Source organism: Pristis pectinata, chromosome 24, assembly GCF_009764475.1.
Source record: "Pristis pectinata isolate sPriPec2 chromosome 24, sPriPec2.1.pri, whole genome shotgun sequence".
Taxonomy (NCBI): Eukaryota; Metazoa; Chordata; class Chondrichthyes; order Rhinopristiformes; family Pristidae; genus Pristis; species Pristis pectinata.
Window position 1 is genome coordinate 12,867,351 of NC_067428.1, and position 144,179 is coordinate 13,011,529.

The 144,179-nt window shown below is 39.0% G+C and overlaps 5 protein-coding genes across 6 annotated transcripts in view; 2 read left to right on the forward strand and 3 right to left on the reverse strand.

Moving 5' to 3' along the window:
• The window catches only part of r3hdm4 (R3H domain containing 4), a 14,531-nt gene extending 182 nt beyond the window's left edge, over window positions 1-14,349 (forward strand). Inside the window, exons 2-8 of the mRNA XM_052037850.1 lie at window positions 3,532-3,686; window positions 7,964-8,079; window positions 9,735-9,858; window positions 11,527-11,612; window positions 12,058-12,143; window positions 13,062-13,117; window positions 13,215-14,349. Coding sequence (XP_051893810.1) covers window positions 3,532-3,686; window positions 7,964-8,079; window positions 9,735-9,858; window positions 11,527-11,612; window positions 12,058-12,143; window positions 13,062-13,117; window positions 13,215-13,318 — 727 coding nt within the window. The 3' untranslated portion in view covers window positions 13,319-14,349. The remainder of the gene's footprint in view (window positions 1-3,531; window positions 3,687-7,963; window positions 8,080-9,734; window positions 9,859-11,526; window positions 11,613-12,057; window positions 12,144-13,061; window positions 13,118-13,214) is intronic.
• Window positions 14,350-15,679: 1,330 nt separating this feature from the next.
• On the reverse strand, window positions 15,680-23,245 carry LOC127582535 (iron-sulfur cluster assembly 1 homolog, mitochondrial-like). The gene is made up of 4 exons (XM_052037875.1): window positions 23,112-23,245; window positions 19,510-19,563; window positions 17,419-17,524; window positions 15,680-17,036 (listed from the first exon to the last, which is right to left on the reverse strand). The coding sequence occupies exons 1-4, from the start codon at window positions 23,187-23,189 to the stop codon at window positions 16,888-16,890; spliced, it is 387 nt and encodes a 128-aa protein (XP_051893835.1). The 5' UTR covers window positions 23,190-23,245; the 3' UTR covers window positions 15,680-16,887.
• A 6,960-nt stretch (window positions 23,246-30,205) lies between these two features.
• On the forward strand, window positions 30,206-53,951 carry med16 (mediator complex subunit 16). Of its 2 annotated transcripts, XM_052037919.1 has the most exons (14): window positions 30,206-30,444; window positions 34,466-34,573; window positions 35,120-35,289; window positions 36,637-37,068; window positions 38,434-38,539; window positions 40,204-40,356; window positions 41,043-41,254; window positions 41,969-42,175; window positions 43,952-44,162; window positions 44,596-44,729; window positions 47,536-47,728; window positions 50,972-51,188; window positions 52,138-52,221; window positions 53,680-53,951. In XM_052037919.1, the coding sequence occupies exons 1-14, from the start codon at window positions 30,309-30,311 to the stop codon at window positions 53,804-53,806; spliced, it is 2,490 nt and encodes an 829-aa protein (XP_051893879.1). In that variant the 5' UTR covers window positions 30,206-30,308; the 3' UTR covers window positions 53,807-53,951. The 2 variants fall into 2 exon arrangements, with proteins under 2 accessions (XP_051893879.1, XP_051893881.1); XM_052037921.1 differs by lacking the exons at window positions 52,138-52,221; window positions 53,680-53,951 and having other exon boundaries at window positions 30,255-30,444; window positions 50,976-51,090.
• A 1,089-nt stretch (window positions 53,952-55,040) lies between these two features.
• LOC127582564 (uncharacterized) lies at window positions 55,041-74,692 on the reverse strand. Its single transcript, XM_052037922.1, has 9 exons — window positions 74,314-74,692; window positions 71,682-71,927; window positions 70,964-71,208; window positions 67,928-68,086; window positions 66,458-66,560; window positions 65,963-66,106; window positions 63,681-63,875; window positions 56,851-57,026; window positions 55,041-55,697 (listed from the first exon to the last, which is right to left on the reverse strand). Exons 1-9 carry the CDS (start codon window positions 74,567-74,569, stop codon window positions 55,548-55,550), a joined length of 1,674 nt encoding a protein of 557 aa, XP_051893882.1. The 5' UTR covers window positions 74,570-74,692; the 3' UTR covers window positions 55,041-55,547.
• Window positions 74,693-89,357: 14,665 nt separating this feature from the next.
• LOC127582620 (la-related protein 6-like) lies at window positions 89,358-96,067 on the reverse strand. Its single transcript, XM_052038063.1, is given in 5 exon segments — window positions 89,358-90,675; window positions 90,678-90,837; window positions 93,453-93,660; window positions 95,221-95,389; window positions 96,042-96,067. Coding segments are annotated over 4 exon segments (885 nt in total). The 5' UTR covers window positions 95,364-95,389; window positions 96,042-96,067; the 3' UTR covers window positions 89,358-90,301.
• Between the last annotated feature and the right edge of the window lie 48,112 nt (window positions 96,068-144,179).

The following is a 144,179-nucleotide window of genomic DNA, read 5'->3' on the forward strand; positions in this document are numbered from 1 at the left end:
ACCCTTAAAATATCTGCGGGGTAGTCTCTTTGTAGGAAGGTGACCTGTTAGATTTGATTGACAGAACAGAAGCCAATCCCGGGACAACATGTTGTGTAGGGAATGATTGATGGTGTCTCTGGACCAATCAGGTGCAGACATGGGTGGAACCTGTTGGTGGGCTCGGCTGGGCTTCACTTGCAGGGCGAGTCCCAGGGACCCAAGGCTGGTAGGCGCACAGCATTTGTAGCTGCTCGGTCATTTACACGGTGCTGTCTGTGGCATACATGGAGGGGCTGAGTGGGGTGGGGAAGCCCCTCCAACAATGGAAAGTGTATCACCCCAGGGAGCCACATAAGTGGCAATGGTGCCATGTTTGCTTGTGCATGTTTTGCACTACTGAATGTAACAACCATGAACGTTAAGCTTTTGTATTTTGCTCTATTTTCTTTCTTTGTGTATATATTTTTATTATGAATAAAGTTTATTTTCGGAAGAAAAAAGACGGCATATGCCAAAGACAGGATTCCGTGCTGAAGGATGCACTGAAGCCTGGTCCAATCGCCATAGTAACATTATGTAGAAAGACTAAGTTTACGGCCCTCCACTGACAGGGTGGAACGCATAAAAATGAAAGACTTTATGTCCTTATGAAAACCTTGTCTTTTACCGTGGATGTTAATGGATGAATCTACTATATTTGATTAAAATTATCAATTTTGTCGGAGGGGGGTGAAATGGAATGCTGCTTTTCCCAAAAACGTGAAAACTGGTGTAGAGTCATTAAAAAAAATAGAAGCAAAGAGTGAAAATCTAAAATAAAATGTGTACGTGAGTGGAATACTCAGGGTAAGCAGCACTTTTTAGAGAGAGGGAAACAGTTAATGGTTTCAGATAGATTATATTCTGTCAGTTATTTTGTGATCTCTTTGATTTATTTGCTTTGGGAAAGGTCTCTGGATGAAGGGTGCCACATAAGTCCTCGACTTGAAATGGCAGGGAGTCAAATCTGAGAGTTTTCAGGTCAGCTTGTTTCCTTTGAGGCTGCTGATTTCTTTTTGTAAGGCATCGAGAGTTTTTTTTCCACAATCCCTTTTGATGTCAGAAGGAATGAAAGGCATTTATTCAGAAATGTCTACTGGCTGTGCTCCACTTTCAAACAGGAACAATCAGGTCTTACAAATAATACAGCATGTTATGGAGCAGACAACTATTACTCATTGGTGTGCTTCTCATTGCAAAAGACAATTGGAAGTGTTTCAGATATTCAGAGAGCTTTTAGTCTTGCAACTCTATGTACAACAGGATGTACAAAAAGGAGATCCAAAAATGCATAAATAATTCCTCTCTTTTTGTCAAGGCCTTTGCTACATTAACCTTTTATATGGTATACTATAACTTGCAACTTGCTATGGGTAGGTTATGCTTCCACTCATCTTTATGGTGCTATCCTTAGAAGTAGGCCACTTGGCCCTTTGTGTCTGTGCTGGCTGTTTTATCGACCTATTAATTAGTCCCACAGTTCAGTAAATCTTTTGGCTTCTGATGATTGATGTTAGTATGGGGATTTAAAAAAACTGCTAAATGCTGTCCAAAAATAATTAGAAATGAATGAGATGTAGTTACTGTTAAAACGGTTAATGAGCTTGAACATCCCTATCAAGTCTCCTCTTAGTTTTCCTGCCATACAGAGAACAACTTCACCTTCTTCAGTTTCTTGCCACGTAACTGAAACCTTTTGCTCCTGGGACCAATATGGTAAATCTCTTCTGCACCTTCTCGAGGTCTTCCAAAAGTGCAATGCCTGGTGTAGTGTAGTGCAGTATCTGAGGCATAAACAATATTTTGTTCAGTTCTCTTTTTGAAAGTTATGGCTGAATCACTTCCACATTTTCATTCAATGTATTCCAGATAATTTCCTCCATCCAATTGTTGGAAAAGCCTTGATGTTGCTCCAACCTGTCAACTCCATTCTTATCCTAGTTAACAGAGGCTAAACCAGAGGGTTATCAACTGAGTATGATTTTGTTTTTAAGCTGAAACATCCATGCCATCACCAAAACCATCTATTTTTTCCTCTGTAATACTGCCTGACTCCATTCTGTCTCAGCTTATTTATTAAAACCCTTCTCCATCATTTTATCTTTAGACCTGAATAATCTGTTACATACCTGCCCGATCTCTCTTATTCTACCTTCCATAAACTTGACATCATCCAAAACTGTGCAACTCACCTCCAAATGTTCATCAAATCCTTTCACTAATCACTCCATTGTTCTATGACCTGATTAAGGGATGCCTTTTTTAAATCTATCCTCGTTTTCAATCCCTCCATGAACACCTCAACCTCCCTCTCCTTGTAATATCTTGTAGCTCTGCAAAGTTCCAATTCTGGTGTCTTTAGCATCCCCAATTTTATATGCTTCTCTCTTGGTGGCTTTTCCTTCAATTGGCAGGGTATTGAACTATGGAATTACTTCCCTGAACTTGTCTGCCTTTCTTCCTTTTGCGATGCTGCTCAAAACACCCTCTCTTATCTCATTATCTGAATTGGTATCACATTTTGTTTGATGATGACCCAGTGAGGCAACACAGCTGCATTAAATGTGCTGTCTAAATTCAAGCTTTGTTGTCTTACAAAGAGTTAACATACCTTCCTTTGCTTTTACTCTGCCTCTCTTGTAGCCATGGATCGCTTATGTTTTTTCAAACAGTCTTCTTAGCTTGTCCTGTCACCTTCACCGACTGTGTACATGCACCGTGTCTCTTTAAAATTGCACCGTTCAGTTTATGTGACCTTTTCTCGTGACGTATCACTTTGCATTTCTAAATTTCACCTGATAATGTCAACCCAGCCAACTAATGTCCTTCAGAAGGATGGTGCTTTCTTTGTTGATAACTACATTCTCATGTCATCTATAAACTAAAATTATACATCATATAACTGATCCCAGCCAGTAATAAAAATCAACAATTAACTCTCACATGGAGACACGAGATCCTGCAGATGCTGGAACCTGGAGCAACAAACACAAAGTGCTGGGCCATGCTGTATGACTCTGTGACTCTAACTCACAGGTCAGGCAGCAAATGAACAGTTGACATTTCAAGCCGAGACCCTTCATCAGGACTGGAAAGGAAGAGGGCAGAAGCTAGAATAAGAAGGTCGTGGGAGGGGGAGGAGCACAGGCTGGCAGGTGATAGGTGAATTCAGGTGAGAGGTGGAAGGTAGGTAGGTGGATAGGGGAATGAAAGAAGCTGAGGGGTGATAGGTGGAAGAGGCAAAGGGCTGAAGAGGAAGGAATCTGGTAGGAGAGGGCGGTAGGCGATGGAGAATGGCCTACTCCTGCACCATATTCTCATATCAGACTTATCTAATAAGAATAGCTCCTCACTGAGCTAAGAATTTGTACCTTCTGGAAAAGAGGAAATAACTAGCCTCTGCACATTCCATTACCAGAACTTGGTAAATATTGCATCATTTGTAATTGCAAGTTGTAAAATAGATTTTAATTCTGTACCAATTTAATGAATCTTTTTTAATATCCTCAGCCTGATTGAAGATTGCCTTCCTCCTCTGCAGTACTCTCCAGCAAAGCGTATATCACCTGCGAAACGCAAGCAGTACTACATCAATCAAGCAATCCGTAACTCTGATCTTATTCCCAAGGCAAAAGGCAGAAAAAGTCTGAGAAGACTTGAGAACAGTAAGAAGTGAATTTTAACAATGCAGAATTTCCACTATGCTTGTTTTCTCTTGGAAGTAAGACTGGCTTGAATGGTAGATGATGAAAACAAGTTGTTTTACTCAACTTTCCTAAAGGCTTAGTGAGTAAATTCACTTCCTATTGTGCAAGACTGTATAAAGTTCTATTTCCACAGCTACTGAAGGTTCCATATCATTGTACTACTAATGTCACATTTTGAAATACAACCACATCTATATTTGAGCAAACAGATCAGTTAAAATGTGCACAGCAAAGATGAGTAGTTTGCTGTCTTTGAATACATCTACAGTTAAGAAACCAGACACCCTTCCTTTAAAAGGTTGAATTTGGCCTGCTACTGTCACTCACTCTCTGCTCTTTTCCCACAGCCACAGTTACCATTTGCAGTTCTGTGGTTCCAATCGACCAACCTTGTGAACTAGATGGCACAGTTGTGCTGTGAGGTGGAACAGGGATTGAGCAGTGACTAGGTATCAGATGGTGGATCCTGATACCTTACCCTGGAATGCACTGGCAACCTTTTGATTGCTTGTTGCTGTTGAAGACCTTTTTAGTTGTTTTTAAATGTCTTTGATAATCAGTGACTTTTTTGACTTTTCAGATTTAGGATAGATTCATATTCTTGGAGAGATCAAAGGCTGGTGATGTGGGAACATAAAGTTAGGTTTTTCTATTTGGCTGAGAAGTGACTTTTTTCTTGATATTTCAGATTTAGGATAGGTTAAGCATTCTTGGAGAGATCAAAGGCTGCTGATGTAGGATCATAAAGTTAGGTATCTTGTTCTGATGAAGGGTCTTCAATCTCAAAGGTTAACTGTTTTTTCTTTCCACAGATGCTGCTTGACTGGCTGAATTCTTCCAGCACTTCTGTTTCTGTTTCAGATTCCAGTATCTGCAGTTTTATTTGTTTTCCAAAGGTATTTTAATTATCTCTTTGAAAAGTAAATGGGTCAAGTACTTAAACTGTCGTCCCATTTAAAACTATGTTTGGCAGTTGGAGAAATCGTTAAAACTTTCCAACACTTTTAGAGATATTCGTGCAAGTAGTGTCAGAATGGTTTACTTCATGTAAGTATAGTAATGGAGTCTGAAATGTTTAGGACAGTAGAACTCTGAAGTTCAGAGGTGAAGTTTTGCCTTCTTATTAATTTCTTTTAGTACTCAGTATGTGGGTCACAGTGACAAAATTTTTTTATTGCACATCCTAATTTACCTAGGGAGCTGATGAATTGCTTCCATGATGCTGTTATGAAGGAATTACAGGATTCTAACCAAGCAACAGTGAAGAAGTGGTAATTATATGTTCAAGTTTAGATGTGGATGAGTGGTGGGTATTTGGAAGTGCTTGTATTCCTGAGCCTTATCATCAGCCTTGATAGGAGAGCTCAGAGGAGTGTGAAACACTGGTGAAGATAATGTGATAAGTTGCTGCAGTGTATCATACAGCTGATATATATCATAGGTTGTATGCCACTGTGGGATAGGTACGGGTACAAAAATGTGGTCTGCAATTAGTTTGATATACAGGGGTTCCCTGAGTTGTGGATTGACCTGACTTACGGAAATCCAACTTTACACAAATTCTCCCAGACATTTTTAAAGTATATTTTCAATACAGTAATAATAAAATGTTTCATGATATTCATTTATGTCAGGTTATAGTATGTATTCCTTTATTTTTAATTTATGGATAGTGTTTGGATGAATATTCAATGAAATGAAAGAATTATAGCAAGTGTATGTTGAGCAATATGATGTGGGAACTATAGAAAACAGACCTTTCTGACTTATCAGCTTGCAGGCAGTTCTCAGAAACGGAACACTTACGTAACTCGGGACTGTCTGTAACTATGAACAGTTGGACCCAGAGAGGGTTCCATCAATCCCAGTTGCATGTAATTACCCTCAAATGTAGTAGTCTCCCAAGCCAGTGGCTGTAGAGCATGGGTACCTGATTAATTCTTTGTTGTGTTTCTGCCTCTCACTCTACATGCTCTCACTTTCTATCTTTTTTTTCCCTCTTCCTCTACACATCTCTCTCCCTGTCTTTCTTTCCCTCTCCATTTTTCTTTCCTTCCTTGTTCCCTCATTCTCTTGCAGCGTCCTCTTTTGCTCCTCTACAAAAGGTATTTTGATACAAGTCTTGGAAATGCCTGGCATTTCTTTTTTTTTCTGAACAATACCTATGATTAATATGTTTCTAAAGAAAATGTAGTTCCAGTTGCTGTGATTGGGCATAATCATTGAAATTCATTGACAGCCCTATTCATTACTCAGTTTGTTCACACAAGAGTAAAAGGAGTCACTTAATTTTGAAGAGGTCCTGTGGAATTTTCCATTGATGAACCTTTCAGGTGAAATATAAAATATGCAGAGGTAGAGATTTCAATAAGAATAATTAGCATAGATCCAGAATTTGTAAAAACAAAGCGATAGATTGAACCTTATTTATTCAAACAAATTTGTAATTCTGATTATGGATTATTTCTACCAAATAGAAACTATACAAAAAAACACAAAATACTGGGAATACTCAGCAGGCCAGGCCGCATGCGTGGGAAGAGAAACAGAGCCAGTGAAAACAGAGTTCTGACAAAGGGTCTTCGACCTGAAAAGTTAATTCTGTTTCTCTTCCCGCAGATGTGGCCTGACCTGCTAAGTACTTTCAGCATTTTCTGTTTTGATTTTTGTTTTGATTTTCAGAAATTGTAACTTAGTGTTTGTAATACAGTGTCACTGCAGCTAATTCAGCTAAATGACAGCTCCAGCAACCCAGCTTTGATTCTGACATCTGGTGTTGTCCATGTAAAGTTTCCACGTTCTCCCTGTAACTGCATCAGTTTCCTCCAAGTACTGTGTCTTCCTCCCACATTCCAAAGGCCTGCTGGTTAAATGGCTACTTTAAATTACCCCTAGTGTAAATGACTGGTAAGAGAATTGTGGCCGTGTTAGTGCACTTGTGTGAGAGAATAGGTTACAGGAAATAAATGGGGTAATGGGATTGATGGTAGGGCTCTGAAAGTCAGTATAGACTCGATGGGCTGAATAGCCTCCTCTATTACAGCCAACACCCACATTAGGGGGGGGCTGTGGGGGGGTGTTGGTGGAGGCATGGTTGCATTGCTAGAAAATGGTCCATGATGTGATTTTTCATAATGGAAAGCTGGGTCATCTGTACATACCTGCATAAATGCCAGTTGAAAAAAAATTATGTTGACTTTTTTTCACATAAATTCCATAGAGCAAATTTTATTCTGTATCTCACATTTTTGGATAGTGATTGTGAATTCTGTAAGCACAAATTTCCATAAGCTGACGGTCATAATGTGGGGGTTGCCTGTACCGTAAGAAAATAGAGGTTGTATTTTATTCTGCTAGTTCTAAAGCCTCACTGATTCCCAAATTCCCAAACCTTGATTGAACCATTTCATAATTTGATTGTTAGATTTGGACAAAAGCTAATAATCTTGCAACATATGTTGTTAAATCATTTGTAAATTCTATATAACAGAATGGGATACCGTGAAGCATAATCTCATTATTTCAGTGCAGTTATGTTGGCCTGGATTTTACAGATGATGATGATGAACCTGCTAGTCACTGGTACCACAATACATGAAATACCAAACTCCAGGAGATGCTTTCCTACTTCTCTTCAGGGTGGTGTTTTTGTGTATAATTTCCAGAAATCAGTGAATTGGTAAAATTTCAATTAGTTCAAAACAACTTGGTGCACAATACAACAGTGCGATATTTTGACCAGATGAAGTATAACTTAGTTCTTAATGGAGTAGTAACTTTAAATTCCTGCATTAAACTTCTCCAAGATCCTCAAGTGTGAAGGTTGTAATTTCCTTAGATAAATATTTCAAAACGCTTGTTTCGTTTGGTTGTTATTTCAACTCTCCCTCAATCTTGTGCATGTTTTATGCTTTGCAAAATGTGTAAAAGTATTACTATTAAAAGTTGTGCTCTTTGATTTTGATTTGCTCCCTGAGAATTATTCAATATGATTGATTATGGCCATCTCACTGTTATTGGATGCCAGGAATCTCTTTGAATTGTCATCTGACAGGAACCAACATAATCCCTGTCACAGATTGGGAACTCTTGCTCAAATCAATGTGAGCATTCCTTAGTTGTGGCTGTGAAATCCAGTCCTTCATGATCGCAATAGTAACAAATTGTGCTTTGTGCTGGTCTGTATCTACAGCTTTATGAAAGCCAAACTTTACTTTGGTTCACTTACTTTATAGCTCATTATCTGATGAACCTTGTGGAGAGAGAAGACTGCATCAAGGATGGAGATGAGGCAGACCCAGCTTCCCCAACGATCTTCACAGAAGCTTGTTGCAATGATGACTATATTGAGGTGTTCTAATTTATTAACAATTCATGAGTTACAATTTGATTGAAATAATTCAGAATCAGAATTAAAATGTGCTTGCAAAAATAGAATCTCATTTATTCATTGAATTCTGCACTTTTAATGGGTCTAATGGAGATGACATTGTGATTCAGCTGTATTAGAGATAGCATTGTTTTCAAAAATTCCTCAGGGTATGTCCCAGCTCCACTAATGCCTGACACTTCATCAGTGACCTGCTTTACATCACAAGGTCAAAAATGTGGATGTTTCCACGATGTTCAGTTCCACTTACACCTCTTCCAATAGTGAAAACAATTCATTCCTGCATTCAGCAAGATTTGGACAATATTTGAACTTGAGATGAGAAGTAGCATTTGCACTCCTCACTGACAGATGATTTAACTACCACCTCTTGACATTCAGTGGAATTATCATTGCCATCCCTCAACCACAGTAATGTCTGGCAAATCAGAGGCTGGCTATTCTGAGGTAAATGACTTAGCTCCTGTCTTCCCAAAATCTTTATATCATTTACAAAGTACAAGTCAGGATGATGATAGAATCTTCCCCATTTGTCAGGATGAGTGCAGCTCCAGCACAACTCGAGAAGTTTGACTCCCTAAAGTAGCCTGCTTGCTTGACACCCATCCCCATGTTAAACATTCACTCCCTCCAACACCAGTACACAGTGGATGCACTGTGAACCATTTACAAGATATACTAATTCACCAAGGCTTCTTTGACAGAACCACTCAAGTCTGTGCACTGCATGAGTTGAGCAGGTTAGCAGGAATGTGGGAAATGTGTATGTACTCCTCCAGGTCAGACTTGCTGTTCCTTAACAATAATTGAGTTAAGATCCTTCAAGTCCCTACTTAACATCACCCTGGGAATGCTCATAGTAAATGGACTGCAACAATTCAAAAAGGCATTTCACCACCTTCTGGGTTGGTAGGGATAGGGAGTAACATTAGACCTTTTTCCACAATACTACATTATGAAAGTAAAAGTAAACAGTGACTTTGGTTTGTGATGTCCAAGTCAAATTTCCATCATAGTGGATTTTGGGGATTCCTTGTCTATTTTTCCTTGTAAACTGCAAACCAGTATCCATGCTCAATCCTTAACATAACTCCTGCATCAAAATATTACATATTAAGGGTTGTAGCTGAAGTTCCTGAACAACCCTGGTATCTGTTGCAGAGGAATGCCATTCAATGTGAAGATTTTCTTTTGCATTGTTACTTTTACAAGGAACAACAAATGTTATTTGTTGGTGTCTTTACTGTCCAGGTGATCCAGAATGCAAGGAAATGAGGGATTTTCCCTTAGACCATAATAGCATTGTGGAAGATCTTTTTGTTTTGTGTATTCTCTGACTTCTGCTGGCCTTCTGAAATTGTTGTCTGTGAAGAATTGTTCAAAAACTTTTACTTAGTTTTTAACCTAATGCTTCAAGAAATATTCAGATAAAGGAACTTGTAATATTCTGACAGGATCTCCTCCTCTGAGCAGAGATTTTACAATTTAATTGGTCATCACAATATCAAATAGTATAAGAAATGACAGCCTTTTAGTATTGAATCACCTGTTGATGATTACTGCTGCACCATGTACCTGTAGATGTATCACACAACTTTGGTGATGGTACTTTTCAGATCTGGAATGATTTTATGAACCGTTCTGGTGAAGAGCAAGAGAAGTTTTTACATTATCTGGAGGAAGAGGCGAAGAAGAAGAGCAAAAGGAAAGTGTGCTCAAATTCCCAGGATACAAAAGGAGGTAAGAAATTATCCTTGGGAATGGGAGGATCCTTGGGCCTCTCAAGTCTGCTCTGCCATTTAATTAGGCTATGGCAGGTTTGCACCTCAACCTTCCTTTGATACCTCAACCTTCCTTTGATACCTCAACCTTCCTTTGATACCTCCAACTGACAAAAATGTATTAATTCTGTATATGTTTCAATTGACCTAGCATCTAGTCTTTTGGTGGAGAGACTACCATATTTCTACTGGAGACACGAGACTACAGATGCTGGAATCTGGAGCAAGAAACAAAATGCTGGAGGAAGTCAGTGGATCAGGCAGCATCTGTGGGAGGAAATAGACAATCGACGATTTGGGTCGAGACCCTTCATCTGGACCAAATCCTGAGTTCCTCCAGCATCTTGTTTGTTGCTCCATATTTCTACTGTCTTATGTGTAGTCGTACTTCCAGATTTCACCTGTGATGGCTCTGATCTTAATATGGCCCTTGTTTTGGACTCCTCCATTAGAAGCATTAATTTCTTTTTATCATTATAAATGCCTTGAATATTTTGTGTCTCTGTCCTCTCCTCAGGGGAATATTAACTAATTATTTAACTGATTCTAAAAATGTGATACTTAAGTCCCAGTATTACTCTGTTGAATTAATGCTGCATTCCCTTCAAGTCCAATGCATTTAAGGAAGGCTATAATGTCCAGAACTAAATACATTACTCTCAGGTAGTGTCTAATTAACACTCCATACAATTGAAGCATAATTCGCCTCTCTTTGCATATCAGCCCAGTTATAATGGCCAAAAATTCATAGCCTTTTAGAAAAGTATGTAACTCTGTTTCTGTACTTGTGCACTTTTTTTTAGTTATTTCTGTGCATCCAAATTTCTTGGATGTTCCAATTCCTAGTTTTTCACCATTTTCAAAGCATCTCCCACTTTCAAACACTGATCTCCTTTTGTTGGTTTTGCCAGTTCTAAGAACATCCTGCTCGTAACCACATAATGTCCTGCTCCTAACCACACCAGTTACTTGGGCTCTTGATTTAATATCATCTCTAGATTTGTACATATAATTCAACTGCTTCAAGAAAATCATTAATAAAGATGTTGAAAAGCTTAGGCACCAAGATACAGTTAATGGAGAACACCTTTTAACATATTGCATCATTCAACAATGTAGTGTTCCATACCTCTATCTCCACCCTTTAACCAATTTCTTACCAATGCTATAAGGTTGCCTAAAATTTTTGTCATTAATCTTTTTAACAGGACCTTATCCATGCCTTCTCAAGTTGCTTATAAATACCATCATAGATGTTCTTCTATCCATCGCCTTAGTGACTTCCTCAAAATTAATAACATTAGTGACTTGGCTTTCACAAACCCGTGCTGATCAGCTCAAATTTGTTCAAGCTCTCATTCTCATTTTCTCTAATGATAGATTCTAATACCAAACAATCATTGTCAGGCAGGTCAGCTAATATGTATGATTCTCATTTAAATTTCCCTTTAATATAATGAATGAAACTTGGAGCAAAAGTTTATTTTGTCACCCCTTTGCAAGAAGTCTTGCATATGTTTGTCACTGGAAATTGAACATTGAAATTAATTTACACAGTTCCTCTGTTTCCACCAAGTGTTATGCATAACTGTTTTGCTTCATGTTTTTAAGTTATAATTTCTTGCAGAGCACTCTGGCTGCACAGGAAAGGAGTGTTTTCAGAGGATTGACCGAAGATTGCGTATTACTCTAAGACGACGTCAGATCCCTATGGTTAGCACTGCTGTTAATCAGCTTTTAGTTTGTTGCATGGCTGTATGAAAATATCCTAAAGCAGTAATTGCTAGAACACCCCATATAAAAAAAAACTAGTTTGTGATTTGGCAAATCAAATATTGTTCTTAAAGATACTATGAATTTTACCCATATTTTTGGGAAATGTGTGACAATGATTCCATCTTTGAAAGAAAAATTATAATTAAGGGTGTAATATGCAAAAACGTTTGTCAGCATGAGTAAAATTTTGTGTACGAGGCTGTAGAACACCTATAGATTCCACCTCAATTTTGATTTCAGAGGACATATATAACTTTTTTCTTGTATTTTAAAGCATAATAGCAAATTTTGCAGAATGCATCCTGAAAATCATATCATTCTGATGGCATCAATGAGATGACAAGTTTTTAAGAGCATAGTTTTGGATTTTTCCTTGTTTCAGGGCACCCTAGAATTTTTGGAAGAGGAGTTGACTGGATTCTTTGCCATAAAACCACAATCTGTGTACAAGGCAATGTTGGAAAACAGGTAACATGAATTTTTTGAAAACAGTGTGTTATCTTTTTTTAATACCCTCTTGACATTACATTGTCGCCTCATTATAGGAAGGATGTGGAGGTGTTGGAGAGGGTGCAGAGGAGATTTACCACGATGCTGCCTGGATTAGAGAGTATGGATTATGAGGAGAGACTAAAGGTCCTAGGGCTTTACTCATTGGAGAGAGGGAGGATGAGGGGAGACATGATAGAAGTATACAAAATATTAAGAGGAATAGATAGAGTGGACAGCCAGCGCCTCTTTCCCAGGGCACCAATGCTCAATACAAGAGGGCATGGCTTTAAGGTAATGGGTGAGAAGTTCAAGGGAGACGTCAGAGGGAGGTTTTTCATCCAGAGAGTGCATGGAATGCGCTGCCTGGGGTGGTGGTGGAGGCTGATATGTTGGGCAAGTTCAAGAGATTGTTAGATAAGCATATGGAGGAATTTAAGATAGAGGGATATATGGGAGGAAGGGGTTAGATAGTCTTAGGAGTGGTTTGAAGCTCGTCACAACATGGTGGGCCAAGGGCTTGTATTGTGCTGTATTGGTCTATGGTTCTATGGACATGCAATGGGGAGTTTTTTTTTACCCTTGACCTCCAAATGCTGACGTGTTTTATGTTAATACAGGAGGAATAAAGATGGTTTGAAATAATGTGAAAGTGGATAGAATATAGTGTAAATAGTCATTTTTGGTTGATAGTTGTATTATGGATTCGAAATGTTTATATATCAAAAGTGATCAAATCCACATTGAACTTCTTCCTTGTATGGGAGGGAGTGATCAGGAAAGACCACTTGAGTGTTCAGCTATATTTTGAAAAGTGCATCTACACTTTTGGGTAAATGTGAACATTTGATGTGCAACCCAGAAGCTGCTAACCACTTACACATTTTCCTATTTCAGCTATGAGAGGCTGTTGCTTCATGCTCTGTGTCAGTATCTGGATCTCATCTCGCAAAGTGAGTGAACTTAACAACACTGTTTAGTTGTTCTGACTTATTGCTAGGCTATTGAATCCTACATGCTATTCACCCAATCTTTGTGCAACCTTGACAGGTTTTGACTGCAATGGAAAAAGACAGACTGAAGTAAGCAACAAAGGCACAGATTTTCTGCCCCCAGTACCCCTTTTATCTGTCTACCTGGAACAGCAGAGTTGATTGGTATGAAATCTGTCCCTCCCTAGCTAATCTTTAAATGTTGGATGAACATAATCAGCTGCAGCCAAAAGATTCATTCATATAAAACATTCTCCCTGCTGCGCAGTCACCTGAGTTCCTCCAGCATCATAGTGTTTTTCAACTTAAAACACCGTGATTTCTGAATAAAAAGTTAATTATTTTGTGCTTTAAACCATAAATACTTTTACACTTTTTGAAGATTCAAAAAAAAATTCCCCTCAACTTTCTTTTAATGCTTTCTAGAGCACTCAGAATTGAAATTTGTTTTCTTGCAGGTATATATGTGATATGATTGTACAATTGACTATTATGATTTGATAGTATATATTACAATTTTTGTTACCCATCCAGTTTTCACCATTGCCTCTTATCAAAGTTGCCTCATATTGATTACTCCTCTTGCCCAACATGTGTGCCTGTAAAATTCCACATATAATTGTTAAGCCCTGGCTTGCAATAAGCTAACATTGCACAGACCAGGGATGCAAACTGGTGTTAGTTATGGAATTGCAGCATGTGGTGTTTTGTTTCTAGGACATAAGGTTGCTGGAAAATTTGTTTTAATATGTTTTTAAAACAAATTTAGCTAAAGTTACAAATAATTAGGCATTGTGGAAAATAAATTGACATTGTAGGATTTGATCTCTGAAAGATTTGTTTTTAAACTTTTACTTGTGAAAGATCTTTTGGTTTTGTGTGCACCTTTAAAGAAAAAAGCTTGGAGTTAGATAGTATTATGTTGATGGTATTTTGTGAATTGTGCTGTTATGGACATTGTTACTTGTTTTGGAATACTTGCTTCAGTTTACCACGGTGTGAGCTTAGTCACCAATGGTTTTAATTTTTAAAAGGAGATACTATGTTTTATTTTATGGAGTGTGTGCTGTTTAATAAAGTTTCAAAACAATAGGCAAATCTTCAGTTGGATATCAATCTGTGAGCCATTTTCATTGTGCGGTATTTTACTATTTCATCATTTTTTTCAGCTGAAATAAATATGTTTGAGTCATACTCACTAGCTTCCTAAAAACATCGTTGCTTCCCTACTGGTTCTGTAAAAATGTATAAACAAGCTGTTTTGATTTCTATGGTCACTGGCAGTGGGAATAATCAGCCACAAGTGCTATATTGCTACAAAGTTTCACATCATTAATCTCCTGTTTGTTTCTGCACAAAGTAAGCTAATTTTTATCTAACACTACCTCACAATCAACATTGCAAAACAGTTACAGCTCTTTGGCCTTTGGATGATGTCAGTTGGGTGCATATTCTTATGGAATTATTATTTTATAATTATGGAAATATGAAAGTTTTTCCATAAATATTTATTGAATACAAACTTGCTCATAAGTGACTGGATGATCCACAACAATAATACCAAAACATTACTTGATGAGATGAAAAGGAACACCATCATTGCCAGAAATCTGAACTAGTAGAGATGTCTTTTGCAAGAATGTACATGTACTAGTTAAAACTTTGGAATTAAGGGCAGAAAATGTTGGAAATGTGTAACCAGTAGGCAGCATCTGTGAAGATAACCAGCTAACTTGTGAGATTAATGACCTTTTCCCAGTATTGGAGAAACAGGAAGAATTCAATGGAGGCCTTTCAAAAGGCAGGACAGAAGGAGGTGTAGTCAAGGAAACTTGTTTTATAGTGCATACTCATCGATAGACTGTACCCTGAAATGGAAGTAATCATCAAGGAAGGGAATCCTGGCACAAGATGAAAATTGGCAGCAAAGGTAAGGATTTTGTTTTAGTTTAGACAAGAGCAAGAAACATTACTGAATGAAATTATCCAGTTACCAGGAAACAAAAGGGAAAAGTAGGACTGAAATTGACAATGTTCCAAATATCGCTCCATGTTACAGTTCACAGCTTGGAGCCATAGGTTCTCAAAGCAACAGCTTTTTGTTATAGATATAGTCAAAGGAGTTGTTCAATGCGAGAAGGTTCAGGGAGGCAATGGTAAACCAGTCAGATTGGGAGTTGGAGAGGTAAAGGGACTGGACCTTAAATATTTGAAAATTTCAGATATACATTTCACTAAGATACTCCGGAAAAAGTCATTTGAACAAGGTGAGCTTTAAGTGTGCTGAGCTATAATGACTGGAATCTTGCTAGTCCCAAAATTAATTTTAGGGTTAATTGTAATTTGGTCAAATTTCCATAATGGATTTAAATTGCAGTTTAATGTTTCAGCATTGACTTTAGTCTTACATACAGGCAAATCTTTCAACAAGCTGAAAATTACACTTTCTTGCTTTGCTATGATAAATCAATGCGTGGCTACACCCTAAGCCTTCACTTGAATTGACTTGATAGCAATAGCCATCTATGGCATAAATCATTTGATTACTGTGGGAAGTTTTCTTCAAAGTCAGTGATGAATGCCAATCACTTCACCACTGAACACAAAATCCTGGCTATGCTGTTGGTGGGATAATGAGAAATGGTTATACCAGCAAAAAGCAAACAGATGGCTTGGTTATTTCATGAGATGAACCTTCCTGTTGTTAGAGCCCAAAAGGTAGATATTATCAAACCTTTGCTTTGGGTTTGCATCAACTGCTTCATTATCAGAAGTGGGTGTGTGCGTTAGTGAGTGAGTGGAAAAGATCAAATCCTGATTAGTGTGCAGCTAAACCCCTTCATTCTAGACTTGACCTAATCATACCCAAGTTTGTAAATTTTTACCCCTATAATCCCTTCCAGAATATTAACAGACACAGCAAGTTAATGTCATGTAACTTCCAGATGACAAATTAAATTTTATTGTACAGAATTTTAGCAGCACATTTCTTTTAGGTTATTACAAATTTGAATTATAAGTAGCATACCCACAAGCCACTTAGCTCAAAGTTTAATGCCCTATTTTATTTGACAAATGAGACACTTATGAATATATAAACCTCATACCTTAATTCAAAGTTGTGCTAAGTTTCTGAATGTTTAGCTGTGAATCAAGGAGAAAAGCACTTGGTAATTCACAGATGCAGTGCATGTTTTGGAGCTACAAGATTTTCCCCCACTAATGTCAAATCCAATGATCCAGAGTTTTTATACACATCACCTTTAACTGATTTAGCAAAATAGCAGCATAAATTAAATATTTACACACAGGATTGATATTTAGTACAAATGTACAATTCAATTGAATACCTACAGTACAAGATTCTAATTGGTTTTAATTTATAAAAACCCCTAATAACTCTCGACATTGAAGAGGCTTTTAGCAGTAATGATGAGCCACATTTGAGCAATGGATGTAAATATTAAATAGCTTTAAATTGTTCCTTTTGCTCCAAGACTTTAAGGCAAGATGTACAAATGTAAGATTTTGAGAATTCAATCTCTCATGTTGCAGATGGAGATTATTCAACCCAATATGCTGACTAATCAATGTGAATAATCTCAAAAGTTCCATTACCCCTGTTCTTTCCCCAAAGTTCTGCAAGATTCAGCCACCTCATCCAATTCTTTTGTGAATTTCAAAATTTATCTGTACAGTTCCATATAGCTTACATTTTATAAGTGTTTAATTTATACAGTAAAGCTTTCACCACATCCACATGTTCCCTTAATATTTGGGTTATTGAAAACAAATTCACTAGAGAGTTTTGATTCAATAAAATCCATCTCAGTTCCAAGCAGGGTTAACTGTGCTTTCTGGTCAATGAACACACGTACACCTGTGAAGAAAACAAAATTTTATGAATAGACTGGATGATACTGAAGAACAAACTAGGTTTAATGCCTTCTATTGTTAGAACAGTCACAAATTTCACTGCAATTGCACGATGGACTTAAAACAGTGTCCAACAAAAGCAACTCATATTCTAGAGACGGAGACAGAATCCCCCAAACTCAAAGCTTCTCTGTTACAATTATCAAACCCCAACCAGAGATGATATGTTCATTATTAGTAGACCAACATGAGACAAATGACGTCATAAAGCTAATATATTATGTAAAAGTACACTCCTAGCAAATTGAGAATTTTCAGTTTAAGATTAAGCTAAAAGATGTGGAATGTTACTCCACCACAAACTACAGATTGTTGATATTCCATACCATCCTGATTAACTTCTTCATCAAATTTTCCCTTCTCTGTTGCGTAGTCTATCACGTATGACAAACCACTGCAGCCACGTGTGCGGACTCCTACCTTCAAACCAACCTGAAGTACAGAAAAGAAAATGATCTGAACTGCATCAAAGCAATAAATATTTAGAGAACAGCTACTGAAATGAAATTGGAGCTACCAGAGCTACAGGTCTGGATCAAATCACAAAACTTCTGTAGATGAATAGATCTGCAAAAAGAATGTGTAGTGGTGTAGATAAGCAGAGACCGGAAAGGACCATCAGTTCAGTCCCAAAAGTTAGGAAGAAAGTACATTTTCTCCCCCCATCTTAACAATGTTATCCTGCTTCCTCAAACTCACCATCACAATTACAGTTTGACTCTTTCAATGCCAAGCCCAACTACTCATCTTTCCTTTTGATCTTATGCCAACACATTCAAATGAGTACTTCAGTCAAACATTGTTGGGATATCAGTTTACTAATATGCAATACAAAACATTCTTAGCACTATCAAATTTTGATAAACATCAACATTTATAATATTGATGAGGTTAATTTTGTAAAACTATCTCAGAAACATTTACAGAAATCATAGAATGCAATTTAAAAGTTAAAGTCTGAAATAAAGTTTTACAAAATTAACCTCAACAATATTATAAATGTTGATGTTTTAAGTTTACATTGACTATTTTAAGTTTGAAAGAAAGATTTGCTCTTATGTTATACCTTTTGTATCCCTTTTGAAACATTTCAAAATGCTTTGCAACCAATGACGTTTATCTGAGAGTGCCATCACTCTGACAACATAGAAACACTGCTACTATTTTTTTGGTTTAAATGCAGCAACCTCTCACAAATTGCAATATGACAATGACTAGATAAACATTTTTTGGCAACGTAGTGAAAGGTAAATATTAGCCAGAAACAATAATTCTGCTCTTTTTTGAAAAATAATGCCACAGGATCTTTTAAGTCTACCAGAAAAGGCAGATGGGGTTCAGGTTAACATCTAAAAGATGGCACCTCAGACAGTGCCATCTGGAGTGACAACTGCATTTTTTGTGTTCATGTCTTTGGAGTGTAATTTGAAACCTGAAATTTGAACTCACAATCTTCACCTATTTTTAGTATTGTAATTTTGACTGACATTGAAAGTGACATTAATGGAAGTGGACAAAGTTCCTGGTTTATCGTGTCTTAAGTTTTCCATTTATTTTTGACAGAAATAGTTAATTCCCTAGTTCACACTGGTACAGCATGCTTAAGTAATTGAGCTCTTCTCATTCTCTCCAAGTGATAAAGGGTGTGAATTCTTATCAAGTACTGACAGCAATATAAGTATGCAGCCAGTAACCACTACCAGTTGATAAAAGGAAAAAGTCTTGTCATTTTATAATGTAGTTCAGTGGTGTTACTGTATTATAATCCACAGTCACATTTGCATGAACAGAGCTAGTAGTGGGAAATGTAATGAGAGGCTTCAAGTCATTGAGGTTCCTGCTAATACACAAAGACATAGACTTGTTGATTTTTGACACTTCTTATTCAGGTAATAAATCAGGTGGCACAGAATGAATTACTCAGGCCACAGTAATTTTATATATTGTATGATCAAACAAAATAATTTGGATGGAAAATTCCCAATGCCAAAGAGACACACAACTGGACCCAATTACTGTGTTTAAAAGAAAATGAAAAGGACCTATATATCATGAAAGTTAGCAGCAGTCATTTTGCCTATTGAACATGGACTTTAAAAACAGCTTCCCTAGAACTAAGTGGGAAATGTCAGTTTCAACCCAGTCCTTGATTGACTGTAGACCTGTAATAACATGGTCTAGGGAAATTAGAGATTCATTATTGTAGCAGAGGATGCTCTTCCACAGCTGGACAGTTGAGATTAGCAAATGCCACCTGTCAAGAAGTACTGCCTGACCTTTACAATTTCACCCACGCACATACACAATCCACTCCTCCAATGGGAGTTGCAGTTAATCATTCACAGCATGAATAACAAACCAGAAGCTTTGCCATTTGGGGTGTAAGATCTTATGCGATGAACTGTATTTTAACTTACACACTCTGGTCTCTCTTGCAGAAGACTTTTAATTCTGTTGACAGCAGATGAGCTCTGTAAATGAAAAATAAATGCACAGTCAAATGCTGGAAGACTGAGCAACTGAAGTATAGATTAGATAACATCAGAGTCTCAAAACCATCAAAGGTGAATTAAAAGGCAGATTTAAAACCAGTTTTTAATATTTATTCAGTTTTTTTTAGAATCTGGGTAGCACTGGCAAGGTCAGTATTTATATTTATCTTTATCTGTCCTCATGTGGTGGTGATGAGCCATATTCTTAAATCATTGAAGTCCTTCCAGCAAAACTATTTTCACCATGCTGTCAGGATGGGAATTGCAGGATTTAACCCAGTGGCGATGAAGGACCAGGCATACTTTCCAAGTCAGCATGTTGTAGTACAACTTGGAAGGGAACCTGCAGGTAGGGATGGTCTCCATACCCCTGCTGCCCTTGTCTTTCTAGGTGGTAGAGGTTGAGAGTTTAGGAAGTACTGTCAGAGCAGCTGAGCAAGTAATTGCAGCACATTTTGAAGACAGTACATACTGCAGGCACAGTACACTGGTGGTGTAAAGAATTACTATTTTTTTTAAAAAGTGGTAGTTGAGAATTGTTGAGGCTGTACTTTTCCAGGCAAGGGCAAGGTTTTCCATCAAACTCCTGACTTGTGCCTTGTTGACAGTGAAATGGTAGAAAGGCTTTGGAGTGCCAGGATATTAGTCACTCACAGCAGAATACCCAGCCTCTGACCTGCTTTCATAGCTACCTGCATTTTAGTATATGGCTGATCCAGTTGAGCTTTCTCGGCAATGGTGAGCCCAGGATATTGATGGCGTGGGACTTGGTGATTGTAATGGCATTGAAATATCAAGGGTAGATTGTTTGATTTTTGTTGGAGCTAGACATTGCTTAAGTGGAGCAGCTTGGCTAGATGCAGCGCTGGTCCTGGAGCACCCATCTTCGGTACTACATATGGGATGTGGGCCTGGACCCACAGCCTTGATGTATCCATTACATCGTCACTTCTCAATATCTTGAGAAAAAATATCTTGACTTAGCTCAAGACCATCTGTGATGGTAGGGATCTCAAGAGGATATTAGACTGACTATTCAGGCACATTAAATCCCTTTGTTCTGCATATTTAATCTTAGATTTTGAATTTAACAGCATAAAGGTATATCTAATGTTCTATATATTTTCCAAATACTGTACCATAAGACCCAAGATACAAAAATGGGAATATTTAATACATACTTAGAAAAGAATTGGATCATTGAAAAGGAAAAGGTAAAGGCTGCTGTGGATATAAAATATTATAGTGCAGAATTAACGAGCGTATTTATTATTCCTACCAGGCATAAGCAAGTGGGTGAATCATCAGAACTGTTATTGTTCAGAAGCAGATTAAAGCAAAGCATCCTTTGCCTTTTCCAGATGATTAAAAATTTCACAGCAATATTCTTCTCTTAATTAACTTCAATTATTACAGCAAAGAGGCTGTTTTATAACTGAGAGTGCATTTCAAAAAGTGATATGAACTGCTTTTGCAAATGAGTTGTATAAGAAAGTCAAACTCAATAACTTAAGCAGCCTTCACCACCTCAGGACATCATTTGCTCATGCAGTTTATATAATTGTTATATAAAACAAAAAGCATTGGGATTTAAGAATGCTATTGGCTGTATAGTTGAATAATTTCCAGAATTAACCATTTCTTTCGCTACAATTACATCTATTATCGTTTCCACTATTCTCTCTCACAACAGCCAACTTTGCTCGATTAGGACCCGATGAAGGGTCTTGACCCAAAACGTCGACTGTTTATTTCCCTCCATAGATACTGCGAGACCTGCTGAGTTCCTCCAGCATTTTATGTGTTGCTCTTGCCTCTACTCCAGTTCTGTGGGTTCCGAGGTGCTTGATGAGGCACACGAAAGGGCCAAATGAGGGATCTGTAGACGCAGCCACTGAAAGGGGAAGTGCTTATTGATGGGACAACTGGGTGGGTAGTATGGGAGGTGTTACATATTTCTTCAATTTTTAATCAGACTCCTATGTGCTACTTTAGAGACAAGGTTCTCAGTGCCATTCTGGATGCTCCTCCAACATTTTGAGCAGTAATGAGCTAGTGGATCAATGAGGATGTTAAACTACTTTCCTTCCCTACTTTCCCCCCACCCCACCCACTGGGAGAATCTGAGAACATCCTTTAATCATTTTCTCTGTCTTCCAAGTGGTTACTTGTTGTGACAGGGTTGAATGCCTGCTTCAGGAGTCCAGTGTCATGAATGCAAACAATGAGATCACCCATCAAAGCTCACTGGATGTAATTACAGCCTCAATGCTGGTGATGTTCGCCTGTTAAAGGATTGGGAGAATTTTGCAGATACAGCACTGATGGTACCTCTGCTTCGAGTGTCTCTTGTAGTTATCTTGTGTCTTTGACTGGTAGATGAGAGTACGGATTACTGAAACCTGGTAGACCATAAATTTTATGCTGGGTTTGAGCTCTTGATCTTTGAATACTCTTTTCCCCTCATAAGGTTAATGGTAATGGTGGGGGAAACATTCTTTTCTACCTGTAAAATTTCTGTTCATGTGTAGATTACATTTTGGTAAATTCCACATTCTCAAAATGGATTAGTGTGATTGAAAGCATCTTTGCTGGTCTTCCTTTGCAGCAAATAAGTTTTTTTTTAAATAAGGTAAGGAAACCAAAGCTGCATACAATTCTCCAGGTCCTACCATGGCCATATATAATTACATTAAAGTGCATTAAAATATCTTAACTCCTTTACCCAGGACCTCTCATAAATACTATTGCAAACATTATTTGCCCATTGCATCTGTATTTTGGCTTCTTGAACTGGATTTTCCAGAAAGTTCTAGAATGTAGACCAGACCCACTGGAGGGTGGCATGTCATTGAGAAATAAGAGAAACAATGAGGCTCAATGCAAACATGAGGAACAGCACCTCGTTTTCTGTCTGAGAACACTGCAGCCTTCTAGACTCAATATTGAATTCTACAACTTCAGTTAACTTGATTTCTCAATCTGTAACAGTTATCCATCTGTGAGATTAGTTCGGCTTGTTTTTTTTCCCCCTTTCTGGGAGTGGAGGACCTGCACAACCTGACCTGTTGGTTTTGTCCTCCAGCTCTGCATTTCATAACTTCCATATTCTTTTATCTACATTCTCCCCCTCTGCTCCCACTCATTCACTGACTAGATAACCTAGTTTACAGTTTATCCCCGTGGTCACCCCAGTTTTAACCTCAGAGGCGTCCCTCTCCCCAGTCTCCCTGCAGCTTTACAATTGTAATTGGTTCATTTACATGTACCGAGACGCAATGAAAAGCTTTTGTCTGCATGCCCTCCAGACGGATCATCCCTTCTTTTGACTCCTTTACAGTTCTGACGAAGGGTCTCCCACCTGAAACGTTGACCCTGTTTATCACAGATGCGGCCTGACCGCCGAGTATTTCCAGTATTTCCTGTTTATGCCACCAACGCAATCAATTTGCTGAGACTAATTCAGTGTGACAAACTGTGCTGCGTTATTTTTTTAGTTGAATTCAAATAATTAAACCCGACCTTACCAGCACCAGGGCTGCTTTGGTCGGCAGCCTCAGCCTCCGAGCGCTCACCGCTTTAACACTCGCCCTTACCGCCGCCATGTCGTTTCTCCGCCGCCTTCGACGCCGCGGCTTTTCACTGGCGCACGTCAAGCCAATCGCAGACCGTCTTGTTGGGTCCTGGCAACCAGGCAGCGGGGGGCGAGTTGTGTGAGCTCAACGCCGTTTCCATGGGACCAGCCATCGTTCACTACAGTCAGCGTTCACTTGTCACCTCGTACACCGATAACAACCGTCCAGGTGTCCCCCCATCTCTATCAATTAGCAGCACCGCAGAAACAAAGGACTGCAGAGGCTGGAATCTGGATGACTCCCACTTTAAGTGATCCCCACACGCCTCCCAACCCCACCCCAACCATGCCTCTTCTTCCCTTTCCTAGCCTCTCTTTTCTAGCCCCCCTTTTCCCCTCCTTATCTTTCTGAATGAGTTGAATCACAAATGAAATACATTTAGCCCCTTAGGTTGCTCTTAGAGGAAGTGTCCCCCAGAAGATGCTATTAACTTCCAGCAAAATGCCAATTATGGATTGTTGGGGAACTATTGTGATCGGATTGTATCTCTCTCTCTGGTGATCATCAGGTGAGCAGGAACTGGAATTCAGCCCCAGGGTTTCCTCATTTTCCCAATCTATTCTTCTCCCTATTTATACTTCATCTGTGAGCCATAACGGCAAACAGACTTCTGAACGATGGAAGGTATCACCAAGAAGTCTTAGTTCTGTCCTCACGCAAAATTTTATTACTTCCTTAAGTAGGGATATTTTTACACTTTGTCCATCTGGAGAATTCTACTAGATTCCACTTTGTCAATAACAATTACCTGTTGAGTACCTAAAAAGACAAAGAAGTTATAGAATTGGCAGCCAGAGATCTGTAGTTTTAATCTAAAGATATAAATTAATTTTTCCACGAGGCAAATTAGAGAATTTAAACTGAAGCAATATAAATTTACTAGCTGTAACCATGAAATCATTTGATTCTTGGAAAAAAATCGGATTCACTATTGTCCTTTAGGGAAGGAAATCTTACCTGCTGTGGTTTATATGTGATTCCAAACCCACCAATGTAGATGATTCTCAACTGGCTCCTCAGTTCAGGGCAATTAAGAATGGACAATAAAGTTTGCCATTGCCAGGAACGCCCACATCTTATGCGTGAATAAATAAAAAGAACAGTGAAAACAAAATAAATAATTGATGCAGAGAATAGCCTGCTGTCACATGCTAAATCCCTAGATTAGGTACAACTATTTAGGCAAGGTAGATAATGCCATCTACCATATATGAAACCCATAACTACAGCAGTTAATGGAGGGGAAAAAGTCAAGGGAACAAATAAATAGCACATAGTTTATGATGCATCCATTTATATCACCCATACTTAGTTTATATTTCAGTACGTTGCTCAGTGGGCGGTTCCATTCTTGGAGTATCAGCGTCTCTCCAGTATCAGCGGGATGTTGATGGCCTGCTTCATCTTTGTTCTACATTTCCATTTATATTGGAATACAAGATCAGACATAAGTATTCCTTATATTCTGGAATAGTCTCCATTCAAAACAAAGCAGGGATGAGAGAATGCCTTTAAAGTAGTGCAGACTTTGTAATTTATCCACTGCAGTACATTGCCCTTTCTTGATGCCATACCAAGGTCACCATCTAAGGCATTTAGTGAGATGGAGATCAGTTGCAACACCACAAAAAGAAGAATCCACTGCAATACAAAACAATTCTATTATCAATCATGCTGCCAGAGAAAATTAACAACCCACAACACTGTAGAAGAAACACATTCAAATTTTATGTTGGAAATAACTTTACAAACTATATATCAAGCTATATACTATACTATATACAACTATATACCATGATTGAAAAAAATCATTGGAGTTAAACGACACAAAGTTGTAAGTTGTAGGTAGGTACTTTGTTTGTTATTATGAATGTGAAGGATCCAAAGCTGTAAATATCAGACATTTCTTGATACTGAAAACAACAGCAATTCTATAATCTATATATATATAAAAAAACCTTTTTCCTTTCTCCCTGTATTGGTGTCATGTCTTCTTGAAGTCTATTGCATCCTCCAGCTGTTTTTTGTCAAACGTAAATGTCAACATTTGCCCTAATAACCAAGATCAGAACCCAAGAATATTGGTCTTAATACTGAATTGTAAGGAATATTGCCACTGACTTCCTTCTGATCTGAAACAATCATTTACTCCTAATTGCTTTTCCATCCCTTAGTTTTTGAACACACTAACTGAATTGTTCATCCATTCTTCCAACTAAATTCTAAAGTTGAAGCTTTAAGAATATATTCCCTCACTAGTACAATAACTATATAATTTCAACTAAGTGAAAAGTTTGACTGTAAACTTCTTTGAAATATCTTGCAGAGATGAAAGGCTTTATTATAAATGCAAGTTTTTCTTTTTTCACTACACTTATATAACTGATCATTTTACCTGCAAGGTCATTATGTGCATGCTCTGTTTATACCATTGCTGTGCTCACATCCACAGTAATCATTATAAGCCCTGCTAAGTCCCACACCACCAGAAGCTTGTCTTCAACCATTCTGTTCTTGAAACAACCGGAAAAGCCTTAATCATTACAGTTTAGCAACACTGTGACCATTTTGATCAATTTGCACTAAAATAGACTTTGATTTTTTTTGTTGTAATTGTTCTTTCTTGTAAAAATTGGGTATAATTTACATTTATGTTTTTCTTGTGAATGCTGCTTACATGATGCCTGTGATGCTGCTGCAAGTAAGTTTTTCGTTGCACCTGTGCACGCATTTACTTCTGCATATGACAATAAACTCGACTTTGACTTTTGGCTTTTAACTATGCTCACTAGACCAGTAGCCATATTGATCATTGCATTGTCTGACATTAACCGATTAAAAGGAAGACGCCATCTGTGTGAAGTTTGCACGTTCTCCTTCTGACTGTGTGGGTCTCCCCGGGTGCTCCCGATTTCCTCCTTCATCCCAAAGGTGTGCGGGTTGGTGGTTTGATTGTCCACTGTAATTGTCCCTAGTGTGTTGGTGAGTGGTAGAATGAGGGGGAAGTTTAGAATATGGGTAGAATAAAAATGGGTTTAATTCGTGTAAATGTGTGGTTGATTATCAGCATGGACTCGGTGGGCTGAAGGGCCTGTTTCCATGCTGTACCTCTCTGACTCCATACCATTCATTTGTTCCTCTATTCACTCTATATACTACACCACCCTGTGGCCATTCTGCTCACTACATGGTTAGCATTTGTACAGTGGATGTGGAGCAGAAGCTGGTACACTTCTGTAGGTGTATACATTTGAGGCAGAATCACTATTATTATTTCTATTAGTTTCCCATAATACACCAAAAAAAATTCTAATTGAGAGATCCCTATAAAGTAATTTTAGCACTTTTTGCTTTGTCATTCAAGCACACATTTTGTTCACTCTATCAAATTCTCTCATCTGATATATCGTCTCCCTTTCTTCCTCCTTTCTTTCCCTGCCTTTGTATTAGCATAAAAGTTGCGGTGACTTCTTCCAGTTATGAAGAAATCTTAAAACATTAATTCAGTTTTTCTCTCCACTGAATATCCTGTCTTTTAATTTCAGATTTTCAGGATCTGCTGTATTTAGTTTACTTTTTTTTTGCTTTAAGTATCTGCACTCAGTGAGTATCAATTATTATTCTATGCATGACACAGCCACCTAGGATGAAGGAAGAAAAGTTTCTGAGGCATATGAAGAATCTCCTTACATAATATAAGTATATAACAACAATGCTGATGGTACAGAATTAAAGGCACCATGTGGAATGCAACATATAACACTGCTAGTTTGTTTCTTTTTACTTTTCTTCTACTGAGTGGTCTGACACACAGGGTATAGGTCCACAGTTGGTGATAGTTATTTGCTAACTTATTCTAATGGCAATTCTTCATTTATAAATCCACACAGTGTCTGTCATAAGAATATTCAATCAATAGGGACATATGCAAACTGCACAATTTTCAACTGTTGTTGATGGTTGACAGTTGAAGGTCAGAAAGCTAATACTTACTTCTTCATGTGTGATCAGAATCAGGTTTATTATCACTAACATATGTCATGAAGTTTGTTGTTTTGCAGCAGCAGTACAGTACAAGACATAAAGATGTAAAAATAAGTCACAAAAATAAGTAAATAATGCGAAAGAGGAATAACGAGGTAGTGTTCATGGGTTCATGGACCGTTCAGAAACCTGATGGCAGAGGGGAAGAAGCTGTTCCTGAAACATTGAGTGTGGGTCTTCAGGCTCCTGTACCTCCTCCCAGATGGTAGTAACGTGAAGAGGGCATGTCCCAGGTGGTGAGGGTCCTTAATGATGGATGCCGCCTTCTTGAGACACCGCCTCTTGAAAATGTCCTTAATGGCGGGGAGGGTTGTGCACCTGATGGAGCTGACTGAGTCTACAACCCTCTGCAGCCTCTTTTGATCCTGCACATTGGAGTCTCCATACCAGGCGGTGATGCAACCAGTCAGAATGCTCTCCACTGTACATCTATAGAAATTTGCGAGAATCTTTGGTTACATACCAAATCTCCTCAAATTCCTAATGAAGTAGAGCCACTGTATCTAACAGTGCATACACACTAGTGACTTACCTAGTGTGAATGACTGAGGATCTCACCAGGTGGAGCAAGAACTTAGTGCAGAACATGTATACAGCTTTTTTCCTTTAAGTATTTGTTTTGTTGTGGCTATTTAAAGAGAGGGAAGTAATCCTACCTCAGCAACAGAATACTACGGACCACCTCTTGCACTACTATGGTCACTTCCAATTTTGGTTTTTTGCACTAGTGTCATGTTTTGCACAGAAATTTTTCTTCAATTTATATATATGTTCTGTGTTTTGTCTGAATCTATGTGCCTGTGATGCTACTGCAAGGAAGTGTTTCATGGTACCTGTACCTCACTGTACTTGTGCATAATGACAATAAGCTCGACTTGATACATGCTTTTGTATTTTTGGTACCAAAATCTACAACATGGTGATAATTGAACTGAGACATAATACTGTCGACAGTTATTTTTTCATTCCATACAAAACAGAAGAGCAACCCATGGCTGTATTTACATGTAATTTAAATTTCATTTATACTTTCTTTGTACTGTAAATGCATTACTAAATTGGTCTGTAATTTCCCTACTCTATTTAAAATTATTTCATTTTTTATTTAAAAAGTCATTTTTGGACATTCTGTAGTTAAATTCCAATTATGTTTTCCACCATAATATCTGAAAACCCAAAACAATCTCCTTTAATTGGTTCTGAGCAGAGGAGATCTGAGACCAAACAGCTATGAACAAAGAGAGCAGGAAATCTGAGAAAGTCCTGTGCTTTAGAGCCCTCTGGTATTATTGCCATAGCAACTCTATCTCAATCACAGTGTGAACGAGGAAGAAGGGACACAGATAGAGAGGACAATGAGTTTGAGAACAGGATCATAAAAGAGAATGGAAGACAAAAATACACCATTATGGAGACAGAAATAAGAATTCATTTATGTTACAGGAATCCTTTACAATAAATTACTTTGAATTAGTTTTGCACTGTAGATGAATGTAATAGATATACTGTACCTGTATCCTGGAAGGGTAATGAAATTAATAACAGATTATTTTTAATAGTATGCTTGAGAAAATAGTCATAGAATCAGACAACATAGAAACAGGCCCTTTGGCCCACCATATCTATGCTGACCATTAAGTACCCATCTATACTAATCTCATCTCCCAGCACTTGGTCTACAATCTTCTATGCCTTAGCAATTTAAGTGCTTATTTAGGTGCTTCTTAACTGTTGTGAGATAACTTGCCTCTACCATCCAATCAGCAGTGCAGTCCAGATTCCTCTGGGTGAAAAAAAATGCCTTTGATGGTCTTTGAATCTCCTACCCGTTAGTCTAACCTATGCCCTCTAGTTTTAGACATTTCTGTGAAAAGGGAGTTGATGTTGGTAAAGACAGAAGAATGAACTAGAAAATCTAAGAGGGAATAATCCTTTTGGAAGGATGAAAGGGGAGAGAGGAGATGATGTGTCTGCTGGTGGCAACGCAGTGAGGGTGTCAGAAATGACAAAAGGTGACCAATTGAATGTGGAAGCTGGTGTGGTTGAAGATGAGGACAAGAAAAACCCATTTTTTTCCCTGGGTGGGAGGAATATGTCTACCAAAGATAAAGAGAAAAAAACTATAAAAAGAAGAAAGAGAATGTGGAAATAGAAACTGTGGCTTCAGAGGAACAGTCAAAATTCACATGCAAATGGATACGCTGAAATCAAAAGCTAAATAGTTCTGATTACACATAAATTCTTGAAAGTAAATTGGGAATGGAGAGGATAATACAGGAGTATAAAGTTTAGCTAAATCCAAAAGCTCACGAATATTTTTACAACCTAAGGTACTCACAGTGGCAATATTCAAAGTCGTTTGCCAATAATTAGGCACGTTTTTTGACTAGGACAGTCGATGGTTTATGCCATTCTGAAAATTCTTTAATTTGACTGTGCAATTTTTGTTCATTAATAATTCTAATTTTAAAGATGGGTTGACATTTGATGTGACATCCATCATCAATGATCCAAATCACGATGTGATTTGAACATATGAAGTGTGTCTCCGCCAAACGTCGAGACACGTCGAAAAGTTTAACATTTTTGAGACACTTAATGCCAGAAATGTAAAATAAAAACTGGGAATAAGGACTAGAAATTACCTAAAAAGAAAAATAAATAAATTTGGAGCGGTAAGGATTTACACTTAGCACATTAATCTGTTTTCCCTTCGGACGTTGCTCCAAACACCCACTTCCACCTCAAAGTCATGGAAACATCCCTTTAATTGGGCAACTCCAGGACCCCATCTTTAAAAGGAGGAGCTTAAATATCAGCTTAGATCACAAAAAAATAAAACTAATTCCCCGTGCAGCGAAGAATCATTTAATAATAATTTTAAGGGCAGAAGCACCTGGCAAATTTGGAATTTAATTTCATCCCGAATTCAGGCAGCTCCTGGACGGACGGTGGGTGACACATGCGCAGTGCTGAGCCGGGGCTGGTCGGGCTGCTAAGGCGCCCGTGTCTTGGGCGTCGGGGAGAGTCTCGGTGGCTGTAAATATGGATGTGGCGTACGTTTGTGAATGGGACAAGTGGCCGAAGAGCAATTACTGTCCCTCTGTGCCGCTAGTGTGCGCCTGGTCCTGCAGGAACTTAGTTGCCTTCACTACCGACCTGAAGAACGAAGAGGAGCAAGGTGGGTCGTGGGCCTGGTACCAGGGGTGCCCAGTGTTTGCATTGTCCGGGTGCAGTGATGGGCAAGTTCCACATTCACATTGCTGCAACTTCATATACAGTCTCTGTAAGGCGAAGGATATGAATTTCTGTGGCACCAGCGCACATTTTAAAAATACCCCAGCCCTTCACATACATCGTGTAACTTGCAACCCATTTGCACAGAACAATATTTCAAATAAATGCTTGATAATACTTGAGTAACATTACAGCCGTATAATGGATAGCGCACATCACAGAGTAGGAAGTTTGCAGATTCAAATTCAGCCCCCAAAATGTGACAAAATCTAGGTTAGTCTTCTGGTGCCACTGAGGAAGATGCTTTGTTTTATATGAGATGATTTACGTTCTCAGATGGATGTGATGCAGAAAAATTGGGTCTTTGGTCAGATTTGAGAATTGGGTGCAGAAGGGAAGGGGGAAAAGTTTTGGGCCTCCAATATGTGGTTTGTGATTTTAAACTTCTGCTTATTTTAAGTTGGTGTTTTTATTAAACATTGATGAACCAAAATGAAACAATGAGTAATCTTGATATTAGTACTAATTGGATAAGTTAACAAGTTAAAAATTAAATATTAAATGCAGAGAAACATCAACTAGCTGAATATATTAAGTGATATTTGATAGAGGTGGTAAGCCAGGTGATATGCTGTGAGAGTTTGTGCATACACTGAGATCCCCAGTGGCCCCTTTTACAGTGCATCTGAGTTTTTGACTGAGTTTACTAATGATGGAAACATTGTGATGCGTTAGAGAAGGAGAGAGTTACCTGGACAGGTTGATCCAAGAGGCCGTCACATTAGGTAGTAGTCTGGATATAGGCTGTTTTTCAGAGACAGAAGGATTTTACCATGAATTGGATAAGTATGGGGATTCAGAATATGGTGATGTAGGAGCTTCAGCCTTCGACCACGTCCAACAGATACGAGGTACTTACTTCGTGTACAATTGTTAACAAAGACTTAAGGAAGAGTGAGCAAGCTGACCATGACACTAGGATACAGGATACCATTCAAGTGGGGGATGTGAAAAGGAATGCAGTACAAATAAGGGACAGCACAATTGGGTGATAGTTCTCTGCAGCCATGACCAAGAGTCCAGAAGCTGAAGTTAAACTGCTTGGGTTAATGACACCTCCCCAGTGAAAGATTGTATGACAGATTGCAAGGAGATAGGGACTAAATAAATATAGAACCTCAAAGATAATCTTAGAATTGTTACCCTGATCCACATGTAAAATGGCTTTGGTTTCAAGAGATCAGAGAGTTAAATGTGCAGCACAAAGAACTGTGGAAGGAGGGGTTTCAGTTCATTAGACTGGCACCAATAGGTTGGGAAGGGAGCCATTCCATTGGCATGAGTTCCATTTAAATCATTCTGGAACCAGTTTTTTGGAAAAATGAATACGAAGCCCCACAGTTCTTCAAACTAATTAAATGGGAGCAGTATTCAAGTGAAGGAAAGCTTATAGGTGTGAAGGGAAACAATAAAGCTGTAATTTACAATGTGGTCAATATTGAAATTGGAAAGGACAGAGTTCAATGGTGTTAAATACTTTGCGTCTGCATTCTTTCTGGACTTGTGGCAGAATACAGATGAACCAAGAGAGTAATAACAGTAAAGAGCTAAAAGTAACCAATGCAGAAGTACTTGGAAAAATTAAAGATAAATTATTAAATAAAAATTGGATAAACGTGGGCATGATAACCTGCACTGCTAAAAGAGTAGGCTGTAGAGATTAATGATGATTTTTTGAAAAACCCAGATGATAGGAAGATAACAAACCCTAGCCCTTCTTTTAAGAAAGGAGTGAGAGAAAAAATTGAAACCATAGACCAGCCTGAATCTGTTGTTGACAAATGCTGGAATTTATCATTAAAGATGTAGTAAGTGGACTTCTGGAAAATTATAATATTGTCAGACAGTCAGCATGGTTTTGTGAAGGGAGTGTTTTGGGTATTGGTTTATTATTGTCCCATGTACCAAGATACAGTGAAATGCTTTTGTTTTGCCTGCCATCCAGACAGATCATGCCATACATAATTACATTGTGGATCATGCAGGAGGTTAACAAAACACAGGATCATCTACAAAGTTAATGAAAGAACATTCAAGAGGCCATTTGATCTACTGTCTCAATCTAAATTCTGGATGGTGTCTTAACCAACATTTGCCTCAGCCAACACCTAATGTTATGGATCAGGTTGCTATTTGGTGAATGTCCCTTTAAGACATAGTACAGTAGAGTAGTGGTATGTGTGTGTGGTGTCATCACGACAGCAAGATTACAACGTGCTGACGTTTTTGCTTAGTGGGTCAGTGAGTCAAAGGGGAGAGAGAGAGAGAGACACTGACTGCTGGTCTCCGTAACAATGGATGAAGAACAATAACTGTGTCTGTCACTACAATGCATGTATGGATTTTTGGAGCAAACAAGTGGAGTCCACTTTGTCGTTAACCTGTAGAGGGAAACAGTATTTGTGTGGAAGGCCACGTCTCGAGTGCCTTTCGGGGTGGCAGATACTTTGGAACAAAGCAATGGAGATCATCAGTGATTGAGGTGTCGTATGGGTTCCATCGTGGAACAGTTGGATTTCATAATTTCGCTCTATATTCTCTCTACATTTTCTCTTCAGTCAGTGGTGGTTCTGCAAAAGCCTTTGCTCATGTTTCACCTTATGACTTGCTGAACTGAACTTTGAGAACTATTCCTGGACTTGGAGTTTGGGAATTTGCCACGCAGACACTTTGAGTTTAGTTTTGGGGTTAATGTTTAATATCTAACATTTTTACTTATTATCATAAGTAGTTATTAATAAAATAGTTTCTAACACTTATACATGACTCGGTGTGTTTCTATTGTTGCTGGTATGTAACAGTAACTACAGATTAACTAATCATTATTATTTGCTTCATCTGGCAGCTTTATTTCCCACATTACAAAGTAATGGAAAATACTCCACCACAAGGTGCTTTGGAATCTCCTGAGGTTGCATTCGTTGATTTAGTATGTTTTTAAGGTCATGACTTTTGAGCAATTTGCTTTCAATATAAAGTTCAGCTTCGAGGTTTGTTTTTAGCTAGTTTTCTTTTTTTTGTTGGATCTGCAGTGAGATACCAAATAGAGTTCCTTTAGATAATCCAGTGGCTGCAAAAACACTAGCTTCCTGAAAATTAGCTGTAGTACTGTCAGCAAGAGGAGAAGCAACTAGTTCAGGATCATTCATAAAATTAAACAAGGAGAATTCATATAAATACATTATGCTGTTATTGAGAACCAGGGGATGACTACTGACTATAATGAAGTAATGCAAAGTAATAAAAATGTTAGTAGGAAATATGGGACACAATAGGGAACAATATCGGATCTGTAGCATTTAAATATTGTGGTTAAAACGATAGGAACCAGAAAATCCTCAAAGTGAGAGAGATAGGAATAAGATATTTTCTTAGTATGAATTCAATGTTTAGGCTACATAGTAGCTAAAATACAGTTCCATCTTTAATTTGTTTTTCCTAAATTCTGGTTTCTGTTTTTGGATTTGAATTTCTCAAAAGCTAGCAGTCCTGTGAGCTGAAGGTGAGTGTCAATTGAACCCTAGTAGTGTACTACATTTATCATAAGCAAAAGAATGTCCATTGTATTACCATCCTGCCAAGTGATCACTGTGTTCTTCTAATGAGTTCTGTCAACCTAAAGCTTCAGTCTCATGGGATTGCTAGTTTTGATGCTTGTTAAGTGGGAATCAGGTGCTTACAAAGTGAAGCTTTTTTTTGAATTTCCAACATCTAGTTTTTTTCCTTTCCAATGAAGTTTACTTGGTCCTACCTAAAATACACTGTTCCCTTATATCTGCCAACTGATGTGCTGTCTGTTCCCACTTGCTACTTTTGAATAGAAGTTGATTAAATTGAAAATCATTTAGAACGTGAACATTAAGGCTAAGCAATGTTCTCTAAAAGCCTTTGTGTTTTTCTTACAGATCTTACTTATATGGTTCACATTTTGGACACTGAACATCCTTGGGATGTCTACTCCATCAACTCTGGACACCACGAAGTGATCACCTCTCTGGAATGGGACCAATCTGGTAAACTTTTGTTACTATGTAGGAGTGTCAGATAGGAATATAAAATGTTAAGGGAAGTGTCCTAAAGTGACACAATAAATAAAGTCACATGATATGGTAATGCACAGATAATTTTATTTTATTAAATCAGTTATCCTTCCTAGAGATTGTGGGGCCATTAGGCCACTGAAGGCTTTGGGCCTAAGAAATGAATCATTGAAAGGTATTCACAATATTTGCAGCATGCCCTTCTTTCCTGTTACCTTTCTTTCATTTCTAGGTGTGTTCAGCACTTGGGGAAAATCAAAATATTAATGGAATATCTCTGCTATATCTTATATGTAGTGAAGTTTTAAAACTCTTTATGAAAAGCATGTTTGATTTTCACTACCATATTGCAGAGAAAATATTTCCCGTGGATAACCAATAGATTTTTGACTGATATGGGGAAAAAGGTCTGCTAACTAAGATAAGTTTTTCCATAATTATTGGGTACTAAAATGTACAATTTTGAAGTGACATATTTTCTAAAATGAAATTTTTGCTCCATCTCTCTTTCTTTGTAAGGTTCCCGGCTGTTATCGGCTGATGCTGATGGTCAAGTGAAATGTTGGAGTATGACTGATCACCTTGTAAATAGCTGGGACAACATAGTCGGGAGCTCAGTGGATGGCGACCCTATTGTAGCCTTGTCGTGGTTGCACAATGGTGTCAAATTGGCCTTGCATGTAGAAAAGGTTTGTGCTGTAATCAAAAATCTGAGTTACATTCCAATTACCCATTGATAACTAGATATGTTAATAATTAAATTTGACACCTTTGTCCCTAACAGTAGGATAGAACTTTAGTAGTCTGTGCTGCTGAATAGGAGGTACATTTAATTAAGACATATCAGGTCTGTGTGCTCAATTGTTTTGATTTTAACTTGTGTGTAGTCGTACTTATTTGCTTCCAAAAATATTGTGCGGTTACGATGCAGAAAACTTGACTAGTGACAAAGTAGCATATCATAGTTTTATTTACATTGGTGCTATGTAATTATACTTAATTTTTGAGGCTGGTTTTCTGTAAAATGGTGATGCAATGTTAACCATACCTGTAGTTTTGATGTGTAGCTCTTCAGGAAGAAATTCATTTGGGCAGCAGAGTGACACAGCTAGTAGAGCTACTACCTCACAGCTCCAGAGACTTGGGCTCAATCTTGATCCCTGGTGCTATCTGTGTGGAGTTTGCATGTTCTCCCTGTGATCATATGAATTTCCCCAAGGTGCTCCAGTTTCCTCCCACATCCTAAATATGTGTAGGTTGGTGAGTTAATTGGCTGCTCTAAATTACTCCTACCATGCACATGAGTGGTTAAATCTGGGGGAGTTGATAGGAATGTGGGGAGATTATAATAGATTAAGGAAGGATTAAAGTAAAAATGGACGCTTGCTGGTTGGCGTAGACTTAGTGGGCAAAAGTGCCTATTTCTGTGCTGTATGGCTCTCAAGTCTAAATTCTAAATTTCTTCCCCATTCTGGAAGTAAATGTAAGCAGAAATGCAGATACAGTGCTTATCTCTGATTTCATACTTGGTGCAAGTATCAGTAATTCAGTCCAAATAATTAATTGTCCAATTTCATTGGCTGCTTTAATTTGCAGCCAGTTAAAAATGTTAGATGGTATGCCCTGACTAGACCAAAGCTCATTTGATTTAGGGAGGCAAGAGGCTGCAGATGCTGGTATCTGGAGCAGCAAACAATCTGCTGGAGGCAATCAGCAGGTTGAACAGCATCTGTGGGAGGAAAGGAATTGTTGATGTTTTGGGTGAAAACCTTGCATCCAATTCCTTTCCTCCCACAGATGCTGTTTGACCTGCTGAGTCCTCCAAGCAGATTATTTGTTGCTAATTTGATCTACCCAGACCTGCTAGAGCATTTTTACTGTTCTTGTGCATGATAAACGAGATGCCTGGCATGGCATATAATTTAATTTTTTTTCCTGTGTTGGTTTGTATTTTTTTTCTCAGTATTATTTTTACAAGTGGTTTCATAGCTTTAAGGATGGCATGTTTTTCCTGTTTTCTTTCCCCTACCTATCAGTCTGGAGCATCCAATTTTGGTGAGAAGTTTTCACGAGTGAAATTCTCCCCGTCCTTGACGCTCTTTGGAGGGAAACCAATGGAAGGTTGGATTGCTGTAACCATCAGTGGTCTAGTGACTGTGTCATTACTGAAACCCAGTGGACAGGTTCTCACTGCTACAGAAAGTTTATCACGGCTGAGGAGCAGAGTTGCACTAGCAGACATTGCATTCACTGGTGGTGGAAACATTGTGGTGACCACGTCAGATGGCAGCAGTTCATCACCTGTTCAGTTTTATAAAGTCTGTGTGAGTGTTGTTAATGAGAAGTGCAAAATTGACACTGAGCTGCTTCCATCGCTCTTCATGCGCTGTACAACTGACGCTGCTCGGAAGGAGAAATACCCAGCCGTCACTCACCTGAAGTTTTTAACAAGGGAAACCTCTGAGCAGGTAAGGTGTCAATATTGCCTTATTTCTCATTGCATCGCTCTGTTACCACTTCTAAATATCACTTCTAATGTAAACATGTATAAACATAAATAGTTTCCTTTTGAATTCATTATTTTGGTTGGTGAACTGCCTGACTTTAAGGCTGCAGCATCATCTTGTATTTTTGTACTGTTTTTAAAGGAACCATGTATACACTGCATGTTTAGTTGTCATTATATAAATCCTGTTACAATTGCTGGGGTGGAATGTAAAATGTGTCCTGAGCACGAAGATTTATTTAACAATGTTGATTTTTTTTTAAAAAAGATCAGTAAAGCCATAATGTGAAATCTCAATTTTTTGCTTATAGTTGGGATATTGTGCCGTTTTTGTAATAAGTCTGAACCCTACAGATGATCAGGAGGAGCTTTGCTATGGCCACACAAACCAAAGACTGCTTCATTAACAAACATATTATCGTGCATTGTTTAATTTTCTGTGTAGTTTATTTCAATAGGAGTAGTAAAGTGTTTCATAATGTGTATGTGTAACTATATTCAGGACAAGGAATAGAAAATTTATTTAGAAATGGGGTGAGCTGATATTTGCAGAGTTATTCACAAAGGAAACTTTTGTAGTTACCTATCTGGCTTTTATAGTTATGGGTCTTTGCTTTTCATACAAAACAGATGGCTTCCAGTTATCTATTCATAGCCATGCTGTACAGCAATATAAAGGTTCAATCAGCTGACTTTTTCCCCATCTGCAGAAGTCTTCTTTATCTGCCCATTTCATCCTCCGTGGTATAAACTTCCTATCCCCAGGTCATTGATTTGAAGATTCTCATCTTCAAATCTATCCGAGACTGATCTCTGCAAGCTCCTCCAATCTTTCTGCCCTCTCTGCTTATGTATCCTCCATTTTTGGAGCTGCAGTCTTTAGTGTTAAATGAATAATCAAAGGGATAAATTCTCTCTAAGCCACTTATTTTGCTATTTTTTTACAAATTTAAATCTACTTTTCATTAAAGTTTTCAATCTCCTAATGGCTGGAGGCCACCTGATTTTTTTTTTTAAATTAATTTTTCCCTTCTCTAAGAATTTTCACTGTTAACAGCTGCTTTGTAAATGCAAGTGCTCCTCTCTGATGTTGGTGCTAATAGCAAAAGCCTAGAACTATTCACTTCTACCTCCTGGCATGATGTGGCATTCGAAGCAGTGCTTGGAGAACAATGGGGAAAAGTGTAAGATTTATGGTAATGAGTTTATCTGGGTGATGAGCAGTGGACTTCTGAGTTGAGATTTGAAATTTGATCAATCAAAAGTTTGAACATTATTGTGCTTATAGCTGGGTGATGAGTAATTGGCATGCTCTTTCTTCTTGCAGGTGTTGCTATGTGCTTCCAGTCTGACAGGCAGCATTGTAGAATGTTGGTCATTACGGAAAGAAGGGTTGCCAGTAAGCAATAGCTTTCAGACAATATCCCCTGTGGGTGAGTATAGAGGTTGCTGCTCTAAGCGGGGCTTATAATTATGAATTGCAGACAGCTCAGGTTAATGAGATTTCAGAGAATCTGCAATTGGTAAATTAGAAAACTTGCATCTTTTTCCTGTAACTTGGCTACCCACTTCCCACCCAATATGATGCGTCGTAAATGAACTGAATGAGGTGGGCTCTTTGTGAGGCAAATGGTGAGTTTAAAACTGTTTAGACTCCTTTGATAGACTAGCTACACAACAGGTGTGCCATTCCCCTGCACGCTTTCAATTATATTACCTACATGTCAGTATTGACTAAATGTTTTGTGAGATTTGATATTCGATAGACTTTAGGTTATTGAACTGCCATCAAATGTGTATGTTATTTCTCCTTCAATGAAATTCCTTCTTAAAGCTTAGCTTAAATACTAAGAGGAATTGCATCCTGGACTTCTAAAGTCATTAGACCATGAAAGAAGGGGAAGAATTTCAGAACATAATATAAAACATAGGAGTAGGCACATGTCTGCTCCCCCATTCAGTAGGATCAAAATAGATCTTTTACTTCAATGCCACTAGCCACATTTCTCTTGATTTCTTTCATATCTAAAAATCTGTCTCTTCCTGATTACACTTAGCCATAGCATTCTTGCTTTGGGAATTTCAAAGGGTCATTACCCATTGGGTGAAGAAGTTTCATCTCATCTCTGTAGTGAAAAGCAACCTTGGACCTCTGGTTTCAGAACCCAGCCAAGAGAAGCACCTAGCCTGTCAAAGCCTCAAGAATTTTGTATGTCTGTCATTCTTTGAAATTCTAGAGAGCATAGACAGAGTGTGTTTAATCTCTCCTGCCATCCCAGGAAACACTTTGGTGAATCTTCATTGCACTCCTATCGCAAATCTCTCCTTCCTTAGGGACAGACACCAGATGTCTCAAGTCTTGCACTTAAATCCACTTGTCAATGTACTGTTTGCTGCCTTCTATCTTTTTTACTGTACCTGCACATTACCTTGCAGTGACTTAAGTAAAAAAAAATTTTTACAAAATCGTATGGCTTTTTACTAATTAAGTAACATTTAATACCAATGATTTTTAAACTCTGCCCTTTCATTAATAACCAGTCATTTATCACAGTCTAATATATTTGTCAATTTTAATTATTCAGGCCTAATTAGTGACAGGTGCAGTCACAAGGAGCTAGAAAATTTTATTTACCAACTATTCCTCAAGGAATCCAGTTCTTTCAAAAGCACAAATTCAATAGATTAATTTATATGTTTGTGTTTATGATTTTATTTTATATCAACTTAATTTTATCAGAGCCGAAAACTGAAGGCAAGGCAGTTTATGACTGTTGCTGAATTAATTATTTCCAAGTCTTCAATAATTTTCAGTGCTCTCCAGCTTAATATGCTGAAATTATTCTCAAGTTTTAAATGATGAGGTATTGAAAGGTGTTGGTGTTCTGAGGGACCTGGTATTCTTGTACATAAATCACTGCAAGGAATGTACAGGATTAAAATAAAACAATTATCTAAAATTGCTCTATGAAGTGGGTACATTGATAACACTTAGTTATGGTAAAATATCCATTTTTGTTCCAAGGTTGTTATTGAAAAGCAACATATTTTTCATTCATTAGTTTTCCATTCACTCTACAATGATTTCTTCTCTTAGGTGATAAGCAGCCAAGCATCCTGAAATGGAGGATTCTATCTACAACCAATGACCTGGATCGTGTAACAGCTGTGGGTTTACCCAAACTTCCTATCTCACTTACCAACACTGACCTAAAGGTGGCAACAGACACCAAATTCTTTCCAGGCCTTGGTTAGTATTGTACTTCACATGGAGTCCAATATGAAAAGTTTATTGTTAATGTTATCCAGTGAAGGATGTATTTATAGATCCTTATGGTCTCTTTTGGGGATTTATTGTTAAGTGGTGTTTGATTGCAATATCTGCACCAGAGTAAATTGAAAGTATCTTTGATTTGGGTGGAATGCCAGTCTGGGTACTCAAGGAGAGTGAGGGGGCATTTGAGATGATTCTATTTTGGGGACTTTTATTAGGTAGATGACAAGCTGGAGCTTGTGTCTACTTTCGTTACTACTCCCCAGTTTGACTACATCATATTGATATTACTTTCTGATGGGCCTGGATTTCCATTGTCTCAGGAGAATGTGTCCTGATGCGGAGCACTGTTGAGAGAAAAAATTTAAATGGTTCCTTGCATCACAGTAGGAAGGAAATACCACTATCATGTGTTGTTTTTTTTCTCCATTGTTAATGAGTTCTCCTATGGATTTTCTTCATATCTATTTTCATAACTGTGGTACCTTTATCAAGTAATTCCTTATTGCTGTTGCTTATGAATTTAAAGTGACTGCTTACTCAATATATTAACTTAAATAAGCATCTTGCCAAATAAACAGTTGTGATCGGTAGGTTGTGAGAATGCATTTGTGTTTGTTGTGGAAGATTGACTAAATTCCAACTTTCCTTCCTACCTCTAGGTCTTGCATTAGCATACCATGATGGAACTATTCACATTGTTCACAGGCTTTCATTGCAAACTATGGGAATCTTCTACAGCATTCCCTCCCAACGACCAACAGATGACCAATCTATTAAACGACAGCGCACAACTGCATCTTCTGTGCATTTCAAAGCACTGCAGCTGTCCTGGACTTCATTGGCATTAGTTGGAATAGACAGCCAGGGGAAGGTAAAAGTATAGTTAGATTATGTTCAATATTTAAAAAGATGTGCCAGTCATTTCAATTTCTGAAGCTCAGTGATGCAGGTGATGTACTTAAATACTGCAAAAATATTTTCCTTCCCAAACTTGCCATTTGTGGTCTATTTATGTTTATATTATATTTTCCTTCTGCACTTGAACAGATTTTCTTGTATCAAAAAGCTTAAAAATAAAATAACTTTGGAGTTAGGCTAGATTAACTGGATAAATCTGGATTGCTTGGAAAATGCCACTAAATGCGTGCTGCTTGTCTCCTCTTCCTCCCTCCCCCACCCTCCTTTGCTCCCTTTTAAAGGTACTGGCATAGAATATCTCTTCCAGATACACTGTACAAGGAACAAGGGCAGTATATATTTTGTTTTACAGTAATGTAGTAGTTAAATTACTGGAAGAGCAGCCAGAGTTTTGGACTGTTTATTCAGAATCATGAGTTCAGTTCAATTGTGGCTGCTGCAGAATTTAACTTCAGGTAGTTAAATAAATCTGAAATAAAAAGTTAATTTCAGCAATGGTGACCATGTAAATACCAGATTTTAATCAAAAACACATCTAGTTCATTAATGACCTTTAGGGAAGGAAATTGTCATCCAGCTTGTATGTGACTCCAGACTCACGAACTTGGAGTGCAATGTTACTTTCTTATTGAAATCTTGAAGGTTGACGTTATCTTGTTCCCTCTAGTTGAGCATGCTAAGGATCTCTCCTTCAATGGGACACACATTAGATATGAACACATCACTGCGTCATCTCCTTTTCCTATTGGAATACTGTATGGTGACTGGTTACGACTGGTGGGATATCCTTTTACATGTACAGCCTAACATGGTGCAAAACCTAGTGGAGAAACTACATGAGGAATACACACGCCAGAATCAGGCTTTGCAGCAGGTAAGGGTTTGGTGGAGTGGCAGGCTATGCAATTTGTGTCTGTAATGTCCACTTGTTTTTGAGAAGTTTGCTTTTCTTCTTTTTGAGTAATTAGTCCTATAAATGTAAATTTACATGACTCATGTCACAAAATGGAAATTTCAATCTGGAGTATGGTGAAATGATGGATTTCAGGATTGTTCTGATGAATCTGTAACTGTCAGTAGCACTTGCAGCAATTGGTTTTGATATTTTCAGATATTGTGTAATGCTTCTAATCCAACAAGTAATATTGATTAAATGAGTTATTGATAAACTATAGAATAATAAAATTTTGCAACATGAAAATGAGACCATTTGGCCACTTGGGCAGTTTTTCCACGTTGCCTGGTAGATGCCGGTGTTGTTACTGTGCTGGGATAGGTTGGCCACAGATGTAGCCAGTTCTGAAGCACAGATCTTCAGTACTACAGCCAGAACATTGTCAGGGGCATAGACTTTGCTGTATCCATGGCTTTAGACAATTTCTCTGTCCCATGTAGAATAAATCGATTTGGCTGAGGGATGGTGTCTTTGGTGGGGATCTCAGGAGGCAGCTGAGATTATCCATTCAGCAAATCTGGCTATCGTGGTGTAAACGTTGAGGTGTTTAAAATTATGACAGGTCTAGATGGAGTAAATGAGAAAGACCTAATTGCCTTGGTGGGAATGTTATGTACCAGAGAGTCTATGATTGGTCGAAGGGAAAATCAGGAAAAATATTTTAACTCAGAAGGTCATGTGGGTCTAGAAAGATTGCAGGTAAAAATTGGGATCAGGCTGGTCCAAATGTGATGGAGCAAATGTCCTCCTTCTGTGATATCAATTCTCCATGATTCCACTATGATGATGTAAGTTCAGCAGATGATGAGCAGTTTCTTGATGAAGAAGGTAGAATATGTTTAGCCTTATTTTTAAATATAATTGCAAAAAAAACCAACAGTACAGAATTCCGAACTTTCATTTCTATGTCTGAGGTGCACGCAAACTTAATGTTTAAAAGGAAAGCGACTTCAGTAGACTGCATTCCCACACCTCAATTGTCACTCCAGAGATTTATGTGTGATCTACTGTGGTGTTTCTGTATACTGTTGAGGGATTGCTGCACTCTTGGAGGTACTGTATTTTGGATGAGAGGTTAAGCATAACTCCTCAGTGCCTATGGATAGAATTAAAAAATCCCACGGCACTACTCAAAGAGCAAGGGAGTTCTACCAGTATCCTAGCCAACACATATCCCTTAGCCGACACCTCAAATAGATTTTCTAGTCATTTGTTTCATGGGTGTTTGTGGGAGATTGCTTTGAGCAAGTTTAGCTATTCCTACATTACAACAGTCAGAACATTTTAGAAACTGCTAATTTCTGTAAAGTACTTTAAGACATCCTGAGGTTGTGAAAGGCACCATATAAATATATAGTTTCCAACCATAAGTTATAGTTTAAGTACAAACTGCTGCTTCCATTTCTTTTCCTCTACTTGAGAAAAAGCTCTCTCCTTCAGCTCTTCTTGAGAAAATTAATGACTGCAACTCTTTAGACCTACTAAATGCTTCTCTGCATGTCACGTGGTAGTTGAACAATGCATTTTATATGATCTGGTACCCTGCCCAGTACTAAATCTTCATGTCATCCAATTTGCTTTGAGTGATGACATGAGAGCTGTAGTTTTGCTCAATTTATTGGTTCCACCCTCGGTCTTATAGCTGTTCTTTGTGCGCACACATTTAATTTGCTTTCTATCTTTCCCTTTACTCAGGTTCTATCCACACGAATAGTTGCCATGAAAGCATCTTTGTGCAAGCTGTCAACAAATACACTGGCCAGAGCCTGTGATTTCCATGCAAAGCTGCTGTTGATTGCAATCGGTTCCACACTTAAATCACTTCTTCGACCACACTTGCTGAACACGCCAGATAAAAGCCCTGGAGAACGACTAACTGAGATCTGCTGTAAAAACACTGACACTGGTACGTACCCAATTTGTGCCCATGGACCAAATAATGTAAATACTTGAAGTAGCTGATAAGAGCCTTCTGATTCTTCAAGTAAAGTGTTCTTGTGAAAATTTTGATTTCAGCTACAGATTGTGGACATTCTTAAATACAGGAATTATTGTCAAACTTCTCTTTCTTTCATCGTTCAAGCTATATATTTTTTAAAATTCATATGCCATGTTTTTCCTGTTGTGCATTTCTATTTTTTATTTTGGATGTCTAGGATTATGCAGTCTCAATATTGCCCTTTATTGTTTTGGTGACCAGAGAAAAACATTTTTGACAGGAGCATCAATGTATTCAACAGATGCTACCTTTTATCTAGTTATTGCTACTAAAACAGTTTTCCAGTAATGTTTTCTACGTATCCCGTTGTTTAAAGAATGTAACTGGTGCTTTCTTTCAGATATTGATAAAGTTATGATAAATTTAAAAACTGAAGAGTTTGTTCTGGATGCTTGGGTGTTGCAGTCTCTTCAGCAGCTCATTCAGTGGGTTGGAGACTTTGTGCTGTATCTACTGGCTAGTCTGCCCAATCAGGTGAGTCTAGTTCTGATATAGTAGCATGCTTATGAATTTTATTACCAAAATGGGAAGGTGTAGATGTAGCAAGAATGAGAGATTTTCTCCAGTCTATTTGGAAATTGTCCTCTTTAAAGAATGAGCACATCAAATGGCTTTTAAAATTGGCTACGTATTTCATCTAGCACCAATGATCTTGTAGAGCTATTTCAGTTTGACATACGAGATGTTCAGTCTCTTAACTTGAATCTCTTTTCACACAATTGAGCGACTTTCTGTTCTAAACCCACATTCCGTCAATTTGGCATTGCCATCAAGAAGAAAGTGGCCCGTACTAATCAACTGAAACTGTAACTGCAGTCATATCAAAACAGGGACAAACCCTGTGATTTACTTGTAGGATGTTAAGTACATTCTGTGATGGGTTCTGTACTTATTTTACTCACAGTATACACACTTTTACTCTATTCCCAGTCTTATACCCATTTGCTTTTTGTAAAGGTGTCATTTTTATACTCTGTATTAAAATTCTGGTGGATCCATTGGACAAGATATTTATTGCCTCTGACTGGGAGGGTCCATTCTTTGGACAAATATTAGCCCTTTTTAGAAAGAATATTGCACTGAGGAAAATGAATTCCATATTAAACTGAGCATCTTCTATAATTTTCCTTATTGCATGGCATTTATTTTAGCTCCTATGTTGCTTGAATTCTTGCCCAGTTCTTCGGAAGGATTGGAGTGATTTCAAAAAAAACCAAAACTGTTCTCTGCCTCTTCAAGATGTAAGTGAGAAAACATATGAATGGAGGAGTAGACCAAACGGCCCTGGGTAATTGAGTAAGGTCATGGCTGATCTGAACTTGGCCTCGAATGCACTTTTCTCTTCAATCCTTAACTCTTGACTTCCATGTGGTCCAAACATGTATTTGTCACCACCCTGAATATATTCAATGACACAGCCTAAGGGTGGAGAATTACAACAATGTATAACCCTCTGAGAAAAAATTCTTTCATCTTGGTCATAACTGGATAACCCCTTATTCTGAAACTAAGCTCCCTAGTTCCACATTCTCCCATGAGGGGAAATGTCCTTTCATCATTTACCCTGTCAGAACACTTGGGTATCTTGTATTTCACTAACATCCCCTGTCATTCTTTTAAACTAAAATGACTATAATCCCAACCCCTTTTAGACAGTTACTTCATCCCAGGAATCAACTGAGTAAACCTTTTAACTGCCTTCAATGCAAGTAAAGGGGCAAGGTGACGAACATTGTAATATTCCAGGTCTCTCAAGACTTTTCTACATTTGCACTCATTCTCTCATGCAGTAAAGGTCAACATTCCATTTACTTTTTTAATTACTTGCTGGACCTGCATGCTAACTTGTTTGATATTCAAAGATGTCCAGATCCCTCTATTCAGAAGCATTATGTAGTCTCTGTCCATTTAAACAGTTCTCTTCTACTCTTCCTACTAAAGTGGATAACCTCGATTTCCCCACATTATACCCCATCTGCTGTTTTTGCCACTCACCTTAACCAAGTGAGAAGAGAAAGTATCGAAAACGCTCGTTGATCAAGCAACATCTATGGACAGACAAAAGTTAATGTATCAGGTCGAAGGCCCTTTGTTAGAACTCAGAGAAAGAGAAAACTAGTTAGCTTTAAGCTGCTGAGAAAGTGAGGGAGGGATGGATAGAATAAAGGGATACCTCTGATACAGTGAAGTCAGGGTCACCATGGTTATAAGCTGTTGGTGAAGCTATTTGGTTGACAAGTTAATTAAATTGGGGGGGGAGGTGGGGGGGGGGGTTGGTTGGGGATGTGGGAGAGAAAAAACAGACTCTGTAAAACCTGTGAAATATAGAACTCAAGGAGCCCAGCAGGTCAAGCTCTGAGAGAAGAGAGAAAAAACTTGAGTCAATACTACAGATGGATGACCTACAGCAGAACTGGACAGTTCTGATTCAGAAAGAGAAAATGAATTACCTGAAACCACTGAATTCTATGTTGAGTCCAAAAGACTGCCACATGCCCTGATGGAAGCCGAGGTACTGTATCCCAAGCTTGCATTGGGCCACATTATAACAATGCAGTAGGCCACTGACAGGTAGGAGTGGGATGGAAAATAAAGTAACAATTAACTTGAAGCTCAGGGTCACCCCTACAGACCCACCACAGGTGCTCTGCAAAGTGGTCATCCAGTCTGTGTTTGGTTTCTCTAACGTACATGAGACCACATTCATAAACGTCAAATGCATTACACTAGATTGGAGGAATTGCTTCACCTAAAAGGACTGTTTTGGTCCCTGGATGTTGGGAAGGGAAGGGATAAAAGGACAAAGCATTGGGAAGTGAAGCTGTTGGTGGAGGTGGAAGTGGGGACCAGAAAATCACAATGGAATGGTTCCTTCAAATGCCAAAACAGGAGGGGAGGGAAAAGGAAGGTAGGTCTGTTGGTGGAATGTTGAAGGTGGCAGCAATTGCAAACTCTGTGTCCTTCTCACCATCCTTCTGCCTGTCTTGGTACTGTTGACCAACTTGACTGCAATACACTTGGTCTCTTCACTTATGTCATTAAGTAGATTGTAAATAATCTGTGACACTGCAGTAGTTAGCCTCCAGTGTGAAAAGGACCAATATAATATCAAAGCTGTACAATTGAAAGAGAATATTTAGATCATCAAGGCAGCATAAATATTTACAATATCAAAAACTGCTGACCGAATGTATTTGGAACAAATTGTCTTCCCGTTGTGCTTTCTCTTTTAACACCAGTCTGTGGGTTTGTCTTGCTGATGGTCAATCCTCCTTTACAGGGTTCTCCTGTTCGTCCAGGATTTAGTTTCCTCAGAGACGGTACCTCACTTGGCATGCTGAGAGAACTAATGGTGGTGATCCGAATTTGGGGTCTCCTTAAACCTGGTTGTTTGCCAATATACACTGCTACATCAGACACTCAGGATAGTATGTCCCTGCTTTTTCGACTACTCACCAAACTCTGGCTCTGCTGTAAGTTCAACTCGCATGCCTTCATACTGAAGTGAAGAATTCAGTTTGTTTTTGTTTTACTTGGGTATAAGAGTAAAAATGGGCATCATTAATGTGGCACTAAATTCATGGTGGATGTACTGTTCCCCACACTCCTACCAATTTCCCATAAATCTTGATTTTCTGAGTCTCCCAGCCTTCAATATACTCAACAACTACATAACCAAAGCCCTTGAATTCTAAAGACTGACGATCCCCATTATGACAGAGTGATCCCAGTGAGATGTACAAAATTGTTATAGGGGACAGTAGATGTGAAGTTGATTTTTCCCCTGGCTGGATGTACAGAACCACGGGTCACACAAGTAAGGGATCAGCCATAAAGGACAGAGATCAGAAAGTAATAAATCAAGAGCACTGTGGAGGCTCAATTTCTGAGTATATTTAAAATAGAGAGCAATATATTTTTGGATGTTAAGGGAATCTAGATAAGACCATCACCTTAATAAGGAAAGGGAAAGTAAAATAAAAGAGAAGGCCTGAAAGAAAAGTAAAAGATTTATCAAAAGGAAAAAATTAACTAAGGTTAATATGGGTTTTAACAGACTGAGACAGGAGATATTATAATGAGGAATAAGAAAATGACCGAGAAATTAAACAAATACCTTGAGTCTGTCTTCATTGAAGGCACAGAAGAACTTCCAGAAATCGAGCAGGACTATGAGTTTAGACTAAGTGCTGAAGAAATTAGAATTGGTTTTTAAAAAAAAAAGCTAGATGAAATTAATGTGACTGGAAGGCTATCAATTCCCAAAGCTTGATGAACTGCAGTCTAGGGTTTTTAAGAAGGTGGCTGTGATGCTGGTGGCTGTCGTCTTCCAGGATTCCATTTGTTCCACTGATTGGAAAGTGATAGGATTGGGCAAAGTCATCATGGATTTATGAAAGGGAAATGATATTTGACAAATGTGTTAAGAGTTTTGAGGCTGTAAATAGCAATATAGGCAAGGGCGACAGTTGATGTGGTTCATATGGACTTTCAGAAGACGTTGAATAAGGTGCCAGACAAGAGGTTATTAAACAAAATGACAGCACTCGGTATGGATTGAGAATAGGTTAATTGACAGAAAACAGTAGGAATAAAGGGCTGATTTTCGGTTTGGAAGCTGTGATTGGTGGGATGCTACAGGGATCAGTACTGGGACCTCAGCTGTTCACAGACTCTTATCAATTGATAAGTGAGTATGTCCATGATTGCTGAAGATGGGTGGCACATTGGTGCTACAGGTAGTGCAGCTGCCTCACGGCTCCAGTGACTGGGTTTAATTATGACCTCTGCTGTCTGTGTGGAGTTTGAGTATTCTCCCTGTGGCCACATGGATTTCCCTGGGGCCACATGGATTTCCCTGGGTGCCCTGGTTTCCTCCCACATCTCAAAGGCGTGTTGTTTGTTGGGTTGATTGGCTGCTGTAAATTGCCCCAAGTGTAGGTGGGTGGTAGCAGAATCAGGAAGTATTCATGGGTGTATGTGGGGGGAGTGGGTGAATAGGGGAAAAAAAGAAGGTAATGGAGGAATGGATGACTGAGAGTTGGCATTGATTTGATGGATCAAGTGACGTTCCGTGTTGTAAGGAAGTACAAAGCTAAGTGGCAGTGTGGAATGTGAGAAGGATGCAGAGATTTCAGAGGAATATAGATAGTCTAAGTAAGTGTGCCAGGACATGCAAATGAAATAAATGTGGAAATTGTGAGGTCATCCACTTTCAGAAAAAATAGAAAAGCAGAATATTTTTTGAAAAGTGTTGGTGTATAGAAGGACACGAGTGTTCTGTTCATAAATCACTGAAGGTTAACAAGCAGGTTCAAGCATTTAGGAAGGCAGATATTTTGGCCTTTATTGCAAGAGGAATTGAGTACAAGAATGGTGATATTTTGTTCCAGTAATAACTTTTCAGTTGCAGTATGTATTTAGCATATTTCTTGAGTATATTACCTTATTAAGAAGTAAGTTCTAGCTGAATAATTAAAACTAAACATTTTTTAAGTTACAAATGCAATATGAATGTTTGCACAATTCTCAGCCTAAAAGGATACCCTGAGTTTATCTGAGCAGGTATTAATTTGCACAGGCCTCTGGAATTCATTGAGACTGTAACTCAGCACGGAAATGTGATCTGGTCACTTCAGAATGACAGAGTACTGATGTCTGAAGTCTTGCAATAGTTTTACCTTCTGAATATTTCTTGTTGTATATGCTAAGTGGCTAATTCTTGAAAGATTCTTAAGTTAGGGTAATATATTTTTATAATTGGAGCCATTTGGAATAACACTTTGGAGCAGTGTCCTCTGGCTAAAATTTGAGTTCTGCCTAAACTGATGTATTATAGAAGTGATATGTGATCTGACTCTGAGCTGTATGAATGCAACTAATGAATATAGAGCTGCACGACAAAGGACAGCATAAACTAAATTGGTATGAATGTGAGAAACATTTACAGTGCAATAACTGATGGTTGTCTGAAGATGAGAAGTCATATTATTGGAATAGAGTAGGAAATGTAATGCAATGATGTACTTAAATATGAAAAATGAAGCAGTTAACTTAATTGAACTGTGTGTGATTTTATTTTTGTTTACGGGGTGTGTCGCTGAAAACTAGGATCGTCCATTCCTCATTTGCCCTTTAGAAATTGGTGGTGAGTCATTGCCTGGGACTGGGTACAAGTGATCAAACATGGTAATCAATGTTCCAAGTTTTTGACAATTTGTTTACTACCAAGCTTTACATTTACACCAGTCAGAAGAAACTTTTTCTTGCCTGGTCACTAGTGTTACCTTCCAAGCGGTATCCTTGGATCCCAGAACTGCACATCACTCAGACCTCTATTTCACTCTTGTACATTATTGGAGAACCTTTTCTGTGCAAGCACATCATTGGTTAATGCCCTTTTGAGAAGGGGAAATGAGAAACTAAGTAGAAACATTTTATGGAGCTACAGTGACTGAAATCAGACAGAAGTTTGCCATACTATAATTCAGCTGATAAGACCTGCATAGATAATCATGAGCAAAATAAAATGTGTTTTTTTCCTCTTCTATAAAGTTTTTAATTTTAATTGTAACTTTCTAATGCAAAGTTTACAATATAACTATGATGGGATGTTTTGAATGCACAGAGAACCCCAATTTGAGGGCTTACTAAGTTCATACAATAGATGTCACCTTTTTGTAAACTTTAACATTTCTCATCCAACATTTTTCCAGGTAGAGATGAGAACCATATGACTGAACCCGATGACAATCTGATTGATGAATGTTGTCTGCTTCCCAGCCAGCTGCTTGTCCCCAGCATGGACTGGCTGCCAGTGAATGATGGAATTATTGGCAAGTTGCAGAGCAAACAGCCATTAAAGCTGCAGTTTGGAAAGCCAGTCAGCATACCTAGCCACTTTGCAACTTCTCAGCTTGATATCTTTGCAAGGTAATTGGAATGTCTTGCTTGCTAAGAGAATCTTACCCCCTTTTGATTATGTTGAGCTGGGTGCATTATCATCATAAATTTCCATTGGAAGCTTTAAGATTGTCAAGTAATCAATACTGATTATATCTCATTGAAAATGTTAGTTTCATGATGACTCAGATTATAAATTGGCCTGTAAGTTATTTCCTTAATTACTGTTATAGCAACTTCCATAGCTTAAGGAATCTCCATTGTCTGGAAAAGAAGTGGCAACAGGAAACATTGGAGACAGAAGAGAGACTGCAGTTGCTGGAAAGCTGGAGCAGCACACACAAAATGCTAGAGGAACTCAGCAGGTCAGGCAGCATCTGTGGAGGGAAATGAAGTTGACCAGCCCTGATGAAGGGTCTCAGCCCAAAACGTCAACTGTTCATTTCCCTCCATAGATGCTGCTTAACCTGCTGAGTTCCTCCAACATTTTTTGTTTTGCAACAGGTAGCATTGATGTCTAGTGCAAACCTTTGCAGTGTATGCGTTACTCTTGATTCCAGTTAAGAATTGTTTGTTAAAGTCTGAAAAGAAACATCCCATTTGGAATGATTTCCATTAGTCAGTTACACAATGTGACATTCTATCTCTCAATCTTGCCTGTCTACAAATGCTCATTCATAATGTTGTGGAGTTGATAGGAAGATGTGGGTATGAGGGGCAGCTATAAGGTAGGTGCTGCAGTCAAGGTTCAATAACTGAATACTTCTAAACCTAGAAGTCTGATGGACATATATCCTCGTAGAAGTGCAGCCACCTTTGGTAAACTTTGTACTGTTAAGCATATTTACTAATCTAAATTTTGTTCATCCAATTTAAATGTGATATGTGTTGAGTCCTGATGGAGTAGAATGTATTTTACTATCAATACCATACTTCGTATGAATGCAATTATTATACTATCAATTTATATGATGTTCAGGTCACCGGGGTATCAGAAGATGGACAATTTAAGACGACTTAATTTAGGAGTATGCCCAACAGAAGAAACCAAATCCTGTACTAGGTAAGCAATAAATAAGGAAAAGAATTTTCTTATTTGTGGAAGAGTTCAACTTAATCAGCAGCAAATTGCCAGTTATCAATGTAGCACTGTCAAATACATGCACTAGACCCTGGCTACCAGACCTGATCCCAACAGGATCAGGTACATATCCTGGAAAAAATACTTGGATTAGGTTGTGTCAGCCTGGCTAAACAATTATCCAGTTCAGAATGATTTTCACTGTATTACTTTGTGTCCTTGTGTTTCATCAATATTTGGTGCTTTAATCTCAAACAGATCAATAACCTGTTTGAGGTTGTTATATTGATGATGATAGTGGTTGTTTTTATTGTACCGTGTTGTTGCTGTCTTGGATGATTTTTATGATGATTGGTGGACATTGGTTCCTTTTACATAGCTTTTAAAATTAATGTTTTTAATAAGTCATTTAACCTTTGCATTTATGTCTATCTTCAGCAAATATATAAAACTAGATATTTCTCATAAATGTGCACTATAACTGCCCAGTATACTTAAACCATTTTGAAATGGAAGCCGGATAAGGTAGCCTTCTGTAAGCACTAATTTGGTTGACGATTGAATTGCATTATCTTTGTAAAAATTTGAACTTTATTAAAATCGGTCTGTTGTCATGTGTGTATACATTTTAGATTTGTAATCTAACTGCTACTAAACTCATGGCTGTCAGGTTACAAGTGGCAGTATGGCTGAATGAGTTCACTTGTTGGTATTCATTTCTGGGAAATCTAGGAACATAAGAATGAGAGTAGAGTGGGTTATTCATTGATATCAAGTCTACTCGGTGATCTAATTGCTTAAGCTTCCATATATTTAAAATATTCAAATAAATTACCCCATTATCTAAATTCCAAAGAATACAAGTTTGTAATTTCTACTTATAATTTACCTATTTGAATCATGCTGACAAATCTCCATATTCCCTGAAGGCCAGTATTTCATTTTAAGGTGTGATGTCTGGACTATGCACAATGTTGAACGAGTTGTTTAATTAGGACTTACTGTAATTGTGGCATGGTTTCTAATCATTTTATTCAGATCCTGTGGGTATGAGGAGCAGTGTTTCATAACTTCTTGTGCCAATCTACATCCTTTTAATGTATTTGGAGCTTTGGACTTTGCTTTTAGCATTTCAGTATTTTAGAAACTATAGCAGCCTGAATAGTTTAGTTCCAAAGTAGATAACCATGTACTTGCCTACATTAAAACAACTTGTCACAGTTCCCCCTCATTCAATTAATATCTTCCACCTACACAGGTTACAATGCCACCTTTCATCATCTAAACTTTTATTTAAAAAAATATAGTACTGGTTGCAACTGAAACCCCAGTGTGATTAAAGCTGTCAATCAGAACACCTCTTCATTATTCCCATTCTTTATAGAGTTTGATATTTCTGGTTAAATTATGTGGTAATTAAAAGTTCCATCTTTTAAACAGATGTGGATGCAACACCATGCTGAAATCACCAAACAAGTCAACTGCAGTTAAGCAATGGGAGCAGCGGTGGATTAAGAACTGTCTGTGTGGGGGGCTGTGGCGTAAATTCCCTATTAGTCTGACCTGAATAACATCAGTTACTTTGTACTGGTAATGAAGTACACCATCAAAAATGTACTGATGTTCAAAAGATATTTGTATATTGCTTGTAATTCTCACAGTTAAATGTTTTTTGAAATTTTTAATAGAATTGAGTAAATTGATATTTTTTTCATTGAGGGCTTGAATTGTTGTTTTAATTTTTGCTTTGGTTTTCTCCTGAGGTGATTGACTGCCAAGGTTTTGATGGATGCCAGCTGCCTTTTCTTCTCTTGGCCAAGTTGTCCATTATTGATGTGCAACCTTTACAATGACGGTCTCCTAGCCATCTCTCTCTGGATAGTATTTCATCAGAGTTTAATTCCTGTTCTTGTTCAAAGCTGTGCAGTCAGACTTTCAGCAGGTTTGAATTTAGGAACAAAAGGTTCTAATGGTGCTATTTTGTAGAATTCAGGAAAATCAAAGGTCAAAGAGTTAACACTAAACAGTTAACACTTTTTAGTACTTATGAAAATCAGGATGCCTTTCTCAATTTAAATTATTTTTGAGCAGTAAGAAATTTAATCTGCTTCTCCCTTCCATCTCTTTCAGAAGCCCTTTGACCTTGCAGACCTCTGCTTGTGTTAATGATTGCTATGGCTGATACTCTGATTTATTAATGCATTGCTAGTTTTCCACTTCAGTGACAAGCCTACAAGCAAAATAACCTGATCTGTCACATTTCATTCAAAGATTGGACATCATTTTCTAGTTGCAGACTTAAGGTCCATTCAATTAATCTGTAAGGGCTTTCAGTGAATGCTAATCCTACCTGTAGGTTAGCAGGAAAGAGTAAAACTCTTAGTTATTGAAGCCTTCTGCAACTGATGTTAATATACATAGATTCCTCAGATTTGCTCAATAATTTGTATTACTGACAAACTCAAAGAAATTATGCAGAAATCATATCAGGAAAATTATTTAGTCAGTTACTTTGAATAATTGTATAAACCATAAATCTGAAGTTATTTGTTACAGACTAACAATTTTCTGCCAGTTGCCATTAAGGTTAAGATTCTGTGTTATCCACACGAGCCACTCATACCTGCAGAAAACACTGCACAAAACATGATTTGGATTACAAATTGTTTTAGAAGTAAGTTTTCAGTTTGTATACAGAACTGCACAGGTTGTTTGAACTGAGTCAAACATGTTTAAATCCTGAGAGTTAGGGTCTTTACAGTTACAAGTCAAAAGACTTGGGTGCAGAACAGTTACAAACTGTTAAACCTTATGGAGCCTTGCCCTTAGGATCTCTCCCAAATTGAGGAAAAAGTAGTATTTTACTCTAATGGTTTAATTTTGAATGTTGTTCATCCCCTGGATCTCATGAATATACTTCCAATAGTCTACAAATAAAAGAATAAACGATTTTGTAAGAAGTTAGAGGTAAAATGGGATTAAAAATTCAGCACTTGCCTGGATACAGCACTGGGGATTGAGAGCTGGAATATTTGAGCTGTTAATGATATAGCTGATCTCAAGATACGAACAAATGGTACACAACCAGAAATCTCAGTCAGTGAGGTGTTGAATAGTTCCAGTACCTTTTGCTGATCCCCACACCAAAGATCTAAAATAATGTTGCGTTGCTTGTGCTAGTACATTCAAAAACAAGTTTTCGGTAATGAACGACTTGCTTGCAACATATTGGCCACTTGTGTCTTGCCATTGTTTGATAGATTATAATGCTGGTATTTTTGGATTTCAGAGTTTTTATCCTTGTGTTGCTAAACTAACTTTCTATACAAAGCAGTTACTCCATACTCTTCAAAATCTTGGCGAGCTACACACATCTGGTGGAAAGTGGAAAGACCTGCCAAAATAGACGCTCCTTTCCATGAAAGGTAGTTCCTGTTAGAAGGTGCAAGAACCTTTACCTGGAGGGGGGAGAAAAACAAATATTTCTTAATCTATATTTGGACCAGAAAAAATAGTTCAGTAATTGTATATCTTTAAATTACAATAAAGCAGGAGGAAAATTGCAGATCGATTGTGAATGGTAATATAGATACTACTCTTTGCTGGACAGAAAATACCAGTAGGACCAGTGGGTTTGCAAGTCTTCAACCACTGAATATATAGGAATCTTCTTTGTGAGATGCAACTAGAATACACTTAAGCATGTTTGGAATCACTGGAATAGACAAAATGACCAATGGGTGACACAACCTCACTTTGGTTTCTTAAGGTTAGATTACATTTATTCTCTAATTTTCTTTGTGGAATGAACTGCCAAGAAAAGTAGTTCCTTCTGGATTAATTGATTTTAAATATTCGTTGTTAGAGATAGGATGAGGACTTTAAGTATAAACAGATGCTCAAATGCAATATGGAACAAGATGCTTCCTTAGCAGCTAGGGCAATTAAAGGAGGAAGGAGGGATACGGATACTTAGAAATAATAGCATGTTATAACACAAAAGGAGGCCAATCACACCTATGTTTATCTCAAACATTTGTTTGAAGTGAGACCCTCTTCCTTCAATTAATTATTTTTGTAAATTTATTAGACAGAATTATCTTAAGGAATGTTGCTCTCCATACCAATGTTCCTGGTCCTCAAGTAAAATGAATAGCCTTCTCTCAAGCTGAACTTGAAATTCACTTCTTAACAACAATTGTGTCTAAATTGAGATTTAAAATTTTGATGGTCCCAACTTATTAGTGTTTTTAAGTAACTAACTTGTTCCATCTATATTGAGTTAAGAAATTAAAAAGTTAAGGGAAAGTGCAAGACTTGTGCCAGTGTTTGCTCTATAGCAGTAAGGAAGTGGTTTGGGTTGATCTGAAAAAGGTAAAAGTTTTGTTCAAGCTGTGGCCATTTTATTAACATACAATTTAACTATATGAATTTGCCTAATAAGTGACTCTAACTGCAAAAAGTTTTGCTGTTATTAAACAGCATACAGTAACTATTCCTGGCACTTGCTAGAAGAATGACATCGTAAACCATGTATGAGGTGGTCCAGGAATTATACACACCAAGGCACTGCACATTCTAGCATTTAAATGGAAAATTAGGAAAAGATACCTTCTTTCCTGGTTTTACAAGGTCTGTCATCTCCTGTTGAATTCGCTCTCCCATGTTTCTAAACATAGTGTTACCACCAGCCAGGACAATGTTGGCATACATCTCATTGCAGATCTCTTCATTGCAATGTTCAATCACAGAATGTGCCAGTGCAGGTAAGTTCTGAATGTCCTTGCCTGAAATTCAAATGAATTGTATCAATAAGGTATAATTTATGTACCATTTTAAAAATACAAAATGCTAGAAATACTCAGAAATTCCACAGCTGTGGGAAGAGAAACAGAGTTAAGGTTTCAGGTCAAAGGCCCTTCAGGATTTTACTTTAGAGAGATTGAGTGCGTGTGTGTGTGTGTGTGTGTGAAAAAAAAATTGAAAGATACTTTATCTGCAAACTTGCAGCATTTTAGAAGATAGATGAATTGATATCTCAATAGATGTGAATGGATATGATTTGATAGCCACTTAGAGATGTGGTTGCTCAATGACCAGTGCTGATTTGATATTTCAAATGGAGCAGAGGTACCTCTGTGGAGAAATTATCTTTGCTCAGAAGATGTAGAATCAATTTGGTTGGTGTGTGTAAAAAAAAAAAAAACACCACACACACACACACACACACACGAAGGGAAAGAAATCATTGGTGGGAATAGTCTGTGGGCCACCCTAACAGCTGCATTAGGATAGTTTATAATCACAGAAATAATAGGGGCTTGCACGTAGAGTACTGGAATAAACTTGAGTGATTAATTTTCCTATAGATTGGACAAATCAAAATTACAAAAGTAGATTTGAGAATGAGTTTAGTGTATATGTGAAAGATATGGAACAATACACAGCACACCAATCATGGATCAGGTCATATATACTAAGTCAGGATTAAATGACTCAGTAAAGGTTGATCAGTGTAAGAAAGAATTTTACATTCAGATTGGGAAATGTGCATCTTAGAGTCATAAATAAAAACAGAAAATGTTGGAAACTCAACAAGTCAGGTAACATTTATGGAAAGTAAAACAGAGTTAATATTTCAGGTAGAAGACCTTTAAGAACTGCAGCATCTGCCGCCTTGATATTTATTTGGTCTTCAGACAACTCTCTCTGTACCTGTCAACTGGATAAGGGAAATAGATTAAAAAGTAAGTAAGCAGTGGCAGGCCAAAGTATTGCAAACATTTTAGAAACTAGCAAAAGATGACTAAAAGACAGAAAATAGATTTGGGGGGGGGGGGGGGGGGGGGGGTAACCAAACAGGAAATAGAATCGCTCACGATCCATTTTCATGATAAAACTCTGATAAACTGGCATGCTCAGAACTTTGGTAGTACCAAATCCCCAGATTTTCCAGCCTATTGGATATTATTCCAATCAAATACTCCAACACACTTAATTTGCTTATTGTTATATTTAAAACAAGTTACTTAGCAGTACACTAAACTTAGTGAACCCAGTAAGTTTAAAGGAAGCACAGAGCTGTAGCCCTGGTGTGTTGGACATGTAATAGAACTAAAGGTTGAAAAGTACCCCAGATCTGCATCCTAGGTCTTTGAAAAAGGCCTGTGTGGCTAGTGGATGCAAAATTTTTTCTATTCTTGAAAGGGTTTCCCAGCAGCTGACAAAACTGCAAATGTAATGCATCTATTGGAGAAAGTGGGGAGACAATATAGGCTGGTTAGTTTGATAACCTCCAAATAAAATGCTGGAATCCATTAAGGAAGTAGGAAATTTAAAGCGATAAATCAAGCAGAGAAAGGGAAGTTATTTTGATAAATTCGAACTCAGTGAACATGTAACAAGTAATGCTGTTAAAGGACAGCAAGCAGATGGTTCAGCAGTTAGCACTGCTTGCTATGTCACCTTGAAGCTCACCTGGTTCTGTCTCCCACATTCCCTTGGAAAATTTATCATTCTACTGTGTAGCATCTTAAATATGTCAATTAAAATTGGCTGTGTTAAGGATGGACCTGTCAGACCAACTTGATTGAATTTTTTTTGAGGGCAGGGCAGTAGATGTGATTGCATGGCTTTCGGTAAAACCTTTAACATCCCACATGGGTGATTGATTCAAAGGGTTAGAAGTTGGTAAACTGGATCCAAAACTGGCAGCAAAGGGTGATGGTGGGTGGTTATTTGTGATTGGATGCCTGTGACTGGTGATGTCCCACAGTGCTGGGACCCTTGTTAGGTGCAATATATATGAATGGCTTGGATGCGAGGGGCAAGATTAGCAAGTTCATGGATAACACAAAGATTGGTAGATTTATTGGTAAAGTGGAACATAGACAAGTGTGAGGTGATGCATTTTGTGAGCACTAAATTGTAGGGTCTTGGGGTGTATTGAGGAACAGAGGGACCTTGGAGTACAAGTCCCAAGATCCTTGGAGGTGGCAACACAGGTAGATAATGTGGTTAGGAAGGCATATGGGATACTGGCCTTCATTAGTCAGGGCATTGAATACAGATGTAGGGATGTTATGCTCCAACTTTACAAAATGTCAGCTGAAGTACTGCATGCATTTCTGGTCACCAAGGTACAAGAGGGATGTGATGGCACTAGAGGGTGCAGAGGAGATTCACAGGATGGAGCAGTTATAAGGGGAAACTGGAGAAGGTAGGTCTTTTCTCCCTGGAGCAGAGGAGGTTAAGAGGGGACATGATTGAGGTATATGAAATTATGAGGGGTATAGAAAGTCTTGACTGCAGGAAACTTTTTCCCCATATCAGGGGTAAATAAACCTAGAGGACATAGATTTAGGAGAGAGAGGAGCTGAGGGGGACCTTCTTTACCACTCGGGGCAAGAACCTGAAAAGTGAGTTGGGAGTATTTATGGGAATAACACCCAATAGTCTGGAAAATCTGCTAGACTGGCACCAAAGTCCCAAGCTTGCTGGATTAATAGTTTTACTTTGAATGTTTCAGATCCTGCCATTAGATCAAATACTCACTTTGTCAAGTTCATATGGTTGCTGGTGTGCAATAACTACCCCACGTTAAAAGAACATTGGTGAACTAATCAAGGACGAGGGAGAAGTCAATGCCCATTGGAGGGTACACTCTGTAGACCTCTTCCCTTGATGTGAACACCTTTGACTTCATCGCACACTAACCTATTCAGTCCAGCCTTGCTGTACTCCTGCTTGACAAGTAGTCAAAGGCCATATTCCCAACAAATATACAAGGCCTCAGGAGCAGAGGGTAGTCCTACTGAAGTTCTAAGATATAGTGAATCTCTGCCTCTACATTTGGGAAGAGGAGGATATACTTGGTAACTATCTTCAAGTAAGGAGACAGACCTGACTCAACACTAGAAGGGCCTACCTGCTCTCTCCCACAGGGAAAGTCATGGCCAGGATCTTCCTCAACTCCCTTTACCCAGAAACTGAAGAGCTGCTCCCCACATCAGTGTTGATTCTGTTCATCTCAAGGCACAGTGGACATCTTCACCACAAAACTCAGAAATGCAAGGAGTGGAATCAATTATATGTGGTCATCTTTGACTTCAATAAAGCCTTTGATTTCTTACCCAATAGATCCTGTGGAGTACTCTCCTCACATTCAGCTGCCCACAGATATTCTTCTCTGATGTGCATTTGCTTAATAGTGGTATGCAAGCCATGATCCTAACCAATAAGCCTAAGCAGAGCCTATCTCAATGGACTAGTGTCAAACAACTACATCACTGCCCTGACACTTTTTAAATCTTTCTTACCACAATACTGCACCTTCCACAGGAGTGGAACTAATCTGTAGAATTAGCAAAACTCTTTAAACCACCACCATGGGCGCCAGAGGGGAGACATCTCAGTGATCCTGTTTCAAGGTACCCTACACCAACTGGACTCCTGAACCAAGGTCGCTCCAACTTCAGCAGTCAAGCAGAACTACTGCAGATGATGATGTTTGCCATGCACTTAGAGCCCAAACTTCAAACCATCACTGACTCCTTCACCAAAGCACAAGAGGATGGACCTTGCACTCAACATCAGCAAGACATAGGCCCTCTACTAGTCTATCTGCAAAGAACACCACCTTCCTTTGGCAATGAAAATTCACACCAAGATTCTCATATTATCTCAGGTGCCATCTCTTAGGGAAGGCAAACATTGATGAGATTCATCATCGCCTTCGATGTACCAGCAGACTTTCATCAATTAAAAGGAAAAAAAATTCAAGATCAGGACTTCAAATCTGACACAAAACTCACTGTCTACTTGCAGCAGTGATACCAGCCCTATACACTTTTGAAACCCAAGCTGTCTACAGTAGATGATTCGGGACAGTGAAAAGATACCGCCAAAGCTGCTTTTGCAATATCCTCCATAGTCATTGGAAGGATAAGCAAACCAATATTAGAGTCCTTTCCTACATCCCCACCATTGAGTCTGAAGTTACATTTGTCACATGCCCAATACCAAACTCGTAAAACAGGCATTCTATTTCCAAACTCTTCCATGTGAGAGGTTACCAGACAGGTACCTGCCTGAATCACATACTGGCAGATTCAAGTATGTGCCTCTTATAGAAATGTAACATTTAGAAACAGAAAAACGACAGCACAATTCAGGCCCTTTGGCCCACAAAGCTGTGCTGAACATGTCCCTACCCTAGAAATTACTAGGCTTACCCATAACCCTCTATTTTACTCAGCTCCATGTACCTATCTAACAGTCTCTTGAAAGACCCTATCGTATCCGCCTCCACCACCGTTTCCGGCAGCCCATTCCACACAATCACCACTCTGAGTAAAAAAACTTACCCCTGACTTCTCCGCTATATCTACTCCCCAACACCTTAAACCTATGTCCTCGTGTGGCCACCAATTCAGCCCTGGGGAAAAGCCTCTGACTAGCTACCCTATCAATACCTCTCGTCATCTTATACACCTCTTTCAGGTCCCCCCTCATCCTCCATCTCTCCAAGGAGAAAAGGCCGAGTTCCCTCAACCTGCTTTCATAAGGCATGCTCCACATTCCAGGCAGCATCCTTGTAAATCTCCTCTGCACCCTCTCTATGGCTTCCACATCTTTCCTGTAGTGAGGCGACCAGAACTGAGCACAATACTCCAAGTGGGATCTGACCAGGGACCTATATATGCAACAATATCTCTCGGCTCCTAAATTCAATTCCCGGATTGATGAAGGACAATACACTATATGCCTTCTTAACCACAGAGTCAACCTGTGCCGCCGCTTTGAGCATCCTATGGACTCGGACCCCAAGATCCCTCTGATCCTCCACACTGCCAAGAGCCCTACCATTAATACTATATTACGCCAACATATTTGACCTACCAAAATGAACCACTTCACACTTATCTGGGTTGAACTGCATCTGCCACTTCTCAGCCCAACTCTGCATCCTATCTATGTCCCTCTGTAACCTCTGACAGCCCTCCAAACTATCCACAACACCCCCAACCTTCGTGTCATCCACAAACAAACTGCTAACTACTAGGAATCTTGGTCTATTGCTGCTCAAAGTGGAGAAGATGATTGGGGATGGTATTGAGAACCTGAAGTTCACATATTGGGACGCACAGAAACCCAACATAAATGGTGAAAGGATCACACTACCTCACATACTACCCACCCACCTGCCCCGTCAGCGATCTCCTGCGGAGTCTATGGTTCTTACATAAGTCACCTCAGAACACACAAAACCAGAGTCATCTTTGATCCTGAGGGACTGCCATAGAAGGGGGGAAAAATAGAAGTTATTGCATCATAGCATTTGCAGATATTAAACACTGGTGTGGCTAGAAGGTTGGGTAACCAATAGAAAACATAAAACCAGGTTGGTAAGCTGCAGCTAGTTGAGTGCCACAGGGAACAATGCTAGTACCTCAACTATTTACAATAGATGAAGGCACTGAGTGCATTACAGCCATATTTGATAATGATGCAAGGAGGGAGGGTGTGAAAGTCCAGGAGGACAGAAAGTTGGACAAAAGGTTGTAAATAGGTTAAGTGAGTGGGCACAGATTTGGTAAATGGAGTATAAAGTGGGGAAATGCACTTTGATGAGGAGAATAGACAAGCAGAATATTGTTTAAATCGAGAGAGGTTATGAAATACCACAGCTCAACGGGATATAGGTGGTGCCCCACATAAAACAAAATCAGCATGTATAAAGCTAGGGAAATCTTCCTACAACTTTACAAGGCTTTTGGTGAGATCACACCATTTGGTGCATTCAATTTTATCTCCTTAGAAATATTTGTACTAGAGCCAGTCCAGGGAAGATTCACTAGATTGATTCCTGGTTGAAAAGCTTGTCTTATGAGGATTGATTAAACAGGTTAGACCTAAACTCATTGGAGTTAGAAGGTTGAGCGATGACCTTTAGAGTGATTGATAGTAGATAATGAAAATATGTTTCCACTCCTAGGGAATCTAGAACTAGAAGACAGTTTTAAAGTAAGGTGTCACTCAGTTACAATGACGATGAAGAGGAACTTGTTTCAGAGGGCCATGAATCTTTGGATTCACTACTCTAGAGAGATGTGGAGATAGAGACACTGAGTACATTCACTACCAAAATAGATTTTTGGACATTGAGAGGGCATGGTGCACAGAAGGAAACAAGTTTTGAGGCTAAGGGATGACTCATACTCCCATTTCATACGCATAATGTAGAAAGGAGTATGAAGACGACAGAGACATCTCAGCCTATAGTTTTGGGACCATACCCTATCGCAAAGTTGGGTTCCATGAGCCAAAAGAGTACTCCAAGGCTGCTGGCCTTTCCTGGAGGCCAAATGTTGTTCTGGAGTCAAATGTCCACAAACAGAAAAAATATGGAAGAGATGGGTTCAAACATCTTAACCAGTTACCTATTAAAAATGGCTTAAACATGACTTCTGGGCAGCTGAATTTCTGGTTTGTGATGATCATGTTTTGCCCATCTGGAAGCTCATACTCTTCTTTTATTCCATCTGGATTATTCTTGAAGTTCTGGAGCTCTGCTTCAAAATCTAGTGCAACGTAGCAAAATTTCTCCTTGATATTTCTGATAATATCTAACCCAGCTGGGGAAAAAGAAAATCATACAAAATAAGGAAACTTAAAGAGCAAATCATCTACAGGCTTTATAGCCAGTAGGTCATGATTTCTCAAAACCAATGAGACACATTTGGAGACACAAAAGACTGCAGATGCCGGGATCTGGAGAAACTCAGCAGGTCAGGCAGAATCTGGGAGTGGGAAATGGACAGTTGGTTCTTGGAACCAACCCTTTTCAATTTGATCTTCCTTTGGTATCTAAGTAAACTTGGGATCAATTCCCAAAACATTAATTGCATTCATACTTTATCCATAAAAACTGAAAATCTAGTATTTTTATTGTTCATTATGAGATTTGAGCAAGCTGTCTTCTTGAACAAGAGATGTCCATGATTAAGGTATTTTCCCAGTGCTGTTCGTAGTTCCAGCATTTTGATCCAGTGCCAATGAAGGAATAGTGATTAGATACCCAGCTAAGCTTGTTGTGGGGCTTTAGGCGGGTGATAGTGTTCCCATGGTTAGAGCCAGACCTGACAGAGGAAGATAGTTATGGTTGTTGAGTAACAATCATACCAGTCTCACAAAATTACCAAGGAACTCCTGCAAAATTGCCCATGGATGTGGGAGGAAATCTGAGCATCCAGAGGAAACCCACACACTCGCAAGGGAATGTGCAAACTCCACACCAACAGAATCGGAGGTCAGGATTGAAACCAGATCACTGGCAATGAAGCACCAGCACTACCAACTGCACTGCTATACTATCCAAATAAACCAGTCCATTCAACTAAATCAATAATGTAGGTTATGTATTGTGGCTCCAATACTGGAGCCTGTGGAACCCCACTAGTTACATTTTGTCTACCTGAATTTTATCCATTTATCCCTTCTCTCAGCTTTCCATTAGTTTACCAATCCTCTGTTCATTTTAATATTATTACCTCAAAACTCTGAACCCTTATCTTGTGCAATAACTTTGCATGTGACACCATATCACATACCTTTTGCAAATCCAGATGCACCATACCCACTAGTTCCCCATTATTCTTTCTGCTAATTGCATCCTCATTGCAGTTTTCTAAGATAATTAAGCAATTTCCCTTTCATAAACCACGTTATGATTTTCAAAATATCTTATTCCTACTTCCTTTAATGATTGATTCCAGTACTTTCCAAAGGCAGATGATGGGTTATATGGCCCATGCTTTCCTGCTTTCTGTCTCTCCGTTTGTAGCTTTCAAATTCTGAGAACTTCCCAGATTCTGACAAACTTTGGAAGATCACAACCAATATATCCACCATTGTGTAGCCACTTCCCTTAAAACCTTGGGATAAGTAGTCAGATCCAGGAGACCCGTTAGCCTTCAGTCCCATTAGTTTGGCTAATGATAATGATTGTTTTAAATTCCTCCTATGCTGCATGGTTTAGTTTTGTCTTTGAGAAGATGAAAGAGCAACAGAGTTAACATTTCAGGTCTATGATCTTTCATCTAATAAAGGGTCATCAACCTGAATCATTAAACCCCAATTTCCTCTCCACAGATATGATCTAATCTGCTGAGTATTTCTGGCATTTTCTTTTTTTATTTCAGAATTCCAGTATTTATAGAATGTTGCTTTTGGAAAGCTCAAGACTCAGCTGATAAACTTTGTATCACGTCAGCCACTAAGGTCCCAATCTGCAAACAGCAGATGGGAGGGAGGGAGGGAGGAAGCCTTTCATTTGGCAGAAAAATTACAGCCACACATGAAAATCGGGCCATTTGGCTTGTTTCTTTACACTTAATTTTTATGTAATACAAGAAACTCCAATTAAAATAAAACAAACTATCTTATGCCAAATTAACAACTTCACCTAGGCCAATATTCCTCTTAACCATTTGATTTTGTTTTTGAAGAAGGCAAAGTAATTCACCGAATATCATGATAATACAATATTTTTTCATTAACCCATTTTACACCATTGTGGATCTTGATGTTTAATTGTACCTGGCAGAGGAACACATCTGCTGATACATAAGGATGATGTTTTATGCCTAAGAAATAAATTGTTGTACTGCCACATGGTCCTTAAATGGGCCAGTTGAGTTTCATGATGGTACGTTATTATTACCTTTGGAGGTGAAGGACCAGCTGTTGTTTTCGGCCAGGGATCTCATCATGTGCTCCGTCAGGTCCTCTCCTCCCAGGTACACACGCTGAGTGTTGTTCAAAGCACTTCCTTCAAAAATAGGAACTATGTGTGTCACAGCAGATCCTGCAATCAGAAAGAAGAAAGTTGTATTTTGTGAAGTAATTGTTTTATTCATTGCAGGCGCATTGCATTGTTTTAACAAAATTCTCCCTCAAAGATGCAAAACACTTTTTACCTTTGTGGCAGATGGCTTATGGACTAAGTGTGAATCTTGAAAACTAAGCAAATCAGTAACAATTTGTTAAATGTGATTTTTCCCAGTCATCTTCCTCTGTAATCAGTTTAAAGTCCACATCTCCAAAAGATTATGGACACAGTTATACCATTGACTGAAGTACCCGAAGCTGCCAGCACTTGACTACAAAAAAATAACAGAAATGTTTCTGAGATCACTGAGTGAGAAGAAGATGCTACCTGAATCAATGACAGTTCCTGTAACTTTGCCAGTGGAGTGTAATGCCAGCACTGCCTGGATCCCCAGAAGTAGAGAAGGAACTTGGAATGCTTCAAAAAGAATCTGTTTTAGAAAAAAAAACAAATGCAACTGGTTGTTAGTTTTAACCCTGGACGAAATTAACTCAAAATAACGTGCAATATTTTTAATTTGTTAGCTAAAGCGTTTCACAAGATCACAAGACAAGGGAGCAGAGGTAGGCCATTCGGCCCATCGAGTCTGCTCCAAAGAAAAAGAAATGAGAAATGGGGGGGGGGGGGGGGGGCGCTGGTGGGCAGTGAGAGAAAAAAAACTATTCTAACCCTAACTTGTAGTATGGAAAATTATCAGCTGCCAAAGCACCATCTCAGAGGGATGGAATTTGTGTGCATTCCGTCTACCATGTATTACAATATTGGTAAAGGTTTCAGAAAGAGAGAGGCAAATACAGGGGGCAAGAGGGCTGTGGAGGCTCAGTCACTGAGTATTCAAGACACAGATCGATAGATTCCTTGATATTAAGGGAACCAGGGGAAATGGGTTAGTACAGGAAAATAGCATTGAGGTGAAAGATCAGCCATGATGGAGAAGCTGGTTATTTATTGGATGGAGAAGCTGATTATAGAGGCCTGAGCATAGTTAGAGCTCTGATTCACCAAAGTGATACGAGGAGTTAAATTATAAAAACAGACTGCGTAGTCCCCTACTTTTAAAATATTTAGAGGAGATCCTAATCAAGCTGTTTAAAATGATAAAGTTCAATTTTACATGTGTCAATTAAACAGATTCCTCAGTAGCATACCTAGAATGTGGAGGCATGATCTTGAAATGGCCTGCCTCCAATATTAAGTATGAAATGAGGAAGTGATTTTCAGAGAAAAAAAATAGTGGAAATTCGATATTTACTTCCCTAAAAGAATCTGGGTGTTGAATTAATCAAAATTTTTATGACAGATCAATCAATTTTTGTTAGTTTGGGGTGTCAAGGGTTAGGACACAAAGGCAGGCGAATGGAATTGAAGTAATAATCAGCCATGATCTAACCAAATGACAGAACAGGTCCCAGGGGCTGAATGGTTCACTCTATGCATATTCTCCAGGGGTGGTGCCTGACAGGACCTTAAAAGTAAAGGAAAGTCTGAGGGAAAATGAGGAAAAGATACTTTATTACCTGTCAGTCTATCACAGAGCTGAATTTCATAAATTTAAATTAAATTGTCTTGTGTATTATGTTCTGTTGGGAACTGATTTGACTGCTTCAAGTGTGTTTAATTTAAGGCCCTTTAATAGATATCAAGGAAGAAGCCTTTCTGGATTGTATGTCTGAGGGGAAAGGAGTAGCTTCTAACCACTACATAAGCATTCATACCAAGTTTTAAGGATCTATTCCAAAAGGGTTTAGAGATAATGTGCTTTTACCCTGAGCATCTTGATGGTTGCGAGTTTATTACCTCAGTTGTTTTCTCCCTGTTCTTCTGCGGGTTGTTTGTTGGTTCTGTCATAACAACTGGGTGGTCCTGAATGTCAACACGCAGTTCATTTTCAAACGTGTGCCTCCAGAGAACTTCCATTTCTGTCCAATGTGTAATCAGTCCATGCTGAATTGGATACTTCAATCAAACACAATCAAACTTTTGAATAGACATTCACCACCAACATCAGTATACAATTCCCCAAAGCAACAGGTCAGCACTTCTATTGATTGTACTTCACTAGAGAATTGAATATTTTTGGAAAACCTTTAGTTTTTCCATGTTGAGAATTATAGGAGCTGGGTAATCAATCTTCCTTCACTATTTTCATCCATCAACAAACATTGCCTCATACCCCTGGGATGAGCTTTATTGAAATATTACAGTACAGAAGGCTGCCACTTGGCAAGAGTCCACACCAGCCACTTACAGAGCAATTCAGTCTGTACTGACTCCCATGTTTCACCATAGTTCTGCAATTACTTTAGCTACATAGTTATCCAATTCCTTTCTGAAAGCCATAGCGAAATCTTCATCCAAAGGCAATGCATTCTATATCATGACAGCTCATTGTGTAAATATTCTTTCACCTCATCACTAGATCTCTCACCAAGTGCTTTAGGTCTGTATCCTCTGGCCATTAAGCCCTCCGCTAATGGAAATTGTTTCTCTCTATTTAAACTAGCAAGATTTTGTACACCTACTTTGTTCCAAGGAGGACAACCACATCTCTCATCGGCCTTGGTAACTAAAACTTCTCATCCCTGAAATTATTATATTAAACTTTATCTGCTCTTCCTCTTGGGCCCTCACATCCTTCTTAAAGTTCTGAGACCAGAATCAAATGTACAAGAACGCAAGAAAATAGGAGCAGGAATAGGTCACTCAGCTCCTGAAGCCTGCTCCACCATTCAATGTGATCATGGATGATCGATAGAGACCTCAGCTCCACTATGTCAGTTTTTGATCTTCAAGTATTCTATCTCCACTTTAAATACATCTAATGATCTGATCTCTGCCACCCTGAGGGGCAGAGAATCCCAGAGATTCACTACTCTGAGAAAAAATTCTATGCATCTCAATTTTAAATAACCAGACCATTATTTTGTAGTTATGTTCCCTTGTTTCAAGAACTTCCACTAGTGAAATAATCTCAACACCTACCTTGTCAAGCCCCCTTAGTATCTTGTGTGTTTGAATAAGGTCACCCCTCATTCATCCAAACTCCAAGGAACATGAACCCAATCTATCTAGCCTTTCTTGATAGAACAACCTTCTCATCCCAGTAATTAGCCCTTGAACAGCCTCTAATGCTATTATATCCTTTTTTAGTTAAGATGGCCAAAACTTGGTGCAGTATTCCAGGTGAGGCCTCACCTGCACAGCTGTAACAAAACCTTCCTATTCTTAAACTCCAAGCCCTTTGCAATAAAGGCCAACATGTCCTTTGCTTAACTACTTGTTGGACCTGTTTGTTTTTTTTTGTGATTCATACACTAGAACACCTCAATCCCTCCGAACTTCACTCACGTGCACTCTCTCCATTTAGATAAAATTCCACCTTTTGATTCCTCTTACCAAAGTGCATGACCTCACACTTTGCACATTGCCAGGTTTTCCCCATCACTTAGTCCAAGTTCCATTGCAGAATCACAATGTCCTTATTACAACATGCCCTTCCACCTATTTTCATATCAGCAAACTTGAAAACCTTAGATTTTGTTCTCTCCTTCAGGTCATTAATGTAAATAATAAATAATTGCAGACCAAGAACTGATCCCTAGAGTGCTCCACTAGTTACATCCCTCCAGCCTGAAAAGGACCCATTTATTCCAACTCTGTCTTCTAATGTGACAGAGTTTTCAATCCATGCTAACACATTTCTTCCAATACCATGGGATTTTAATTTATGCACCAGCCTTTTATGCGGCATCTTGGCAAATTTCTTTTGGAAATCTAAATACACTACACCAACTAGCCTTGTTACATCTTCAAAGATTTCAATTATGTCAAACACTATTTATCTCTCATTAAACCACATTGACTAGGTTTAATTATATTCAGTTTTAATAAATGATTAGTTATTTCCTCTTTGATTGTTGATTCTAACACCTTGCCAACCATTGATGTTAAACTAACTGGCAAACAATTCCTCACCTTCTGTCTTTTTTGAATAAGGGAGTCACATTGGCTGTTTTCTAATCTTCTGGTACCTACCCGAATTTAGTGATCTGAAAACTTTCAGACAATGGCTCCACTATCTCTGCAGCCACTTCCTTTAAACGGTGTCTGTTCCCCTAACTATGCTATCCCCTATGACTACTACAATTTTCTTTTCTCCCCCACTTGAATGGCTCCCTGTGCCATGGTGCTAAGGATAGTTTGCACATCCTCCCTGCAGTCCCCACCCTTGTCCATACAGGGAGCAAGAACCTCATACCTATTGGACACAACAAGGGCTGAGGCTCCTCTGGAACTACTTCATGGATCCCTCTACTCACCTCTCTGCAGTTACACCATCCTGTCCCCTGACCAATCGCCAATTTAGAGATGGTTAATCATGTCCAGGTAATTCTCCCCCTCTCTGATGCATCGAAGTTTGGGTCTCATACTCCAGCTCATTGTCCCCAAGCCAAAGTTCCTCGAGCAACCAATGCTTACTGCATATATATCACTGCTTACCACAATGGGGTCCACCAGTTCCCACACCCTGCAACTCCAGTACATCGTCTGGCCAGCCATCAGTTCTAATTAATTAGTTAACATAGTACCCAAGTTGTAGCCTAACCAGTTTTATAGAAGTTCAAACATCTATTTCTCTTTTAAAACAAAACTTTATATTAACTTCAAACACAGGTCTGCACCCAGGCAAGCCATGTTTTGATTCCAATCAAATCACCTTGGTCATGTGGGACCACAAAGGAGTCAAATTAAAATGGAAGGAAAATAGGGTAGACTAACATTGGAAGATTGATAAATGTTATCTGTATTTACGCACACAAGTTTTCCACTTACAATCAAGTGAAGAATGCTGCGTTTTCTTTGAGCTTCATCTCCAACGTAAGTGTCTCTTTCTGATGATCCAAAAACATTCACTGACGTGTTCTTTGGCCTTCCAACCACACTTGGAAAAATGAAAGCTGGAGAATGATTTCCTGAGAGTCCGGCTTTTATCAGCCCACTGCCATTATCGATTACAACCGGGGGACACAGGTCATTGGGCAAGCTGGAAGAGTCAGTCGCCCTAGAAAATGAAGTATCTGGCAAGGAATTTGGACGATGAAAAAGTAAATAAAACAAGAAATATCTGAATGTCCATGGAAGAATCCAATTGGTTAATGCATTAAATATCACACTGTTGATTTCATTACATCAATAAAAAGTTTGCATGCAAGTGTGGAAGAGCAGAAGATAAAAAATCCATCACCTTGGTTCAAAATGAGAGGAGAATAATCAGCCAAGCCTTGCCTCACCATACTGCCAAGTCTATGGTTGAAAACATGCTTAAAGCTAGCTATAATGCTTCCATGAATATTCTGGATATACATTGTGTTCATGTAGAAACAATGGCCACATGGATAAGGCATGCAAGAATACAATATCTGAAACAATTCTGTGAGAGTCATCTTCAGACCTTCAGAGGATCAGAATAGTTTTGGGTGAATAGTATTGGAAAGAGAAAACTGAATGGTAACTTTTGTGTCCGAGTTGATAAAATGAACCTAGTTCTCACCTTTGTGTCTCATCAGTAGGTCCCCCTCGCAAGGTAGTATGTTGTGCAGTTCAGAATCTGGGGTTCTGGTATCTTCTGACCATGTTGGGTCACTTCCATCTTCCTGAACAACCACAGTAACCTTGCTGACTGATTGCTCCTGAACTACAGAAACTGAATCAATCTCCTTCAAAGCATACTGCTCCTCTCCCATGGCCTTTTTATTAATGTTGCTGTTATCCTCCATAGTAACGGAATTACTCAAATCTATTAATGAAAGAATGTCACATGACAAAACAGAGGTTGAAAGATTATTGCAATAAACTTCTCGATTGAGGGTCTATATGATCCAAGATGGAATGAAAAATTCAGCCACTATCAACTGCTAATTCCTCTAGTTGGAAATAACTGCCTTAGATAGGTTGCATAAATTGATATATTATCACATTATTGGAGGAAATTATTTAATATTAAATATTTAGGTTGATCAGAAATATTATGAATTATGCCCATTCCAATTTTTAATATGGCCATTTGCAGTTGTTTTCATTCTAAATATGGATTTGGGCAATGTCACCCCATCAGCTGACACAACAAAAAGACAAAGAAAATCAAAAACTGCAGATGGAAGCTGAAACGACAACAGCAAATGTTGGAACCCACAGGAAGTGAGGCTGAAATGGTAACTCTTGTTTCTTGTTCCATAGATTCTGCCCAAACTGCTGAATATTTCTCATATTTTCTGTTCTTATTTTGAATAGACACAGAATTTAATATTTCTTTACAATATAGACGGCCACTATTTGGCCCATCAAATCTATGCTGATTCTCTGATCAATTGTATCAATCCCATTCCCATCCATTTCCTTCTAACCTATTCTATCACACATGCCCATAATGTCTTGCTGATTCTCCAACCACCCACGTATGCTGACGGTAATTTACAGTGGCCATTTAACCTAATACCCAGCACATCTCTGCAATGTAGGAGGAAACCAGAGCACCCAGGGAAAACCCACACGGTCACATGAAAAGTATGCAAACTCCTATGGTCAGTACTAGAGATCAGAATCGAACTGGGGTTGCTGCATCTGCAGTTCCACTGTGTTCAGTCACTACCATAGCATGAATGGAGAGTTGAATTTAGTAGGCAAAAGGCTCTGGTATAGTTCAAATCTAAATGTGAAAGTCGCAGAATAGCTTCAGATTCAATGCATTTTTGTGATGAGTAGTCACTGAAAGTGGTAATTTAAGTTAACAACATAAAATTAAAATGGAAAAAGAAGCCGGCATGGACTCAGTTCCCTTCTTTGCTGCAACATAGAACATTACAGCACAGTACAGGCCCTTCAGCCCATGATGTTGTGCTGACATTTTATCCTGCAACAATTCATTATTTCTACAATTTTCAAAACTTAATACCACTCCTGCTCAAGTTACAGACTGTAAGTGATATGGGTACTTTTTTGGTATAAATTGAATAATAAATGATTAAAAATCACATTCATTGTCTAGCAAAATTGGTTCTGAATTTTCTCCTCATTTCCCTTTTTTTTTAAAAAAAAAACGAGAATAAGGAAATATGCAACTACAATGAACAACAGCTGGATTTTAACAGCCCCCTTCATGGAAGTGACCTCCATTTAGGTGACCTCCACCTTTCTTGCCCAAAGAAACTATATGTATTCAAATGTGAGGCAGCATGTACTCAAAAGGTCCCTCAACATTTACAACCAATTAAATTACATTTTAAATGTGGTTAGCAACAAAGCTGGAAGATAAGTGCTTCAAGCAGCTAGTGACCGAGTTATGGTGGAGTGGATCAAAGCAGAAACACAGTTTTCATAGTGCCTTGTACAGATGACTGGGCATCTGAATGGTAGTTTGGGTTTTGTCTGATATACAGTACTTTGAATTGTATTTGCTTGGTACAGCATTGTTAGGTGTTTTGAAACAGATTTCATCTACTGTGTATATCGGTCATACATATACCCAGAAAGCTGAGTTGTTCAGTTCTCGCTTGGAAACAGCTCCCGTGAAGGTGAATGCTCACCTGGTGTGCTTTTGAACAAAGGGTAGGAAAACTCCCCCCAACTTAATCTGGAACCAATCCCAAACCTCGAGGGAGGAGTTAGCTCGGGTGGCACATGGGCAACAAAGTCTCTGGAGCAGGGTAGTTTATGCGGGGCCCTCGGAACCCACCCGTGCGCTGTTCTCAATGGACTGGAATCCTTGACCTTCCAATCTATCTTCTGCCCCTTGCACCTCGTTTCCCTGCACTGCGCCTTCTCTGTAGCTGCAACACTACATCTGCATTTTCTGTTCACTACCTTCATGTGGTTATGTATGGAATGATCTGAAAAAAGGCTTTCACTGTATCTCGGTACACGTGACAATAATAAACCAATACCAGTTTCAGAGTTCTGAAACATTAACCATCTTTCACTCTCCACAGGCGCTGTCTGACCCTAGTACGTCCAGCAGATTTCTGGTTATACTTCAGGTTCTGCACATCCACCATATTTTGCTTCAACTATTTCACCTTTTAACGCCGATTATAACTCAGTTGTTTTGGAAATCGTGGAATTTTTCCGTCCAAGAGCAAGTTTAATTCTGAAATAACCAGCTTTCTGGCTTTGCTGCAGGCACTTACCATTAGGGCTGGGATCAGCGGTCCCGTGGGCCAACTGTGACCAGGACTGACAGAACAGTTCCCCGGTCTCCTCGTCTGTCTTCGCACCGTCCCACACCACGCCGAGCTCGCCCCTCGGGCTCGAGTTCTGATCAGCAGGACCCAGGCGGTCGGCAGCAGCGAGCCTTCCTTGCATGAGTGCCTGTGTTTGGGCATCTCCCAGCGTCAGTGGAGGGGAGGCGGCTCGAGTTGTCTTCACACTGGAGGCGCAACCCATCGCCCCCCGAGCGGTCTTCACGCCTCGCTGCTTTAAGAAGTTTTTGATGCCCAGTCCCAGGGTCCCGCGTTCATACGCGGATGTGTTTCCAAACACCAGTTGGGCATCTCGAAGGGGCGCAGAGTGTTTCAGTTCGCCAGGCAGACCGAGGCTTGGTCGTTGCTAAGTTACCTGCCATTAACGCTGTTGCGGAGCAGTGTGTTCAGGACACAAAAAAAAGATTTAAAGGGGCAATGCTCATTAATAACCCTTTGCAATTTTACACAAGAAATATCCCGAATTTTAAAAAATTATAATGGTACATTTAATTATGTCGATAAACCGGATTTAAACTCGAATTTAAACAAGGTGACAAAAATGAAACGTGAAAATCAACTAAGGTCCAAGTTCATTGATGCATTTTTATAAATTGGTACCATCAGTTTGTAATTCAATACATCTATGCGATTCGATATTTCCGTTCAAAGTCTTTTTATATGCAAGACGGCGGCAGTCATTTGTTGCAAGAATTAATTGTTAGCGCGAGACTGTTGGGTTTCCAAATTTATCAAACGACTGAGCTTCCATCTAAAGTGGAGCTTCCATCTAAAATAAGTTCAAAGCTGTTTGTCGCTTTCGGTATCCATAAAAGAAAACAGTTGAAGATTTCTTAATTAGATTATTTAAAGGCAGGTTGAGAGATTACTTCAATGTCCTACTTCAGTAAATGTCGTCTTTGATCGTTCTATGGGCTTGAAGAAAGCGGAGCTCCGGGCAGTGTCATGCTAACCTTCGACTTAATTTGCTGAAACGTACATTCCACACATTCATCGGTCTGAACCACAGTTTTCAGTCTCCAGAACTATAATTTTCTTTCAAACATAAACTGCTTCTGAATTAATACATGCAAATCTAATGTTTAAGGTACAAATATTCCATGATGTGAATAGCTGACATGGGATTAAGAATATCATCACTAATTTGAAATAATGTAAAATGAAACAGAAAAAGGGGGGAAATACGTAACTAGTCAGCGAACATTTGTCAAGGAAAAGACAGGTAGAAACTAGGTATAATGATCACACCACATCAGGCTGGGTTCAGGCGCGGGTGGGGGGAGAGGGGACAAGGCACGGACATGTAGGTAAATGAAAAATGCTAAAAGTAAACAGCATGAAAGTGTCATGCCAAAAATCATACACAGAACTTCACCTGTTTCTCAGGTGGACTCTTGGAATTCAGTACAACTTGCTTCCACTCTGGTTCTGGGGAGGTCAAAGTGGGACCTGCAGACTGCCACATGGGGCAGGAGGTGCTTGACCAGGGAGGTACAGTTTGGGAAATGAAGCTTTCCTTCTGTCAAGGCAGCTTTAAGAACATGCTCCTGTTGTATCCTCTGTTCACCTGCTGTCTCACGCCACCGCAGAGCTTGGAGAAGATTGCCTGTTTGAGGTGTCAGGCAGCCTAGCAACATGGCCAGCCCAGTGGAGCCATCTGAATGCAATTAGGGCCTTAATGCAGGGAATGATGGGGATGGAGGAAGGAATAAAGTGTTGATGGTGACTTGGCAGTCAGCATCTGAAAGCAAGTGTATTCAGCTTGATGACAGGAGGTTGGGTAACCTTGGTTCTTGGATAAAGGTAATACAAGTTGAAGAGTTTCCCATTTGTCCTATAGATCAGCTTCACTGCAGCTAGAAGCCCAAAGGAGGTGGTGATGTACAGTATCATGGCAAGAAAGATTGAGGCGAGTGTTGGAGTGATGACTTGGTCTTGCACGACACCAGTCTGCACTAAGACTGATCTGTGTGGACCTGCTGCTTAAGATCTTGAATTGGGAATGCAAGATGGAGAATAATTACTGTAGGCAGCCAAATTTGAGAAGGAGGCTCCACAGTTCCTCTCAAAGGCTTTTGTGAGGTCACAAAAGGCCATGCATACCATTCGTTGTTGGTCCCTGCATTTCTCTTGCAGTTGATGCATGGTGAAGATTCTGTGCATTGTACTTCTGGATTGACAGAACATACTGGATTTGGGCAACAGTTCTTAAACCACTGGAAGGAAATGGTGGAGGAAGACCCTCTATCCCTCAGTAGTGCAATTGGATTATTTTCTTTCCTTGAAGATGGTCATGATTACAGTGTCCAAGTTCCATTGACATATCCTCCCCTTCTCACACATGGTAGATGAGATTGTAAAATCTGTCACTGAAGTTGCTCTCCAGGTTTTAGAACCTCAACAGGAATATCATGTCTTCCAACACCTTGTGGGATTTCAGTTGGCAAATGGATTCTTTGACCTTTTTTGTCAATCTGGGATAGAGGTAAAGCTGGACCAGACAGTTTGCTGTGGATATGGACAAGGTTACACATGTCCAGGAAAGAGAGCCACACATAATGTCACCTTCAGAGTGCTCCTTCCAGCAGGTGTTAGCTGCCTCTCTCCCCTTGATAAACTCTTCTCCATTCTGGTCTCTCAGCAGAATGAGCTTTGGATGTTTGGACCGTAGATGGCCTGAAGAATCTGTACATCATGGTCATCAGCACATTACTGGATCTCCTGTACTCTTTCCACCCACCATCTGTTCTTCAGGTTTTCTGCTGGACATCAGCCTTCAGATGTCTGTAGAAACATTATTTTTCCTTGACAGGGACACTCATAAAAGTCAAACTGCAGATTCAAAGGATTCCTGTAATTGTTGAAAATCTGAATAAAAGCATCTGCATTGATGAAAAAGAATAGAGATTAGGCACATATAGAAAGAGTTAAACCGATGACTGGGGACTTTTGGGAAGCAATACTTTAAATGGAAAACCAAGTCAGTATCATTTTAATTATCAGATTGCTTTAGCTAAAGTTACAGATTTTTTAAAATATATTCAAGGGATGTGGACTTCAAGGTCAAGCCAGCATTTAATTATCCATCCCCGGCTGCCCTTGAGAAGGTGATGGTGAGCTGCCTTCTTCAACTGCTGCAATCCTTGAGGTGTGGGTATACTCACAACACTGTTAGGGAGAGAGTTCTAGGATTTTGACCCAGTGATGCTAAAGGAATGGTGATATATTTCCAAGACAGGATGGGGTGTGCCTTGGAGGGCAACTTCTGGGTGGTGGTACTATCATACTTTTGCTGCCCTTGTCCCTCTAGCTGGTAGAGGCTGTGGGTTTGGAAGGTGCTGTCAAAGGAGTCTTGGTGAGTTGCTGCTGTGCATCTTATAGATGGTACAAACTGCTGCTACTGTGCAGTGGTGAAAGAGCAAATTGTTGTAGATAGGGTGTCTATCAAGTGGGCTGCTATGTCTTGTATGGTGTCAAGTTTCTTAAGTGGTGTCAAGTTTCTTAAGTGTTGTCAAGTTTCTTAAGTGTTGTCAAGTTTCTTAAGTGTTGTCAAAGCTGCATTCATCCAGGAATAAAAAAGACAGGACCAGAGTAGAAAGCAAAACAGGCATCAATTTACCGATGGGTAAAACAATGATCAGATTTTTTAAAAATGCAGACAGTGAAAATATGAAACAAACAGAAAATGCAGGAAGCAGTGCACAGATCAGGTGGCATTTATAAACAATTTCAAATCTCCAAATTGACTTTAACTGCTGCAAAGTAGGAGAACAGAAAATACTTTGACCTTCATTTCCTTGTTTTAGGTCATGTGTTCACCTACAATAAAACATCCAAAAAGTTGAATGAATCAGAATGTGATTTGTCCAAATGACACAGCAAGGTTATTTCAGTGATGGATTTGGTTTACTGGGCACCAGTTTCCTACATATTTTGATAAAAGGAACAAATAAAGTCTTTTATACAGTGCAGCACAAATCTCAAAAGCACATCCGAGTCTGATGATTTGATCTGTAAAATATTGCCAGTGAATAAAGAAATATAATCTACCACAGAAGTGAAAATTTATAAAAGTTACTTTAAGACATAGATACAATCAAATGATGACTTTTAAGTGGGCACATTTCATCATGTTGAACATTCTGATACCAAGGAAATGTCAAGGAGCTGCCAGCAACAGCTGTTTATTGACAACCACTTATCCCAGAGCACAAGGACACAATAGAACACGAACCACTATAGTGAGAGGCCAACCAAAACCTCGAAGGGGTAACCAGCAGAGTGAGAGGATGTCCAATACAGTGAAAAGTTGATCAATACTTTTATTGATCAATGAAGCATGACTCAAAAGGAGGAGGGGGCCGAGTGCTTCATATTTTCACATACAAGGTGTTCAGGAAAGATAGGCAAGGACAAAAGGAGCCAGTGTGGAAGATCTGATTAGTGTGCTGGAAAGAGATGATGTCCTTGAGGGTCAAAGACAAAATCCATTTTGCTAGGAATAGGAAGCAAGGACGCCATCACATTATTGAGAGTATTCTTAGGCCAACAATTAGTGATAGGAAGGTATAAATCTTACAAACCTGCAAAGGAAATTACAGAGATGTGCAGGAACTTTAGAACAGTGTTTTTGAGATTTCCATTACACCAATATTAAGCAAGTTAATTAACATTGAATGACAAAGGGCTGTAATTTTTGAAATGTGTTCAGGAAAATTTCCTTGACCAGTATAGTAGTTTTGGTTCAACAATGAAGGATCTTGTATGGGGAAGGAGGTGGGATAAGTAGACCAAGCATTTTCTTACAGGAAAGCCAACTACAGTGGTATGAGAAGGATCTGGTGAGGATAAAGTGGAACCAGAGATTGAAATCAGACAGTTAAGTGGTCATTAAAGAAATAATTCAGATAATTATTCTCTTGTGTGCATTTCATATACTGCAAGGGTATAGATAGGCACCATCATCACAGTAACACCGTTAGTTTGGAAACTGCCCACCTTCTCCCAAAGGTACTGTTAGGGCTATCATCCAGCAATAAAATTCTAGATTAGCTTCTGAAAAATCAATGAGTATTCTACAAGAAAAGTATCATTGGTATAGCCCAGCATTTGCAGAAGGATGATCTTGCACCTCTAGACAGTGTCTACATCAGCAGCCTGCACACCATACACTTTTGCCCCCTCACTGAACTTATTGGCACATCAGGAGGCTCCACACCAGAAAACCCAAATATTCGCGAACAAATGTCTCGCCTGCATTTGCGGTAAAACTTAAATCGCAGAAACTATGGCACAGGAGAACACCATTCAGCCAATTGTGCCTGTGCCAATCAAAGAGCTACCCACCTTTCAGAACAAGGTCTGCAGCCTTATATATCATGACTCTTAAAGCGCACATCCAATTACTGTTTAAAAGTGATGAGGATTTCTGCTTCTACCACACTGTGAGACGGCGAGTACCAGACCCCTCCCACCCTCTGGGTACGTTTATTTTCCTCCTCTCCCTTCTAATCCTTCTACCAAAAAAGCCCATTGTTTTTGACCCCTCTACTGAGGGAAACAGGGCTTTCCTAACTAATCCATTTAGGCCCCTCAATTTTAAGCGCTCCACAGTTTTTGCTTTCTCCTGTGCTACTCATGGTCACAATGTTCCAGTGCTGACAACATGCTGGTAAATCTCCTCTGCACACTCTCCAGTGCAGTAACATCTTTCTTCATTAAACGGAAAACGGATAGATTAAAAGGGCTACTTGATCACGGAAAAATGACAGAAGGCATCTCAATATCAAATTGTACAATAAAAGGAACATTTAGGAATACAATATATTTAACCCATGTTTGACGTTTTAATTCTCTCTGTATCTTACAAAGGTTTGATCTTGATGCAGCTAGTTCAGTTAATTGTTGAATGAGAGAATTTTCAATTTGTGCTTAGAACGTGTCAGTTCTTCCTTAGAATTTTTAATTGTTCCTTTTCCGAACATTTCGTTATACTTTGGAACATCATCTCCGTGGAGACATTTACATAAACATTGGCGTTACCGTAAGTCATTAACACGGTAAAGTGTCTTTCTCCCCGAATTAAAAAAAGTGGACTCAAAATGCAGCGTTCGACGGGACTTCAGAATGAGGGATTTTCACAGAGGTCCCGTCTCCCTCTCCCAGGACAACCTGTAGCCCAATTCCCATCAGGTTCGGCCACAAGACGATACGTTCTACAAGAACATCAAGGTCGGATTTCTTTGGATTAAGTTCTTAGATTTTCACAAGTCAACCCCTTTTACATAGATGCCGTATCCTTTGGTTCCCCGAACTTAACTCGTATCTAATATTAACTTGCACTGTCCTTGCCCTCACCTGCGGGTGCTCCGATTTCTCTTTCTTTCTCTTGTTATTTCGACCTAAAGAGGAAAAGATTTTCCTTTTTATAGCGCAGGGCTCACCACTCCTCTGGGGAGTGAGAAAACACTTTACAGTCGATGACACTTTCGAATTGTACTCACGATAATAATGCAGTAGTTAATTTGCGCGGGATCCCACCACCGAGCACATCTTCCCCTCCTCTCCCCTCCCCTCCCCCCCCCCCCCCCCCCCCGGGTGGGGGCAAGGGCAATAGTGCGGGAAATAGAGGAGATGCAGGTGAGGGTTCCATCAATAGCAGTTGGGGGGGGGGGGTGGAGAGCCCCATTTTCTGAAAAAGAAGGCTTTGTACTGCCCCTGGCTCTTCAGAGTGATGTCACACGATCATTTATATCCGCCCAAAAGAGCAAATAGGGTCTTGGTTTAATATTTCATTCAAAAGACAGCACATTCAACAGTGCAGCACTTGCTCTGAACTCCATCTCTAATACTGGAGCACTTCCTTAGTCCTGCACTAGGTGTCAGCCCAGATTTGCGTTCTTTGGGTTTAGAGACAAAACCTTCTGACTCAGTGTTGCAAATGCTGGCAACTGAGCTACAGTAGGCAATGCAGTGTGGTACTGAGGGAGTCCTGCCCTGAAGGAACTGATACCACTACAGCAACCTATAGCACGATCCCACTAACAGGATATAAATGAATAATATTTTGTGTTTCTTGGGAGACGGTTTGACCAGGACACCAATATAAATTCTTGCCCTGCAAATAGTGCCATATTATTTTTTTTACAACCAAGTGATTGAGTAGATTGAGCCTCCATTTAACATCTTATTCAAAATATGGTACCTTTGGCAATTCTGCATCCTTTCAGCATTGCACTAAAGCATTAGTCTCGATTAGGTACTGACAACCATAGCAAGATTCAAATCTACAGGCTTCAGGCAGGTTGATCATACTAACTGAGCCAAGTCAACATAACTGAATAACTAATGGCAAAAAGACTATAGGAGTATGAGAATTAGGAGTAGTAGTAGGTCATCTGGCCCTCAAGCCCGCAGAGTATTTGATCAAGATCATGGCTGATCTTTTACCTTAGTGCCATTTGCCAGCATAATCACCATGTACCTAGATGCCCTTAATATCCAAAAATCCATTGATCTTCATTTTAAATGAACAATGAATAAGCCTCCACAGCCCTCTGGAATCGAGCTCCAAAGGTTCAGTCCAAGGGAAGAAATTTCCCCTCATTTCAGTCCTAAATGGCCTACCTCACTGGTGAGAGCTTGCAGGCTGAGGAGGATCCATTTATTCCCATTCTTTGCATTCTGCCCAATAACCAGTTCTGTGCACGTCATGATATTGCCCGATTCCATCTGCTCTAATTTGTGTTGCACTTACCAAAAGCCTTCTGGAAATCCAAATACACTAGAGCCACAGCTTCCCTCATCAATTCTATGAGTCAGATACTCAAAAACAAACTCTAGTCAAACACAATTTACTTTTAATAAATCTACAAGACTCTGCTCAATTGTCGTATTCTTATCACGATGCACTGCTGTTACATTTTTCATTATAGATTCCAACATTTCTCCTACCCCTTAAGTTGGACTAACAGGTTAGTTCCCCATTTTCCATTTCCCTTCTTTCTTAAAGAGTAGGGTTACATTTGCTACCCTCCAATCCACAGGAACAATTCTAGAATTTATTTAATCTTAGAAGATGGCAACCAGAGCATCCATTACCTTTAAAGCCACCAGCTCGAAAATTCAGGAGGAAATCATCAGGTCATTGAAATTTTTCAACTTAAGTTCACTAACTTTCTTGTACCATTATTTGAAATATTTTGAAATAAGAGCAAATTTTCAATAAACTGACTTGAAAAAATATTAAGTAGGACATGGTTTAAAAGTGATGTGCTGGTAAATTTGCAATGGCTCAAAAAATTGAATGCACTTTGTCAGCTGTACCAACTCAAATAGATTAGGAGTAACACCTGCTTAATTCCTCTAATAGGCTGAATCAACCAATCTCACCTGGGCAGATAGAAGGTTTGATTCTAATAAAATAAAGGAATCCTGTTGGAATTATTTTATATCATCAATTGTTTTTGAGATGTATCCAAGGAATGAACTACTGGAATCATTTGATATGCTGATGCAAAACAGTATCTAAATGTTCTACAGTTTTTTGATGTCATGTTGTTGTAGAAACAGAAACAGAATGACAAAATTCATATTGTCAACATAAATAATCCATATTTTACTTAATTGGTCAGGCTACTTATATGGAGGATGACCAAGCACTCTGCCATCACAATTTGCTTCAGATTATCTGTAATCAGCAGATAAAAATTTTAAAGGGTGGCTGAGAAATAGCACAGCATAGTGTTTCAAATTCAAACAAGAAAATATGTAAAATTTAGTAACGGTGGCATGGCAATGTGAATGATCAATAATAAAAAGAAAATGAAGCTAAATCAGGAGTAGCAAAAGGCTTTGTTTATCCTGAAAACTGAGGTGATAGACACATTTAAACTACCATGCCCAGTCTGACCAAGTCCTTAATCTGAAATAGGGTCCTACACATTTTAAAGGATTACAACACAAGATGTTGCTGGCAAAATGGGCACTGTGCCCACTTTGCATGGTGATTCTGAACAGATTGGTTGGCTCATTAGAGCCCAAAAGGAACCACAGCACAATTCAGTAATACTTTAAAAAAAACAAAATCCCTACAGTGTGATTTTTGCACGTGATTGTGTCTTCTGATCCCACAAAAGTAAGTGGGCCCATTGCTGGGACCCAAATGCTCCATCCACCTTTGAGAATTAGTTCCACTTCAAAGTGATGACTTCTGGCTTGACTGCACACAGCAGCCTCTGGATTTCTTAATTCTTCAGTGTAAGAGATTCTTGACCAAGCTCATTCATTGCCTGTCAACTACATGAAACAAAGCCCGACTACAAAAACTATGAGCCATGCGTATGGGCATTGCAAAATGTGTGGTAACTGATGATCAGTTCCATTATGGCCATGAAAATGTAATAAAGTATACACCTACCTGCAAAGTGCAGACAAGTACCAGAAAGAGATAAACACATAGGTTTACAAATGTATTTCTGAGCCAAAAGTATTGTGAAGATTGTTCTATTGAAAAGTGAATGTGGATTTATGTGTTTTTTCTTGAAAAACAGGATTCCACGTTGCACCATGTGGTTGTCTGTATGACCCCAGAATACACAATTTTGGAAGTAATAGAATCCACTGTGAATTGCCATCTAGACTTGCTTCACCATTCTACAGTCAAAACTTTATTTTAAACACAGCAACAATCCCTGCACACCCTGACCTTCAATACCCTTCTCCACTTTACTGTTCACCATCTGATCACAACAATAGTATTTATCAACCACCCCCGGTCTACTATCAACAAACCCCAATTCTGCTTCCAGGAAGAAACCAAGTTGCATATTCTGGTCCATTATTTCCTATCAATAGTAAAACTCATGTATCAAATGTTTCTGCAAGGTTTCAAACTGAATTGCCAAATCATCAAACTCAATTGCAACAGCATCGTAACCCAAGACAAAACCAAAATAATCAGTCTCCAAAGGCTTTGAAGCCTGAAGATGCAAGGAGTAAGGTAACTCCATTGCCCGTAGATACACCAGTTCAGGAAACTCCTTCTGATCAATTGACCTCAAAAGTCAGCCCTACTTCTAATAATGAACAGGAAAAACAAAAATGTGCAGTTTCTTCAATCTGTAATAAAACCCCGTTAAAGGATGATGAAGAACAAATGCTTGCTGCACTGGATGCAGTAAGTGAAGAAGAGTTAAATGAACTAATTTCCAATGAAAGGATAGTAAAAAGCAAAGACTCAAGTCCAATTACTCAGGTGTCAGATGCACTGCCTGATGAGGTTTCATTAGAAGATGCCATGAAGATGTTTGATTGCATCCCATTTCACAAGGCATCATTGAACAATTCACCCGTTACAGTATCAGGAAAACTTTCCAGTAGTGCAGATCTAAATGAATTCAGAACAGATATTGAAATTAACCAGGAAAATTCAGAAGAAAATAGCACAGCTGAAAGCATATCAAATGCCAGGGAGATTCCTTGGGATGAAATGTCAAGTCTGTCTACGACATTTGAAAGAAATTTTGAAGACAGCATGGGATCCCTGGCCCTGCCCAAGGAGCTGATGTCCTCCGATTATGAAGTCCCTGAGCTTGCAGACATAATTACAACCATGGACTTCTTCTACAGTGTTAGTATTTATGGTCTATTCAATGATGAGTTATCAGACTGGAATCCACATATGCCATTTTGCAGTTCTGTAAAAGACAGCAGTTGCAACACAGCCTTACCAAAGCCTGGTGAGTTATCTCCAGTAACTGACATTTCCACAAAAATTCTTGACTCAGTCAAAAAGGAAAAACGACATTCCACAGACATGATCACACATCCTGTATCCAAGAAGTGTAGGATTGCAGATTCTGCAGCTCTAGAAGCAGTTCAGGAGTTCTGTGCAGTCTCGATGTCTGCTACAATGAAAAAGCGTCTAGGGATTGAAGACTAATGAACTTGGGATCACACTGACTTTATGATGATATTTCAAAATTCACTCCAATACAATATTTTAAATTGTGTATGTGCAAATAAAATTTATCACAAATTATAAAGTTGGTTGATAATTAGTGGTAAGGGAATTAATGGCCTCTCCAATCACAGAAGTTGGAAAATAATGGGCAAGATCTTCTGTTGAGAGGTGGAAGTTGCTCCTCTAAGGATGTCAGAGGTATCTTTTGTATTTATAACAGCTATTTTTGTGAAAAATAAGATACAAAAATATATTTTTAATTAAACCACCAAATAGAGAATTCATTTCCAAGTGATCCAAGTATTCAGAATTTCCAAAGACAGGCCATTTAGAATCCTTTGAACATCGGAAACAGGAATGGGCCAACTGCCCCTTAGGCAATGCTTTGTCATTCAGCAAGATCATGGCTGATCCAATATTGACCTCAACACAACCTTTCCAGTCTCTCTCCATACCCCTCTTCTCCTTTACAGTTCAAATGTCAGTCATTCTCTGTCTTAATATAATCAATGACTCTGCCTCTACGTCACACCAAAGAGACATGACCCTCAGAAGAAATTCACCCCACCTCCACCTGAAAAGGGTAACCCTTATTCTGAAAGTATTCCACCCTAGTTCAAGATACCTCCACTAGGGAAAAACATGCTCTCAAACCCCTACAGAATCTTTTGTTTCAATGGATTACCTCTCATTCTTCTAGACTCCAATGAGAATAGGTTGAACATCTCTTCATAAAAGTACCCCTTCATCCCTGCAATCAATCTAGTGAATCCTCTCTGTACTGACTCCCAAGTACATCCTTTCTTAGTTATGTAGACCAAAAATCTACACAGTATTCCAACTACATTTCACTAACACCCTGTAAAGTTGCACTAAAACTTCCCTGCTTTTATACTCCAATCTCCTTAGAATAAAGGCCAACATTCCATTAGCCTTAATTATATGCTGTAGCAGCACACCAACCTTTTCCATTTCATGTACCAGGATCTCTTGTACCGCAACATTTCATTTAAATAATTTGCCTTTTCATTCTTCCTTCCAAAGTGGATAACTTCACATTTATCCTCATTATACAGCATCTGCCATCTTTTTACCCATTCACAACCAGCTAACCCACATAATTTGGTATCAGCAAATTTAGCTATAGTTCAGAGTCCTTTCATTCAAATATAGATTATAATCACAGCCCCAATCCTTATTTCTGTGGCGTTCTGCTAGTTACAGATTGCCAATCTGAAAATGACCCATTTATCCTGACTCAGTTTTCTGTAGATCACCAATATGTTGTTCTCACCCCATGCACACTTATCTTTTGTAGTAACCTTTGATGTGCTTCTCATCAAATGCTTTTTGTAAATCCACATCTGGTTTCCCTTTATCTGCTTGTTACATCCTCAACTCTAGCACATTTGTCAAATGTGATTTCCCTTTCATGAAAATCACTGACAGATGACCTGTTATTACCTCTTTAATAATGGATTCCATTATTTTCCTAACTAGCCTATAGTTTTCCACTTTTATCTCCCAATTTTTTATTTTTGTGAATAGCATGTTACGTTGCAGTTTTCCAATCCTCTAGGACCTCTCCAGACTGTAGGGAATTTTGGGTAGATTACAAATTGGCATGTATTCAATTAAATCAAACAAATTTAATAAGCAATATTAGTGGAAAGTTTGTGGAAAGCTATCTTTTAGCAATGCATTTTAAACAATAATTATGTTCTGCAATTTATAATGCAGGAAAAAGCAAAGTGTAGATAGATATTTAAAGCAAAGGCAGCAAGATTGGGATTGTGTAGAAAATTGCAGGGAAAAAAAATCTGTGTGATGAACGTTTGTAGCTTATGTATGTTGCCACTGGTGTTTGCATCTAACTTCCAGACAGATGCAAATATTTTCTCAGCCAACCCACATCAAATTGATCCTTTAGCATTTATATAGAAACATTTGTAATATAGGGTAGTTATACTCAACTGTCAGTTTTATGATAACCAATTTAAATATTTTGCAAGTTGTATCTATTGTATCCATTTTGACTCAGGATTTTGAATCATCTCATTTTACAATGATACTAGAGAATAAAATTTCCAAAGATGCACATTGGAAGCAGGGCATTTATTTAAGAGTAGTGCTTTCCACAGAGCTCATCGCCTTATGACAATGAAAGTTAAATGTTTCAATGAAAATTTCCACCAATTGGATAGGAATGATTTAATTCACTCAAGTTCAGTGGGGTTTTGATTCCCAGAAGTCAGTAACAAGCTTTAAATTACAACTAGACTAGCAGGTAGAGAGCTGGCAAGAATCACAGGTTCAAAAAGGAATAAGCAGCATCTTGCAAGCTGCAGTTAAACTCATTCACAAGGTTAGAAGCTCCAGGTTTAATGCTGACTGGAGAAATTTGTTTGAAGTTATATCTGCCCAGCTAATATGATAGCACTTTCCTGGCACTTGAATGTTGAAAACTACATGGTTTATGTTCTGCATCTTAACAAAAATCACAGTTCAAGTCTTTACTTAAATGATTTTAATAATCATGTGTGAAATAACCAATATTAATGCTTATCAGAAGATAAAGCAGCCAAAGAGTTCAGTGGATGATTAGGTGTTGAAAGTCATCCTTAGTCCCCAAGCTAGGAGATAACAAGAACAATTGTACCATTAGAATGCATCAGGACCTACAAATCCTACAGTAAACCAGGAATTGAATTTGTACTTGAAGTCATTCAATGTTGCATTAAATTTTCTGGTATGGAGTATGTGCAAACACCAACAAGCAGGTATTTGTATATGCTGTTTGTTCAAGAGTGGAGGCTGTCTTAGCATCACATGGTTCCCCATCATGAAGTGCTATGACATTAGTAAGGCACTTCCCACACTGCAGGATGAACTTTAAAGAATGTAGCCTGTTGCAGAAAATATTGGCTTTTGAACATGGCAAAAAAAATTGCAAGGCATATTTTTTCCTGGAATGAAACAGCCTAAATTACATACCATTTAGACATTTCATATGTTTTGATCTGGTCACACTGACCGAGAACCAGTTGCAACCACTCCTCAATTGTCAGTCATAATTCAGCAAGGACCACAAAAAGTGAGCAGGGTGGCACGATATTGACTGCCTAGAAGGTTGGACTGTTTTCCACCCTCATACACTCCACCTAAAGTTCCAGCATCTAGCCCACAGAGATACTTAGGCATCTCAGAGAATGATTAATATTGGAAGTGATTTGTTGGTCTGGATAGCAATTAAAGAGGTACAGTATGCATATCTATAGAAGCTAGTATATATTTTAAAATGTATAATAGGGCCACACAACAATTGGTACGTCATCTTTTTCATGTTACCTCAAGACAATTTTTTAAAAAAAAATAATGGAATTAAAAATTTTTTATTAAATTGGAAATAGCACATTAAGATTTCAGACTTTCTTTGACCAGAAGCTCAGTGTTGGTCACAATTCAGGAGGTTTAAGTTGGTTACTGCAATTATTAGCTAAATGGAGCGTGTTCCACTCCCTGTAATAGTAGTGCAGCTGAAGTAAAAACTCTACATGATCTTGTAGATTACCTACAAACCAAAATAGTGCTGGATATAGGATTCACTTATTGTAGTGTAAAATACAGGGAAAAAAATAGATATTATTGCTGGTTTTCCCTTGGGAAAAGTTCATTGGGAATTCCCAGTGATTAGCACATTAAATAGAATTTTAGATCACTAGTGGAAGATGGTTTAGAAATCAAATCAGTTGGTTAGTAGCTACAAAAAGATTAACTTAAGTTTTTTTGCTTTAAAATCACAATGTCTGTTGAAGCCTTTCATCCTATATTGATGTATTAATGCAAGAATTGTCATTGACTTGCATAAACAGTGGATCAAATGAAAACTACAAGTGCAATTTGTTACTCCATGTACCACAATCCATAATGAGCAACATTTCTCACCAGCCAATTACAATTAACATAACACTTCAGTATGCAATTATTTATTAGTGCAGAGTATATTTAAACTGATCAATCCTATAGTACAATAGATAGTTCACCAGCCTCCAAAGAGGAATTTGAACTGGTCCATGATACTTCAAGTACATTGTACACAATTATATTCCAATTTTTGTACATCATGTGTCACAATAGTTTACTTAACATTGTTATTCTAATTGTTTAGGAATTGCATCATGCTCTCCCAAAGTTGAAATGTGCAGCAGAGTACCTCAACTTTAACATACCCTGGAAGAAAGTGTCAATAAATGTAAGACATTCAAAAGATAGTTTGTGTACAGACTTCAGTTCCTTGTAAACTGCATTACAAATCCTACATTTATTGTGCCATGAGACAAGTGGCCATCATAAATTGAGACCTGGCCTCAAGTCACCCAAGTGTGTTAACTTTAAATACCATTCAGTGTCTTAGAACTATTCTCCCTCTTCCAATGCTATTATGAAAGCCTTTGGTACCATCTGGGTCAAAAGGAAGACTGATCAATCCAGGTGGAAGGCCTGTACCACTGTGGGGCTTCCTTACTGACTGTCTAAATGTGGCCGGGCTGATTTCTAAAGAGGTGATCTGACAAGCAGCTAACTTGCATTGTTGCACCCAGGAACTTCCAGAACAACTCCCACTATCAGATGAGGAGTCATGGAATTTTTTTTAGTAAGCTCTAGATTCGTTTTGGAATTTGACCAAAACCCTTGCCCAACAAAATCTGTTAGGGGTGATGGATTATGATAAGCTAGACTTCCATGAGGAAGGCATGGACTGTAATGGTCACTCCATGATTGGGACCTTGAAGCCATGCATGGACTCAACTTTTGACTATTGCAGTCATAGACATCACATACTTGGTGCTGCAGATACCTCTGGACAAAGGTAGGTGAAGTAGCACCATCAGATTCAGAAGAACTATACAAAGACTCTTCCATAGAAGATTGAAACTGCCCTTTCTTTGTTGGTCATCTTGAAGGATTTTTATAGTTTGATTTCAAGTCCTCTAATTCTTCTGTATCTAAACCAATGATTTTTTTTGGCACCTTTCTTGTTAGTATGACAACCTTTAGATTCTCACCATTACAGCAGTGTCTTTGGCCAAGTTCTTCATAGGCCTTTCTAGCTCCTTCATGGTTTTCATATTCAATCAAAACACAAACTTGACTTCCAACCTCAGGATATTTCAATGTATATTTTTTCAATTCAGCAGGAATTTCCTTACCTGGCTGCAAGAGGTGGATTGAACTGATCGAGCCATAAATAGAAAGAATTTTTATTGCCATTTCCATAACATTTATTTGGGCATGTTTTTCACCACTATTCTCTGGAGAATCCTGTGGAAGTTCCATGCCAATATACTTTTACTTGGTGGCATTTTCAGAAGGGTCTCTGGTACAGGGTTTCTTCGCCGAACCTTTGTTCCTTCTTGATTTATTTCCAGCAAATTAGAATAATTCAGAGCATAAGCAGTTACCTTCCAATCCTTAGTGAAACACTTAACCTGAAAGGGAAACAATTCAGAAATGTATTTTTTTTCCCAAAAATTGTGGTGCAAGAGTTATTGTAATAGATTTACAAACTAAATTCACAGTCAAGGCTAAGCTGGTGCAATCTACATTCCTACAATTGCACTGTAATTGTTCTTTAAAAATGTATCAAAGCTTTGACAATCAACTCTAGCAACATAATTGAACTAACGGTCAAAACCAAAGACACTAGAAAATATTCCCTATGTGTAAATAAAAGTTGTTTTACATTCTTACTCCCTTTAATTACAAGTATTTATTAACCAGTTCCATAGTGCAAAGCATCTCTGAACTATGTATGGCCCACTAATTCTGACTTATAGCAGGGTGGATGCACAGAATGCAGCTTCAGTGGACTGTAGCTGAAATGGATTGTAAAGGTCAGAAGCTTGCCGTGTGTGGGAACTGCAAGGGGTGGTGTTTAAAACAAAAAATGATGGTAATGTCAACACCCAAAATCTGTTCTCCCTTTAAATGCATATTAATTGCTAGTCAGTGCCATTCTAAATTACAGAACTTTATGACAATTACTTGACAAATAAAGTCAAAAGAAGATTTTTGTTTTCCTCCGTTCTAGAGCTCATTAAGAGGCCAAAAAGATAATCTGTGTATGGAGTTGGAAATGTAGCATCATTTTAAGTGAATGCTACATGTCTATATTCATAGAAAAATTGGTTGAGAGAGGGATTGGGGTGGTGTGCAGGTTTGGTGCAGTTAAGCAAGTGTATACAGAGAGTCAGGAAATGTTAACAGTTCAGCATATTTAAGAGAAATGTATAAAAGGAATTAAAGGATCTATTAAAGAATGTAGCAGCAAAGGATTGCTATTTTCCATTCCTCTCTGGCTGGTCTGGTGTTAGACGGTTGCAAGGTTCCTAATGTCTTCAAACAATTATAGCCAAGTCAGTGTAACCTTACTGGTGGGCAAACTATTGGAAAAAAATAGAAGTCCAAAATAATTTAGAATGGCACTGACTAATAAACAACTATTAATATGCATTTGAGGAAAGCACAATCCAAAGATTGCAAGAAGATAAATGAACGGGCAGGGTAGGCAGAAAAGTGGCAAATCGTATTCAATCATTACTTTCTAAGTGGCTTGACAGCACATCCTTTATTATAGATTTCAGTATGTTTTCCTCAGTGACTAAAGTTAACAAGTCAGCAGTTTACACCTTCCTTTCCCTCCTTTAAACAGCGAGTCACATTTACACCTTCCAACCTGCAAGAATCGTTCCAGAATCTATAGAATTTTATATGACATGATAATTAGAGCATCCACCATCTTCATGGCTATGTCTTTCAAAACTGGAATGCCATTCACTTTTTTGATTGCATGGGACCTTGATTCCTCAGCATTTCTGGATTTTTAACGCACCCCCCATCTTTATAGATGACAAGCAAGCATACAATTCCTCTATTACCTCCCCCCACAACATTATGAATTCTGCATCTATCTGCAAGGGATCCATATTTGCCCTTGCTATTTTTTTTTTTACATAGCTGAAGCTCTTAGTCTTGTTATGGCATGCTAGTTTACTAAGTTCTCATTTTTCCCCCTTCAATTTCTTGACATCCTGCGCCAAATTCTAAAATGCTCCTAGTTGCTGACAACAGGCGTTAAATCCAAGGAAAAGGCTTGTAAAATTCCTCCTGTAGTGCCTGGACCAGGTTTACTGATGAGTTTTGTCTTGTGCATATTTGTTGTAAATCAGGTATTATTTCTTAAATGCTTGCCATTCCACTGTCATTCCCTTTAACGTAGTTTCCCCCAATCTACCATAGCCAATGTGTCCCTCAATCAGAACAGAGGAAACAAAATATGGAAGCCCTAGTTTCCAATTAAACTGCAATCACTATGAACAATGTAAAATTCCAGCACATTATAGTCACCTTCCTAGGGGTCCTTTACAACAATATTACTAATTAACCCTTGCTCATTGTGCAGCTCTAGATTTAATGTAGCCTGTTCCTCAACATACGGCTTTAGAAATCAATCTAAGCATTCCAATGCAATAACTGACTTCCAATAAACAACCATCTTCCATCGTTCATAATGCGATTCGAACCAGTAACAAATTCCCGTCGATGCCCACTGACTTGCAACAGAACTATTTGATATCACATTCAGTCAAGTGCTAACCTGATGTCAAAGATACTCACTTCAACTCAGGAATTCAGTTCTTTGTTCCATGTTTGGACCAAGGCTGGGATAAAGGTCAGGAATCATTGGTCTTGGTGAAACTTAAACTGGGCATCTGTGAGGTTACTGCAGTGCAAGCGTTGGTTGATAGCGTTGCTAGCAATATCTTTGATTGTCATTTCATTGATAGTGGATTAACGGGGTAGTAATAAACCAGATTGAATTTGCTCTGTCTTTTGTAGACAGGACATACCCAGGCAATGGTTGGATAGATGCCAATGTTGTAATTTTACTGGAACAGCTTGGCTGGAGGTGCAACTAGTCATGGTGGATAAGATTTAATTACTGTAGCCTAGATGTTGGTTGCTCTCAGTTTTTATTATACCTAGCTTTTGTTTTGGATATTTAGACCTAAACTTCATTGGAAGACTATTTGATGCCACTTACCTTTTTGAGGGAGGTGAGAAGTTTGATGCTGATGTAACCTAATTTATTCCTCTTCATGTGCTTTAGCAGAAAACAATTTGATGCCAAATTCTCAGACAGGTAAAATTCAACTTGGGAGATTATTTTTTGAACCTTGTCAGAGTCAGGTGGAATCCATTCATTAGATTCCAAGCAATCATCATTGGTATCACTCAGGTCATAGTAATTCCTGCACAAAAAAAAAGACAATTCATTTAAAGTATAACCACTTAGGGAGCCAATTTACAGATTTCCAAATGTAAAAGCAAATACTTTTGTCCCTGTCCCTACCCTATGGGATGACAAGGTTCCAGATCCTGACTTCCTTTCCAAGTCTTTGAAAAATCATGGATGTTTTTGAAACTTTTTCCACAAAGTTTAATAAAACCCAAATTATATTAACAGTTCATTTCCCTGTTTGCACACTGAAATGCTTCATTAAGCTTGTACTATCAAACACAATTGTTCAAAATTAATGTAGGCACTCATCAATAGTATACAGTTTTGTACACTTTTACTGCATTTCAAAGAATATAGAGGATAAAAGTGAAACTGTACACTTTGGCTGGGAAAATAAAAACTTTAAGATATCTTTAGTCACATCTATATCGAAACACACAGTGAAATACATCTTTTGCATAGAGAGTGTTCTGCAGGCAACCTGCAAGTGTTGCCACGGTTCTGGTGGCGACATAACTTGCCCAAAACTTCCTAATCTGTATGTCTTTGGGATATGGGGGGTTAAGTGGCAAGAGAGAGTGTAGAGCTCCAAGATGCAGAGATATTTGGGTGTTCTATCAGACAATTCATTAAAAAGCGTTAATATACAGGTCCCTTTTGGCATCAGCTGACTGCTAAAGGATGAGTCTCCAAACACAGCTAGCTAAACTCAATGCTAAATTATCAGCTCAGAGTTGGAAGCTGCTGGGTTTAAGTAATTTGGAGAGCTAACAGAATATTGCTGTTAGGGTAATTGAATACAGAAGTAGAGTGGTTACACTAGAATTATGTAGGACATTACTAAGACCATATTTGAAGTACTATGTACAGTATGCACCTCTAAGGGAGGATACAAATGTATTAAAGCCTACCACTTTGGACTCCTCAGTGAGTAGGCATCATGAGTGACTGTTGGAGTGATTCAAAAAAAAATCAATAACCAAATTGCTTTAGAAGGGAGCTCAAAGGCCTAACACACCATTATGATGTAATCTTAGGAACATTACGAAAGGAAAATATTGTGATTACAGGTGACAGCTTATTTCAGTCAAGTGAATTTGGTAGATGCAGGGTTAAAATTTTAAGACCAAATCCAAGTTGTTATCGGGACACAAATTCTTTCATCCAACTAGCAGACCTCTGGAACAGACTGCCAATTTATTAGTAGTCAGCAAATTGCTTCAAAGGGACAGCTGGATCTGTTTCTTCCTGTGGCAAATCACCAAAAAGGTTATGGGCTTTTACATTCCTCTCCACCACCCTCTCAACCTTCATTCCTGCCTTGTCAGGGTATCATAATTGTACAGAACAAACTGGACAAAATAAAGAGTGATTTTTACTCCCATCTCTGTTATTGTGTACATCAACCAAAAGCACATAAATGGGGCAGGAAGTACAAATCAGATAGGAGGAAAGTGAAAGCTACTTAAACAACTTACTCCTCTAGTTGAAGGGATTGTAAATGTCAGAGTTTAAAAGCAAACACTGAAATCAAGGAATAATCAGAATTCGAGACAGGCAGAGAACTTACTGTTGTGCACTGTTGCACTGGAGCTCTTCAGCATCCTCACTATTGACTCTTCTCCAAAAACACTGAGCTTCCCCCCTCACTTGCACTGGAAAACTGCACTTGGATGAAACTAATAAAGGAACTGAAGAATCCAAGGAGGACATGGCAAAAACCTTAAACAAAACAAGGGCTATAGGAGAAAAACAACATCAAGGAGGTGCAGAGTCAACAAAAGAATCCAGAATGAATTGCAAATCACTTTGTATCATTTAAATGCTAGAGCAATGGACATATATAAAATATGATAGTCAAAAATGCAAAGGATGTGATATATTATGATTACAGAAAACAAATAGAGCAATACATCATTTCAGTGTCTTACAAGCTGACAAGAGTAAACCTATACAAATACTCAGGCATTACAGGAGTGTTGTTTGAAGATATTCAAAACTAAAAAGATGCCAAGTGAATGATAACTGATTGCTGAAAGGAACAAGGGAAACAGTGAAGCATACAGATCCAAGGAAAAAGGAGACATATCAAAACAAGTGGCTAGAAAAAAAACTATCATTCTCAAGTTTAAACCTAGTCTGCACTCTTTCCAGGCCAGTTGTTTCCTACAGAAGTGAGACTGAACAAGCTCAATGTAGCTTTTAGACAGCTTTTAAACTTGTTAGTTTAATATAGAGAAAATAAAACACTGCCTGGTATAATCACAAGCCACAGTGGTGATTTACTGAAAAAGAGTTGTGATTAAATAACATTTTTTTTCTGAAAGGTACTCAACATTAGAAAGTTGACAACTAGTGAAAATACTCAGTATAGTTAAAACAGAAACTCACCTTAAAAATGTACTCCTGGAAATAATATCACAAGACATAAAACAAATGATTAAAGAAAACAAGTCAGGCTAGCAATTAAATACAATCATGCAAAGTGAACACAGGTGTGAAAAGGAGTTTCCCCATACTGAATTCAACTTCTTGCAATTAATGATTTTCTGAAATTTCTCAAAATGAGAAAAAGAAAAACAAGTAATCAAAAACCTAATAATACACAAGAAGAAATAAGTCATTTTAAAGTGCTGAATAATACCCAAGAAATCTGAAAAATATTTTTTTCAACTACAGGATTAAAACAAAAGGCTAATCAATTGTGGGATCTTAATTACAGAGCAAAGGGGGGAAAAGAAAGCAAAACCTCAACAAAGTCATGGACATCAAACAATGCCATCTAATTAGGGGATGACTGAAAATTAAAACTGGGAAGGAGGAGTTCAGGTGTAAACAATAAGACTAGTTATGCTGATTAAATCCCAATTAGCATGCAGCCTATTTTTTGTGTGGTTACAGATGTATAATTATTCAGCATTATTCAGTTGGTAATATATTGAAAAAATGGTTACTGCTTAAATGTAAAGTTACATTAGCCTTTCACGTTGTTTGAAGTAATGTGACTGGTTCTGATGGAAGTCTCCTCAGACTATCAGCCGTAAGGATCTCGGACAAAATTGCTCATGCTACTCAATGTGCCAAATAGAACTAGTATAATGGTGCAGTAACAAACTGATATTGCCAGGATAATGGAATCTTTACTTTTGGAATATTGCAATTATGTTACTAATTAAAATTGCTATGGTTATTAAAAAAGGTAAGTACCTACCTTATAATAATTCTTCATTCTTCAGAAACATTATTTTCCACATACAAAAGAATGAGTCACAACTGACAAAAATTATCCAGTAAAGATATCATTTCCCTTGTTAAGATGTTTTTCTATTGATTTTGTGCTTCTGCACAGGGCACATAACACCTATGCATTCTATAAACCATCAGCTCATTTTGACCAAAGAATATCCCTGAAAAGAAATAAGATAAACTTCCCCCGCATTCTTGCAAAATCCAGAGGAATTGATCAAATAGGTTTATGTAATGTTTTCTATCCATGTCCTGCAAATCTCTTGTGTCACAGGAATTGATCAGATGGGTTATATAGAACTGTAGAACATTACAGCACAGTACAGGCCCTTCGGCCCACAATGTTATGCCAACGTTTTATCCTGCTCTAAGATCTATCCAACCCTTCCCTCCCACATAGCCCTCCATTTCTCTATCATTATGTTATGTTTATGTTACGTGCAAAATAACATTTGGTTAAAGAAGATTTAAATTTTGCTAATCTTTCTATGTCCTGGCATCTACGTCAGGTTGGAGAAAGTCTAAGTAGTTTTCAGGATGAGGAAGAAAAGTCCATAGAGTCATCGAGCCAGACAGCTTGGAACCAGGCCCTTTGGCCCAACCCATTTATGGTGACCAAGGTGCCTACTTGAACTAGTCTCATTTGCCTGCATTTGGCCCATATGCCTCTAAACCCCCATGTACCTGTCCAAATGAAATAATGTTATCAATTGGAAACTGACTAGAACCAAATACAGGAGTCATTGTGACAACCAAAACAGACAAATAAACAGATATATAAGTATTATGGATCCAACGTGGTGTATGGGCTTACCAAGACTCAAACTCATAGTTTACAAATAATTTGTTGCACTGATGGAAGCAACTGAAAAAATGTCAATAAAGTTGGAGGTCCATGGCAGAAATCTACTAACGAACTTAAAACTGATGACTTTTGGAATGGGCATGTTAAACATATAGACACACATATCCTTAGTGTGGTTAATGAATAGAGCCCATGACTCTACTGACACACCACTTCCTGTGCAAATCCCAGCTCATGGGTATCAACATAAGAGAAGAAATATTTCTAACTGCATTGTGAAAGGGTTGGAGTCACCGCCCTGTTTTTGCTCTGTAGTCAATTTTCTAGGAGAGGGTGGATCAGGGCCTATCAAAATTAAGAAGTATCCACATCCTGGTGGGCAAGTGGAATATCTCTGCCTCCTACCCCATCCGCAAAAGGTAAATAATAATGCTATTTTTATGAGAATCCCTCGGAGCTCCACAGGAATAGTGTGGATCGCCCAACTCTATCCACTAAACCACCTTTCTATCAAGCCCATAAATCTGACAGTTATCTTGACCATGCTTTCTCTTGCTATGCTTCTTGTTGGAATTTTATTCCATTCTCCCACTTTCTCCATCCCTGCTACTCTCTTCTAAGTTAGCCATCCGCACCCCTTTGGATTTTTTTTAACCTTTCAGCCAGCTGGATTGCCCAATATTGCACTGCCTGGATCCAATGAGTTAAACCACAATAACTATTATACAGCTCAGCGGATTTACATTAATAAAATCTTTTCTTCAAATGCCTGGGATAGCAGGTGGCTGGCTCGAAAATCAAAAAAAAACACCTGCAGATGCTGGAAATTTAAAATAAAAACAGAAAATGCTTGAAATACTCAGCAGGTCAGGCTGCATCTGTGGGAAGAAAACAGAGTTAACATTCCAGGTCAAAAACCCTTTCTTCTGTTCTGATGACCAGCTGTTTGTTAAGTGAATAACTCAGTAAGGCATTGATAAGACCACATTTGGAGTGTTTTGTGCAACATTGGTCTCCTTATTTAGGAATAGATGTTTATACGTAAGTAGTTCAGATGTTTACTGGACTGATACCTGGAATGGGCAAGGTGCCTCACAAAGAAAGAATTGACAAATGGGGCCTTTATCTGTTGGAGTTCAGAAGGAATGAGAGGGGATTTGATTGAAAAATATAAGATACTGAGGGGTCATAAGGGAGTGAATGTAGAGAGGATGTTTCCTCTTGTAGGAGAATATTGTCCAAGGGGTCACCTGTTTAAGACAGAGTGTTTTCTTTCAGAGGGTTTTTGGAATTCTCTTTCTCAAAAGGCAGTGGAAGCAGAGTCTTTGAATATTTTCTGAGGATGGGTTAAATAGATTCTAGATAAGCAAAGGGGTGAAAGCTTACTGGGGTACTAATCCAGAATTGAGGTTACAATCAAATCAGCCATGAATGGCAGAGCAGGCTCAAGGGGCCTTCTCCTGCTTTAATTCATTTGGTTGTAAATAAAATCTACTGGGATCTATCTTGATTCAGCTTCCAAATTAATTTCATGAATTGTGACACAAGGAATGTTTTCCCAAAAATGTGGTTGGAAATAGGGTGAAGAAACTTAGCAGCTACAAGGTCTTCAGCTATTGGTTAAAGTGGTGCAAAAATATTCCAAGATAGAAGGTACACCCTGAGACAGAAAAAAGGTATGTGAATGCCTTGTATTTGCCAATAGTTTATCCTGATCTGTATTTATTCATTTTCATAACATTTTCATCAATTGGAAACTGACTGGAACCAAATACAGCATTCATTGTGTCAACTTAAAGAGAGGGGATCTCCTGCACAGCCTTGAGATGGGGAGTAAATGGGGAGTAATTTAAGTCTTCTCAAATAATACATGAATTTATTATGAATGCCATGTCTTCACATTGTAAAAGCACAAGCCAGTAATATGTCCTATAGTTAGATCTTAATAAAAACACAGACTGATAAAAGACCACACAAAAGGCTGGAAATGCTGTCCATCCATTCCATTTAGGAAACAACCAGTTTAATCTAAAAACTTTACTGCTGCAAAAAAATCAACTATCCATAAGTATTACCTATTACTGAGTTGTTATACTACCATTCCAGGCATATTCAGTGCATTTTATAGTATTGAAAGTTTGATAAGGTAAGTATGTAAAATCCTTTGATAAGATGTTTTACTTATATGCACTCTCTTCTGTTATATATCAGAAATGTACACAAAGGTTATTCAAGTTCATAATTTTTTCAATCTGTACATGAGATTTTTAGTATTAAGGTTTCACTGCACAAAGTCAATATAACAGGATTATGCACCAATTTTTCTCAGATGGCAATAACTCTGTCTCTAATTAGAATCAACTAGAACAGCTTTTTCCAGAGCCTTGGAGAAAGTTCAGTTTGAGCTAGAGAGGAAAGAGACTTATACAAAACTTTAGGAACTTAAAACTTCTTGCCAGTATAGACATCAAACAAAAACTCAAAACATTTGCAATTCCATGTTTGTTTAACTATAGTACACTGTACTATTCATTCATCGAAACAAAAAGCCCACAAAAATCATTACGATTAATATCAAAGTAAAAATTCCTAGCAACATTTCTGAAGAATAAGTGGTCTCTGGTTGGGCTCCATATACAAACACACTGAATGTGGTAGTAAGGTCACAAAAGCTGTAAGAGAAAAGAAGAAAGGCAAAAAATTAATGTGTACTCTGCATAGTTCTTCAGTTTATGTATACATATACTTTATAAATAACCAGTCTATTAGCATGCATATTTTGCACATTTCTGATGAAAAAAACTGAGGAAAACATCATCAAAAGTCATTGTTGTTACATGTGTATAGAGAGAAGTTCATGGCATGTTTTGGGTGGATTGGTAGAATTATTGTTGATCATTAAGAACAACAAACACTGGACAATTATTGTTCATATGAGATGGACATTGCAATAAACACATAATTAATGGAACCATGATCTACAAGAGGTTCCTGTTGGAACATGCACTTAAACAGGTTATTCACAGGAATTTCCAAGACACAATCATCAATCACTAATCACTATTCAAACAATTTGTGTAAAAAAGAATAAGTAATATTAATTGGAATTTAAGATTAAAATATATTGGAAACAGTCAGCAATGCTTCCAACATGTTTTCTTTTTTCCTTAACTGAGAATTCACCTCTGCTTTGAGTACAAGATAACTGATAATATCCATTCTATTCCAGCTTTTGGGCTCATCGTTTTCCTTACTTTTCAGAAGCATGTTTTGGATCCCATGACTTCAGCTTCTACCCCATGTGCCTTCATAAAGATCTATACCATTCCCAGCATGAGAGCAAATGCGTAGGCAAATCATAGAGAGTTGTGAGATGAATAGGATTGTAGCAACAGGGGATTTCAACTTCCCTGACATTAACTCAGATCACCTTAGTGTGAAAAGGTTAGGTGAGGTGTAATTTTTAAAGTGCATCTAGGAAAGCTTTTCTTACCAGTGTGTAGATAGTCCTATAAGGATGGGGCCACACTAGACCTAATCCCAGGGAATGAAGTGGATGAAGTGTCAGTGGCTAAACACTTTGGGGATAGTGACCATTGGTCAGTTTCAAAGAGTTATGGAAAGGGATATGGTCCAGAAATTAAGTGTCTGAATTGGGAGAAAGATGATTTCAATGTCATTAGATAGGACCTGGCATATGTAGACTGCGAGCAGTGACTTGGAGGTAAATTTACATTTGGGAAGTGGGAGTCTTTTTAAAGTGAAAGACTGAGAGTTCAGTGCCAACATGTTTCTGTAGGGTGAAGGGTAAGGACAACAAGTCCAGGGAACCCTGGATGCCAAGGGATATTGGGGGTTTGACAAAGAAAAAAGGAAGAATATGTTAGGTATAAATCACTGAAAACAGGGGAGGCCCTTCAGGAGTATAGAGTGTAGGGAGCTACTTAAAATAAAATAGGAAGGTGAAGTGGGGTCACAAAATATCACTGGCAGATAAGATTAAGGAAAATCCCAAGGCATTTTATATGTATACTAAGAGCAAGAGGTTAACTAGGGAAAGAATGGGGCCAATTAGAGATCAAAGGGGCAATCCATGCATGGAGCCAGAGCATGTGGGTGAGGTCTTAAATGAATACCTTTCATCTATATTCACTAAGATACTGTACTTGGAGATTTCATCTGGGATGGTGAATTTCTAGAGCACATTAAGATTAAAAAGGAGAAGGTATTTATTGTCTTAGCAGGCATAAAGATAAATCCCAAGGGCATGATGAGATATATAAAACTGCAGATACTAGAATCTGAAACAACAGAAATACTGGAAGAACTCAGCCAGTCAAGCAGCATCTGTGGAAAGAGAAACTGGTTAACATTTCGGGTCTGGGATCCTCCCTCAGAACTGGGTGGGGGGGGGGGGGAGATTGGAGCTGTGGAGAGGAATGAAGTGTAAAACAAAAGACTATTTGTTCTCTGAGTCATTAATCGGTCTAGTGCGGTGGGCACAACAAGACTACCTTAGAATGAATGAGTTATGCAAGCTTCCCAGGTACTTAACTATAATAATTAAAATCTTTAGATGGTAGTGACACACTATTTGAATATTCAGGGAGTGATAGGCGTTTCTGTTAATGAACAGTTTGCGGATCACATGCAAATCCCTTAACATCAAATGCTTGCAATCTTCTATTCCCTGAACTTTCAGGAATCCCATGATCTGGGCAAACTTGCATGCCGTTGTGCTCTCTACATGAGAAGAAGGTGATGAATTCCCTGTCCTTTAGAGAAGTTCAGGGCCATTGTGACCTTTATTTCTATGAGCAGGGTGGTGGAGCCTGTCATGGAGCCATTGACGGACGTCAATGATCATTTATTTTGAAAATCTTAGCATGTTGATGGATTGTTTCTCAGATATGTGGAGTTGGGAATTGCCCTTGGAAGGATAGGCCTTCCTGGCCTGAGCCCTTCTCCCATCTTTCTTCAGCCTCCTCTGGTATTAACATCTTAAACTGCATACATATCAGAACTGTACTACCTAACTCTAACCTAGAAAGTGGCACTATATGATCAACATTTTAGGCCTGAGTGTCTCCTCACTGACAATCAACACAGGTGCACCTGAAGGATGTGTGCTTAGCCCACTGCTCTGCTATCTCTACACTCATGACTGTGTGGCTAAGCACAGCTCAAATGCCGTTTATAAATTCGCTGATGACACCACTGTTGTTGGTAAAATCTCAGATGGCAATGAGGCGGCGTACAGGAGTGAGATAGATCAGTTGGTTCAGTGGTGTTGCAACAACAACCTTGCACTCAACATCAGCAAGACCAAGGAATTGATTGTGGACTTCAGGAAGGGGAAGTCGAAAGAACACGCACCAGTCTCATTGAGGGGTCAGTGGTGGAAAGGGTGAGCAGCTTTAAGTTCCTGGGCATCAATATCTCAGAGGATCTATCTTGGGCCCAACACATTGATGCAATCGTGAAGAAGGCACACCAGAGGCTCTACTTCGTTAGGAGTTCGAGGAGATTTAGTATGTCACCAAAGACTCTAGCAAATTTCTATAAATGTACAGTGGAGAGCATTCTGACTGGTTATATCACAGCCTGGTATGGAGGCCCCAATGCACAGGATCGCAAGAGGCTGCAGAGGGTTATAGACTCAGCCAGCTGTATCATGGGCACAACCCTTCCCACCATCAAGGATATCTTTAAGAGGCAGTGCCTTAAGAAGGTGGCATCCATCATTAAGGACCCCTACCATCTGGACATGCCCTCCTCTTGTTACTACCATCGGGGATGAGATACAGGAGCCTGAAGACCCACACTCAACGATTCAAGAACAGCTTCTTCCCCTCCGCCATCAGATTTCTGAACGGTCCATGAACCCATGAACACCACCTCATTGTTCCTTATTTTTGCACTATTTATTTATTTTGTAATTTATAGTAACTTTTATATGTTTGCACTGTACTGCTGCCACAAACAACAAACTTCACATCATATAAGAGTGTGATAATAAACCTGATTCTGATATAAATTATCTCCTGAACAGAAAAAGAAAAGCTGAGGTAACCAGGTTCTTTTAAACCTACCTGTATTGGGGGTTTACCACAATTGCTTTGAAAACATAAATGCCATTGCGTTTTGAAAAGAGGATTTGGTTTTTGAACCCTCCGCCCAAAATCTGGTATTCAGCAAAATTACTTGCAGTTGGTGGTGGGCCTGGCTCCAAACAGCTATGGAAATTCTTCAAGTGAAAGCAAAAAAGAAAGCATCAGTTGAGTATAGTCATTAATCCCAAAGGAAAGCAATTTGGTAGGAGCATATAAAACATCACATGAAACTGTCAGCCATAATTCCTTATATTTTTTGGGGGGACCTTACCGTTCTAGCATCTGCTGGAATCGTCTCAGGAAACAATAAGCAGGAATTTAGTAATATTCTAACTTTGTCATTTATTGAAGGCACTTAAACTTATGAATGAAAATTACTGTACATACTGAGGAAGTTACTATGAGAATGTGGATAAAATAAGTAATTTATCATTTACAATTGATTTGCAGCTATTACCCTTGAGTTCCAAGCAGTGTGAGGATCTGGATTAGTCTGTTGGCTTAACATGAATGTCCAGTTTTGTACTTCCGAGATACAATTAATGTCATATAGATGGAGTTGATAGCCGTAATCATTTATCCCATTCACTTCAAACATTACATATTCTACTTCAACCACCTCCAAAAATTCACCTTCATGCCACCTGAAACATCAAAAATCAGGAAATTAATTAATACTGGAGAATCTGAACAAGACTATGGGAAAAATTGCTGATACTTGAACAATGCCATGAAACTATTTACTGGACTGACAGAAGAAACCCCAGTTTAATATCAGAAAGACAGCACATTCAGCAATGCAGCTAAACCTTAGCAAAGCTCTGAAATTTCACCTGAATTACATGTTTAAATTGTGAAAAAAGGCTCAAACCAGTCCAGATGAAGGATCTCGACCCGAAACGTCGACTGTCCATTTCCCTCCATTGATGCTGGCTGACTCACTGAGTCCCTCCAGCATCTTGTGTGTCAAACCCCATTAATTGGCTAACATGGCAACAAAAGTGCTATCAAAAAGCCAAAGGCTGTCACATGATTATAACAATGAAAACTTGTTGGAATTCACACGTTTTGATCAACCAAAGATGGGGTTATAGAACAATATTTCCTCATACAAGGTATCCAGAAAGCCTGCCTTTAACTTCATAATAAAGTTATGAAAAATTTAATAGCTTGAAAGGTTACTGTGGCAGAAACACTTACTTAAAAACTAACCAGATGAACATTTGATTTGGAAAAAGTGGATGCATGCAACGCACTGCTAGCAGAAGTTGTGGGGGCAGATACATTAGGGACATTTAAGAGACTCTTAGATAGCCACATGAATGATAGAAAAATGGAGGGCTATGTGGGAGGGAAGGGTTAGATAGATAACAGAGCAGGATAAAATGTCGGCACAACATCATGGGCCGAAGGGCCTGTACTGTGCTGTAATGCTCTATGTTCATGTAGTTATGCTCAGTACAAATCTCAGTTTCTCCACAACTGGTAAATACTTCAGTTGCATAGCTGACCACAACAATGAGGTCCAATATACTTTTTAGGTAATGTTTTTTTCAGTTTGATTGGTCAATGAACTAGATTATTTTATCAGTGGCATCTTCCTAAAATTGGGAACTGAATTCTATCCAGTGACAAAAAAACTTTCTAATGCCATTGCTACTGTTGAAATTTAAGGAGGAAAGGGTTAGATAGTGTGAGGGTGGTTTGATGGACGGCACAACATGGTGGGCCGAAGGGCCTGTTTTGTGCTGTATGGTTCTATGGTTCTATGGTTTAAAACCAAAACTCCTCTAGACTTAGCCACTGAACTGTATACTGAAATGTATAGTTTATTAAAAACTTGTTGGTCTTTTATTGCAGAAGATTTTGGGTACAAGATTATAAATGATCCTGGTGAGACCATACCTGGAATATTCTATACAAATCTGCTCTCTCTACCCAAGTACAGGTATGCTTGGGATGGAGGCAGTGCAGCAAAATTTCACCAGATTGATTCCTGGATGGCAGGTTTGTTGAAGTATACTGGGCCTACACTAACTAGAGTTTGAAGAATGAGAGAAGATCTCATTGAAACATACAAAGTCTTTATTGGGCTTACAGGGTGAATATGGAGTTGATGTTTCCTCCAGCTCAAACATCCAGAACCAAGGGTCACAGTCTCAAAATAAGATGTCAGCCATTTGGGAACGAGATGAAAAGGAATTTTTTTCACTCAGAGGTTAATGAGTCCTTCGAATTCACTATATAAAATGGATGCCGAGGCTTAGTTGCTGAGTATATTAAAGCTAGAGTTTGAAAGATTTTTAGATAGAACCATAGAACATTACAGCACAGAAAACAGGCCATTCGGCCCTTCCAGTCTGTGCCGAAACTTTATGCTGCTAGTCCCATTTACCTGCACCCAATCCATAACCCTCCAGACCTGTCCCGTCCATGTATCTATCCAATTTATTCTTAAAACTTAAGAGTGAGCCTGCATTTACCACATCAAGGGATTAAGGGATTTATGCAGAAAAGTGGTGCTGAGGTAATGGATCAGCTATGATCTTATTCAATGATGGAGAAATCACAAGGAGCCGACTGGCCTTCTCCTGTTTCTACTTTTTATGATGTGCTTTTTCAAATCAAATGTTCACCTGGTTAGTTTTTAAGCAAGCGTTTCTGCCCCAGCAACCTTTCGCTATGAAACTGCCTGTCATTTTTCAGGTTAACAAAAAAAGCTTCCTTTTAATATTTTTAATGCTCTATGGTTTTTGACCATAGGGAAACAGATCCTCCCTAGCTATCTCATGTAAGTTTCTCATCATTTTATACATTTCAACTAAATATCCACATGGATTGTTCTGAAAACAACAATTCCAACCTACCTAACCTTTTCTCATAATTAAACTTCTCCAGCCCTTTACCATATTTTTTAAACAAAGAAGGAGGCCATTTCAGCCAATCTAATCAATGCAACTCACAGATCAATGCCATTCCACCATTACTTTTCCCTCTAATCTATTACCTCCACATTCACAACCCTTGTGATCTACCATCCACCCTGAATATCTGATTGCCAACCACCTCCACCTTGGTTCTAATTCTCCCATCTTGGATATTTGACCCTGTTCACTGAACCCCACCATTCCATCTACCATCCTCAATCCTGATCACTGACCTGAACTCCTAGCCTCAATTTACTGATCACCAACCCCTACTAATCCCCAGACACCAAATGGGCCTGTAACCACAGGCTAGTAAAGCTCGAGGCCTTGGGCCTCAGACACTCTTGAAGCTTGCAGTGGAAGGCCCAAGATTAAAGTGGTCTTTAGTACTCCATTCAACATCCACATAGCAGCTCTGTACCAGTAGTACATTACAATTTCTAGGGCACTATGTTCAAATAAAAAAGTACTTCATTTTTCTTTATAATCTACTTGGCTAATTATCTCTTCCATGCTGTTTTCCACTAACAAGTTGTAAAAACTTACAGCTGTAGTACTGGACTCCAAGCAGATGCATAATGTGCTGCCACTGGACATCCTAATAAAGCATAGTCATATTGCACAATTAGGTCTTCTTCTGCTGTTTTAGATTTAAAAGAAAAGGAAGGATCATAGAATTCCCTAAAAAGAATTTAAAACAAAAAAAAAATGAATGTCCATATAATGGTCAAAGATACATTTAACAGTTAAGAAATTTAACAACAGTTGTTCACAACTTTCATTTATATAGATCCTTTAATAAAGAAAAACATGCCAGGGTGCTACAGAGGTAAAGGAAAGTTTTAATGCCAAGCTGGGAGATGAGACATTGGAAGAATTTATCAAAGACCTGCTCAAAGCAGTTAATTTTGTGGAGGTTCTTTAAGAGGAAGATTACAAGGGACAGAATTCCAGAGCATGGGGTCTAATTAAATGAAGGCTATCAATGGAAGGATGAAGAGGGATCACTGCACAAGAGACCAGTGTCAGAAAAATGTATTTATATAGCCCTTTTAAAATAAGAAAATGACCTAAGGGACTAAAATTTAGATCAAGCCAAAGGAGAATGTGTTATCTAGAACCGATTAAAAGCTCAGCCAATAAGATTAATTATAGGGAGGGTATTAAAAGAAGCTAGAGAGCTGGAGATGAAAAGATGATGAAGTATGGAATTCCAGGGATTACTTATGTGGCTGAAGACACATCTACTAATGATGAAATATAAGGTGTAGGAATTGTTCAAAATATTACAACTGTTTAAATGCAGACATCTTGGAGTTATGTTTCAGAGAAAGATGAGGCCATGCAGGGATTGAACACAAGGACAACAGTTTTAAATTTATGGCACAAGGAGACCTGGAGCCAAAGCAGAACATTAGCGTGACGAGTGGGCAGAATTTGGTATGGGTTAGAATGTGGGTTGAAAAGTTTTGAATGAGATCATGGCAATACAGTGTGGAAGATCAGAGATAACCTAGAAGACATAGGGGCAGATCTTCCACCCAAGCAATGGCTCCTGTGCCATTAGTTACCTTGTTATCCCAACAGAAATCAGGGCTTCCAGCACACCGTGTTTCTAAGTTTGTGAGTACCATCTTCCAGTCTGTCACTGCGAGGGTGGGGCTGCCCCTATACGGGTGAACTCCTCATGGAGTCCAACAGGGTGGCATGAGCTTCCATAAACTTTCCAACTTTTAGACTGGGAGACATGCCTGTCCAGCCTGCACTGGGCAAGAACAGCAGTGCCCATTCAAATGAACAGAAGAAATTTGCTGTCAGGAAAAAGGTGAGTTATTTTTACTTAAGCTATTTTCAATGTTTTAATTGTTTTCTGGCAGATGTGTTTTCAGTGCTGTAATAAGTGAAATCTTATATTTAGTTATAATTAAACAGGAGGCCATTTGGCCCATCACAGTCAGGGAACAAATCCTATTAGGCCCATTCCCCCTCTCCTTACTTCCCTATATCTCTGCAATTTATTCTTTCTCACACATCCCATCAACTTCCCGTTTGATCCTTTCTGCCATTAAAACAAAACTGCTATGCCACAGTGCACCCTTAAAAAACACAGCAACAGTTAATGATCTGAACAGAAATTTAAATAATTTATTCTGGCCTAAATAATTCTTATTTATGGTAATGTAATGTAACACTATTCAGATCAATTAATAATTGCTTGCATTTATCAATCAATATAGGAATTTTACATAGGCAATTTCATGACAATAATCGAAGGCACTTTTTCGGTTATAAAGACTTTCAATGCTCAGCATGTGGTAAATTTTTTGGTTTCTGAATGCACATTTGCAAACTACTGAGATAATGCTACCCAAAGTGGCACATGCAGAACTTTACATCTACCAGCTTTTCAAAGAGCATGTTTATGCTACATTTGTGTGTCCCCCTAATAGCCACCACCACCACCACCACCCACCCCTCTTTGTGCCGGTAGAAATCTATCGGCCATCATCCACAATGAGGAGATTGACTTTGCATGAATGCACTTGATATAATTGTTGTACAATTGATTTCCCTATGGAAATCCTACTTTCCATGAATAGAATCACAGGAAGCTATAAAGGATACCAGATTAATCAGACAGTTCCAGAAAACAAATGGCTATTTTGGTTGTACCCATCCATAACGTTCATTTTCTGGACCTTTCATAGATCTTTCTCAGATGACTGTAGCCAAAAGCAAGATGGGAGCCATCTATGTATGTCAGTAGTGTGACTTGCTGCAGGAGCCCTTTGGGTTTAAGGTATCCTAACCCTTTGTTTTAGAACCTGTGTTTGCATGTGTTTGTGGAGTCACCCTCTGCAGATTGCTTTCTCTAACTTATGCAATCCTTTTCTACCACTGGTAGAGAGACACTGACATCCTTAGTAGCTGAAATGGAAGAGAGGGACAAGGGTTAGCTTGTGGTGAGGGGGAGGGGGGCACAGTGAATAAAGTGGATTTTGAATGCATTTGCAGCTTATGACACAGAGTACAAGGGTGAGCAAGAAATTAGAAGAGGCAACCTCACGGATATCCCCATCAAGATCACCATTGAACTCTGTCATTTCCCTGGAGAGCTCACTTAAAGGGAGGGAGGGTGTGCAGACAAGCCCTCACTCCTCCAGTGCCATTATTTTGCCTTGTGTTGTGCACAATGCTCTCATGCAAGCAAATGAGAAGTAGGCTTATGAGAATCCCTAATGTTTGGAAAATACGACTGTCATCTTACCATAGCTGACATTTTGTGTGAGAGGTGAAGTTTGAATAAGTATTGGTATTGGTTTATTATTGTCACTTGTACTGAGGTACAGTGAAAAACTTGCCTTGCATACTGATTGTACAAGTCAATTCATTACAAAGTGCAGTTACATTGAGTTAGTACAGAATGCATTGAGGTAGTACAGGTAAAAACAATTAACAGTACAGAGTAAAGTGTCACAGCTACTGAGAGGTGCAAGGTCACACGCCAGCCCTGTAAGAAGATTTAAAAGAACTTTATTAGTAATAGTAAGTGACATAGAATTTAAGTTTAAAAGCGTAGAATGATCATAGTAAGGGTAATGAGTAGATCTGTAGAGAGCACCTTGCAACCAGTCGCCACACTCTGGCATGTTAAGCATGTGAACATGAAGAAAATGAGACTTAGCTTGAATCACGACAGCAGGATAGAGCTGGGGGAGTGCATTGTTATTTGTGTTGAAGATAATAAGTCTGTAAATGGTATACTTATGTTAGACAACTTTTAATTTAACCATTTATCTTTTTCCAGCATTGTAGCCATGTCCTTGATGCAATACTGCTGGCTCTTCCCAGCGCATTCTGGTATCTACACGAGGCACTGCCTCAAGAAAGCAACATCCATCATCAAAGATCCCCACCACCCGGGTCATGCCATCTTTTCACAGCTACCATTGGGCAGGAGGTACAGAAGCCTGAAGTCCCACACCACCAGGTTCAAGAACAGCTACTTCCCTTCAGCCATTCAGTTCTTGAACCAACTGGTAAAACCCTTATCACCACTACAGTTTAGCAACACTATGACCATTCTGATCACTTTGTACTAAAATGGACTTTGTTTTTTTGTTCTAACCATTTTTTTTTGTAAAAATTGTGTGTAATTTATGTTTAATTTATGTTTTTTGTGAATGCTGCTTATATGATGCTATGTGCCTGTGATGCTGCTGCAAGTAAGTTTTTCATTGCACTTTGCATACATGTAATTGTGCATATGACAATAAACTCAACTTTGACTTTATCCACCTCTGTTGGAAAAATATGTTCTGTTCCTTCCAGTGTTCCCTTAGAAAAATTTAGTGGCTGTTATCTTTTTGCAGCTGTAATATGCTTTCCCTTCAAGAGATGCTGGTTATATTTAAGAAGGAATGCAGCCTCCTTATATACAGCCAACAAATTACAGGGTTTGCACTGGCTGCATGCACAAATTCTTGTGCCTGGGTGACATCATGGATATTATATCTGCAGTTAACATGGGTAGTCTGAATTACATGTCTATTTTCAGCTAAGATTTTATTCTAGGCCATTGCATAAAATAAGCTTTAAATGATCACGGACACAGTAATGACACAATAACTCCCACAATTCCATCCCTAATTGTCAGGCTTCGATGGCCAGTGTTTTCTGTTTGTGCTAAAATATATAGTACCTCTCCCATGGCTCAGAGAATATGTATTTGCTTCACTATGTTTCAGTTAACTGCCCTGCTATTTCCCAAACAACATACAGTATATACGTATCTTTGTTGGCCTTGTGAGATCTTGGAACCTCTTGAGACTGCAATGCACGCCACTTCAGTGTGAACATCCTACCTTTATACATAAACCTTCACCAGACAATGAAATTCTGCCAGCAAATAACTGACTCTGTTTGGATCAAACTCACTGACAAGTTAGAGGATGGTATTTACAGAGAGCCAGTGGTGTTGCTTGCCTTCTTAAACAAAGATCCAAATGATGCAAAAAAATAATTTTAGAAGTGGGAATTTATGCAGATGTTATCCTGTTTGGTGATTTTTTAAAAAAATGAAATAACATATATCTAATCCTGACGAATCTTCCAGTCCAAATCTAATTCAAAATTTGTCATTCATGATAAATAAAGCGACTTGTTACTTTGAGTCAAGATAAATGCTGCAGCACCTGATTAAATTTTACTGAAACAGAAAAATTGCTTTAGCAATGTTTAAAGTCTTCAGACATGCACTGGAGCAATGACACACTACAGGTTTTCAGACTTAATATACATTATGTGCCATTCGGCAAAGTGAAAGAAAGGTACTCCAGAGTATTACTGCCTTTCTCCAGTAGTTAATGCTGTCTTGCAGAAGGTGGCACTACTTGTCAATGAGAAATGCACCAAATTTGGAATTAGACTTTCATATTGAGGAAAACAGTTGATGTAAGCTAAGCCATCACCATCATTTAGCAAGTACAGATCCTTCCCGGGTTACAAACGCCCAACTTTAAGGACACCATGAACATATGAGCAAGCGTTTGGGAGATCAGCAGAATGGATGGGGATGGATTTGCCGGCTACTGCGGGCTGCAGGCATCTTCTGTCAGGTGGCAATGGAGTATTTGTGCGTGCCTCCTCTCCCCACACTGCCTTCTACCCCCTGAGCTGCAACAATTGGGGCTTGGGTCAAGCCAAGCAGAGCTGGGAATGCTGGCCAGACTCACTCACTCACTCACTGAGTCAGTGAGGCCAACTGGCGGCCGCTCTTCTTGTGCCTGCTAACTCTCCCGTCACAGCTGGTTCTATGATCCTCTCCCACACAACATTTTTGTTTATTGCCACAAATTCCACTTACAACTTACTACTCAAATTTAACATAGAATTTAAAATAACTCTCCAAAAAAATCTTCATGACATAACCGACTATCCCGATGGCCATTATGGGGCCAATTAAGGGAAAAACTACAGTAATAGAAACACTATCATACTTCTTGACTGGTCACCCAATTTAAACACGCTATGTGTTTCAGAGACAGGCAAGGAACACTGTGACAACACCTGGGCAGAATAGATGATTGCAGTAGCTATTTATCTATTTATCCTTCTATTCATTCATTCACTCACAGACAGCATATGGTTGATACTGGCAAGGCCATCAACTAATGTCTACTGTTAACTGCCCTCAAACTGCATGGTTTTCTGGAAAGTTTCATAGAGCAGTTAAGTAGGTCTGGAATCACATATCTGCCATACTAGGTATGGAGGGAAGATTTCTTTTCCTAAAGGACTTAGTGAACCAGAAGGCCAGAAGTGGAATGATCAGTTTACTTAAGGTGCACTAAATTTGGAAAAGTAGTTTTACAATCCAGTTATTTTATGGACACTAACACAATTCCATATTGATTTCAATAAGTTAATTCCCAGTTGCTGGCGTGGGATTTGAACTCTTGTGTCCAGTTACCATGCATGATAACCAGCTCTGGTTTACAAGTTCAGTGATTGTGCCCCAACCCACAGCTCCACTACAAAATAATGCTCCCTTTTATAAATTCTTGGATATACTTGGCTGTCCTCACTTTTGGCCTGCAAAAAACTCAGTGGTAGAGATATATTCCCCTTTGAACAATTTTAGTAGTAGTGATCACATTTAAACAATTCACTATGTCTTCAAAATTAGAAAATGAACCAGAAATTCTTTCATTTTGCACAACATTTTTACATGCTATGAGAAGTAATTTAATTAGAAACCTAATAATTTTTTAAAAAATGGGATTTTCTCTGTGGTTCTTGCAAAGCATGTCAATTATGTAATTTTACAACGTGTGATGCACAAATGACACAAGCAACTCAGACAGCAGCACATTTCACAAGGTAGGCAAGAGCTGCTTGTGCCTGACTTAAAGATGCCTTGAGCCTCAAGCACAACACATTGGACCACCCAGCAGCCTGGACTTGTAACTTGACCTCTTCCAATACTGACCTGCTCCAAAGCTTTGGAATCCATGGATCCTCTAAAGAAAGATCCCCTGTAGGATTTCTACTTATCCCTGCTTCCATACCTTCTGCTCCACAGCTTCCCATGTGCTTCAGGTCCCCAACACTGGCCAGATCATAACCCCAACCTCTATCAGTCAGTAGTGACCAACCACTTAATGGCCCAGCCTGATTCTGAAATCACAATTCTCACACCTAACCCGCAGAATTTCCAATTTAGCCCATTTTCCAAGGTTCTTTCTCAAATACAACACCTACTCCCACCCATCCAGGACCTAAATTCCTAAAACCATTATGCAAGTCCCAATTTATCACAAATGATGCCTTGAGCCTCAAGCACAACACACTGGACCACTCTGCAGCCTGGAGCTGTTAACTGCAGCCTCAGCCACCTGCAAGTATTTTTTTCTGGATGTGGAGGGCCGAATAAGCTGATCCCTGCATCCAACAGGCATCCATCGAGGCAAAGCAGGCTCCAAGCAGCAAGACAGCCTTAGTTAACAAATCCTGGAGCACTGGTCCAGGAATACCCTGTCAGCTATTGGCAGTTTGTCACCTGTCAAACGCTGTGAAAGGATTTGTAGATGTTTTGTAAATCTCTCTAATCATCAAGGTTAATTAAAAACTGTTCAAAAACATAAAAGCTAATGTTAAAAAAGTTATTAATAACATTAAAACTGATTTAAAGTACTAACATATAATTAAAAATATTAAAATAAATTAAATTAACTAAAACATTTACCTGTATTTAACTTTTGAGGTTCAGTACCCTCATTCTTATAAATGGGGCCGCCATTATCATGCCAGTGTTCTTTGCCATGAATTTGAGGAGCAGATGTGAAATGCATCCTGATTCCTTCAGGTAGTCACTGCTCCCCTGCTGAGCTCAATGGTGCATCCAGCAATGGAACACAGAGTCAGAAGTGTCAGCATCTGACCTTTAGGATATCAGATCTCTGTGTTTCACCATGCATTCACATTCATCTGAAACTTTCTGAGGTGTGAATGACCCAGAGCCAACAGTTCCATTCAATTCAATATTGCTGCAAGCATGCCACACACATATCAAGGGTGCCTAACCACAATAAAGCATCAAGCAATTTCCACATCTACAATGGTCCTTAACTCCTATGTAACATGAGTATAGTGAGTGGACTCTGCAAATCAGGAGCTAACTAATAAATTGCAAGGCATCTATGTTCTATTGCAAGTATTGATATCATGCCATTTATCTGAGAGCACCATGTTCTTCTGTTGAAGTTCATTAAGCAATTGAGTAAAGGGCACCTAGAATAGATACTGAAAAAATATAGTTCATAACACATACCATCAGTGATACCTATATTTTGGGAATATAGTTGTACATAACTGCGCAAAAACAGATCTCGATCGGAAGATCAAATGGAATCTAAAAATCATCAACAAATGACTAACAAGGAACAAAAAATTAGAGTACAAGATAAAGCTTGCAGAAATGTTAAAATGGTAAGATATTTTAAAGAAAAGTTAACAAAGTAAATGTTGGTCCAATAGAAAGTGAGTCTGAGGAATTACTAATGGGAAACCAGAGATGCCAGATGAATTAAACAGGCTTTTTTTCAACAGAGGATATAAGTAACATCCATATACGTATAACCATAAATCATTAACTGGAAAGGAGGGAGGAACTCAGGAAAATTACAATCAGGTAAATGATACAAAGCAAATTACTGGAACTGCAGGCTGTCAAGTCTCCAGGTCTTGACAGGCTTCATCCTAGGGTCTTTAAAGAAGTGGCTAGTGAGGCAGTTGATGCACTGGTTTTACTTTTCCAAAATTCCCTAGATTGAGGGAAGGTTCCATTAGACTGACAAACAATGAAATGTAACTCTTTTATCCAAAACAGGAGGGAAACAGAAAACAGGAAATTATGGGCCAGTTATCTTAATATCTGTAATAGGGAAAATGTCAGAAGCTATCAGTAAATACATTACAGTTGGGCACTTAGAAATGACAAAGTTATCAGACAAAATCAACATGAAAGGGAAATCATGTTTGACCAATTTATTTAAGTTCTTTGAAGAAGTAACATGTGCAATGGTTAAAGGGAAATTGATGAATGTGCTGTACTTAGATTTTCAAATCAAAAGTTATTGCAGAAAAAAGCTTATGATCTGGGCAGTAACAAATTGGTGTTGATAGGAGATTGGCTGCTTAACAGTAAACAAGAGAGTAGGCACAAAGGGATATTTTTCTGATTGGCAAGATATAACAAGAGGTTTGTCACAGAGATACCTGTTACGGACTCAATGTTTTACTGTTTGCACAAATGACGGATGAAGGCACTGAAGGTGTAGTTGCTAAATTTGCTGATGAGGCAAAGACAAGTAGGAAAGTAATTTGTGAAGAGGACATGAGGAGGTTACAAAGGGATACAGATCAATTAAGCGAGCAGGCAAAGATCTTGTATAATTAGGAGAAACTGTGATTTTATCCATTTTGGCAAGAAAATAGGGCACGTGAGAGCTCATCTAGAATATTGTGTATAGTATTGGTATCCTTATTTGAGGAAGGTTGTTAATTCAAGTTTGGAGAGCATTTAACAAATTAATGCTTGAAATGAGTAGGATGACTTATGAAGAAAAGTTGGACATACTAGGTTTGGATCTACTGGAGTTTAGAAGAGTTCATAAGGTCTTAAGTGGTTTTCATAGGACTGAAGTAGAAAGGATGTTTCCTATTGTGGAAAAGATTACAATTGGGGGTCACAATTTAAAATTAAGAGAGATGAGGCAATTTTTTTTCTCTCAGAGTATTGTGAATATTTGGATCTCTCTTCCTCAAAGGGTGATGGAAGCCGATTCTTTGCATATTTTTTAAGTTAGGGGTTAACAGATTTTTGTTAAGTGAGGAGTTGAAAGGTTACCAGGATAGACCAGAATGCGGAGCTGAGGTTAGATTCAGATCAGCCACAATCTCATTGAATGGCAGAGCTGTCTCAAAGGGCTGAGTGGCCTCCTCCTGCTTTTAACTCATATGTTTATATGAATCACCCTGTCAGCTAGAAAGCCTAAAACACATCCCAGCCCTATTTATTCAGCAGCAAAGTGCTGCATAACCCCAAGTACTGCATAACCCCAAGTACAGTAAATCTCCAATAATCTGGCATCCGGTTGCTCAGAAATCCCGATAGTGCAGCATCTGACTCACTCATTAGTCTGGAATGTGAGCCAGGTTCAAGAGTGCAGCTAGTGCTGGAACTGGGGTACAGGTTCAGAACACCAGCAGTCAGTAACATAGGTAGGTTTGCCATGGAACCAGATCCAGAGTGCTGGCATATTTCCCATTCCCTTTGAACTCACTGGGTTCACTGTAAGATTTATTACATTGTGTAACATGTAAAATATAAATAAAGTGTGTTTGGCTAGAAGTAACATCCAATAGTCTGGACATCTGCTAGTCTGGCACTACCAAAGTCCCAAGGGTGCCAAATGATCGGAGTTTTACTGTACTGTCTAGTAAAAATAGTCAATACTCACTTTTTAATGACATACGTGTAATTATTCTGAAGCTCGGATGGATCAAGTAACCCTTTGCTACATGCAGTCACTCTTCTATTTTTTGCAAAATCAAAACAGAAACAAAATGACAAAGTTCATACCTTGATACAAAATATATTAATGTCAACTGAAATGTTATTAATACAAAAATAAAGCAACTTTATGGTGGTATTCTGCTGTTAGGCTGGACTCTAGTGGCTTGACAAAATGGAGACATTGTTGGAAAATATATCGGCCATTAATCCTAAAGAGATGTGGCAGAAATGACATGGGTTGGAAGTTTGAAGAAATACTGTCATATATTGGGCAAAAATTGTTTCTGTCTTTCTAAAGATTGAAAATTGCTGAGAGTTGTTTATCTCAGAGTTGAGTTCCAAATGCATTCTGATGACATCCAGCTGGACCTCCCCAGCACTTTGTATCACCATTTCTCAACCTTTCCACTCCCAATGATTCATCAAACTTCTTGTCCAATGTTTTGTATTTTACAAGCAGGAATTTCTTTAGAAATAAAATGTGGAAGACCAAACACATTGTTCCTGATCCCCAACACCATCATTTAGTTGATTTCATCTCTCTCCTTCGCCACTTTTTAAGGCTAATCAAGACTGTTTGCATCCTTGTATCCTACCTTCATCCTGAATTGAATTCTCAACATTCCGTTCTTTCCAATTACTTGCAAATCCATAATATTGCCCTTTACTGCCTCAACATCAGCAAAACTGCGATTGAACTCCTCTTGCATGTATTTGTTATTTTTAGACTCAGCAACTGCAATGCTCTCCTGGTCAGCCTTCCAACATACATTATCCATAAACCTGAGCTCATCCAAAAACTCGCTTGCCAGTATCCTAACTCATCCACCCTTTCAACTCCTGCCCCTACACCTAGCGCTCTGCCCCCTTCCTGCTCTCTGTATCCACCTCCAATCTCTGAAGTCTCCAATATCTCTGCACAATTCAAATACCCACAAACTTTTCACTGTTTCACTTCTGGCAGCCATGCATGCAACTGTTTAGGTCAGAATTCTCTCTCTAAAATCTGCCTTGATATCTCTCTTCTTTTAAGAGACTCCTTCAAACAAATACTTCATTCATCCATCATATTATGTGACTCAGCGGCAAATATGGCTTGCTCTTTGGCAGGTTTTTTGTTCCCACCCAATGCCTGTTTCAACTCCATCCTTCTCCCTGGGAACAGTCTGACTCTGACTCATGCCTCTTCAATTGCCTTAGCATAAAGCTTTATCTGATAATGATCAAACAACTGGAAACTGTACATTAAAGTGCCAGCAAATGGTGTTTTTGTAACAGCAGGCAAAGCAAATGCTGTGCTGCGTGAAATAGTTTGCAGGACAAGTTTCCCATTTGAAACATAAAATCAGTCTACAGAATACAGCAGTCTAACATGCCTCACAGAAGATGACAGCAAGTCCCACTACTATGCAAACAATCTAAGAACCGTTCTAAATAAGGGTGGATACCATTAGTAAACTATCATGATAAGTTTATCCAACTGTACATTTACCAAGTTGACCATACAAGGATGTATGTCATAACTTTATAGGCCAAAATATTCCATCTCCTACTTAACTCTCAGCTGAACGCCCACCACAGATATGCTCCTTCATTAAGACAGTTTACTTTCACTTCTGTTAATTTTTCTGCCTCTACATTCGCCAGAGGTCAACTGGCATTGAAACTCTCATCCATGCCTATGCTACCACAAGATTCAACTATTTCAATCTCTTCTGCTGGTCTCCCATTCATACCCTTTAAAAACTTAAGCTCATCCAAAATCTTGTTTCTTGCTTACCATCTTATATTGAATCTGGATCAACCATTACACCTGCATTATAGCTTTGAAATGGCTTCATCAGTGCCTCAAATTTAAAATTCAAATGATCTTATTTAAATCCACGTCCCTTGCCACTTATTATTCTGCAACTTCTTCCAACCATTCAACACTTTCTTTGAAACCTCTTGGTTCTTGGCTTGGTGTGCAACTCTACCTCCTTTCACTCTATCATTGGTGACTGTGCCTTAATCTCCCTAGCCTTCTACTCTGGAATTCTCTCAAGAGATTCTGGCTCTCCACCAATTCTTCTTATTTCACACCTTCCTTGAAATATATCTCTTCCACAAGGAGGAGATTATGTCATCTAATATCTCCATCCTTGACATTGTTCCATTTTTCACATTTTCAAGGTTTTTGACCTTGAAAAGCAACCCAAACTGCCAACATCATTCTTATAGATCCTCAATTAATTTAATTGGTTATGGATACAGTGAATTCACTGGCTAAGAAATTCCACGTCTATTTTTCAGGCTCTGAGCAGGTGTTTTGGCTTGTGATATGTCTCTAATATCCAAGTAAGTGCTTATTTCTAAGAAAAGGTATCTTTATTAGTCACATGTATGTTGAAACACACAGTGAAATGCATATTTTGCGTAGAGTGTTCAAGGGGCAGCCCACAAGTGTCGTCCCACTTCCGGCACCAACATAGCATGCCCACAACTTCCTAACCCGTACGTCTTTGGAATGTGGGAGGAAACCAGAGCACCCAGAGGAAACACACACAGACATGGGGAGAACGTACAAACTCCTTACAGACAGCAGTCGGAATTGAACCCGGGTCGCTGGTGCTGTAATAGCGTTAAGCTAACTGCTACACTACCATACCATGACACAACAGTCTTACTGGGGCTGGCATACCACACCTATTTTAAGTAATTAATAATATATTTAAATGCACTTGTTTAAATTTTGATATGAGCTAGCACTCAAGTCACCATTTTTTAAACTCACTAACTGGCAGAAAGGAAAGGATAGTTCACTATTGCTACTTAAAACTATTGTGCAGTTAATACAGCTTTTCCATTTTAAGCTCCTTGTTAACTTCTGAACATTTTTTCTTTTTTTTAATACTTGTTCTGAAATATTATGAATTAATTGAGAAGAAAATTTTGTTGATCTTGGACTGCTTCATAAACCAATTGACTGCTGTCATCAGTGCTTGGAGGTACACGAGGAAGAACAACAGGAGAGAAAGCAGAGTGCAGGGGTAATCAGGAAGCAAAAAAACTCCAAATGCTAGAAATTTGAATTAAAAACAGACAATTCCAGAAATACTCTACAGGTCAAGCAGCATCAGTGGAGAGTTTAATTAACTCTTCCATTTATGTTTCCTACTATTAGATCAGTTATGATTAACATGCCTTCATCATTTTCCCTCAGCTGGCACCACCACTTTTTGTGTCGTTCTGTGCCTCTTGCCTATCACAGACTTCCTTTTGCTCTCCCCATATCTCCCTCTTCTCTACAACTTAACACATGTTAAGTTTCAAACATAAATAGAAGGAGTTGAATGAGGATAGAGGGGAGATAAAATAAAATAATGGTGTAATTCTGAGATTAAAAAATGCTTAAATAAATCCTGAAATAAAACAGAATGCAGAACAGAATAAAGAGGTCAAGCTGCATCTGTGTAGAGAGAAAAACAGAGTTAAGTTTACAGGTTACAGTGACTAGTTCTGACACAAACTAAAAAGATTGAAATTGTTGAATTCAGTGTTGACTCCTGATGGCTGTATTATGCCTTGTCAGAAGGTGAGGTGCTGTTCCCTGAGCTTAAGTTGGACTTCTTGGAACAGTGTAAGTGGCTAAGGATAGAAAGATCAGAGTGGAAGTGGGATAGAGAGTGCATGGAAGCTCAGATTCACCCCTGAAGACTTAATGGAGATAGCCTGCAAAGTGGTCACCCAATCTGAGTTTGTTTTTTTTTTCCCAGTGAATTAGAGACCACATCATGAGCACTGAACTCAAAGTATGAAAATTTAAAAAAATCAAAGTACCTGCCTGGGTTGCATTTCCAGTGCCTGCTGTGACTGTTACAATGAGATTCCTTCAGTCTTCCTGCCTCCTATGGAAAAATAATTGATCTGGGAGTGCCCAGGTACAGGTGCTTCCCAGAATATGACTTAACTTCCAAGGAATTCTCAATTACATCAGTCCATGTATGACTAATGTGGAAATCCAATAAGATGTGGGAGGGCAAATTGTGACTGAAAATGCCAAGATGAATATCCAGAGTGCCACAATTTGACTGGAAATAGTTGCAACTGCATTTCAGTCTGGCAGTAAGCTTTTCTTGTTGCAAAACTGCTAAATTTTGATGTCCCTCTTATTAAGGTTTACAAGTCATCAATGCACTCAAACTCATTTTAAATGATACAATTAATGTGGTTGAGTACACATTATCAGATATATCATAGTGACATGCAGTGAAATGCAGAGAAGTGTGCAATGGTAAAGAATCATGGACCTTTGTCTGAATGCCCAAATGGCTGCTATCACTGTTCCCTGTCTGTTTAGAACCTATGCAGTGTGGTGATGTGACCAGTGGTGTTCCTCAGAGATTGATGCTGGGGCCTCTGTTGGTTGTGATATATATAAATGACTTGGATGAAAATGTAGATGGGTGGGTTAGTAAGTTTGCAAATGACACAAAGGTTGTAGTTGTGGACAGTGTAGAGGGCTATCAAAGGATATAGCAGGATATAGATCAGTTACAGAAATGGGTGTAGAAATGGCAGATGGAGTTTAATCTGAAGAAATGTGAGGTGTTGCACTTCGGGAGGTCAAATGTAAGGGGAAAGTATACAGTTAATGGCAGGACCCTTAACAGCATTGATGTGCAGAGGGATCTTGGTGCCCAAGTCCTTAACTCACTGAAAGTGACCACGCAAGTAGATAGAGTGGTAAAGAAGGCATACGGCATGCTTACCTTCATTGGTCAGGGCACTGAGGATAAAAGTAAGGAAGTCATGTTGCAGCTTATATAAAACTTTGATTAGGCTACACTTGGAGTAGTGTGTGTAGTTCTGGTAACCCCGTTACAGGAAGGAAATGGAAGCTTTGGAAAGGGTGCTGAAGAAATGTACCAGAATTCTGCCTAGATTAGATGGTATGAGAGGTTGCACAAATTTGGGTTGTTTTCTCCGGAGCAGCAGAGGCTGAGGGGAAACCTGATAGAAGTATATAAAATTATGAGTGGCATAGATAGGATAGCCAAACAGAATCTTTTTCCCAGGGTAGAAATGACAATTACTAGAGGACATGCATTTAAGGTGAGAGGGGGCAAGTTTAAAGATGTGTGGAGCAAGTTTTTTTTTACACAGAGAGTGGTAGGTGCCTGGAAGGGGCTGCCAGGGGTAGTGGTGGAAGCAGATACAATAGCGGAATTTAAGAGGCTTTGATAGACACATGAATATGCAGGGAATGGAGGGATATGGGTCATGTACAGGCAGAAGAGATTTAGTTTAATGTGGCATCATGTTTGGCAAAAACATTGTGAGCACAGGGCTTGTTCCTGTGCTGTGCTGTTCTGTGTTCTACTCCAAAGCTGCTATTGTATTCACAAGGATAGGAGATGAAATTGCTCCTCATATTAACCCATATGACAGTGGAATTACTGCTCATGCTTGCTTGGAAAGAAATGTTGTGAGGAGCTATCCTTGATCATTTCCATTGGACTCCACATGTTCTTATAATAGGTAACATAGCTTTGCAAATACTTTCATGTGACATGATTACTTGGAAGATGACTTGCTTCCACTCCTACTTTGTGGGTTCTGATGTGGCTGATGAGGCTCATGTGGAGCTCCACACTCTTCCACAATTGGGACAGGAGTTGTTGGCAGGGTAAACAGATGGGTAGTTTATAAGATGGAACACTTCTTCTGTTGCTTACACTGGGCTTCTGTGTAAACCTAATCTATAGTCTCGAGGTTCGCAATATCATCCCAAATGCTCTTTCTCCACTTTGATTTCCCTGGAGTCAGTGGGGATGTTGCATTCTTCATGGAGGCTTTGAATCTTCTTCTCTGTCCATCTGGTAATCTTCTCCCATGACATAGCTTGGATAAGAGTGTTTGTTTTGAGAGTCTGGTGCCAGGCATGTGAATGTAATTGAAAGTAACTAGGGCCTCAAAGCTGGGGATGGTGGCCCAAGAGAGGATGCTGACATTGGTTCACTTATCCTTATGGTCAATTTGGAAGAATCACCAAAGCATATGACAGGATGAGCCTTACAAAAGTCCTCTACAAACCTGCCCTCATCAATAATACTTCATGACAAGACCCTGCAAAACATGGACCACTTCCCATTTCTTGGGAGCTACATCTTAGTGAAGCCAGATATCAATGATGAAATTTACCACAACCTTCAATGTGCTCCTGCAGCTTTCAGTCAATTGAGGAAAAAGACCTTGGACCTAGCACAAAACTCATGGTCTACCAGGCTGCTGTGATTCCTGCCCTCCTATATGGTTCTGAGACTTGGACTGCCTTCAGAAGGCATCTCAAGGCCCTGGAGAAATACCACCAATGTAGCACTGTCTCCGCCAAGACTTACAGGAAGTAGCGTAATGCCAGTGCAAAAAATTTGACTTTGCTGAATGCCAATTTCCCAGTCACAGCTTCTTTTAATTTATACTGTATCTTCTTCCTAGTTGTCCAGGATTATATAGCAACCATGAGGTACTATATTTTGTGCGTTTTAAACCCTGGTATTAACTTTAACTAGAACCTAACGATATGCACAAATTAGAGCCATAAATGCTGGCATTGCCAGAGATTCCCACATTCCCTGAAAGCATATAGTAAAAAGCCCCTTTAAAAGTCTGTACTCTACTTGTTTTGCTGCATTTTTAAAAAGCTGCATTTAGTTAGCTTTTTAGTGAATTAGTTGATGTTATTTTTACACTTCCCAATCATGATGTGACAAAAAGCTTATTTTTTAATAAAATGCCAAAACAATAGCTTAAAAATTCAGTACAAATATACAGGCCAATTTTTGGAAAGTGTATCAAGAAATAGAGCCTCAGCATACAATGGAAAATGTTGTGCATCTTCTCATAGTATTTTGTCCACTGAATTTAATAGATAAAATTGTGCCTATGAACTTGTGATTTGAGCTTCTGCAGACAATTATCTCTAATATGTAGAAATGAGAAGTAAAAACATGGCATTAAGAAGCCTCTGCGTCATTTAAATGTGTTGTAATACTTAATGAAGTCCTTGCTTATTTTGAGTGAAAATACATTCATCTAGTCTACAATACCTTGAGATTTTGATGATAGGTCATTTTCTGTTCTCTCTTACAGCTGCTGCCTGACCTGCTGAGTATTTCCAGCACTTTCTGTTTTACACTGTATTGAAGTTCATGCTCAGCATTTAGCAAAAGTCAATTCTATAACCCAATGTTCTTAAGTAACACAGAAAGTCACAGAAATGTAGACATGAACCACATTCAAAGCTGAGGATAATCATTTTGGACAGTTAACAAAATACTGCACTGTACATGTTCTCATGTGATACTACTGATTAAAAATGCCATATTCTACATCCAAAAGTACTGAATTCTATATCCCTTTAGTTATTTTATAGTATTCAGCAATCAAATTCATTTGTTGAGTTGAAATAATTTTGCAATGTTAAAATGTTCTATTACTTACTTGGATACCCTTATTTCTTTAGCTGGTGGACATCCAATGACTAAGAATGTGGTCTGCAACAAATAGATAAATTGTTCTGTAAAACTAGGTATAGATCAGTAGTACACAACTTTCTTGCAGAGGCTAGACTGATAATCCACAAAATTATGAAAGCCATTCAGAAGAAATGTGCTGTTTTATCCTGTCTTTTGTACTTATAAAGACACAAATTCTATGGTTTGTTAAAAATTAGAGTTTATTAATAGCTAAAATTAGCTCATTCTTATAAATTAAACAATTTCAATTATCAAAACAAAGGGGATGATCATGCTGGACTATGTCCCTTATCCAGACTGTCAACAATGGTACTTGCATTTCTTATCTGGGCCAGATGGGGAGGGCCTATCTTGTTAGCTCTCTGCACCCTTAAGTCCAAGATGCAAATGGAATAGTAATGAGGCCCAACTACTGGAGTGGACCCAACAGTAGGCAAAGCTGAAGGTGAGGCTTTGCTGGGTGTGAAACCTCCAGTGCTATCTGTTGTGCTTGTACTTTCTCTCTGTGACTGTGACGGTTTCCCCTAGGTGCTCCAGTTTCCTTCCATATTCCAAAGATGTGCAGGCTGGTAGATTAATTGGCCACTGTAAATGGTGCATAGTAGAAATCTAGGGGAGGTTATTGGGAACGTGGGGAGAATAAAGTAGGATTTGTGTAAGTGGGTGCTTGATGGTCAGTGTGAACAAGGTGGGCTGAAGGGCTTGTTTCCATGCTTTGTGACTCTCTATTTACCAAAGAGTCTGTTGAAGCTTTTTTTTTCAGTTACTCACTTTTGGGATTTGGGAGTCACTGCCAGCGTTGCCCATCCCTAATTACCCATGAGAATATAATGGCGAACTGTCTTCTTGAACACTGAAATTTTTCTGGGGAAGGTACCCCTGCTGGGTCGAGAACTCCAGGATTTAGACCCTGCGATGATTTAGGGACAGCAGTTTCGTTCCAAGTCTAGATGGGAGATGAACTGGGGGGAAGGATACAGGTGATAGTGTGTGTTTCCTTACACCTGCTGCCTTAACTGTGTTCCTAGCAGAGGATGAGGCTTTGAGAGATGCTGTCTGGACACCTAGGTGAGTAACAGCAGTATGGTTTCTATGCATTGCCGCCACAGTGTGTTGATGTGGGTAAATGTGCTAATCAAATGGGCTACTTTGTCTTGAAAGGTGTCCATCTCCTACAGTGTTGTTGAATCTGTGCTCATCTGCTCAGTAGATCAGGTAGCATCGGTGGAGACTCTATGATTCAGTGGATAGAGAAGAAGAGTTAATTTTTCTAGTCAATGATTTTACTCTGGGATATTTACCTTTGGATAAAGCCAAATAACTGTCTACAATAAATAAATATGTTTCCATCCAAACTTCTTGGAAATATTTAATGCTCACTATCGCATTTTGCTTTTTCTCCACTATAGCACTCTCTCTCTCCTGTACTTATTTTATTCTCTCTTGCTCCGTTACTTCCCATGTTCATTTTCTCCTTTTGGCTCTTGCTCCCTCCTGCCTCTTGGCTGCTCCCTCTATCAGTGCTTCACACTCCCTCTGCTTCCTATCCTCTTTATGCTGCACCACTGCTGCACTTTCCCACCTAGTTCTTTTCAAAAGTACTTGAACCACCCTTTGATTAGGCAGGAGGGAGGTTCGAATTTGTTTGGCCCAATCAGATTTGGTCCAATCATCAAGTCAGGAGAGGGAGTTTGGATCAGCACTTGGAATTATGATGTTTTTACAATCACGGAATGTGGTTGAGAGAAAGGCAGGACTAGCAGCGTCTTGTTCCAGGTACAGAAGTTTCAGACTGAACAGAGGGGAATGCAAAAGAGGAGGGGGAGTTACACCACTAATTAGGGAGAACGTTATGGAAGTACTTAGCAAGGATGTTCCTCCCAATGATCATTGGAAGCCCTTTAGTATAACCCCAACAAAATGATCACCGCACTTTTATTCCTAAGTTCTTCCCATTTGGCCTCATTGGGTGAGATATGAGTCATAATAGCAGGGGATTTTAACTTTCCCAATATTATTGGGATTGCCTTAGTGCACAGGGCTTAAATGTTAAGTGTGTCCAAGGAGGTTTTTTGAGACAATATGTGGAGATTCCTACTAGAGTCATGGCTATACTTAACTATTTTTAGGAAATGAAACTGGGCAGGTGGTGGAAGCATTGGTGGGGGAACATTTTGGGAATAGTGACCTTAATTCTGTAAGTTTACAGGTAATTATGGAAAGGGATAAAGCTTGTCTTCAAGTTAAGGTCTTGAATTGGGGGAATCCCAATGAGTTAGTAAGAGTTCAGGGCCTGCATGTTCCAGTATGGGTGAAAGGCAAAGATGCCAAGATTTGTGAACCTTGGATGACAAAGGATATTGAAGGTTTGATCAGGAAAGAAAATCATATGACAGGCATAGGCAACTGGGATCAAGGGAGTCTCTTGAGGAATATAAAATATTGCAAATATTCAATGTTCACTATCACATATTGCTTTTTCTCCACTGCAAGTGTTCCTAGTAGGAATGTTGATGAACAGAAAGACCTTGGGGTTCAAGTTCCCTCAAAGTGGAAACACAGGTAGATAGGGCAGTGAGGAATGTATATGGCATGCTTATCTTCATAGGTCAGGGCATTGTGCTGCATTACTATTCACTTGGCAACATATGCACAGCTCCAGTCAAACAGACCTTGAGAGATAGTGCCATGTCCCGAGATATGGTTTCTAACTTACCTTTATCACAAAGATAACATGGGCTATTGGCAACAGGATGTTAAGGCAAGTCACTTCATTCAGATACCTGTCCATAAGCAGCACAATGTTCATTGTCTGAACTACAATAAAACTTTGATAATTGGACACACTCGGAACTTTGGTGGTGCCGGACTACCAGATTCCAAACTATCAGATGCTTTTCCATTAATGCCCCAACATACTTCTAATTCACCTTTTTAAAAATATCTCACACAGTGGAATAATACATTTTCCAATGATGCGGCTGATTTGGCACTCGGGACTACTTCCCGACCAAGTGAGGACAGGTGGTCATTCTAGACATAGGTTCCAGTTGGCAGGTGAAGAGTGAAGATTATCTTTTCTTTAAATGCCTGACAGTAGTTTCCAGACCTATAAATCAGTAATCATACTACTTTTTTTCTGTCTGACATATCTTTTGGATTCGCCATGCTGATTAAAATAGGTTTTATTGTGTAGGTACAACACTTTTAAAAGGGTATTGCACCTTCTCCTGATTTCTAGACAGAAGTACATGTTAGTTTCCTGGATTTGTCTATTTTCCTAACCTTTGATACTGGCATTGGTGTAAGTTACTAGGTTGTCTGAGAACTACTATTAGTCTTTAAAAAAAACAGATCATCTTTGCTCCACCTGCCAACTGGGAGCAAACTTCAAGGCTATTTCCAGAGTTACCACCTGTTCCTATTTAGTCAGTACTGTCCTGAACTTTGAAAATCAAGTCATGGTTTTGTACTACAACAGGACAGCATTTGTCCTATACTCCTGAGCACTAAGTGTCATGTCCCTCTGGTGGCTCCCCAAGGGAGGTGAATGCAGTGGGAGTGGAGTCCTGGCAGCATCAGAAACAAAAGCAGGACCCTGGCTGGAGAAGGAGCACAGCCCCATAGGCAGCGGCAATGAGCTGTTTGAGGCAGCAATGGGAGAAGCAGGGACCAGGTGAGGAGGGGGGGGGGGGGAAATGGTGCCCAGGAGGGACTACCTCCAATAGTCTCACTTTGTCTGGAAAAATTGATGTGGGGGTAGGATTAGACTGGATGGAATATTATTGGGTATGGGGAGAGAATGGAAAGTTCTTCAGAACTTGACCAGCATGGCCTGGTCGGTAGTGCTCCCAAGCCGATCTTGATGATGGGTGTTGATGATCGAAGATTCAGATTCAGATTAGGTTCAGAACCAGAGTAAATTCTGTGCCCTTGCTACTTTCAGTGTTTCTTCCAAATTTTGTTCAACATAGAAGAGCACTAATTCATCAGCTGAGGAAGAATGCCAGGTAGTTATCAGGAGAGGTTTACTTGCTCATGTTTGATGTGCCATGAAATTTCAAGAGATCTGGAGTCAATACTGAAGATTCCAAGGGCAACCCCTCCCACCTGTGTATTACTGTGCCACCATCTTTGATAAGTCTGAACTACCTGTGTGACAAGAAATACCCAGGGATTGTGATGGAGGAGTCTAGCACAGTCTAGTCTAGGAGTCCGCTAGGTATAATTCTCTAAGTATGACTAAGCTTGATTAGTCTGTTCAACAGCTCTCCCAATTTAGACATCTGTGCTCAGATGTTTGAGGAGGTCTCTACAAGGACTGATTTTGCTATGTCTGAATTCAGTGGCTGGTTTGATGTTGGGTAGTCAATCCAGTTTTTATTCCTTCTCTGTTTAAATGCATCGTACTAGAAAAAAAACTACTCAGCCTACACTAACTTGCATTTGCTTTGAGCACTTCAGCCATACTTCTGCCAGCTCAAAGTTTGGACATTGCCAGATATCAATCCATTTTGACACCCTTTGCTTTGTTTAAGACAATCACATGCTGTTAAGGATTTTGAATTCATTTTGCACTTCATCCATGGATTATTTTGAAACATTAATGTGAAATATTTTCCATTCATCAAATTACTTGTGGCAATGCTGCAAAACAGCAAAAGTTGACCAAAAGGTTCAAAAGTGCTCACCTGCACCAACATAGCTAATATCTTATACTTTACTAATGAAGTATTAACATGTTCAATTAACTTACTATTGCTGGCATGCTTCTGCAGAGAACATCTTTACGCAACATGTCAATGGTAAGTACTGTGAGGTCACTTGGGAATATCCTAAATAGAAAATGACTTACTGTACAATTTTTTTTTTGCAGACTAAAAGTAGACACTAAAATATACTGAATCACACAGAATAGTTACCTAGATTAATCCATCAGGGCTCAGATGCAATTGAAATTTTAGTTTGTCAATACATCTTACTAAACATTAGACAGATTTATAACTTCAGGAAAATATATTCCCATGCATAATCTTAAGAATTTGCTTTCACTAGTGAAAAGAATATTTCCTGGGATATACACTTCCTTCCTGAACGGGGCTTAAATGTGTTATAAATAGGACTCCCATCAGATAACATGAGATACCCCTCTGCAATTGTGGGATTGGTGAATTTTCCCTGTTCTTTCAAATTTGTAGGATCTATATGTTAATTAATGAAAGCAAAATGTACCATGTCTATGTCACTTATATATAAAACACCAGGGTGGTCCATATATGGAATGAGCTGCCAGAGGAAGTGGTTGAGGCAGGGAAATTAACAACATTTAAAATGCACGTGGACGGATACATGGATAGAAAAGGTTTAGAGGGATATGGGCCAAACATGGGCAAATGGGACTAGTTTAGATGGCAATCTTGGTTGGCGTGGACCAGGTGGGCCAAAGGGCCTGTTTCCATGCTGTATGACTCTATCACTAATTCAATTTCTGAGGAACCTAAGGACTTGTAGGAGCTCCTCTGAGCAAAAGAGGCTTAAATTGTTTAGGAACTGAAAGTGGCCACATGGCTAAATTCAGAACAGTAAATTTATGCTGAAAATCAAGAAAACTGCAGATGCTGGAAATCTGAAGTAAAAACAGAAAATATTGGAAATTGTTAGCAGGTCAGGCCACATCTGTGGGAAGAGAAAAAGAGTTAACATTTCAGGTTGAAGACCCTTCATCAAAACTGAAAAGGAGACAAAAGAAGCTCATTAAGTTACAGGGAGGGTGATGTCACTTATAGGGTAAAACTGGGGTGACCATAGGATAATGGAGACACAGAGACTGCAGATACTGGAATCTGGAGCAACAAACAATCTGCTGGAAGAACTCAGCGGGTCGAGCAGCATCTGTGGGAGGAAAGGAACTGTCGACATTTCAGGTTGAAACCCTGCATGCCTGAAACTTCGACAATTCCTTTACTCCCATAGACGCTGCTCAACCTGCTGAGTTTTTCCAGCAGATTGTTTGTTGACCATGGGTTGTTGTAACCAGGGTTATCTGGTAAATGAGTGAATGGGGGTAGCTAGAGAGTGGGAACATAGACAAAAGAACATAGACAGAAGAATGTACGAGTTGCGAATTGCAGAGCAGGAAGACATGCTCACATGTCAGGCTGGGCATGTCCTCCACCCTCAGAGGAAAAAACAAGAAAAAGAATTGGGGTGGGGGAAAACAAACAAGCTGTGCCAATTTACAAATGGCAACTGATGCAGATAGAAATAAAGTTACCTGAAGTTGTAGAATTCAATATTAGGCCCAGAAGACTGCAGCCTGTGCAGATGGAAGATGAGGCGCATTGGGCCACATTGTAAGAGTATAGGAGGCCACAAACCAATAGATCAGAGTGGGAGTGGGATGAGGAATTAAAAAGTTGCAGGCAGTGAGAAACTCAGGATTGCCCAGGTGGACTGAACACAGATGTTCTGCAAAGCAAACACCAAATCACCAATTCTCCAACATAGAGGAGACCACATTGCGAACATCAAATACAGATCACTAGATTGGAAGAAGTGTAAGTGAATCACAGCTTCACTAGGAAGACTGTTTGGGTCCTGGATGGTGGGAACAGAAGAGGTAAAAGGACTCATGTTGCATTACCTGTGGTTGCAGAGGGAACTTCCAAAAGAAGGGAGATGATTGGTGGCAATGGAAGAGTGAATCAGGGAGTCACAAAGGGAATGGTCCCTGCAAAATGCTGAGAGAGGAAGTGAGAGAAAGGTGTGTCTGGTGGTGGAATCTATTTGAAGGTGGTTGAAATTGTAGGGGATGATTGGTTGAATACAGAGGCTGGTGGGATGGTCCTTACTACTTAAGTCCAGACTTCTGACGTGGAGATGTATTATGCCTTCAAGAAGTGGTAGGAACCATTTGAAAATAATTCCATGTTTTGATATTTTGAGAAATGATTAATGTGAGACACTGCACACCAAGGTTTACAAGACACGTAATTTAAGGTTACCATGGAAGACAAAATGAAGAGAGATATCGTGTAACATGAAAGGGACCGGAGACCCTATAGAAACTGGTCAGCGCACAATGGGTCGAAGGAGCAACCAGGGTCAATTCTTAGGCTGCTGTTATAAAAAATATGAATGCAATGAAGGAAAAAAATCATACAATCTCAGAGCAGTTGTCAAAATCAGTGAATAAATCATCTGCAAAATGCCAGGTCCCCTCAGCTACAACAAAGGCCTTAACCACAAGCCAATTTACTGCACACCAATCACCCAGCTGTCAATTCTATCAATCAATAAACAACCTGAACATCCTTATAAATCATCCCTGCAGTGAGTTTCTTTTATGTTGCTGCATATGCCAACAGACAGAAGTAGAACTATAAACAAAACATCCCTTATTGAAAGTGGTATTCTTTGAGTGAACTGCAGTAACTAGGCACAAAAATGTATCCAGAATCTCACCACATAATACAAACTAGTTCTTAAAGGTAATCTACACTAATATATACATTACAGTGCTTTCCCTTATAAAATATGAATTAAACTGTTCACCTATATGAATTTACACAATCAACTAACTACATTATTGTAGTAATAAATTCAATCAAATATGAATTCAGTTGTTCTCTCAGTTTTTTTGTTCACTGAGTTCCTCACTGTAAGTTGCACTTGATATTTATAATGTGACCACTTTAGACACAGGAAACTCCAGTGGATCACTTCCCCGGCTATACCCAATACACATCTAGTCTGCTATCCTGCTCATTGTTGCTTCATCTTCTGGATCACTACCTGCATGATATCATCTGTGTGGACTAACTGCCACATAAATCTTCATTTTGAGTCTAATTTATCTAGTTTAACTCAGACGTGTGGAATTTAATTTGGACAATTAAATTTGGGACAATGTATTGCATTTTGGTAAATTAAATCACAGCACAACTTGCATAGTAAATGACAGGGCCCTGTACAGCATTGTAGAACAGAGACCCAGGGGTAAGTACACAGTTGCCTGAAAGTAGCTTTACAGGAAGACAGGGTAGTGAAGAAGGTATATGGCACACTTACCTTCATCGGTCAAGGAAATGAGTTCAAGAGTTGGGATGTCATGTTATGAATGTACAAGACTTCGGTGAGACTAGTGCAGAAATTGCAGGGGCCCTGGCAGAGATATTTAAAACGTCCTTAGCTACGGGTGAGGTGCCAGAGGACTGAAGGATAGCTAATGTTATTCCGTTGTTCAAGAAAGGCTCTAAGAATAAGCCGGGAAATTATAGGCTGGTGAGCCTGAAGTCAGTCATGGGTAAATTATTGGAAGGTATTCTAAGAGACAGGATATATAAATATTTGGATAGACAGGGCCTGATTAGGGATAGTCAACATGGCTTTGTGCATGGCAGGTCATGTCTAACCAATCTATAGAGTTTTTCAAAGAGGTTAGCAGGAAGGTTGATGAAGGAAAGGCGGTGAATGTTGTCTACATGGATCTTAGCAAGGCCTTTGACAAAGTCCCGCATGGGACGCTGGTCCAGAAGGTTAAGTCGCTTGGCATTCAGGATGAAATAGTCAACTGGATTCAACATCGGCTTAGTGGGAGAAGCCAGAGAGTGGAAGTCTCTCTGACTGGAGGCCTGTGATTGTTGTCACTGATTAACTGGACTCTGACAACTTGTACTCGTTTCTTAAATCACACTTTATTTGCTTGTGCACAAGGAGAACAGCTCAGTCCCTGTCACCAAACTAAAGTTTCAACAGTGAGTTTTTTAAACCGATGTTGAACAATTAAAATCTTTGGGCACCTTAGAATCCTTCACTTGTATACATAGAAAGCCAATCATGTACCATTAATAAAGGTGTTAGTAACCAAAAGAAACTACAAGTTAACGGTCAATAATATCTTACAGTTAGTCCAACAGTTAGTGTGTGCCTTGTATCCTTCGTTTGCATCCTTATCTTGTTTTGGTATGCCAGATGGCCTTGGGTCCCAGGCTGTGCAAAGGGGAGCTATGCCCTCAAGGACTTTTCTTGCTTCGGTTGACTGTACACTGTCTGTAAACTATCTCTGCCTGCACATGCACTAACCTTTGCCTTGCCACAGCACCCATACTTCCCCCCTTTTGTCCTATAAGGGACAACACAAATCTTACTGAATTTCAATAGCACAGTCTTTGAAACTCCGCGACAGTCCCATTAGGGACAGTTGGCTGTTGGATCATGATGGACGCAGCTGCTCTGTGGGCCATCACCCCACAGAGTGATCTCAGGCAAGAGATCAAAATGAATATCACCACCAGCAGGAAGATGGCACCTAATATCCATTGTATAATGGAGCTGCCCCAACCTCCTAACAGGGAATGGAGCCAGCTAAAGGACCCCCAGATCGTGGAAGGGGTCCTGTGTAACTCCTGCCCAATCTTTCTGACCTTATCAGCCTTCTTCTGGATGTGTACGGCCAAATCAGTGATGTTTTCGGATGAATCGGGGATGTATGTGCAACACTCCCGACCAATAATGCCGTATGTACCACATTTTTGGGCCAGCAGGAAGTCTAACACCAGCCAGTCCTAAACTGCCACAGTACGAATCACTACCATCTCAGCCATTATGTCCTAATGACCTGGCTTGTGTCATGTAATACCCAGGCCGTCTCATTGGCCAATCTTTCCATGACAGAAGCCATATTGATGTTTTCACAAGCAGGTCTTGCAGGTCCCCAAAATGGGGCTGTTATTATCCAGAAGCGTTCAAGACATTGATGAGGCTGAATTTAGAGTACTGTGTGCAGGTCTGGTCACCTATCTACAGGAAAGATATCAATAAGCTTGAAAGAATGCAGAGAAAATTTACAAGGATGTTGCCAGGACTTGAGGACCCGAGTTATAGAGAAAGGTTGAATAGGTTAGGACTTTATTCAAGAACCTTGTAGGCACTGAGCTCTTCTCCAGGGCTCATGCAGTGTCAACCTTTTTGTCTGTATTGACTTTGCCAGAACCAATCATTATCACCTCACTATGGTACCTCATGCTGAATCTGTTACTTCGTACCTTAGTTGTGGACTCATCTTTGTGGAGTTATTCCCTGCTTGCGCTTCACAACTGTATCCTGGGTGAAACTGCCTCACGTTTTAAGTGCCACAGCTTCCATGCTCCCTCAAACTTTAGATCTACACAACAATAAGTCAGAGTGGGAGTGGGATGGAGAGTTAAAACGGCAAGCAAAGAGAAGTTCAGGGTCACCCCTGTGGACAGAACACAGGTATACCACATAGCGATCACCCAATCTGCATTTGGTTTATCCAGTGTAGAAGTGGCCACACTGTGAACACTGAATGCAGTACACTAGATTGGAAGAAGTGCAAGTGAATCGCTGTTTGATTTGGAAAGACCATTTGGGTCCCTGGATGGTAGGAAGGAAGTGGGTGAAAGGATAAATGTTGCATTGCCTGTGTTTGCAAGAGAAGGTGTCGATAGAAGGGGGGGGGGGTTGTTTTTTGCTTCAGATTCCAGCATCTGCAGTCTCTTGTGTCTCAATTTTAGATCCATTATATTAGTTTGGCCTGAATTCTCCTTTCATGAACTGTTAACCACTTTTGACTGCCCTGTGTCTTTGTCTGGGACATTGATAATATTGCTTGCCTCAGCAATATTTCCACTCTTTTTGCGAATTGCTGCTCATCCTTCTCATGATTCCTGATATTTCAAGCATATCCAATGCCTGCCACTTTTACTGTTCAACTTGGAGAATCCGGTTATCTATTTCCCTCACAGTAAATCAGAGTCCTGCTCCTTAAAGCAAATTGCCAAGCTCAATGCCAACATAACTCCTGTAGCTTTTTTCTGTGTTGCTGCTCAAATAAGCATATAAGCAGAGGTTGGCCTTTAAACAGAGTGTCCTTAGTCGAAGACAGTAACTGTCAACTAAATTACAGTGGCTGGATGCAACTATTCTTAAGGGTACATATACATACACACACACACAAACACGACAATCTCACCTTCAAAGTTTGTATTGTTGTAAGACTCACACCCACAAATCAGCCCATACTCAGTGACAGCTATCCAACCATAAAAGGCACATATATTATAGAAAACTCTTTGACACACTACCCTCTTTCTTACATGAAAAGATGGTGCAAAAGAGTGAGCAATATCAAGAACTGGAGGAGGACAAGTGTGCCTGCATGCTTTATATCCCTAGAGGAGACAGTGCCAGCTCTCATGGGAAAAGATGTTGCTGAGGCTAAAGCAATCAGTGACAAGGATATTTACGTATCTAATCTTCCCATTTCTCCCTCATCCTTCAAATCCTTCCCATTTAGAATCTGCAAATAATGTAAGGATGTACTTCTTACTTTCTACTCTCCCTCACACCAACCACTAATTGTCCCCATTTTATTTTAAATATGCCAAAACTGGAATCTTCCTAGTCAGTGGAAATAGAGAAAGTTGGTAATGTTGACAAGTCATTCAATTTCACACTTTCATTCATCAGTTCAGAGCTTCATACTGCATGCACTTTAGATGCCAAAACAGAAGAGGTAGAATGGGGAGGTGGGGGGGGGGGGCTCTGTAGGGGGATGGGAAAGGATTAGTCAGATGCCTGCTTGCTGCAGATCATGGCCACGCACTAGTTATATTACAGAGCATGTCTAGATAGGAAGTTTGGAAACACTTATCTTGGAAACAGCAGGTCAAGCAATATCAGTTGTGTGAGAGAGAAATAGAGTTGATATCTTAGGTTTAGAGACCTTGACCAGGACTTTTTGTTTTTGTTTCATGTTTCCAGAATTTTCAGTTTTTATCCTCTAATTACCAAAGTCAGCTGTTCAGTGCACATAACCAAACTCCTTCAAGCAGATCAGTTGTAATTAGTACACAGTCTCCTCCACCTCAAAGCCAGCACCACAAACACTTCTGTCATTCAGTCTCTCCTCTCCTGGTCTCCATCCTATCACAAACTTTCCTTTGTTCCTTTCATTTCCCTTCTTCTTTACAATTTAAAATATATTTGGTTGAAAGCTTTCTCAGTTCTGAGGAAAGGTCATTGACCTGAAACCTCAGCTCTGTTTCTCATTCCACAGATGCTGTCTAGCCCACTAAGTACTTCCAGAACTTGCTAAAAAGCCCATACCCAATAAAAGGGAGTGCAGAGAATCCAGCTCCAACTTGACATAGGACTTCGCATAAAACTTGGGAGTTTAACCATGAAATGTTCTCTCCTTCATAAGACTTGTGGAACATACCACACTGAAAGCCCATTGGATTTTGTCATTGCTTCAACTGCAGCAGTTTCCATCAAAACAGTGAGAACTGCAGTGGAAGCTCAGACTGCTGCTACCATTACTTAGACCATCCTTCCCACTTGTGTGAAGCCATTGTCCATATTAAGTCCTCCAATGCTTCTTCATCCTAATCTAGGTGGGTAGGACCACACTTGCCTAGTTCCATTCCCATCTATCCAATCTTAGCTAAACAATAACTTGCATTAACTTCTCTTGTAATGCTTATATCATTATCTCTCCTCTTCCTATCTCTCATGTACATGCTACCCATATTCAACATTTTCCAAAAGCATATCATCTGACATTACATGTATTTTGACAACATCCTACTTTATTGCACCACCATATTGTTTGATCCCTCCGCTGTTTCTCAATTGTCAAACTGCTTGTTAAACTTAGTGCCAGATGAGCAGAAATTTGTTCCAACTAAACACTGGGAAGACCAAAGCCATTGCCTTCATGCTGCCACAAACTGTTTCCCATTCATTGACACAGTCCCTCTCCCAGCCTAAAACTGAACCAGACTGTTCATGATTTTGATACACTTATTCCAGACGAGTTTAAAAATACACATTATTAAGACCATCTATTTCTACCTTTATAACATTGCCCAATTGATTCATGGCTCATGTTACCTGCTGCTGAACCCCTCTTCTTTATCTTTGCTACCTATAGAGTTGATAGTTCCAATGCACACCTGACCAGTCTCATTCTATTGTCTGTAAACTTGAGGTCATCCAAAACCTTTTACCAATTTCAAATGCCTCCATAGCCTCATCTTTTCCTTTTGTCTGATATCCTCCAGCACTGAAACTCCATGAAGTACCTGCATTCTTCTAACTCCAACCCTCTGATCATGCCTGAACTTAATTACTCCACACTGGTAGTTTTGACTTCTTCTGTTAAGGCCCAAAGATGTCTAATTTGCTTCCGAACCTTCATTATCTCTCTACCTTTCTTTCCTCCTTTAAAATGTTTTTTAACACCTATTCCCCTAGTCACGCTTTTGGTGGATCAGCCTGTTTGTTGTTCAATGTCAATTTTTGTGCAGTAAGGCTCCTACAGAGTGTCTTAGAATGTCTTCTTACCAAAACAAAATAAAAAGATATTGTTGTTGATGTTGTGGGATGGGGGTGTTAGAGAGGGAGATAAAAGACAAGGAGAGTGTGGAAAGGTGAGAAAATTGCAGGGCTACCAAACACGTCAGGCTGTGCTAACGTAGAATGAACATCTGAATCAATATTACAGATTGTTGATTTAGAGCAGAAATGGTCAGTTCTAATACAATTTGCCTGAACTTGAATTCCAGAAGGATGCCACAGCTGAAGTATAATCATATACAAACAGCAACCAATTTGTACACATAAAGCCTGGAAACAGCATACAAGTGATCTGTTTTTCAAGGTCACAGTTGGAAATCCAGACACAGGCAGAATTCTATACCCTTCTTTCAACGGATCTTTAACATCTGCCTTAGCATTTTTAATATATCACAATACAGGGCCCATCATTAATTTTGCATTCATATTTATAGTAGGTTTGAATTTTCAACTATCTAACTTAGTGGTCATAGTCAACCAAAGTTAGACCAGTTGGCATTGTATGTATTTTTATGACCTTTCTCAATACTCACAAAGAGTAAACACACCATCGAACATGCAGCAGCAGATTAAAATGACAATACAAATGTCATTTAAAATTTTTATCTACTGTTAATTTACCAGTGTAAGCTTTATTTTGCCAATCCCCAACCAAGCAAAAGAACCAAAAAATCCAAGTAAAAGCGTAACATACCTATCGATTAAATCATAGATTCCTTTTCTCGAAACTGGAAGTAGGTTTGCAAATATATTCTAATAGGAATAAAACAAATAATAATAAAGCAATCTATAATATGTTAAAGTAACTGATTTACATTTCTATCATCTACTGAAAAATTTTATAATAACATTGTTTGTGAAACTGACAATATTAAACTAATAGAGAACAGCCTGGAATCCTTCTTATGATTGGAAGTGGTTCCTTAACAGCACTTTCAGAGCTGGAAATTCTTCAGCAATACTTTTTCAGCAGAAGGCAGAAACCCTAAAGCAGCTTTAAAAAGCCCTAAGAAGATTGTGTGATTTAAATAAGGTGCTATTGGGCTTACTTGTTTACCAACCACAGTTTCAATTCTAGCTGGCATCACCAAAAAGCTTTAGTTGAACTTCCTGCCGCAATTGATACTTAACTATAAGTCAAGACTTCACCAGTCAGTCCTTAAAGGCATATACACACACTATCAGCTCTCTTCCAGCTGCTGAAGACTTCTATTTAAATGAAGGTGGCTGCACTAGTTCTCCCAGAGAGCAAGGAAAGTGATTAAAAGTATAGTGAGAAGGATGTGGAGAGGCTGGTGATATGGTGCACCAAGAGATATGTTCTATTCCATAAGAAGGTCATAATGTCATGTCTACTCAATTACTTTTTGCAATTGTTCTCTACTGCAGGTGAAGGATGCCAGACACAGGTGACTGACACTGTAGACTGGAGGGGGCTCACTTCAGAAGAGCAGGTTGATATCTCTGAAGGATAGAATGTTGGACCTTATGGATGCTAGGTCAGATTAGCCCCAGGCACTCGGAGAAGATGAGTGTGTCTGAGATCTTCTGGTGTATGAACTCATTTTGCGGTAGCTCAACCTCACTCATCAGCTCACTTAGAAATAATCTGAATGAATGCAACTTTCTGATATCAGAAGTAAATTAAATCTTGACTTTAGCCAGGTGCAAACAATAGGTTATGGACATATACCTTGTGATTTGAAAAATGTCTGTCATTCAAAAATCATAGATGAGAGAAGAGACTCATAGGGTAGAAAAACCTGCTTTAAGCTCATTCTTTCTCAGCTCCAATCTCTTGTTTCTTTTGCTAAGGTTTTGCAGGAGAACTAAGACATGAGTGTAGCTGTTAAAGTATGATATTTGATCTGCAATTGTATATGTTGATATGCTATACTGACAGCTGTTTTAGGGATTTGGCTGCAATAGCAAATGAGACCATAAGTCTATTCATTCTATTTTCTTGATCAATTAAAATGATCACCAGGTACTCCATTATATTGAGAGATTATTATGCACTTCTGACCTCATTGAGTAGCCTTGCTGCTTTGTCTTCTTATCCTAAATATCAATTAGTGTACTTGTACTTGATTGTAAGTGCTCTTAAGTGGGCCATTTAATGAGTATGTAATGTTTGTAAATGAGAAGACCTGCTTGTTCATGATGGTATCCTACATTTGATGAGATTTAATACAGCGTTAAGCATGAACAGTAAGTGTCTGTGTGTGTGAGGTATGTGCACGTACATTCATGAATTTAGAATGAATGTACAGAAAAGGGGAGTTGTCAAAGGCTATTGGAATGTTTCAAAGATCAAATACTTCCATATATTTAGATAAATGTTCTCATTAGAGAATCCTGGTGTGAGGCCATTGCCGTTGAGGGTTTGGACTGAGCAGCTCCTTAAGTTTATCTTCTTCCTCTTCCTCCAGCTTCTCCTGGTGTTTGTCTTCACCCAGCTGCTCCCCCCTTGCTCCATCTCGTTAGGGAATGGCTGCATTCATTTGATGGCCAAATTAGGCACAGCAAAGCACAACTATTTTCATGTCAAGTCCGGTTATTCTCACCTCTCCTCTTCTGGAGTGAAGAGCTTCAATGAGCTCCCTAGTGCAACACTGGGCAGCAAACTGGGAGATTTGGCATACAATAGCAACTGCAGACTAGAATGTTGTTGAAGCTAAGTAGCTGAGGGGGATGGTGACCTTAATATACACTAGCTTCAGGGTCATTCCAGTCTGCAGTTGTTGCTGCATGACACATTCCCCAGTTTGGCCAAAGAAGGTTCTCATAAAGATGCAATACCATCTAGATGTTAAGCCTTCAACACCCATGGCCACTCCCTCAGCAGAAAACATTTGAATGATTTTGTAAGGAATTAATTCCTGAACTTAGCACTCAAGCATATTACACCAATATTGCACTCTTTCCTAAATGATGAGACATCATTTAAAGCACTCTGAACTCCGCAAGCATTTTAGCTTCCTCAGTGGATACCTACACCCCAAATGCCTGAAATATTACCATTAATCAAATGCCTTAAAACCGTGGCCTGCTAATCTATATGAATCATCAGCAATTACTATTTGAAGCAATGCAGCTGAGAGTAAGGGATATTGCAGTATATTCTACAGAATAGCATGCCAAGGTTAAACTGCATTGAAGAGTGAACATTCCAATTATGTCCCTCCTCAATCACCATTGAGAGAACCCTCCTGAATTCACTTTGAGTCATGAGTTTCAGTTGAAATCTTTGAACCAATTGACCAGTCCAAGAAACAAAATGAACAATTAACGATAAAGGCTCCTGTTCGGCATGATCACATTACACTCTGTTCAAATAAAGTAAATTTCTATGACCATAAAGAAGATGACCCTCTCCTCCACCCTGATGAGCTGCTGTGCGTGAGAGGACCACCTTCCTTTCCCGGTTACTTTCCATGTTATGACAACAACCTTTCCCTCAATGTCAGCAAAACAGCTAGTCATTGACTTCAGGAAAGGGGACGGTGTACATGCACCTGTCTACATCAATGGTGCTGAGGTCCAGAGGGTTGAGAGCTTCAAGTTCCGTGAACATCACCAACAGCCTGTCCTGGTCCAATCACGTGGATGCCACGGCCAAGAAAGGTCACCAGCACCTCTACTTCCTCAGGAGGCTAAAGAAATTCAGTTTGTCCCCTTTGACTCTCACCAACTTTTATCGATGCACAATAGAAAGCATCCTATCTGGAGGTATCACAGCTTGGTAGGGCAACTGCTCTGTCCAGGACTGCAAGAAACTGCAGAGAGTTGTGGACACAGCCCAGTGCATCACAGACACCAGCCTCCCCTCCTTGGACTCTGTCTTTACCTCTCGCTGTCTTGGTGAAGCAGCCAGCATAATCAAAGACCTCACCCACCCAGGTCATTCTCTCTTCTCTCCTCTTCCATCGAGTAGAAGATACAGGAGCCTGAGGGCACGTACCAGCAGACTTAAGGACAGCTTCTACCCCACTGTGATAAGACTATTGAACGGTTCCCTGATACGATGAGATGGACTCATGATCTACCTTGTTGAGATCTTGCACCTTATTGCACTGCACTTTGTCTGCAGCTGTGACACTTTACTCTGTACTGTTATTGTTTTCACCTGTACCACATCAATGCACTCTGTACTACCTCAATGCACTCTGCACTAACTCAATGTAACTGCACTGTGTAATGAATTGATCTGTACGATCGGTATGCAAGACAAGTTTCTCACTGTACCTTGGTACAAGTGACAATAATAAACCAATACCAATGATTCCTTGCAATTTTTACCAAAAAGGAGATGAAGCATAGAGTTAATAATAATTTTATCAGCTTCAACCATGTGTGAGGTGTTTTTGTTAGTGGGGTGGGTAGAGCAGAGTGGCTTGTGTGTTGGTGTGTGTTTGTATTGAGTATATACCATGATAAAAGAGCAACATTTAATAGTGCTGCAGAGTTCACCTTAATATAGCAAGTGGGGTCTCGATTTTTTTTGACATTGTTCCATCATTTGTAGTGTGTCACTTTGGTAGGACAGGATCTTTGACTATCCTGTTGCTCCAACCCCAGCACACAAGACTTTTCTCCTGGCATGAATCTCACTGGGAGGTCCTTTGCCTTAATCCCTGAATTTAGGGGATTACTCCTTTCTCTGAATTCTCACTTTCCTCCACAGCAGCCATTGCTTGCAATGATGCTGTTTGGTTGCAGTGGAGTGTGCATCTTTAATGGTTGGAAAGCTGCTTTGATTTGGTGGCAGCTGAATGAAATTTGCATTGCTTCCATCAGGGGACAGGTAGCAACTTACAGTTTTTGAGTGAAAACTGCTCAAATACTGGTGCACACTTACTTGGAGCCATTGTTTACAAGATCTCCCGAGAGAACACTTCCAAAAAATGTTTTTTCTATTTTCTAGCCTATTCATATATTGAAGAGAAATAAATACAAATCACTAACCATTAAAACTATCTTGTTAAGTTCAATTGTCTTTGCAAACTGCTCAATAATTGCTTGAAGCGACACTAAAAAAGGATCAGTCACCACAACCTGAAAGTAAAACAATGTTTATGTAAGAGAAGCAAATGATTTATGAACTTCAAAAAGTTCACAGTCCCCAGATTTTTACATATCCAAAGATTTTTGTGGTTTTCACATGAAATTACTATTGCTGTTTTGCTTTGAACAACCCTTGTAAAGTTGGTCAACAGGCATCATGGGTGGTTGGGTAGGGGTGGGTACACACGTTCTAAGTAAAAAGGAAAATGATTATGTTTATTTGAGGCCACAGGATATCACTGTAGAGGTTCCTCAGAACAATCTTATAGGCCAAAACATTTTCAGCTGCTTCATTAATGGCCTTCTCTCCACTGCAGAGTGGGATGGCAGGGATGTTCACTGATGATTGCAGAATGTTCAATTACATCTGCAAATCTTGAAGAAATAAAGAAGTCCATGCCAACATGCAGCAAGACCTACACATGAACTGATAATAGAGTCATCGAGTCTTACAGCATGGAAACAGGCCCTTCAGCCCAACTCATCCATGCCAACTGTGTTGCCCAATGAGCTAGTCCCATCTGCCCCGTGTTTGGCCCATAGCCCTCTAAACCTCTCCCATCCATGTACTTATCTAGATGACTTTCAAACGTTGCTAATATTCCTGTCTCAACCACTATTTCTGGCAGCTCATTCCAAATACGCACCATCCTTTGCGTGAAGAAGCTGCCCCTGATGTCCCTTTTAAATCTCTTGCCTCTGATCTTAAACCTATGCCCTCTTGTTTTTAGCACCCCTCCCTGAGAAAAGACTGTGTGCTTTCGCCTTGTCTATGCCCCTCATGATCTTATATACCTTATATCAGTTCACCCTTCAATCTCCTACATTCCAGGGACTAAAGTCCTAGTTTATGCAACCTGTCCTTGTAACTCAGGCCCCCAAGTCCAGACAA

Excerpts from the sequence above, each read along its gene's own strand:
- LOC127582535 (XM_052037875.1), bottom strand. The coding sequence starts at position 23,189 with ATGGCGGCGGTAAGGGCGAGTGTTAAAGCGGTGAGCGCTCGGAGGCTG. Across the intron at positions 17,525-19,509 it reads TGCAAGAGAGACCAGAGTGT|GTTGGTTTGAAGGTAGGAGT; the intron begins GTAAGTTAAAAT and ends TCTGTACTTCAG. Across the intron at positions 17,037-17,418 it reads TGAAGAAGTTAATCAGGATG|GTGTACGTGTGTTCATTGAC; the intron begins GTATGGAATATC and ends TTTTCTTCACAG.
- med16 (XM_052037919.1), top strand. The coding sequence starts at position 30,309 with ATGGATGTGGCGTACGTTTGTGAATGGGACAAGTGGCCGAAGAGCAAT. Across the intron at positions 34,574-35,119 it reads TCTGGAATGGGACCAATCTG|GTTCCCGGCTGTTATCGGCT; the intron begins GTAAACTTTTGT and ends TTTCTTTGTAAG. Across the intron at positions 35,290-36,636 it reads TGGCCTTGCATGTAGAAAAG|TCTGGAGCATCCAATTTTGG; the intron begins GTTTGTGCTGTA and ends CCTACCTATCAG.
- LOC127582564 (XM_052037922.1), bottom strand. The coding sequence starts at position 74,569 with ATGGGTTGCGCCTCCAGTGTGAAGACAACTCGAGCCGCCTCCCCTCCA. Across the intron at positions 71,209-71,681 it reads CCTACTGATGAGACACAAAG|ATACTTCATTTTCTAGGGCG; the intron begins GTGAGAACTAGG and ends ATTCCTTGCCAG. Across the intron at positions 68,087-70,963 it reads GCAGCATTCTTCACTTGATT|TATCCAATTCAGCATGGACT; the intron begins GTAAGTGGAAAA and ends GTTTGATTGAAG.